Source organism: Eleutherodactylus coqui, chromosome 13 (genome assembly GCF_035609145.1).
Source record: "Eleutherodactylus coqui strain aEleCoq1 chromosome 13, aEleCoq1.hap1, whole genome shotgun sequence".
NCBI classification, from domain to species: Eukaryota; Metazoa; Chordata; class Amphibia; order Anura; family Eleutherodactylidae; genus Eleutherodactylus; species Eleutherodactylus coqui.
Genome location: NC_089849.1, coordinates 47,921,421 through 48,065,599, shown reverse-complemented (window position 1 = coordinate 48,065,599; position 144,179 = coordinate 47,921,421). Strand labels below are relative to the sequence as shown.

General features: G+C 44.9%; 5 protein-coding genes across 5 annotated transcripts in view; 1 reads left to right on the top strand and 4 right to left on the bottom strand.

Moving 5' to 3' along the window:
* Positions 1–8,124, bottom strand: part of CCNDBP1 (cyclin D1 binding protein 1) — an 11,473-nt gene extending 3,349 nt beyond the window's left edge. Inside the window, exons 1-8 of the mRNA XM_066587284.1 lie at positions 7,997–8,124; positions 4,867–4,926; positions 4,108–4,187; positions 2,372–2,453; positions 1,590–1,686; positions 1,437–1,510; positions 876–952; positions 390–643 (exon numbers count right to left, since the gene is read on the bottom strand). Coding sequence (XP_066443381.1) covers positions 390–643; positions 876–952; positions 1,437–1,510; positions 1,590–1,686; positions 2,372–2,453; positions 4,108–4,187; positions 4,867–4,926; positions 7,997–8,054 — 782 coding nt within the window. The 5' untranslated portion in view covers positions 8,055–8,124. The remainder of the gene's footprint in view (positions 1–389; positions 644–875; positions 953–1,436; positions 1,511–1,589; positions 1,687–2,371; positions 2,454–4,107; positions 4,188–4,866; positions 4,927–7,996) is intronic.
* Positions 8,125–21,058: 12,934 nt separating this feature from the next.
* ZNFX1 (zinc finger NFX1-type containing 1) lies at positions 21,059–42,265 on the bottom strand. Its single transcript, XM_066586113.1, has 14 exons — positions 42,187–42,265; positions 38,078–38,159; positions 35,639–37,522; positions 35,387–35,518; positions 34,595–34,743; positions 34,267–34,410; positions 32,743–32,848; positions 31,904–32,133; positions 31,687–31,826; positions 29,958–30,112; positions 29,736–29,881; positions 25,741–25,851; positions 24,838–24,933; positions 21,059–24,080 (listed from the first exon to the last, which is right to left on the bottom strand). Exons 2-14 carry the CDS (start codon positions 38,139–38,141, stop codon positions 21,627–21,629), a joined length of 5,811 nt encoding a protein of 1,936 aa, XP_066442210.1. The 5' UTR covers positions 38,142–38,159; positions 42,187–42,265; the 3' UTR covers positions 21,059–21,626.
* Positions 42,266–58,161: 15,896 nt separating this feature from the next.
* On the bottom strand, positions 58,162–105,631 carry FBF1 (Fas binding factor 1). The gene is made up of 29 exons (XM_066587283.1): positions 105,467–105,631; positions 105,354–105,381; positions 103,066–103,107; positions 101,124–101,217; positions 98,522–98,573; positions 96,279–96,329; positions 93,899–94,025; positions 90,504–90,587; positions 89,399–89,512; positions 89,008–89,146; positions 86,621–86,754; positions 86,437–86,539; positions 85,848–86,231; positions 84,803–84,892; positions 84,653–84,726; positions 84,461–84,504; positions 84,256–84,345; positions 84,067–84,167; positions 82,693–82,899; positions 82,497–82,604; positions 80,043–80,182; positions 74,633–74,751; positions 74,431–74,553; positions 72,951–73,136; positions 70,078–70,254; positions 62,237–62,374; positions 61,167–61,305; positions 60,155–60,273; positions 58,162–58,346 (listed from the first exon to the last, which is right to left on the bottom strand). The coding sequence occupies exons 1-29, from the start codon at positions 105,467–105,469 to the stop codon at positions 58,278–58,280; spliced, it is 3,279 nt and encodes a 1,092-aa protein (XP_066443380.1). The 5' UTR covers positions 105,470–105,631; the 3' UTR covers positions 58,162–58,277.
* A 46-nt stretch (positions 105,632–105,677) lies between these two features.
* DDX27 (DEAD-box helicase 27) lies at positions 105,678–123,512 on the top strand. Its single transcript, XM_066586199.1, has 21 exons — positions 105,678–105,880; positions 109,391–109,534; positions 109,631–109,690; positions 109,765–109,903; positions 109,988–110,031; positions 111,285–111,368; positions 111,907–112,012; positions 112,892–113,065; positions 113,557–113,707; positions 115,161–115,260; positions 116,582–116,723; positions 117,120–117,273; positions 117,599–117,680; positions 118,061–118,238; positions 118,339–118,445; positions 118,667–118,757; positions 119,326–119,417; positions 119,499–119,616; positions 119,706–119,802; positions 122,640–122,711; positions 123,108–123,512. Exons 1-21 carry the CDS (start codon positions 105,773–105,775, stop codon positions 123,121–123,123), a joined length of 2,259 nt encoding a protein of 752 aa, XP_066442296.1. The 5' UTR covers positions 105,678–105,772; the 3' UTR covers positions 123,124–123,512.
* A 14,031-nt stretch (positions 123,513–137,543) lies between these two features.
* Positions 137,544–143,619, bottom strand: SNRPB (small nuclear ribonucleoprotein polypeptides B and B1). Its single transcript, XM_066586417.1, has 7 exons — positions 143,483–143,619; positions 139,246–139,397; positions 139,047–139,158; positions 138,814–138,966; positions 138,159–138,300; positions 137,860–137,985; positions 137,544–137,708 (listed from the first exon to the last, which is right to left on the bottom strand). The coding sequence occupies exons 1-7, from the start codon at positions 143,483–143,485 to the stop codon at positions 137,671–137,673; spliced, it is 726 nt and encodes a 241-aa protein (XP_066442514.1). The 5' UTR covers positions 143,486–143,619; the 3' UTR covers positions 137,544–137,670.
* Between the last annotated feature and the right edge of the window lie 560 nt (positions 143,620–144,179).

Here is a 144,179-nt window from a genome sequence, read left to right as displayed (position 1 = left end):
ATGTTTGCGAAAATGCCAGCTGGTGCATATGCGCAGTACAATTTGTTTCTTTATTAAACTCCTGCTTTCCCACGGAATCCACGGCCCGCCCGCAGCGTCAACTGCAGATGAGCCGCGGATCTTAGGACGGCTTCCATCATCTTTAATGGAAGCCGTTCGCACAGAATCCCCACTATAATGGAGCATGCTGTTATTTGTTTTCCGGACCCAAAGATCCGCCAAACAAGTGTGCATGCTTTAATTCAGGTGCAGACACCCATGCTTCCCTATGGATGGCTTGAAATCCGCAAGTCAAATCCACATGTGGACATTGGGCCTCAGAAAGGTCTTTTTAAACTTCATCAAAAGATCTCAGTCAACAAAAATAGTACATAGCAGTGTCTCTATACCTGGGGCTGACTTCCTGGGTAATATCTGCTAGGTCATCCAGCTGCGCCACTTGCTCTGGTGTCTCTACTTTGCCATGGGCCTTTAGAGAACCCAATACTTTCTTCAAACAGGCTTTAGAGGCCTTCATTAAGCCCAAGCAGGGGGCTATAAGCCTGCGATCAGCCTCTGACCAGTATGTGTCCTGGTTTCCCCGAGCACCCATATCATCATCGTCTAAGACGTCACTGAAAGGATCCTCTCCTCCGGCCAAAGCCTGCAAAGTGAAGAGATCTAATAAGGAGCAATTGTATTTAGGAAGGGCATAAAACCAAATCCATAATGTGTTTCCATTATATCTCAATGCCTGTATGAACGAAGCCGGCATTGGGTAAATGTGTATATGGACAACCGAGAGAAATATATGCAGTAATAATGAATAAAAGCTCATGTAATATAGATTAATCATAGTCTAGGATTACTATTCTATTGGAGAAAAGGAGAAGTACCTCTTCCATCTCTTCTAAAGCATCCTTCACAACGCCCAGATAACCTGATACAATCCCAAGTACTGCCGCTCGGTTATCTGTGAAGTCAGCAAATAGAGGAACAGTTTAACAGGACATGATAGACTTTAGGTTGATAAAATAGGTTGTGATCAGACATGATCATCAGTTGGATTGTAATGCAAATAAGGGACATGGACGAATACCTCTGCAGCGCCACCTATTGGATGGCAGCATTTCTTCAAATCAATGTCAAACCCTTTTTACAGGTTTTTAGAACAATGATTGGGAATAGGAAAAAGTCAGAAAACCATATACAGACAGCTGTTTCAGCCTGCTTGCCCCTCATCAGTGTGCAGTAGGTTTCTGGCCTGGCTGGTGGGAGGCCTGGGACGTGGGTCAGGAGGGGTGTCGGGTCTCCTTAAGGAGAGCACCCAAAAAGTGCGTGGAAACACCTAGTAGGACGATTGAGTTTGGGAGGGGTTGGGGGAAGCATCATCTCTCCCTAAGGAGAGCACCCAGAAGAGGTGTGAATAGACACAAATAAGTTATGTACGGACTTACCTTTAGGAATCTGTGCAAAATTATCGCAGGCTTCCCATACACTGCCTGTGGATACGAGCTGCTCCTGTGATAAACTAAAATGGTATAATGTGAGGAGATACAGTAACGGGTCGACATGTCAATGACAATTCCTTACTTGTGTCAATCATATACCTCTGTATGCGGGCGCTCAGGATGACATCAATCAGCTGCATGGTGCCTTCTATCACATCTGCCACCGCCTGTCTCACTGTCCTGCGTAATGTGGTACCTGGATATAAAGGACACAGACACATTCCATTTTCCTATCTGGAAACATTAGACCTTCATGTCCACTGGGGCCCAGATGTAGAGCTTTGCAGCTACAATGGCAATAACTCAAATGGTGCCCTTTGGTTATGCTCATGCCCGCATATTGTCTTTTCTTAGGCTTAGCTCCTAGCACTGCAAATTTGTCAATATGTGACCATAGGCTTTAGTGACAATAATCAGCAGAGGAAAAAAAAAAATTATATATATTTATATTTGTTGGGGTCAGCAGGGCCATGGCTGCAAAGCTATACAGCCAGCCCACTGAGATGAGGACATGACAGGTCCTCTTTAAATTCTGCTTGACATCACCACACTCCGGACCACCCAGGACAGGCCGTGCTGCCCCCATCCTATCTTCATTACGTTTTCTATGTGTTTGTTAACACTGCAACTCCTGCAGAGATCACATCCCTATAAAGGTTCTTCCCACCCATTAAATGGGAATAAGACCAACCTGGAACGGGCCTCTTATCTCCGGGGGCTCTCAGACACTTGGATATAGCCGCTCTATTGCCCAGACTTATTGTATATTTGATTATACAAGTGAAGGGTACATGGGCCAGAAAAGGTGGAAATCAAATAGGGACACAGATGTTGACTTCAACACGTATAAAGTCATTTAATAATGTTTCTCAATTGCTCACCGTGCTCCTTTGGGAGGGAATAATACAGAGTGGAAGCTGCCAAAATAGCATTGAGAAGTCCGTCACTTAACTTCTGGCAGTCCTATGACAAAATGAAAAAGTATTATTAACAAAGCTAGTATTAATTACATTAGAAATATGCCAGTATAAATTACAGCACATTACAAAATAAGGCGAGTTACCTAAATTGTGCTCAAAGAAGTCAGAAACACAAAAATCAGGACCATGCAGAAAATCCTGTGGAATGGGATTCTCTACTGTATACCTTTATCATTCATTTTTATGTTTACACATACCGGCACATTTAGGAGACTTTTTAGAATAAGCTGCTTTGCGTGTACATGCTGGTCATTATGATGTGTACACTGCATTTGTTACCAGCTTCCCCCTATTCAGGCTAAATATCCAATTCTCTATTCTCTCTGAGTTGGAGGGTATAGATTAGCATGTATAATGTCCTTTATACACTGCACATGGATTAAACTGCAGACTGTCTAACACTATGTAGCGCATACTGCCAAATAATAATCAGGGACGATAGTGTACAGCAGTACTACGCAGTGTACATGGGATTGCTGTAGCTGTAACACAGTAAATTACTTATTACTAACAGCAGCTTCATCTCCTTCTGCAGCAGCTTCCTCCTGCCCCCTCCATAGACTTCTATGTACAGCATGAGACAACACCCACTTCCACTTACTATTAGCAGTCTGTTACTAGAGACAGAGGCATGTGCTTCAGCATTCATACATATTTAATATCTGAATAACATTGTACAACTGTTTAAACTAACTGCATACAAATACAAGGCTCTTAGCACACATTTTGATCAAAGCATGTGGGCCCATCTGTCACGTCCAGGCAAACCTAATCAGAGTACAAGCCAAAAGTTAGGGCAGCCATTCCCCCATCATTGTAGTGCATACAAAAAACAAATATCCAACACTTCATTGCACTCTGTTTGGCACTCCATTCACCCATCTGTCCCAGATGGTTTAATGAAAGTATATGGTAAGGTATTCAGCTTTTTCCCAGTCCATTGGGGGACTTTAGCCCAAACAGGTGTGTTTTACAGCTAGATACCTGTCCAATAATGTTCACTTGGACATGGAGGATGGGCCCACATGATTTGATCAAAATATGCCAAGAACCTTGCATTTTTATGTAGTTAGAATAAACAACAGTTGTGCAATTTTATTCAGATATTAAAACATATACGGGTGCTGAGGCATGCGTTTCTATTACTGTAATTGTTGTAGCCATTGTATACGTGTTATTAAATACAGACTTCCCTTGACAACAAGCAGTGGACAGCAAATCTCAAGGATGGCTGACCCCTAATGACCAGCACTTTCGAGGGATTTTTCAGCACAAGGTAAATAAAGTAATTTGCAGTTTTTCTAGTTGCCATGCCGGCACATTAACACAAGTTGTCTCAAAGTATGGTGACTACTTAAGAAGCCCTTTGCCTTAAACTCAGCTGAAAATCACAGCACTATCTACTCCAAGCGCTTGAACTGTATCCAGCCATTTCTGGAAAGAGCAATGGTACGCGGTTAACAAATACTTCAGTTGTCAGTGCTATGGGACGGGCTTAACATTCGAAAAGAGGAAAGCAGAGGTTTACCGACTTCAATGGTCGGTAAAAAACATCATGGATGAAGACTTGATTGGACAAATATGACATAAGCCAAAAGCTCCATGGAAATCAATGGCCCTTCCACCGGTTCACTCACCTCTTCTGATGGCGCTGGAGGCTTGGAGTAAGCCAGGCTGATTTTGGTGGCTTCCTGTGAAGTGGCTTTAAATGCTTGTTCTACAAAGAAGTACATTCAATGACACTTGTGGCATGATTACGGAGGTTTGAAATAAAGCATAGCTTCTTAATGAAATGTGTCATGGGTATAAAGAAAAAACTTTGCAAAAAAAATTAATGTCTTCTCTATGTAAAGTATCAGGCAGATTACCGACACCGAAAGGCCACATTCTGGATCTATCCTCGTCTTGCATGCAGAGTCATCATTCTGTGTTAATCTGAACACCCCATGAAGATGCCAGAAGCCACTTTATATCCGACAACTCCATCTGCATTATCTGTGTTTATGCAGCCCTTTGACATAAGGGAAAGTTAGATAGGAGAACTCTAAGTGCCCACGGAGAGCAGAGTTCACAATACAAGGTATCCTCTGTTAGGACAGAGTCTTCTAACTGCATACATATACAAGACAACCCTAAAAGAGGACTTAGTGGGAGCGCTTCTATTAACTAGAGGGTCTCCATTGTAGAGACTGAACGGCCAAAAGCTACAGGTAAGGCCTGCTATATGCATGCAGCCTGTCCCCTAATCCTCAAGCTAGAAAACTCAAGAGATTTACCTAAAGCCTCAATTATAGAACGCTAGGTTTTTTCTCTTAACATATTTCCGATGATTATATATATTTTTTAATTTGTGTCTTTTTTTTTTCACAGGTGTTTCTTTGAGCCATGCTTCTTACCCAACGTATCCCAGAAGAACTGGGGATTAAAATTATTGATGTTTTCCTTGGATTCCCCATCTGTAAAACACAAGAGAACATGAAAAACGTCACTTATTTACATTTTATGTCCCTCAGCATCATTAGGCAGATTTGCTACAAAGAAAGTGAGAGGCCATTCCTTATGAAGCTTTAAAAAATTTGCACCCCGTTTTCCTGAAACAGCTGTAACCGCTGCGGAGGGGTTTTTTTTAAACCATTTTCTCATTTAGGGGGAAAAAATTCCTTTTGAATCCAAATCTGGCAGTAAGAATTAATCCCGGATCACTGACTCTTCTGAAGTAATCAGTGATATAACATATAATATTTAGGGATGAGCGAGTATACTCGCTAAGGCACTACTCGCTCGAGTAATATGCCTTAGCCGAGTATCTCCCCGCTCGTCCCGAAAGATTCGGGTGCCGCCGCGGGGCGGGGAGCAGCGGGGGAGAGCAGGGAGGAACGGAGGAGAGATCTCTCTCTCCCTCTCTCCCGCCCGCTCTGCCCCGCTCCTCACCTGTCAGCTGCGGCAGCCCCCGAAGCTTTCGGTACGAGCAGGGAGATACTAGGCTAAGGCACATTACTTGAGCGAGTAGTCCCTTAGCGAGTATACTCGCTCATCCCTAGTAATATTGTATCACTCAGGAAAAACGTCCAGGCTCGTCTAACTTTATTTATCGAGTTCACCATCACCACGTCCTCAGGCAGAGAGTTCCATAGTCTCACTGCTCTTACAGTAAAGAACCCCCTTTTATATTAGTGTAGGAACCTTCTTTCCTCTAAACACAGAGTGTTCCCCCTTGTTACAGTCCTGGTTATAAACAGATGATGGGAGAGATCTCTGCATTGTCCTCTGATATATTTATACATAGTTATTAGGTCGCCGCTCAGCCAGCTTTTTTCTAAACTAAAAAAAATCCCAATTTTGATAACCTTTCTGGATACTGTAGTTAGCCTGTTCCATTTGTTACTTTAGTTGAACCTCATCAAGCAAAAAAAAAAGGAATCAAAAAGTTGGGTTTTTTTTTCATTTTGCATCCCCGCCCCCCAAAAAAAGCGATACAAAGTGCTAAAATGTTGATACCCTAAAATGATATCAATAAAAACTACAGCTTATCACAATAAGAAAAACAAGCCCTCATAAAGCCCAGTCCAGGGAAAAAAAAAAAAAAGTTATGGGTCTTTAATTGCAGTGAAACAAAACAACAAAAAAAGGTTTTAATTCTCAAAAGTGGTAAAAAAATATATATATATAATTTTGGTATATCAGTAATCATACCAACCCGCAGAAAAAAGTTATCACATCACTTCCACAGCATAGAAAACACTGTAAAAAATAAAAGGGCAGAGGTGTTCTTTCACCCGGCTCCCTTATTAATGAAAGGACATGAACTTGCAGGGGGCTGATGGGTTGCCATGGCAGCCAAAAGCTCCTTTGGTTCTACCATGGCTTTCAATGTAGATTAATTGAGATAATACACTGCAGAATTGAAGTACTGCAGCATATTATTTGTGCAGTCATAAAATCATAAATTCAAATCCCCTACAAAGACATTAAATAAGGTACGAAAAAAATATAGTAAAAAAATAGAAAGAAAATGTAAAAAGCAGTGCGATTGGCATCATCACATCCATAATCACCTGTATAATAAATTGACAACACTTTTTATCCAAAGGTCATCCGCAATACAGGAAAATAAGGTATGCAGGGTCACCGGTCGGGCTTACAGCTGGAATCTGCTGCGGGACCCCGCATGCAAAATCCGGTCCGCCCATGTGAGCCTGACCTAAGTCTGAAACTGTTAAAGCAGCCCATACCTGGCTGAGTTATTCCATAGAGACCATGTTTGGTCATTGTGTTGGCATTCCTTTACCAGGATGGCGTGGGCAACGAGTCACAGAATTATTCATCTAACTGAATCGTGTGTTTTTCGAGAGGGAGTGAAAACGCAAAATTATGAAACCAATGATTTTCAATGGTTTCATTCTCATTTGTGATGTCTTCACTCCTGCGATGCTGCGTGGAAAGAAAGAAAACGGAAACGTTCTATCTTTTTGCGATATTGCCTATTGTTTCCAATAGGACTGATGGCAGCAGCACCGACTCCATTGAAAGCAATAGGAGAACTCCGCAATCCTCTGCTGCGGCGGGGGAAGTCCTTCAGCCCCGCGGACGGGGAACCCCTTTAGCCCCGCAGCCTGATATCGCCCTCGCCAGTGTGAAGGAGCCCTCAAGCACCAAACCATAACACAGCCTGAGGGTGACTACCCACTAGCGTTTGCGAATTTGCTGCGTTTTTTTTTTTCCAGGTGTCTATGGGACTTTCTAATGTTAAAAATGCATCGCGGCAAAATCACGATTTTGTGCGATGCAATTTTAACATTAACAAGTCCCATAGACACCTGGAGAAAAAAAAACGCCGCGAATATCGCAGTGAAAAAGAACGCTAGTGGGTAGTCACCCTTAAAGGGGTTCTCCGGACTTTTTTCAATTGATGACCTTTCCTCTGAAATCAATGGGAGCGCTCTGCTATTCCATGACATGACCAGATGTCCAATCCTGTCCGCAACGAAGAACAGGAGGAGGATTAGAAGCGCGGCGCTCCCATTGACTCCAATGACAATGAAGCCAGTACTCCTACTTCCTGCGCTGAGCGCTGGTGACGATGTCCGCCCCGCTGCACTCACCCGTTCGTCATCAGATGAAATAAGCCTGGAATAATATTTTAAAGGTGTTAAAAATAAAAAAAAATATTAAAAATCAGAAAACATTTCTTTTGAAGACAGCAAGCAGAGATCTTGTGAACCACGAGGGAATGAAATCAGGAGGACACAAGGAAATTATACAAGTTTTCTTTAGAAAAAGAATACCATTTGCGGAAGCCATCCACAAAAACTATAACAATACAAATAATACACTGAAATACCCGAGGAGTGCCCTATAAGCGGTAATAAGCCCCTGTATGACTAGCAGTGGGCACATTACACACGGATATGTATAGGAATGTAGTGGTTGGGAGATGTCACAGCCCTGCACATATAACGGCCGCCATGCTGTGGTCACCCCCCGATTAGTCTGGTCCCACACAATGTGGGAAGACCGTGGACTCACCCCGCAGCTTCTCCTGTATCGCCCGGAGGTTCTCCAGCAGCTTCCGCAGCGGCTCCATATTCAGCCGGAACCAAAGACGCTGTCACAGGCATCCGGGGAAGGGTTTAGCTGTAACACGGAGAACATTTCTTGTATCATAGAGCTGAGCTGTAACGAAACTAGAACAGCAGTAACCATAGTAACAGGACACAAAAAAAAAAGCTCTGCAGTGCCCTCATGGTGAGGAGGACGGAATAACATGCCAAGTACCTAGAATCAGCTGGTCCTGCAGTCGCCAGTTCCCTCTGTTGATGAAGGAGATGAAGGGGGGAGAGTGTTTTTACATGGGGCTGTTTGATGAAGGTGTTATTACAGGGGTTAGTATAAGACTGTAATACTTTGTGGGGTCTCTGAGGGGGCACTATTTACTATGGGGGTTACTAAGAGGGACATTGGGGAAGCAGCAGTACGAGAAGAGCGTGCAGGGAGAAGCAGGCTTCATGGCAGTCTGGGCCCAGAGGGAAGCAAACCAAAAATGGACCTCAAGAGCTGTGATCAGTGGAGGTAACCGCACTGTAATCACTATCACCGCGTAGAGCCGTATCGGACTATTATTTAGAGATATATTCATACTGAGAGGGGGTTACAGATCTGTTACAGCCTGTAAGTCACCTACATCCACGGGAAAGGACCACTGCAGCAGGGTTAGTCGCCTTCATCCTTCAGCGCTGTCACTCATCCAGCATGCATAGGGGGGTCTCATCCCATGGCACTATTAATGGGAAAAACTGACCTATACATTGACTCACATCATTCCAGGACCATCCTAAAGGGGTCTCAGTGTTGGGGGCAGTGGGGGTTAGGCTGGCGCCTCTGATAAAAGGGGCAAAATGGACAACGGGGAGAGGCAGGGTCTCAATAAAGGGGCCGGCAAGTGGGCAGGGGCCCCTGGCAATGGACCTTGTGGACAAATGTGGCAGAATTTGATTTAGTGTATGCAATTAGGTCAGTTTTCCCCATAATATTGCCAGGGCATGTGATCCCGCAGTGCATGCTGGGTAAGCGACAGCTCTGAAGGATGGAGGCTGCTACTTCTTGTGGTCCGTGGAGTCGGCTGCCTTTTCCCATCGGTGTAGGTGACGTTTACGGTAATGGAACAGATCTTTCTTTCCTGACGGGGTTTTCTAGGAATTCAGCAATATGGCTACAGTCCTTGCAGCACGTGAAAGCCTATCCCAAGACAGGTGAACGCGTTTCTGAAAGTGGAAGAGGCGGAGTCTAGCAGCACGCTGTCCATTTCTGTTAGACTGAATGGTTAGGCTACCCCTCCCTTGCCACTCTCCATTCTCCCTCCGGTGTGGACCTGTATTGACCTGTCCTAGGATGGATTTTCGCAGGCTTTACGGATAAGGGCGATTTTGTTCAATTCCTGGACTTTCCCTCTAAGGCTTTACTCACAAAGGCGTTTTATTGCGGTGATTTTGCCACAATAAAACACCGGGAAGAAAATCGCGACCATCCGATGTATTGGATTCCAATGCATTTGTTCAGATAGGCCATTTTTGGGGGCGTAAAATCGGACGGACAGACAAGCACACGGTGTGCATTCCACCCAGTCGATTTTACTCCAGACGGAAAGATTGGTCTGGACTAAGGATGAGCGAGTATACTCGCTAAGGCACTACTCGCTCGAGTAATGTGCCTTAGACGAGTATCTCCCTGCTCATCCCTGAAGATTCGGGGACCGCCGCGGGGCGGGGAGAGCGGGGAGGAACGGAGGGGGTCATAGGAGGAACGGAGGGGAGATCTCTCTCTCCCGCCTGCTCTCCCCCGCTCCCCGCCGCGACTCACCTGTCAGCCGCAGCGGTCCCCGAATCTTTATGGACGAGCAGGGAGATACTCGGCTAAGGCACATTACTCGGACGAGTAGTGCCTTAGTGAGTATACTCACTCATCCTTAGTCTGGACCTATCTTTGGCTGCAATACACCGACTGGTCCCATAGACTCCTATGGGAGTTGCCGAAAAAGGTAGGTGGGAGGGAGTTTAGCAGCAGCTCTGCTAAACTCCCTACCCCTCTTTGCTCCTTGCCAGCTGCCTGCAACGGGAGGGGGCAGGAGATTAACATACTAGCTCCCGCCCCATCCCACCCTCTTCCTTTGCTTGCAATGAGCAAGGGACGGAGCTAAACTCTCTTCCCCGCTCAACGGTATTTGGAGCTGTGGCGTATATACGCCGCACCCGACCTGTCTGAACGGGCGTTTTTAAATGGGAGATGCAGCCGTGACTTGGTTGCCTCCCGTTCATGCGATTTTTGGCTGTGCTGTGGCCATTAAGTGTGCGGTCGCAAACCACATTGCTGTTTGAAGGAGCCCTAAAACTAATAGGCGATTTAATCAATTTAATTATTGGCGTACAAGTCCTCTACGGGATGCTCTAAGGAGCTGCTCACATCTGGCATATTTGCAGTCAATTTTTCCCCAGTTATAACCTCTGCCCCAGACTCTGGGACTTGTGGTGGAGATTTGGAGTAGAGGTCACCTCTTCAAATGTGGGAATAAAATCTGCACCAAAATCTATATCAAACTTTGCATGTTACGTGCAGATTGTTGGATCCGCAGTGTATTTTCCGCTCTGAAACGTCGTCTTAGCTTATTCACTGAGGTGCTTTTGATAACCTCATAAAAAGCTGCATCTTGCCACGGCTTTGCAAAGCGCTAATGTGGTTTTCCAGATGTAACATTTAAAAGGATGATTCAGGTCTAGAAAATCATGACTGTTTTTTTTACTATAACAGTCCAAGCTGTCCAGAGGTTGTGTGCTACTACAGCCCCGTTCACTTCCTTAGAGCCAAGCTGCAATACCCAATACAACCCAAGAACAGACCCGGTGCTGTTTTCGTAACAGAGCCGCCATTGCCGAATGCATTGATCTCAACCTGTCCCGTAAAAGTGAATGGAGTGGTGGTCAAGCATATATATAGTGCTGCTCTTTTCACATGGGGCATTTGGATCTTTGAGGTCGGACCCCCAACAATCAGATATTTATCGTCCAAGGGTGTCCAGACCAACCTTGGAGTGCTGCTGGCTATAGCGTCAACAAGAGCTGCCAGTAACAATTCAATACAACACCGTAAAACATTATTTATCTATTATAGCTTTCTAATAATGCGGTGAACCCTCTCTTTGCTGTGAAATGGTGCCTTAGGTGGTCACCTATACCCATCTCCAGGCCCTGGGCCCAGATAGCCCTGGCAGTCAAGCCCACAGCAGCGATCCAGGAGGTGACAATGTACTCTTAACAAGTTTTTCTTTATATTGCCAAGCAACTTTTCCCCCAGTGGATGATGCATGGGCGACAGTGTTGAAGAATGGAAGTGACTACCCCCAATGTGCTTGGAGTCGGCTGCCCTCTTCGGTGGATAGAAGCAGATGCAAGGCTTTTTTGAGGGAGCTCAGGTAGGCTATAGTGAAACTGCGCTGCACTGACAGCTTTTTTTATAGAGAGTGGGTGGGATCATTCGATTTCTAGCCAACCTGAGCTCTCTTGATAAAGCATTGTGGCGAAACATGTTGGGAGGGCATGTGTTATATGTTTTTAGATGAGGTTAAGGGATGGCTCCACTATACAATATATGTTTATACATATCTAGGCAGTCCTTTGTGGTTTAATAGAGACTTGTCTGACTGCCAAAATTCACACCATTTCTTAAAACACTGCATATTGCGTGTATACTAGAGAGCACTCCGATGTTGCTAATCTCTATCACAACTGTGTTCAATGCACAACCAGTGGATAACACAGCAGTGCCGCATACTAGCACAGCAGCTCATATGCTATATGAATATACAGAGATCTCTCTGATATTTGCAGCCTATGTCACAACTGTGATTAAGGCATAATTAGTATAGCAATGTACTGAATCTTATATTTTGGCTGCTTCATATAGCACCTCTATTAACTAACACCCTGTGCGTCCCAGTGTTGGCTGCCTGCAGTTATGTTGTTTCCCTGAGAACACAATGCTGTGTGCATGGAATGGTGGCTATAAATGACTCCCTTTCAGCTTACCTAAGAAACTTATAATCAGGCTGCTTGCATAGCACCTCTATTAACTCACACTTTTGTATTATACCCTTTCAGCTTAAGGCCCTTTTACACAAGACGATTGTCGTTCTCCCGCGGGGTTTTGAACGATAATTGTCCCGTGTAAAAGCATGCAGAAAGTGAATGACTGGACGAGAATCGACTCCTGGTCACTTTATGGGCAAACATTCTCCATCTCTCACCCTCTTTAGCAGAATTATATATAGTGTGGTGGGACTATCTTTTTTCAGAAACGAATGGTTTTTCATCTAAGATTCATTGATACGGCCATTTCATTGACGATGCCTTGATTATTCGAACTGGAGAATACAGTGACATTACAAATTTACCCATTTTCACCCTCTGACACAAGTCAACTTTTTGGAACCTACATTCTAGCTTGGCAGATATTTCAATATTTTTTTTAGAAGCCGACAGCCTAGTTCACATCCCTTACTTATAATAACACAAATACCAGTAGGACAACTTATAAAAGGTGAAAGGAGTATGTACTAAAGATGACAAGAAACAAGAAATTATATCATCAAAAATACATTGATGCCTCTTTTACATGGGCCGGGAATCTCACGATTCTCATTTGTCCAACGGAACAAGCTAGGGACGTCATCACCAGCTCATTTGCACAATTCTCGTTTCCTTATTGTTCAGGTGTTTCACATTCCTATGAATATGAACGATCAGGGTTTCAACGGCCCAATAAGTATCCGAGCCAGCAATGCTTTTTATGCCGTCCGAAACTGAATGACCAATGAGAAGTGCATAATTCTTGTTAGTCGTTGGCTTGCGGGGCCTAAGAAATCGGGGAAACTCAACGAGCTTCCAATATGCTGAAAAGAAAAAATATAGACGAGTTATTGAAAAAGAAAGTTAAATCACAAAACAAACACGACAATAATATACTTTTTGCCACCAGGTTCAGCAGTGGGTGCGGTGACATCATTAAATAGGTCCAAAAAAAAATCTTCTATTCCAAGATAAGATCCCATCGGAGATCTTGGAACCAGGTTGTCATTTTGTAGCCAAAAAAGGCAGCTCTTCAGGCAACATTCTAGCCCCTGCTATCTTTACTGAGAATAGAAACCCTACTAGTGTTTCTAGAATCCCTGGCCATCATAGATGTGGAAATACTAGATGCAGCGTGTGCAAGTATGCTGTGACCACCACTCATTATAGTAGTACATTAACTCAACAACATACAGATTTAACAATTACATCAACTGTGACTTGTTTTTTGTGGTTTAGGTTATTAGATGCAATACATGCCAAACGTCGAATTGTTGGCTGTACTAGTTAAAATGCGGAACAATGGAGTAGATTACTGACACTGCATCTACTTCCAATAGAAACACATCAGGTGCTGCTAAACATTTCTGGGATGTGCTCAATAGAAACTTTGCTACATTCAGCTTTTCTGGTATGGAAGTACTAAACAAGCCCAAAAGATTTTGCTTTTTCAAATTGAATTCAAATTGGAAGGGTGAAATCTGCTGCAGATCCGAAAAAAAATCTGCAGTAAATCAGCGACATGTAAACATTAGTTTTTGCAATAACACAATGAAAGGCTTCTTTCCCATGAGCGTATATTGGCCCCCCGTTTCCACGTCTGGCTGATATATGCTGCGATCTGATGCATTGGATTCTATTGCATCAGATCACATGGCCGTATTCTCATGAAGTAAAAACGCCCGGCCAGCCAATATAGCGCCAGTCGTTTTTATGTCGGGCCCAAAAGATAGACCTGGAACTATCTTTTCAATCACTGTAGAAAACCTAATAAAATTTATACTGATTATGAAGCTTAAAACGTAGCTTTTATTATTCTTAACGATAAAAAAACATTTTTATCGTTAAGAATAATAAAAGCTACGTTTTAAGCTTCATAATCAGTATAAATTTTATTAGGTTTTCTACAGTGATTGATTTAGTTGAGTCGGAAACCTACTATCTCAGTGATTAGTTTGGAACTATCTTTTGGGCCGGAATACGTTGGCCACTACATGGGAGGGCTAGAGGTGCATGGCTGCTAAACTCCCTCCCTCTGCTCTCCTCCCTACTTGCTCTTTGCAATAGGAGGGGGCAGAGTTAAGCGCCGTCCCGTCCCACCTCCTCCCATTACTGGCTGTGGACAAGGGGTGGGGATAGGCTCCGCGCCCTCCCCGCCCCTTGTCCGCAGCCAGCAATGGGAGGAGGCGAGACGGTCCAGTCAGAGAGTGAAAAATCAAGGGATGCCCATGGTCAAACGGTTCCATCTGTGGATATATCCAACAGTGCTGGATAAACCCCATTGACTATAATGAGGTCCGCCCGCTTTCCCCCCAGCTGCCCATCTTTTGGACAGAAGAAAGAGCTTTTTTTTCCTGGTATTTTTAGCCATGCAGAGCTTCCAACACAGATGTGAAACCGCCCTGATTCTCAGAAAAATCTTTCATACATTGGTTGGTGCATTATCATGTATCGTTCCTGTGATGCTAAGGGTTCAAGGTGTTTTTAACCCAACAATTCATGCTGTAGAATTTTGGATACATAGGATTCAAAGTGGACACAACAGAAAAAAATCATGTATTACAGGGTTAACTCACTGTTCTCATTGTGTTCATTGCTATGGCTAAGAGCACAACACTTGAAACGCGTTGGGACGTATGAACTAATTTTAACCACAAATGACTTTAACGATGCACTAATAAAGGTTCACGTTTTAATACACCGGTGCTGGACCTACGCCTTATTGGGAATTGGTGATGGAGAGCTGACTTTGTGAAAAGTCAGTTTAGGCACCAACTACATAATGATGACAAGACACCAAAGGTCCAGCCATGAGTACCCAAGAGGGACACAGAGATACACTAACTGAAAGCCACATGAGCAGGCTGAATAGCATGCAACACAGCAATGAGTGAAGGGCAGCAGTTACAGAGGTAGGCTCCACAGTCCGACTCACTGTACAAAAGTGGCATGCATTATTTGGAGGTACACTAGTATTGTGAGTGGCTCACTATTATGGAGTGAAAAATGGGAGTGGCTTAGCATTAAATGGGTGTGGCCTAATAGAAAACAAATGACTTTCTATGGGTCATAGAGAAAGGTTTTAAAGGGCATAGCTAGGATATGTCTCGTTAAGGTATCACTCAGGAGCCTCCAAATTATGTTATATACACACACATAGAAAAAAGGTATGGTGAGACATATAGTCCCAGTGTATGCCAAAGTGATACTCTTTGCCTATGGTGGCTGCATGAAGGCCAGTGGATTGTACCTCCAACGTCTTATACGCCACGGCGTAAAATAATTTGCTTTTCTACTTTTCTAAAAACCGCGAGTTGAATTAAAACTTATGGACTTGGAAATTAAAAGTTCTGCAGAAAATATGTACGATTACTTTTAAAAGTGACTTTGAAAATGCTCTGGCCAACAAGGAGTTAATTGCCACTTTTAGGACTCTTCGTGCTAAAGTTAAAATTCTTTATTGTGCGGAAAATAAAGAAGAAATGTGTGCCATGATGTACTATACAGTAAGAAAGGACTTTGGATACTTCGCTGTTGTGTTCTGATGTTCCAAAATGGTAGCAACCAAGTGGAGATTTTGTGTTGCATCATGTCAAACCAAGATGGCATTTTTCTTCTAAGTTGTTGTTTCCCTTCTACTGCCTTGCCACAGAAGGCCCGCCACAGCTGTGCTCAAAGTGGAATGCAGAGAGGAGCTGAGCAAGCCACACCACTGGGTGGATACCACACCCTACTGCTCATTCACAGCACTAGTGGCCAAACTCCTCCCTTTGGTGTTCCTGGAGAGGTCCTGTAGTCGGCAAGAGGGAGAGGACTGTCAGCTGAGCGAGAGGACACGCTCTGTACTGCGCCCTTCTTCTGCACTACAGCATGGCCATCAGAGGTGTCGCTGGAGATTACCCACCTGTGGAGCCCCGCTGGAGGTTTGGGGGTGAAAAGGAGCTGCGGGACCTGCTGCCGTTTCCAGAACTCACTGCCATGGACCCTGGTGCCACCGCTGATGGAAATTTTCCCAGGCCTGCTGCAGCCCCCACGTCTGGAGGCTTGAAGGAGTTGGAGGATTCCACTGCCATTGCTGAAAAGCTCACATCAGCTGGTAAGGAAGATTTTCCCTGGTATAGGCCTGCCCAAGTACCCTCCCTTTCTCCAGCCCCCAAGCTATCAACAGTGGCCTAGGCCCAAAAAATGTTTACCGGTCCCAGAGAGGTCCCTGAAGTTAAGCGGGCCTCCACTACCCATGCCTTACTTGGTAATCTGGCCCCTGCTGGGCGTGTTCTGTCACCATACCCACCATGGATTTTCATTCATGAGAACAATGTGGAAGCCCTCAAGGTGATTCCCAAACATTTATGGCGCTATATGGTGGGATAGCCAGACCACAATTTTGCTTTTGTCTGCAGGCCTTCTGGAAAGTCCCTGCAGGCCAGCACTGGTGAACCCTCCAAAAACTCGGCAAAACCGGCACCTGATGTTGCAGCATCGGAACAGGCCCTCAAAGTCACCACGCCACCATATGGTGTTTTTTACAAGCCCACCTTGGATAACTACCCTACAGTTCCTATGGCAAGGGAAAGTTATAAGCTCCCTAAAAGGCCAAATTTTGCAGTAATAATACTGGAGGGCCCTCTGTAACCTAGGGCTCCACTTGTTCCTCTAAGGAAAAGTTGGGCTGGCTCCAGTTGTCAGTTGACCCCAAGTCTTTACACCACTTGAGCCCATATCAGTCAATGATACGTCCTTTCAATTAACAAATGTTGACGCCAAGGTCCTGGAAGAGACGACAATGGAAGTGGGATCAGGAAGTTATAGATTAATTATCGATGTCCAAGTCCTTCCCTTTGCTCCACAAAATGTGGTAGCTCTTTTAACCCTGAAGAGATTCCAAAGGGATTTTCCATGGACAGAGAATCGGAGGAGAGCAACCCCTGTGTTCGTATGGAGCACCTCTGGAAGAAATAAATGTCATTTAAAAGTCTTCCAAAATAGACCCCCAGTCTGGTTGAGAGTCCTGTTGTTCACAGCTCTATTAATGTTTCAAAGACTCCTAGGTTGATCAAACTGTTATTGTCTAAAGACATTATGGAGTTCCATTGATGTACAGCCACTCCATCATCTGCTTGCTTTAGGGGAAACACCACCTTTAAAGACTCTTGTATGTTGAGCTATGGTCTTGTTTTTCAGAGTTTTCCCACTTGCTCTTTCAGCATTATTTCCAGCGGGTGCAAGCACAATTGTTTTTAATATGGACTGTGTGCTCTGACCTGCACCCAGAGACGAAGTACCGAAACAACAAATTGTAAATATGGTAACATACTCAAGCAGCAATTTTTGCACTTTAGTCTAAATATTTTCTAGAGACATTTGTCATATTTGAAGTGTACTTATTTAATGCAGTTCTAAAATAAATAACTCTTTTACTTAAAACGTTTAGAGAATGTGCAGGAGAGCATAAAAAGTGTAACTGTTAAGCAATGGTTAATTATTGTGCAGGAGTACCACGTATGCAATGCCATCATTAAGAAATGTAATTTTTTTTAGGATTCAACCACTTCTTTTGCATGAGGATCAAGCCTTTAGTACAGGCCCGGAATCTTCATTCCCATTGCCAATTGTGTAATACCGCTTTGTGCCAGACCACGCTGGAGGATAATTCCTTGTGTTCTGAACTCTAGGAAACTATGGAGTTTGGAGTCAGAGAGGGTAGAGCTGAACAAAGACCTCTTTGCTTGTCAACTTTCATGTTGATGAATTTTATTCGGCATGCGTCCTTCCAGGTATCGCGTGACAGATCTGGATCGTGAGTAATGGGCGTGAATATCACCATATAATCTGATAATTTGTATAGATCCTGCACAGCAGAGATTAATCTAATATGGGCTGGGCACTTCTAAAACTAAATCCGTAACTCATAGCAACCAGTATTTCTAACATAGCGCTAGCCCTAGCTCAGTAGAAATGGGGTAGTTTATTATATCCCTTATCGCAAATAAAACCCTCTTCGTGAATAAGGCCGAGGACGGCTCATCTTAAGAGGGGGAGTTTGTAGTGTCCCCTTTATTTTTGAGAGCCGCTGATCGGCTCACTTATTACTCTCCTCCCATCAAGGCGGTCCAGTAATCAGTATATGAGAGGCTGACACATACACTCTTGCATTACCCCTGTGGCTCACCATCAGAGCCACAGGCTTTACCTCTTTATTTATTTATTTTTGGTGCTTTGTGACTGTTTGATGCATGGGCATAACAACTATCCTCTGTAGGAAGGAGTAGATCAGAGAAACCTGCTGCTACTCTATACCTGGTAGCATGCAGGAAGGCTCTTTACACTACTTGAAACTAAGTCTATATTTTCAGCTTAGGTCTGAAGTTTAGTCTGGTTATAGAGGTGGCCACACTTATATGGTGACCATTTTTCTATATACCTAACATCCTCATCTGATTTTCGTTATATCATCAAGATGAGACAGTCCTTGATGAGCCTGGGCTATTATTGAAACTGCCAAGCTGATGCTGCATCCAGATTTACAGCTTTATAGCTCTCTGTTACTCAGGGAGCCTATACTCTGGCTGCAGTTTCCATAATATACTGAGCCAATATCTCTCAGACTTCCTACTTACAAACCCCCATTAGCTAAGATTGAGCAGAGAGACCATACTCTGCATACTAATGCTGGGAGTATACCTGTATCTCTTTAGTTGGTGCCTAACATGCAATTTTGCTTCTATGCATCTGACATACTGAGCAATCACACAGATTGTCTCTATGTCACTGCACCACTTGTATTATCTGACTTCATTTTAAACATCTTTGGTTAATTCATTACTACAAACAGTGCTATACGAATGCCTGTCGAATTCATCTGAGCTCCTGATGAACCACAATTTTTCTTGTGGGGAAACGCATCGAGCACAGTTCATTTAAACACTCCGATTATGAGTGTCCGATTGTGAAAAAATCCTTATTATAGGAAAACTTTCTCTTTGCCCGTGATTGATGTTAAAGAGTTTGAGATATTGACACGTCCCTATGTTGGATACTATCTAAGACAGCAATCACTCTGGTAGATCATTACAGCACTTCAATACCAAGTTAGAGGAGCATCATACCTCCAAATCTTGATGCTGTATGATCTTTACCAGTTTAGGAAGTGACTAAGCTCTTCCTACTACTTGCTTGTAGCACTGATCTGTTATCTGGCCCCACACACATATCCGGTTTTTGAGTGGAGGCCAGTAGTATACCAAAAAGTTACGGACTTTTCTGGTTTATATTTTTTTGTTTGTGTGTTAGCCCATTTATACTAAAATGGGTGTGTACTACTTTAAAAATGTTAAAAGTTTGTTCTCCATGCATATTCTGTCTGGTAACTTACACTGTACCCCATCGGCTAGTTAGGCAACAGGGAGATAGCTGTTCTGTGATTGAGAGAATTTGGGGGGGGGGGGGGGAAGACAAAAAAAAGGCAGAAAACAAGCTAGAAGCAGTTGAGAGCAAGCTAGTGAACAGAGCAGAAGCAAAGACCAGAGCTAAAAAAAAGTTACGGTGCAGTGAGTAACGAAAGTGTGAGTACTAAAAGCAAAGTTTGCATTAAAAAGACAGAAAAAGCATGAGAGATAGTTTATAGAGAAAAGAAAGAAAACCCAGTTTATGTATTAATTTAGGTGGAAAGAAATATTTTGTCTAACTAGCAAGAAAGTTTGTATGCATAAAAAAAATATAGTAAAAAAAATTAATAGCAAGAAGAGATAGGAGAGATAGAGCAAAGAAAGAGAGAAACAGAAGAAGAGCCAAGTGTATAGAAGAGTTTCCGGTGTGGAAAAAGCTTAAATGTGCGAATGTGGCTTCTGGACTTATTTCTCTGAGTGTACAGGTATAACTACTGTGCTTGCATGGATTTATCCATCTCAGGAAATAGAACAAGGCCCATTGTCTAATGTGTTAGCTACTTAAGATTCTCCTCCGTAAATAAAGCGTTTGTTTCATGATTCATCCTGACTCCTGGAGTACCTTTCACATCACCATCTGCACTCAGGTACCAGACCACTCTCCAGGGGGAGAGGACTACCACCCCCATTTTTTTTTTAACTTTAACCATTTTTCTTATTATTTCGCCTGGAGCAGATTTCAATCTGTGTTCAGGCTAGCGTCATGAATTTTGCATTGTACCCTTTTGTAATTACTTTGTCAGTTAATGCTACGGTCTGGAGGGGAGCAGTGGACTCATTGCCATTGCTGATATGGTCACCAACTCCTCCGCTGATGGGCACCACAGAGGTCTATGTGCAAAACCACATATAAAGTCTCCTTAAAAGACATTCAGAAAGGGGTTTAACCAAAGACATTTATCCTCTATCCACAGTGATCCCAAGGACTGTGCCTCCGAATACCCGAGTGAATGTAGTGGCGGTGTGCATGCTGGACAAGCACTGCTTTCACTTCTATGAGACAGGCGGAGATCACTGCACTTGGCAGTCTCCTCCATCCATCCCATAGAAGTGCATGGAACGGTGGTCGCACCCACTCCATTCACAGGGGCATAGTGGTCGGACTACAGCAATTAAACACCCCATACCCTGTGGACAGGAAATAAAAGTCTCTGGTGGTCAAACCCGTTTAAGCAACAATGTTAAATATGAGTTTAGGCTAGGTTGAGACGGCCATAATTTGCTGCATACCGCCAATCATCATGCACTATCTCGGCATGTATATGTGCATAATATGCTCCAAGATGGAACATGCTATGATCTTTCTTGCACGCGTAATTCGTCTGGGTGGCAACATGGCATCCTATGGGAGATTGGTACAGTGTATTACATGCCCAAAACCCACACACGTAATACGCTGTGCGCACACACACACACACACACACACACACACACACACACACACACACACACACACACACACACACACACACACACACACACACGATGTTGCTCTCCAGGCATGATAAGAAAACAAAATAATTCTGAAATGCAGATATAGAAGAATTTTTTTTTGTTTTTTTTTTTACATATGATTAATATAAAATAAAACCAGAACAACAAGATCTCTGCACATTTTAAATATTTGTATATTTAACTTATTAATATTTTTTACAAGCTGGAGCTTAGGCCACATTCATACCTGTGTCATAGGCTTTGTTTGGAGTCTTTGCCACAATCTGCATAAAAGACTGTACGAAATAACTGCAGAATGCTGTACCATTTCATGTGGGAAAATGTCAGCAGGTTTAAGGAGAGATGGACAGAATCTATTCTATGATCCATTTTGCACCATTTGACTCAGTCGCAGGACAGATCCTTTTGGCCAAGGATTTAGTCTTCCTGCTCCCATAATGGACCAGAAAAATGGGCACACAATGCAGATATGAATGTGGCCTTAAAGGGGTTCTATAAGATTAGAAAAAACATGGCTGTTAACCCACCATAAGCAGTTAGTTCCTGATCAATAACAGATTTACAGTAATAGTATTTGATTAATGCTGAGCAACGAGGAGAACTCAGCTGCAGTCTGTCTTACAATCAGCCATCTACAGAGGTCTAAAAATCAGGAACATCTCCAAGGTTTTCAAAGTTTAGCATGTTATTTGCAGTGTCGGACCAAGCTGCATGTTGAGCACCATCCATTTCGGATGCCAGTCTATTGCCCGACTCAAGAGTATGATTCACTCCTCCAATGACTGCGTTGCATTCAGGACAGCTAGAGCGCTGCATTGCTCCTCCACATTCTGTAATGCAATATACATGGTTATTGGGACACTTAAACCAATGACCCTTCGTAAGGCCCATGGCCTCTATGATCATAACCCGCTCATTTTCTGTAATCCCAAGTCCGGAGCGTGGAAGGTTTTCTTTCAACTGCTTTAGTTTTGTCTTCACAAATTTTTCATCCTCCTCTGTAAATTTTTTTGATTTTTCTAAAACCTCTCTTAGTGCTTCTATTTCTTTGCGGATCTCTGGAGTGATTCTTGGCTTGGCCATTTTACATCTTACGAGCAATTCTAGAAGGTAACTAAAGCGTACAACTTCACATTGTAGATCAGAAAGTTCTTGCTCTGTGAAAAATGAGCGTGCTCTTTCCAACCATTTTATCATTTCTAGAATGCGACTTTTGAGTGCCGTCTTCTCCGCATCATCCACTTTGTCCATATTGGTGAATAGCTTGGCTAATCTTTGATAGAATAATATCTTGTTTTCTAAACTGAGCAATGATTTGAGTGGTTTATCTACATTCCGTAATACTTCTGCCATGTTTGAATATTCCACAAAGAAAAGTCTTTTAACATCCCTCATCTCCAGTAAGATGGTTTGGAGTCGGCTTCTGGCTTCAGTTTGGAGAGCCACTGATCCATGTATCCTTTTCTTGACCTGCTCAATCTCATCTAAAGTTTTGTTGATGGCTGTACCATATCTCAGGTTCTTTCTGATGGGAGTCTGACATTTCGGGCACACTTTTAGTTTGATTGCAATTTCTTCTTCAGAATCATTGCCTCCAAGCATGTACGTGTCCATACCCACAGTCTCAAAGATGTGACCACAGTCCTCCAGCCGCACAAAGCGGGCATCATCTTCATCTTCAAAACCAAAAAAAACCTCGTTGACCTCACCTTTATGGCATTCTCGACACTTTTTAGGGCAGGGTTCACCACATAGGCCAATGCAAGGGTGCCTACATTTCAGCACCTTTGTACATGGGGCATTGCATGGTGGGCGATCACATGGCTCAGAGCAAAGCTTACTGCAGGCATAGTGCTCACATCTCCAGGAACAGGGCTCCATACATGGAACACATGCTTCCCCACATTGCTTTTTACATTGGCTATGAACACAGCGGTTTTGGCATGGCCTATTGCATGGGGGGCATTGATCCGTGCAAGGTTCTTTGCATTCATGCGAACAGATTAAAATAGCTGTGCATTTATGTTGGCACCTTTCATGGAATCGTCCTTGGAAGCAATTATCACATGTACCATGGCATGTGTGACCACAACTTAGCTTAATTTGGCAAGGGTGTTTGCATTTTACTGGCAAACCAAACTCTATGTCTCGTTTCTGCCAGCATCGAACCTCCTGCCTATGGCCACACTTTAGCTCTACTGTAATGGGTTTTTGACAGAATTCTTCACATTCCTCTCCACAAGACCTTTCACATGGATGACCACACTGCAGAAACTTGCTACATGGTATAGTGCAACAGAAATTATTGACAGATGTGCTACATGGCACCGTTTGTTGGTGACCACATAGTGGCATAAGCTTCTCCACTTTTTCCAAGCATGGTCCACAGGGTTCAAAACATTTTTGTTTACAACGGTGTCCATCCCCACATAAGACCTTCTGGCAGTCTTTGTTGCAATGGTATTCTTTGTGCTCAGGATCATATGGGTGGCATACGCGTGTACACACATGGCCACAGTTCAGTCGGAAATCACATTTTTGACCGCATCCTCCTTCTGGTAGTTTCTTGAAATCAGTAGCTTTACTCACAAGTGTACGAGTGTCAGGATGATTCTGGCAACAAAGCATAAGCTGTTCTCCAACTTGTGCCCCCTGTCGTAAAGTACAAAGGATACGGCTCCAGAGGGGCACAGTGCCCAGCATTTTCATGTTTCCAATACAGAATAGCCCTTTTTTAGCTCTTGACAATGCTACACAGATTCGGTTGGAGATCTGAAGGAAGCCAACTTTTCCTTGCTTATTGCTACGGACCAATGAGAGAAGTATTATATCATTCTCCTCACCCTGGTACTTGTCAACTACATGCACCTTCACTCCAGAGAACATCTTGGCTGGCATGAGGTTGCGAAGGCACAAAAGCTGCCCGGTGTATGTGGTGAGGATGGTAATCTGAGATGGTTTGTATTCTTGACATAGAAAGTACTTGCACAGTTCCACTATGAACTCTGCCTCATGCCTGTTCTGGTGACTCCTCCCATCTTGGATTTCTTGTTCCAGGAATTCATGTTGTACAAAGAAGAGGTTCGTTGAAACTCCCTAGAGTGAGAGAAATGAGAACGCCATTATTGTGCCCAAATCATTTGTAACATACACTGAAGAGGATGTATTGAGATTAGGATATAGCTCTGCTTTCTTTCCAGAAACAGATCCACTCTTGTTCATGGGCTGTGTCTAGTAATGAATCTCAGCTCTGTTCACTTGAGTAGCAAATAGCTGCAATACCATACACAGCCAATGTATAAGTGTGGTGCTATTTCAAGAGAAATAAAACTATTTTTTTTCTAATCCTAAAACAAATCTCTTTATTTTCAATGAATTTCCCCCCCCCCTCTTTTGCCATTAACAGTTTGGTCCACCAGAAGATTTCTAGAAGTAAATGTAGATTTTCTGACTGTACTGGTCCTGGTGACTCTGGTAAGAAGGAGAGACAATCAGCTAATCGCCCTCTTTCTCTACTTACTAGCAACCACTTCTACCCTCTTCGCCCCCCACACATTGATCCTTAACCCTCATTGACTTAGAGAAGAGGAAATATAAAATGGATTATTGGTTTCACTGAGAGATCAGATTACATCTCAAACTGTGTTAATGGCCACATTGTGTTTGCAGGTAAAACAAAGGTTAACAAACTCATGCAGCCGGTTAGCAACCTATTTGAAGACACACACACACACGCGCGCGCACACACACACACTTCAGCTTCAACGTTGGAGTGTATCCTTACACCTATGCACGGTTTACCCACAAATAGGCCGACTAAAATCTACAAATAAACCATGATGCCCTTTCTCACCTTAATATTTTCATAGCTTAGGACCGATGAGTGATTTTCCAGCTCCGTGTAAATGTGAGGAGTTAATAGTCTTGCTATTTCAGGTCTCATGCGATGCTAGGAGAAAGAACATATGCAGAAATGGATTAATCCCCTTCTTTTAAACACTGGTATCATGATCATATTTGTATAGAAGGGGACATCACAAGATACACTATACAGAGTTCAGTGCGGAGGCTTCTGCTCCAACCTCTGTGTATTTTGAGCGGAAGTCTCAGTGCCGACTTCCCATGTAGTGGCCGGCCCTTGTAACTGCATGCAGGGCTCTCATTGAAATCAATGGGAGCCGTGCCTCCAGTTACAAGCGCCGGCCACTACATAGAAGTCGGCGCGGAGGCAACAGACCCCAGGCGATCAACTATTGATGCCCTATCCTAAGGATTAACGAGCTAATAATGTTTTTTATGCCTGCATAAAATGGACAAGCAAAAAGTAAAATGATTATTGTTCGGTCGTTGGCTCACGTTTAGAGTGCACAATTCTAGTTGTCGGTCACAATAATTATCGGTCACTTTTGCTTGTTTAAACGATTTTTTGAATGATAATCATTCCATCTTAAAGTTGAATCTCACTTGGGAGGAGCCTCCAGTTGTTGTTGAGGCACAGCTTGGGAGGCAAATTTGGCAGAAAGGGTCATATTCATCAGTTTTTTTCTGGTTGCACCGATCACTGATCCAGCAACATAATTGACTCTATGTTATATGTGTTTCAGGAGGAAAATTAAACCATGTGAGGCCCATCACCACCATGATCTGGGTGATGAGGCGCCAGTGGAAAAATAAAAGGTTAGGAAGCCTTGCTTTAAAGAACTGTAGTTGATAAAAGTTCAACCTGAGTAAAGTAGGTTTCCATTGCTGCCCTTACCTGGTAGTCGAGACGAACATATGGTAGTTCTGAATGAATAAGACGCTCAAATAGTGACACTTCCAGGTTGAAGTTCTTGGCCAGGTCATATACATTGGCACTTGGGCGGAGCTGTAATACAATTTACGAATAAGTTAACTTTTCAATGTTTTCTTTATATTGACTGGGAATATGCTAGCATACTCTGGAGAAGTATACATTGAGCTCAAAGTAGGGTAACTCTCTCATGCCTTGGCACCACAGACCTGGCCTTTTCCTGAATCTCTACCTCATTTATGAAATACAAATTATAGTTAGGGCTTTTTGATGCGCCTCGCATGCTTTTAAAAACAATTGCTAATATAGCATTTTGTGAAGGACTCACCTGGTACACGAAGGGTTAATCCGTAGATATAGGAATCAACCCTCCGGCACCTGTTGTCCACGTCTGCGGTATAGGGGTTTCTTTTTTTCTCCGTCGGCTTTATAGTCCGGGAGCGGCGTCCAGGGAATTCCTCGACTCGTGCTTGCAAGCACGGTCGGAAGATAGATTACGTAGTGAAAAACAAAAAGTACCGGCGCTGTAAAAGAAAATTCCCTTTAATGTAGCTACGAGTTTCGACAAATATTGTCTTTTTCAAGCGAATACATTTTTCATGAGTACACACACACACACACACACACACACACAATTACTTACATCGGGGGACGCTCGATCCGTTCAATAAACACGCCCCGCTGAGAACAGATCGAGCGTCCCCCGATGTAAGTAATTGCGCTATATATACATATATATATATTATACATATATACACACACATACACACGTGTACTCATGGAAAAAAAACAATATTTGTCGAAACGTGTAGCTACATTAAAGGGAATTTTCTTTTAAGGCGCGGGTATTTTGTTTTTTTCTACGTACCTCATTTATGGAATATTTAGGGTTTTCCACTCAAACCACAACCTCGTTTCATCCTCTCTCTGCTGGTGTCCCTTAAGGCTCTGTCCTATTCCCACTACTCTTCTCTATCTACAACTTTGGCCTCCACTGGTTACCACTTGCCCATAACAATCACTTCAAAATATTACCAATGACATACAAGGCCATCCAAAACCTTCCTCCCCATACACCTCTCTCCTAATTTCCCGATATTTCCTCACAAGACCTCGTTCTTTGTGTAAAAGAGATTTTGTAAGCCTCGTGAGTGCTCTTGGAAGAAAAGGGTCAATTATCATTTTATTGAATATGTTAAAATGTTTACTTGTTCAAAGCAACTGTTCCTTTACACTTAGTACTTAGCTGCAGTGTACAATGCCAGGTTAATGCAGAGGGGTTGGATGCCCATTCCTTAGCAACCCCATAGCTGATAAAGCTCTACAGATTGGTGGATTTGGTTAGTGACACAGTAGAAAATTGGTCAGGCAAAAGGAACAGCTATATCCTGTGGGCTGCCGTGAAGCTAAGGGATCATGTGTTGCTGAACAGATTTGTGGCTACGACCACTGTACGGAAGGTATGGTGAAATTGGGTGTAGACAGAAAGCAAAGCTACCTGTGCTTCGAGAAATTTTACCTTGTATTATCCGCTATTGCAACCCAGTTGCAGATGATCCAAGACTCAGATTGTTACTGGTGTCAGTTGTGCCAGAATCTGCATTAATAAAGTTCTAACTGAGGAAGACGACGAACCATGTAGTCCTTCCAAAAGGAACTGTCTTCTCACTGCAGAATTCTGGTTAAGGTCTATGACTGGTCCTTCGCCAGAAATGTCCCACTGGTGGCCTGAAGGAAAGTGCATGATCCAAAAAGCCCTGTGGTCTTCCCAAAAATATGTCTAAATTAGAACCTGCATGAGTACAACCTGACCAGAGCACCTTTTCACCAGCTCTTCTCTTGTCTGCACCTCGCATAACCTTCAACCAGAAAACTCACCTCTTCATTAAAGCCAGCAACATACAATAACCTGGTACTACCACATACGCCACTTCTACCTGCACCTCCAGTCTTCTCTCTTCCCTTGTAGATTGTAAGCCCTTATAGGCAGCATCCTCCCTTGGTACCAGTTTGTCACTCATTTAGTCATTTGAATTGTGTTTCTTTTAGTCTTATGTTATGTATAGCACCCCGAAATAATACTAGGGTAAGGAGGATGAGCTATGGGGGTTAGGGTCAGCTCAGTGTTACACGTTTTGTTAATGTTGCTTTCAAATCTAAACCAAAAATCTTGGATTGCTGGGCAGTGCCACAAAATATGTGAATGTATATTCGGTACTGTTGTATCTTGATGCCACTGGAAGCTAGGGGTTTAACAGCCCTTAGATGGAGGAATGCTCCCGTCACACCCCTAGCTCACGATTGGCTGCAGCTTTGTCAGCTGTGCCGTCCTCACAGCTCTGGACTCCATGGATGGCTGCTGACAGAGGGCACACAGGAGTGTTGGAGGCAGCAGAAGACAGCGGGATGACTCGCCCCCACACACTGGCGGTCACAAGTGAGGGCAGAGAGCAGCCGCACCAGTCTGTGTCACCTCATCTCCCCAGCAGCCTGTTCCCCCCCCCCCCCCCCCCCCCCCCCCCCCCCGTCCCCAGAGGACAGTGTTGCCAGGGCCTCACTTCCGGCAACACTGTCCTCCCCCGTGGCCATGCCGCTGCTGGCAACACTGTCCTTTTCCCATGCTGTATTGCTGCTCACCGCACTCCAGCAGCCTGTTCCTCCGCTCTCTGCAGTTTAAGGGGGATGCGGCTGCTGACGGCTACTCCGCTCCCCTGCCTCCTCTCCCTTCAGCAGCTGCCACCAGCGCCGCAGCTGAGAGGCAGATGGGGAGCGGAGTAGCTCTGAGCGGCAACGCATCTTGGCAATACAGCAGCATGGGGGAGGACAGTGTGGCCGGCGCTGGGGTCATCTCAGCGCTACAGCAATGCAGCCAATTGGGAGCTAGGAAGTGTGACTCCATCTAAACACTGTCAAACTCCTAGATTCTGATGGCGTCAAGGTACAACAGTACCTGTATACACTAATATCTTCCACAGTACCACCATGAATGGTCAATTGGACAAGTTATTAAAGTTAGTTAAGTTGGGTTGCAAAAAGAGACCCCCACAGCTGCTGATCACAAGGAGATGTAGCCAGATAGCGCCTCAGGTTGTCATTCAGTGGAAAACGACACTATTCTAATCCTCCAATGCAAGGGGGAGAGCTGCAGAAATAATTGGGGTCTCTCAAAAGAGAGTGATCCCAAAGGAATGAAATGCAAAAAAAGCTATCAGCAAAAAAATATTTTCTGCGCTCACAAAATAGTGCGCATCCACAAATAGTATTCTGTCAAAGAAAAATACATAGGAGTTACACTTACTGGGGAGGAGGGGGGTATGATGACCATGAGCCCCCTCCTTGAAGTGATGTCTCCAAATAGATGTTTCCACACGTATACGAGATGAAATAATAACACCTTTTATTCTCAGACTTCACTAAAATAACGGGCAACGCGTTTCAGTGCGCACAGGCACCTTTCTCAAGCCAATTGGGAGCTAGGAAGTGTGACTCCATCTAAACACTGTCAAACTCCCAGATTCTGATGGCGTCAAGGTACAACAGTACCTGTATACACTAATATCTTCCACAGTACCACCATGAATGGTCAATTGGACAAGTTATTAAAGTTAGTTAAGTTGGGTTGCAAAAAGAGACCCCCACAGCTGCTGAGATTAACTAGGGAACAGAAGGAGTATGCACATTATCTCTCCATAGAAATTAAAGTGAGCATTAAAAACAGGTAAATCCGCTCATTAAAGGGGTTATACCCATAGGAGAGGTGATAGCTTTCAAGATCAAGTTTTATAGAATACTATGTTCCGGAAAACCCCATTTAAGGCCTACTTTTTCTCTGCAATTGTGGGGGCCTAAAAGGTCAGACGTCACTTAGCTTGTATAATTTGTTTGCTTGGTGGATTACAAAATTCATTTAATATCAGCCATTCTGTATATCCAAACTCCTAGGTTATGTGTGAGCTTACCTGTTGATGGTCCCCAATGAGAATAAGGTGTTGGCAGGCTGAACTGAGAGTGGTGATGATATGAGCTTCTAGAACTTCTGCTGCCTCTTCCACTATTACAATGCGCGGCTTCACTTCCTGGAGGATATGCCTATATCTTGCAGCGCCTGTGCAGAGGATAACAATGCAGTTCACTGGAACTAGATTATGGTTATCCCTACATTCACCCTAGGGCTCACTGACCTGTAGTTGTCATGCCAATCACTGTAGCTTCCTTGAGAATTTGCAAGTCCTGTTTTTGTCTCAACTCTGATAAGTGATCTGCCGATTCTTGATAGGTTTGCTCATGACCTAGAATCTTCTCTCGAATATTCATCTGGTAGAGTTGTATCCAATATCTATTGTATGAAAGAAATATTGTAGATTTAAATGGGACATCATCAACATCTACAGTAATGGTCCCCAACCTTTGGCTTAGGAGCTACATGACCATATTGCTGCTGGATGTGAAAGCCTGTATACTAGCAGAAAACATAAATGGGTTCTATTAGAGGGAGCAGAGAAAATAAAAGCTGCATCATGTTCATATGCATATATGAAATGTGGTTTGTACATTAGGAGAGGGTAGATTTCTGCTGCTGTCAACGAATATGGCAGCAAAGCAGACAAACTAAGCTTTGGCGTGGGGAATATTGCAATTCTCCGTTTGTGGCCTCAGACTTCGTTCAAAGTCTCCAGTCCGGCCACTACGAATTATTTGCAGACCTTAAGCAGCTAGCAGTGGGGTTTGGGGAATACAATTACTCTGCACCAAACAGGGACGGCTCACACAGATGCAAGCTATACTCTGTGGCCTTCTGTCCTCATACATTGGGCCACCCAGGGATTGCGGCTTATTTAGTTGGCGGTGGTTTTTCTTTGGTAATAGAAAACAAAAAGACCAAACAGCAAATACACACAGTGTCAGCAGCCTCAGACATTGTTCAAAGTCGACAGGCCTTACGCACTAGCATTAGTTTTATGATAACTGCAAAGTTAGCTGAGAAGTTAAAAAAAAAAAAACTACACTAAAGAGTAAACCTAAAGAACAAAAAATAAAAGGAAATGTGAAGAAAGCAAGGAGTTTGGGACGTGTCGGTAATAGTGGAGGATTGGCCAAGTTGGCACTTCAAGCGGCTCCCACTTGAAGCAGCTCCACGTTCTGCAGGAGGCGAATCAAGCCCACTGCCATTCCTTAGTAGTGGTTCTGCCCATGCATTACATAGGCAGCACACAGAATAGGTTGTAGAATAGAGAACAGAGCATGTTTCAAGTACCACCACCTCCTTTTCCTCCCAGTCGCAGGCACACAGCAGACAGTCTGCACCAGTTGGCCATGGGCATCCCCCCTCTACTTCACCCTGTGCCAAATCCCCACGTACCCTCCAAAGCAGTCAACATGGATTAGTCTGAAGAGCTGTTTGATCATTCAGAGTCAATCATGTAAACCGGTCAGTCCAAACAACCAGAGGGAGAAGACCGAGTAAATACACTGATGGGGTGGTGATGGGGGGGGGGGGGGGGGCTTCATTGGGGGTCTTTCTAGAGGGCAAAAGGCCTTTAATGGGAGTCAGAATCAGCCGTCCTGATTCGAAATGATTTTTCTGAAATGAGTCCAATACTGACACAAACCAATTATTCTACTAAATTGCCCAGCAATAGTTATGAGCATAAGCAATTTCTACAATTTGATATACCCACATTTACAATATTACAAACACACCCTGGTGCAAACTGTTAAAGGCACTGTTCACACTGGCAACAAGGCTTCTGTTTCTGAAGGACGCTATCCATTTCTTCTAGTATGAAGGAAGAGCCTAAGAAATCTCAGACTTTCCTGGGATTCGTCAGGGTTCCATTTTTTTGTAGAACAGTAACAGTGTTTCTCTAGGCTTGCCACATAGTTAATAATCAACCTGAAATCATGTATTACCTGTACAGCCTCCAACGTGTATTCCGGTCCAGACTCCACAAATCTTCAATCTGGTCAGCCTCGGCTTCAGTCATTGCTTCTAATTTCCGTAGCTCAGTCTTTATCCTTTGCTTTCTCTTCTTTTTCTGATCCTTTGACATCTTAACAGAAAAGGTTTCCACTAAGGAATGTGTGTTCTTATGTCTCCCTATATATTGTTGATTCTGGTAATACTTACTTGCCAACCTTCTTGACCTTCCTGCGCATCTTGTTCCTTGCTGTCTAAAGACATTGCGTGTACAACCCTTGCCAACCGATTTTCCTCACTTCTCTTGTTCCTCCCTCCAGATCTTCCGATCTCATCATGATCATCATCAAGCTTGCGTTCAGCCTCAATTATGGCAGCTTCCTCTTGCAAATCGATCAGATCCTCTTCTGCTTCCTCCTCCTCTACTTCATCAGGTTCTTCTGAAAGATTAATATAATCATAGGGAAGAATTAAGATAATCAGAATCAACTGGGTTTCACTTTAGAATACATCATCAGTTCAGCAGGGAATTGACTCCTGATTCCTCTGCTGTACAGAAACAGATTTTTGCAGGAGCCACTGTGCACCAGAACTAGCACATCTCCGAACATAGTGCAATGGCCTAGAATACTACTGCAAATTCAGTCCCATTCACTTGAATGGCACTGAGTTTGCAGTTTGTACCACTCATGTCCACTATGCAACATATAGAGCTGTCTTACTTCTGGTTCACTGCAGGGCCTGCAAACAGATGATCGGTGAAGGCACTGAAGTCAGATCCCCACTAATCTGATATTGGTGACCTATTACTATAAAAGTCCTGGAATACCCCTCTAAGATTACACAGACAAAAAGACTAAAGACCGTGAATCAAGAGTGCTCAGGTGCTCTCTCTATAGAATATCCACAAACTTGGACCACTCCAATTAGGGAAATGGTTGTGGTCTTAGGAAATCTATTATGGCGCAATTAGGTTTTTCACTTAAACCAAAGGTGCCCTTATTTACTTCATATCCACTATACAGTTGTATTTGGCAACTTTACATTACCTGCTGCATTTGGAACTGTTGTATGGGTAAATGGAAGGATTCCCAAACCAAGCCACTCGACAATTATGGAGGTCTTCCCAGTTGGGAAAAAGAATTCTTCATCATTCTGAGTAAAATAAGGCAAGTAATAAAGGTCAATGAGAATTTCTACACAATTGAAGATACTTGGTCACAGTAATGTGTACATTTAAAAAAAAAAAATCATTGATTTGGCTGCTTCTAGTCATGTTATATGTAGAGATGAGCGAACGTGTTCTTAACGAACACTTACGCACCCGGACACCGGCTTTGCCGAGGACTTCAGTGTCCGCGCGTAAAGCTTCGGCGGGCGCCGGGGGGCGGGGAGAGGCGCGGCGGCGCGGGCGGCAGCAGCGGGGAACAGGGGGGAGCCCTCTCTCTCTCCCTCTCCCCCCCACTCCCCGCCGCACCCCCCCGCGCTGCCACGGCGACCCCCGAACTTTTTTCGCCCGAGCACGGAATTGCTCGCAAAGTTCGGTGTTCGGGCGAAAAGGGGCGGAGCCGAACACGTTCGCTCATCTCTAGTTATATGCTTTTATCTTTGTTTTTAAGCTGTAAACGGAATTTTAAAAAACGACAGACCGATCAGAGCAACACCACTATAATGCCCTACATGTTCTAAATGCACAACCAACATCCATTAGCGTGCACAGTCAAATTGGCCCCATAGAACAGGCTAGAGTTCCCTATTGTGGTGCTTGCTAGATATTTTAGTCAGATAGGTTGGGTTTTCTGAAAAAACATGTTCCATAACGCATTTTTATGGAGAGTGAATATTCATATTTAATATAATATGGATTTTGTTATCTAGTGCGCATTTTTTGTCCCCTCTTTCTTGCCTTGAGGGAATATACTTGACCCATATCCTTCACGCCCTTATTCATCCTAAGGTTTTAAGACCCATTTAGACACAGCGATTATCGGGCAAAAGATGGCTTTTGAGTGATAATCTGTGTGTAAATGTGCCTATCTTTCACCTTTCTGCCGAACCATGAATTTCAGTTCTGCATGAAATCCATTGTTTGGCAGAACAGCTGATAAGCAGGACTGCATGCTGTGTTCTGCCCGGGGAGCGCCGATAACAGCTAATTACATTGTTTCACCTATCAACGCCCCAGCAGATCAAAGGGAATGTAATCAGGGAACAGCTGGTGGTCTGTTCCCTGACTATAGCTCCAGGCAGCTCACACGCTACTAATTGGTACTAATAGTTTATGTGATCATCTTTGCAGCATAAGTGCACCTTTACACATTTCCTGACTTCATTTGTCAGTTCTATTATTTGACAGAGGATAAGGGCAGAAGTTTGTAGTTGTGATTTATAGTCGTGACTGCTTTGTGCCTCTTTTCATCTTTGTAGGTTTGTTCCTGCGAGACCTCTTTTGGATTTATTTGCAAAATCTCTAAGTTGATTAAACATAAAATGGATTTTGAAACTACTCCTTTAAGTTTTTCCACCCAACTTCACATTCCTTATGTAAATCCAGTAAAAGGTTTTGTCCTTACCATGATGTTCTGCAAATTATCCATGTGTTCATCTTTTATGAACTTCTCAAGAAACCTTTCATGAATGATCCCATTTGTGGAACACTGTAGAAGCTGCCCCCCCTCGTGAATCTTTATTTCTGATTCTTTCATCTTGCTTAGGACCTGAAATGAAAAAAAAAAATTATATATAGAAAATATTAAGTTAAGTGATACAGGAACTCTGGTTGGGAACAATTATGGGTGTTAAAAGGCTTGCAATTGAGGCATACACTCCTTAGATATTGGGTACATAATACATTTAGGACATACTGAAAGAGCATTATAGTATATTTTCATCACGACTCACTTCACCAATTGCCCTTCGTATGTGTAATGGATGATTTCTTTGGACCCCTGGACCTGCTCTTAGTTCCCGGAGATTACATTTTTTAAGTATCTCACTGTTGCTGCGCCCACCAACACGCACAATTCCGTCTCCCAAGAACTGGTGGATTCCTGGAAAAAAAAATAAGCATATGATTTCATGATAACAATAGGCAATATATGCCTGTCGATCTGCAAATAATTGTTACTTGTGTACCAGTTATCTACTCTCCCTATGAAGAAATCAGCAAATGTCACCCATAAATCAGCCTAGTCAACAGCCACCAAGGAATATTGGTTTCTCTCCCCTTCCATGATACTCAACAAAACTATATCGCCCTTCCCACCTGCTAAACACCAGCCTACTACCCAACCAGATATCAGCTCACCCTTACCAACCCTCCTGCCATCGTCTTTCCATCGAGCACCAAGTAATTACCTAACTTCTCATTCCCATTGCATATCATGAAACCTACCAACCGACACTGGGCTCCAGATAACCTTCTCAACCCCACTAGACAACATAAAACCTCCTTGCAGTCTAGAGAATATTGCTCCATACAACCAGTAGATGCAGAAGAATACTACCTCCCTCCAAACGGAATATAACGCATCAACTTTTCCCACTGGACAATATAAATTATCAACCACAAATACACTAGGAAATATAATCTATCAGATGCTAAATATATAGTAGGCTATAAGCAAAATTTATTCACACAAAGCTAGGAAAATATCCTAGATATGCCTACATTGTATATACAAAAATACATACCTTCCAGAAACTGATCTAAAGCATGATTTGTGTAACACACTACAAGGATGGGACAGGACTGTTCACTTATTTTCCAGGCAGTAGTATTAGTAAGCAAAGTTTGTGCGATCTTCAGTCCTACGTGTGTCTTGCCTACGGTAAAAGAAAGGCAAAAAAGACATCTGTAATTTAATTTGTATATATATTACATTTCTCTGCATTTCTGTAAATGTCCAATTGGCTCAGATTTTAATATTTTGTTGAGACTCTTACCTGTGCCTGGTGGTCCTTGGATGATGGCAAGTTCCTTGGTGAGCGCGAGCTGTACAGCTTTTATTTGAGACTCATCAAAGCCAAGAACATCTTTAGAGGGCCACTCCCGGGGATTTAGAACATTAATCTTGTGCTCCAAAGTTGAACTGGTAATGTCTTTACTTAACAAGCAGCTAAAGTTATACTTCACATCAGCATTGAGATAGCGTGGTGCTCCAACATCTTTCTCACAAGATACTATATATTTCTGGAAGGGCAAATCCTGGACATTCATCCCCTGTAACCCCTCCAGGACATGACGATATGCTTCAAAGTATGCGGTTGTTTCCACCATGATGAAGGAATCTGTTGGACGCACTCTTGCTAGTAGTCTTCTGCTCTGTTCACTGAATTGCAACTGGACTTCACCTTGCTCCAGTTCTTTTGCATCACGATTAGAAACAGTGGCAAAGAGAAAAGTTTCAAAATTGTCTTGCGATAAGCACACCATAGAGCCATATATCAGACGTTTGGAGTTCTGCCATCGAATCTTCTTCAACGGTGTAATATCGAACTGCACTTTGTAGATGATACCTGAAGGTGTGCACATGGGAGCCACCACCCGTGTGTCAAAGTAAATTCTAATGTCATCAAATTTAATTTTGCGAAATCCTCCATCATTATGATGCATCAGAATCTCCTGGATCCCTTTTCTTAATGGCCGAACAAAATCTTCCCTCAATAGTCGGAAATGGGTGTCCAGATAAAGCTCTGTGCTTTCATATTTATTTTTTAAAGTATTTGGCCTTAGAAAAGGCTTTTCATTCAAGTGAATTTCATTGTAATTGGGATACACACTCATGGTTCTAAAGTCTTCTACAACAACATCTGGTCCAAAAACCATGTGTGTATCCACTCGCAGTGTCCCCTCTCTCCTCTTACCCTGAAGGTGTTCTAATACATTTGATATTGTCTCTAGGCTTTGCTCTATCTTCTCACCAACATTAATTCCAGATGTACGCAAAGAGTTTATAGAGCTGGGTATAAGAGAAACCACTAGTGAGGTTTCTTGCAAGCTACTGGCAGGAAAAATACTAGTAATTTCCTGGAGGAGACTCAGTATGTTGAAAATATTATCTGGATAACGATGTCTTCTCTCTGGCACAACGTCGGTCATCATGCCAACTATATAGCGTGGGAGGCAGATACTGAGGAATGAAGACGACTTGACCTGTCCAAGTAGATGCTGTACACTGTGCCTATCTAGCCTAGCTGTACATGCTCTGCAAAGTACCTTACAAACCAACTCTACAACATCTGGTCTCATTTCTTTGGCTGATAGCAAATCATTGAGACCTGAGTGTGCAGACAGTGTTATAACCACTTCCGAGGGATCTTTTTCTAGTAGACCTTCTAGAGCTTTGTAGCCCAAACGTCTAACTTGCTGTTCTCTTCCATTATCTCTTCCTTGTGGTGGTCTTTGCTGTCTATGATGTTGATCAGCTTCTTGATTGTGATTCGCTCTTCTCCAGATATCAACTTGTGGGCCACCAGCTCCTTGTTCATTTTCTACTCTTTGTCGAAGCGCTTGATGTCCATCAACTCTTATTTCATTTCTCCTGCCTTGTAAATGCTGTCCGCCTCCCCTAGGATGATGTTGTCCTATTACACCGTGCTCATTTCCTCTACCGCCACGTTGATTTTGTTCTCCAGCATGATGTTCATTTCTCCTTCCACCTACATGTTCACCTCTTCCGCCACCTTGTTCATGTTGACCACCAGCTCTCCGCTCCCACATCCTACCAGCTTGCTGTGCATTTCTGCCACCACCTCTTCGAACATGCTCTCCTGCCACTAATCCTCGTCTTCCACCTTCATTTTGATGCTGAGGTTGACCTCCCCTGTCTGGAAAAATATATCAATAGTTTTTATTTGAGTTCAATTTTTCAAACAGATGTCTCTCCAACCCCAATGCACAGCATAGGATGTATTTTTACAGATGGACATTTCAGAAACACGTTAAAAACACATTTGCTTGTCCATTGTAGGTAGTGTTTATCTACAGTTTGCCATATACATGTCAATTAGTCCCAGATCTGACCAGTGTCCCAATATTTTAGCTATGGGATCTCTGGCCATTAACGGAGCATGCATTGCAAGACATCAGCAAAAGAGGGTGTTTAACCAATTGCAACCAAGAAGAACTAATCCTCTAGATTATTGTAAATAAAGTTTGGTCTATGTTCTACTATGTTGTGACATAAAGTCTGTCATGATTTACTTCCTAAGGAGGAGAACCTGGTGACGACTGCGACACTGACCACACTTTGTATCTTTGGGTGGCTATCTTGGCATATTGATAAACAAAAAGACAATTAAAAGTCCTCCCATTAAGGTGTTTGGCTTTTTTTTACATTTCTCCACTTGTCGATTTTTTTTGGTTGTAACAATATAGCTTACATCTTTGATTTGGGTGATGAAGATTGAGTGGAGGTTCATCTCTTTGCCTTCTCTCAGGATCCATCAGTCGTCTTAAAAATCACTGTAAAATAAAGACCTTAATTAAATACCATGAACATATTTTAATGCATCTTGCACAATTAAAATATTTTTGTGAATCAGCAAAACTTGTTTTTATGTCTCTTTCTTACAACCCTAGTAATTAATATTCCTGAGTATGTGGTCTGTCATGGGATGGATGGGCATTTGATATAAAGTCTACTAGACTTGAGTTCAAGTGGCTTCCATTTACTTCATCTATTGACACAATCAGGGCTAGATTTATAATAAAAGGGTTAACAAGCAAAGTAGAGCCTCCCTCTACCTGCTACACATCTTAGAGGTTTTTCTCATAATTTAAGAACTCCTGGTGGTCTGGGGTATTGTAGTGGAGACTTACAATCCCTGGAGGCCTAGGGCTGTGAAAGGAACAATTTGCTAATTCTGTGTACTTTTGAAGTTTTAGTCCTCAAGGGACCTCCAAAGAAATTGAAGCCCTGAACATATGACCAGTTGGCTACCCCCTAAAACTGTCCCCGAGTATAGCAGGAGGTAATTTCTTTTCTTGTCTGTAGCTGTTACAGCAATCTTTCTTCACTGAGAACCTGCAGGCAGATAGGCCTCTGCCTCTTAGTAGAGAATTTAGCGAAATGCAATCAACTTTAGTGCAAGGACTTGTATTGTAGGTACAATTAGTTTAACCCCTCGGTGTGCCATATGAGTTTTTCAGTACGGCTTTTCAGATGACCTATGAACAAAGTAAGGAGATAATGGGCAAGGAGAGATCTGCAGAGATGTATTAGGAGCTCAGGTCTACAATTCTTCCTCTCCTGCCAGAATGTCACTTCCATAATACCCAAGCATTTGATGCAAGAGAATAAGAGCAACAGGGGTAATTAAAGTGTAGTTCAGGCATGATGGGTAGAACTACAGTACCCAGCACAATTTCAATTCTGGAAAGTTGCATCACTCTTTGTTGCTGGTTGCCACATACACAACCAGTCATGAGATTCTGTTGACTCAAGCTGTATTAATACATGTAGTCAAAGGGAAATTCCAGACCTTTATTTACTTCCTATTTATGTGATTTCCCAACAATAGTGAACAGCAAGAAGAAACCTGCTTGGCACCCATACCTGGTATAAACAATGGCTGGTATATGACATCTGCCCTGGACTAGTACTGCTGTGCTATTCATATAGAGTGCAAAATCAAAGGTGGAAATTGAAACTCTTGAGTTCCAATATAGTATCTTGAATCACAACCTCACTACCTACCATGTTCTAGCCCCCTCAAGCACAAGGTCTCAGGTGCGCCTACTACTTCTGCACCACGCCCTTGCGCAAGGGTCTGGATGCAGAAATATCCAGAGCTATAGTGAAGCTACATCAGGCCATACATATCTTTTGCATCACCAGGCCTATCTAATGTACTTTGTGCTTAAAGGGGTTTTCCCATGATTTAAAATTGCTTCACAACAGCTCCCATTCCTGGTTGCTGCTGACCAGGACATGTGACTGCTGCAGCCAATCACAGGTTATAGTGGGTAACAGCTATGGCTAGTGATTGGTTAAAACAGTCACATGTCTTGGTGAGCAGCAACCTGGAATGAGAGTTGTTGTGAAGCAATTGTAACTCATGGGAAAGCGGTTTTAATGCCTTACAGGTTTTAAGATGTCTGTTGGTGTCAATAAATGGCAATAGCCATGTTTCCGATTGTGCCCAACTGACATAGTTGCACAGCTCATTAGAAAAGAGAGGTCTAATACACATTACTCATTTATATAGCACATATGTATTCTGCAGCGCTGTACAGTTATTTACATTGGTCCCCCCCCCCCCCCACCGCCCCACCCCTACACACCACACACAATTTAGGCTTGTGCCTCTTAATACATTAGTCACATCTGGTTGTTCCTCCATGACTTAAGATTGAGTTGGCATATGCTTCTGCTATTATGTACGCTAGTTTTTGGCTTACACTATAGTAAATGTGACAGGCCACGTGTGGTCACACCCTAAATGAAAGCCCTTGCCCATTTTTTGAAAAAAGTGCTGTAGCTCGCCATAAAAGCTGCAATTTTGGCACATGTGCCAAAAGTGAAACTTTTGTACATCAGAAAACTTGTGTACAAAAGATAATAAGTACTGCATTGTGTTATTATTTCTTCCTTGACTGTCCTTTAACACAGGATGATTGTCAGGCGCCTCAGCACCCAACAGTCGTCCCAGCGATTACCACTCCCCTGCTTTCACACAGTAGTGGTAATGGTTCAATGAATGGATCTCTTCCGGCCCATTGGCCTCCATTCACAATAAATAGTTAATCGTTCATAGATGAATTGCGTCCGGTTTACACAGGCCAATCGTCGTTACATTTTCATGGCTACATAAATGGAACGAAAAGTGATAAGCGAACAAATTATCATTCGTCGTTTAATCGCTGGTTGGGTTTACACCGAATGATAACACTGTACAACAAATTTTTAAAACAATTTCATAACAGAAATTCATCAAATTTAAACCTGACGATTCCACCGTAACATTGAATACTAGCGGCACGTCTCACTTTCAAGTTACGAACCATTTCCCTTGTTTATGATGATAACAAAATGGACGCGCCGTAATATTACTATTCGGCTGTTATTGGAGGAAAATGATGCTTGGATCTTGGATTTTTTGCATGATTTACAATTGCGTGGAAAAAAAAGCAGCCTGACCTTGTTGGGGCGTATTACACACTGCAATAAGCCATTAAAGTGAATGGGCGGGCACCAATACGCAGTGAGTATTCGCACACCATTTCAATAAACCTGTGTACGTTCTTTACATGCACAATTGCGCAGTGTATTTGTGCACTTAAAAACATGCCAGAGCAGGCAAAAGTGCGGGTGTAAGCGATATGTAGTTGCACAACTGAAATGCGCTTATGTCCATGGGAATGAGCCCCAATAATGACCCTTATAGTAACCCCAGTAGTAATAGTGACCCCCACAGTGGCCCCAGTAGTAATAGTGACCCCCACAGTGGCCCCAGTAGTAATAGTGACCCCCACAGTGGCCCCAGTAGTAATAGTGACCCCCACAGTGGCCCCAGTAGTAATAGTGACCCCCACAGTGGCCCCAGTAGTAATAGTGACCACCATAGTAGTCCCAGGGATACTGCCCAGCCAGAGGCCAATAGCAACCCTCCCATTGGATCAAGAATAGGTACTCTGGCATCATGAGGTACAGGTTTTATTGCAGATGGTATATCTGGAGACAGAATTTTATCTCTCTGTTAACTGGAGAATCCTTTGGTATTTGTCATGCAGAAATAACAGTCAGTATGGTGGTCTGTTTGTTCTCACCATACCATTGGAATGGCGAATGGCGTTCTACTCTTGCCTTCCAGCTACTGTGTGAGATGAGTGTTACATGACACACAAACGATGTGCGATGCCACTTCTTATCTTGGTCACCAGGCTTTATTCAGAAATACATGTGATCGTCGCACTTTACCAAGGATGTTATTTTCCTCCGCTGTGTATTTGTTGTGAACTGTCCGCAGACATAGCAGAAATTGTCTGGGTTGTTCAGACATCTGCGCCGCTCAGCCATATTGTTATTACCTTTAGAAACTAGAATATATTGGATATATATCAGTCTATCAATCAGTATGCATAGCTCCTGCCTAGCGGAGATTGTAGTACAAGCAGATAGGTGGAGGTCTGACTGCTGGGACACCAGGGAGGGAGAACAAGAATGGAGCAGCGATCAATTATACTGTATGTGCTACGCCCCATTCAGACACGTGGGAGTTACGTAAACAGTTATCGGCATGGGTAGCGACAGAGCAATTTAGATGGAACTATAAGGATGTGTTCACATGAGAAACCTGAATATCTGCACGTAACAATCTGTACAACCTCAAGATATTGCGTGGAAATGTATCATTCCACTTATAAAGTAGAAACCATTGCAAAGTATAAATATGATTTTTTTTATTATCTGCGGCTGTCAGTCGTGCAAATTGCATGCAATCCCTTCAGCCAGTTTTTATCTCAGCCTACAGTGATATCAGGGACCTACCTGAGCGGCCGGCTGGGTTTAGTAATCCTTTCTGATGCTCTGCTTGGAGCTGCCGTGTCTCTCCTTGTGTTCTCTCAGCTGACTGCAGTTTCTGTTCTGTGAGCTTCGGTATAAATATTAGAGCAGCGCTCCCTCCCTCTTTCTGCTTTCAGTTTCTATTCTCGCTTTTCAATTTGCAGAGAAGGAATAAAGGAAACTCAGGAAGGCTGACACTGCAGATCAGTGGAAAGTCACTACATGGGACAGAATAGTCTGCAGAACGCAGCGCAGATATGGATTTTGTCGCGTAAATTCCACGCCACAAATCGCGGCAGAGAGCCACAGATTGATGTTTTTAGAGTCGGAATTCACATAGAAATTCTGCGGTTAAGTCTGATATCTTAACGTGAGGGCGGCTTCCTATGAGCGTATTTGAGTGCACAATAAGCAGAGTATAGAACACGGTGATTTCATCTTTTTGTGCGTGCGTGAAAAACACCTGTGTGCCCAAAGGTTTCCATTGAACTCTATGGGGGGTTGGGCGGGGGTTACGCAAATGTGCAATATGCTGTGCAATTCTGTGAAAAAAAGGCAAGCATCTGAAACTCATTAGGTTACATAGCCATTTTAAATAGGGGTGTAAATGAACACGCCCTGCGAGTGCAAAGAGTACAATGCGCCGGTACGTGCGCAAAGAAGACTCGTTCATAGCACAAATACATAGAGCCGAGTTGAGCACAAAGCCGCATACAGCCATGGGAAGTCACCGAAGGAAGTTTCTCTTAACAGTTGGCTGGATGTTCCAGATAACACCTGGGGAATAGATCACCACCCAGGACATAGCGCGCACACAAGGCTTGGTGCATCAGAGTCTGACCCAGGATGGGCGCCATAAACGGCAATTGGGTGTAACTACTAAGGGCAATACAGAACAAGCAAGAGATCAAGTCTTCATGCATCATTGCAAAAATACAAAGGAAGGAGGCATACAAGTAGTTAAATCAGACAGCTTCTAGTGTATCTCTGTAGGCACATCTACTACTACCAGTAAGAACTGGGCTTCCAGCCAAGAACACAACTAGATTCTCAACAGGAAAATTCCAACAAAAAACAAACAAAACTTAAAAGTTACATTTACTTTCACTACTTATCTAGCAATTATTTAACTCTTTGGTTACTATTTCATATCAGTAGGACACCCGCCATTCTAACAGGCAGTGGATAGGTGACAAATGTTTGCAAAGGCCCCTTTAGACATAATGATTAACGCTGAAAAGCTATCTTTAGAGTGATAATCATTGCATACAAACGTGCAGCCATAGTACAATTTTTGTTCATCGCTCATGTCTAGCCAGCTAGAAATCAGTGATGAGTCTTCTCAGTGCCGCCAGCTGATATCTCAGGGGGCGGCGCTGATAGTATTCTTTCAGCTGGCATCCCCCTGGCAGTTCTCAGCGGGACACCAGCTAAAAAGCGCCAAAAACAATGCCACTGTTTGCATATACAAAACAGCTGCTTTGTTCTCTGAGCTATCGCGGCGGTATCCTGCTCTGCCTGCATTAACTCTTAAGTAGCTAATTAGCTACATAGAGTTATGCAAAGATGATCGCTCAAAACTGTCACTAAATGTGTAGTTTGAGCAATCATTTTGTGTAAATGGGCCTTTATCCTTTAAGCTGAAGATCTGTGTAATCTGAAACACAATGATGCTAAGGTCGTATTGCCTGACAAATCAACCCACGTTGCTAGAAAGCATTACATCACTAGCAACCAGACTGTCTTTCATGGCACAGCAGAGCCAATCCCAGGTCACAGATTTTCTAGAATGACATGGGAAAGTCTTTAAGCAGCTTTCCAGAGCTAGCCATTGATGATCCATCCTACGATCCATTGTTTTTCCAGACACAGTGCCACAACCGTGAGTTAGGCCGCCTGCACACGACTGGATTGAATTCTGCATGCGGGATCCCGCAACGGAATTTGACCCTGTTTTCGGTGCGTGCCCCTTGCGCACCTGTCCGGATTCTTTTCTTCTGTGCTGCGGGATGCGCCAGCGCACATGCGCAGTGCAGATTTGACTGCGCCATCACTAAACAATGGGCTGGAGGCTGTAAGGAAATGACTTATGAATACAAATTTGTCTAATGGGTGTTTTTGTTTTGTGTGGTCCCTTTTAGGAGGAAGTTTTGCTAAAAAAAAAAAAATTCTGTTTGGCAATAAGATCTATCAACAATAACAAGGGATGCCATGGGATCCAATGTGGCCTAGACGCATATATTTATTTTCAGCCCCACTTTAGCACTATACTGCAAATCCAGCAACCTGATTGGTTGTTAGGGTTGTCTGTTTCAGAATTCCAGCAACCTGATTGGCGAATAGTGCTGAAGTGGGGCTTAAAATAAATATATGCGGCCCCCAAATATGCCAATTTTCACATGAAGGATATTGAGATGACGTACGTATATACCCCCCCTAATTCTGGACTTCGGTCAAGTCTTGGTAGAGGTATATCAAGGACATTTTTTTCATCTGAACAGGCACTGAAGAGTCACTTAATAGGTTTCATAGTGAGCTCAGTAACATCTATCCTGAGCTTAAATTTACATTAACCTATTCCAAGGCCCTTGTACGATTTCTTGATTTACTGATTTCCAATAATAATGGCACGCTTACCGCAGACCCATTTATAAAACCTACTGACCGCAATAATTTATTGTGTTTTGACTGCTTTCATTCCCAGAGAATGGTAAGATCGTTCCCTTGGAGCCAGTTACTCAGGGTCAGGCGCATAGTGGACGAAGAGCACATTGACCATCGACTCAAACAGAGGTGTCAGAAATTCATAGATAGAGGTTATCTGGAGAACCTGGTGACCGACTAGAGCAAAAGGGCGAGAGCTTGCAATCGTAACTCCCTTCTGGTTGGCACTGGTGGGAAGGAAAAACAGATGGGGAGTACATTTGGTCCAATGAGTGGTAGGATTTCGTAAGTGATACGCAAGCGTTGTCCATTACTCTCCAGCTGCCATCCAGAAGTGGACGGAGATCAAAATGGGCGCCTTAGGGCTCCTTCACACTGGCGATTGTTATATTGTCGCCAGAAAATAGTGGGGAAAAAAACAAAAAGAAAAACGCAATTTTGCTTATGAGATGTCTGAGAGTCAGCAATGCCATTTCTTGCAAAAACATTGCTGCTGCCTGCCATTTTCCTGTGATAGAAATTAGGAGTTTCTAATGTTAAAAAAATATTGCACGAAAATTGCAAATTCTTACTTTGCAATGCGATAAAAAGGAGGCTCCAAAGGGCAACACGACAGATTAAAAAAAAGTAAAACGCTAAAATAGGACATGCTGCGATTCTCACTCCACATCGCATAAGTGAAAACATCGCAAATGCGAATGAAATCATTGAAAAACATTGGTTTAATAATTCTGCGTTTTCACTCGCTCTCGCATCTTTCAAAAAACCTGCGATTTCCTTGCACGTGTGAAGGCAACCCTAGCAGACGCTGAGTTTCTTAAGCAGGACAGAAGGGTTTGAGGTTTGCTACTCCCTTCTATGATTTTTGGGCCAGTCCCTTAGCTCTAGGTTTGCTAACAATGTAGTTCCTTGGTACAGATGAGTCCTGCAGATTCTTATCATCCAGTAGCAGAAGGGATGGGGCCAGCCAGTCACCCTTTCGGACAAGGGCACCATAGAGGCCACAAGGTCTACCTGTATGGTTTACACACACACACACACACACAGTTATTACAGCCTTCCTCTAGGTGGAATCTGACAAAAGGTAGACCACTGCAACTTTGGCTGCTTCGCACAGCCAACTAGACTATGGCTCCACTGCATCACATCCTAATGTAAGTAGATGTAGTTGTGTTGCGACTCACAAGTTGCTGTGAACCAACAATCACAAGTGCAGCGAGTTTGGATTTCTTGCCGTTGTTAGTTTGCGATCATGGTAATTTTTAAACTCCAAAGTGACCACATTCCCTTTCATTATGATATGATGGTACAGTCTATAATACAATCTTTGACCATGCAACATGTGTCACAGCCAAAGTTGTTGTGTAGTCCTAGCCTAGGTGTGGCGCCCACACGCAGAGGAGTTGGCGACTGGCAATAAATCCACTGCTCCCTTCCCGACCACGGTGGCAACTCACAACCTAATAAAGGGGGGGCGGGGGATTCAAAGTTCATGACACCAGCCTGAATCCAGGTTAGAACCCGTTACAGGTGAAACAAAGAAGAATGGTTAAATTAAAATAAAATGGGGGTTGTAGTCCTTACCCCTGGAGAGTGGTGTGGTACCTGTGTGCATATGGTGTCGTGGCGAGAAGAAACTCCAGAAGGCAGGATAACCATGAAACAAAACCTTTTTTTTTCTTCCTCACAGTAGTAACTCCAGTAGTAGGCACGTAATGCAAAGGCCCTGTCCTATTTCCTGAGGTGGGTTGAATCTAGCAGCTTAGTAAGTAAATCTCTGCGCTCAAAGAAATTAGTCCAGAAAGCCACATTTGCACATTAGGATTTTTTCACAATTTTCAGTACAGGCAACTCTTCTGTAGCCTATGCTTCATCCACTTCAATCCCACTCACTTTCCTTGCTCTGTATTCCTTCTACTTGCTATTAATTATTGTCTTCACTATATTAGTTTATGCATACAAAACTCTTTTACTCTTAATGCAAAAACTGGGTTTTTCTTTCTTTCCTTTCTTGTCTTTATAAACTATTTCTCCTGTTATCTTTCTGTCTTTTCAAAGCAAACTGTTCTTTTGTACTCACTTCCGTTCTCACCACATGGTAAATGGCATTCGCTCTGGTCTACGCTTCTGCTCAGTTCACTAGCCGTTTTCTCACACTCTCCTACAGCCAAAAACTCAACTCTAACTGTCTGGCTCCTCCCACATTCCTGTCAAAGAAGCAATTGCAGCAGTACTCCACTGGAATCTACCCTTAGGTGCGAGGCGTGGATACGGCATGCAAGCTCAACTGGTCCCGACTCCTAGGACCATAGAAATCATCCAAAAGCAGCATAAATCGAGCAGCACCATCAATAATCCAAAATGGAGTTTCTTTATTTAATCCATACAGAAATGCAGAGCAGCAACATTTCAACTCCTACCGGAGTCTTTATCAAGCCAACTCCCACAATAAAGAGATCACAGACTATATACAGTGCACGGACCAATCACAATCAACAAGACAGACATGTAATTAAAACCACAGGACCTCATCTGGAACATAGCGCATTTACCCACTCATAGTGGTGGGCATTTAGGGTGTGTCCACCGCGCCCTCGCCCTTGTGCCCTTTGGGGTTTTGGCAATTAAAGACATGACCATCACGATAGTCTTCACTATCCCTTTGCCACTTGTTTCTCTTGGGAAAGGGATAGTGAAGACTATCGTGATGGTCATGTCTTTAATTGGCAAACCCCAAAGGGCTCAAGGGCAAGGGCGCGATGGACACACCCTAATCAGAGGCGAAGGAAGAGAAACTGGACACGTTTTGGCTTCACTTCAGCTAACTCCGATTCATTCGATGAGAGCTCCAATACGGGCTCTATTACCAATTCTGCGTCTTTTTTAAGCCATCATTGTCCCTCCAGGAGATGGATTGGACAGGCTTAAGGAGGAAGAATTGGAAGGGGCAGCAGAAAGTACCACAGGAGGAAGAAGTCAACAGGAAGGCATCCAGACTCGTGCTGTGACGCATCAGAATGCTATGAGCTATGGTTCCTCCTTAGTGGTAAATATTTCCTACCGAACTCTTACAGATACTGAGATTAGAATGTTATCATATGGTTTGTTTTTTTGTGGGGTTCCATCTGTGAATTGGTTCAGATATGACCTTGATTGCTGTAGGTTGTTCAGGACTTTGAAACTTAAAGCCTATTTTACACAATCCACTATACTGCCATCTAGGGATTCATCTGGGAGTGTTGTGAGGGGGGGGGGGGGGGGTGTTACAGCAGCTAAAGTGGGGCTTCGTAATCCCAGTACTTATCAGCCGCCAGGTTCCTAATGCGGAAAACAGTACAGATATAGGAGGAAATATAATTTATCTAGAGTTGAATCTGAGGCATTACACTCCTTGGGTGCTGATGGGTCCATTACCATCAGGGCCGCAGATAAGGGCAGGGCCGTGGTGTGATGGATACCTTTTATTACCATGAGGAGTTATCCACCCAATTGGGTGATCGTAACATCTATAAGCCCCTTGTGATTAACCCTACATCTAACTATCAGAGAGCCCTTATGGAAATACTGGATGAGGCATATGGTTCTGGTATTCTTGACCAAAAATTGAAGAACTTTCTATGTGGCTTTTCCTGTAACTCCTGTCATCTATACATTGCCAAAAATTCACAAGGACCTACATTATCCCCGGGGATATCCGATCGTCTCAGGGAGAGGTTCTCTTTTTGGCAGCGTCACACGGTTCCTCAATAAGATTCTGAGGAATTTTGCTGTGGAGGTGAGGTGGTACATTAAAGACAACAGATTTTCTTTTAAAGATCAAAAATTGTTCCACCCCCAATAATTACATACTTGGATCTTTTGATGTCATTTCCCTCTATACAAACATAGAACACTTTCTGTCCACCTCTGTTTTTGAGAACAAGACCGTCTTCATATTGACGTTATTGGAGATTGTGTTATGCAGTAATATCTTTCTATACGGGGATGCCCTGTTTAGACAGTGCTGCAGTACTGCCATGGGTACGAACGTGGCGCGAACGTATGCCAATCTGTTTATGGCATACGGTGAGGAGCGGTACATCTATGTATCGCAGCACTGGTCTAAGGTGCACATGTGGGCCTGTTATATAGATGATATCTTTATCGTATGGAGTGGGACGGAGGGTAAATTGCATATGTTCCATGAGGATATTAACAACATTTTGCCGTCCTTGAAGTTTACACTATCTTGGTCAGTAAAAGATGCAGTTTCTAGATGTCCTTGTGTACAAAGATGAGGGGCATCTAAAAACAGATCTGTATGTAAAGGAGACTAATAAGAACAGCTTACTGTTGTATGCAAGTTGTCACCCTCCACAGATGTGAGACTCCTTACCATGGAGTCAGTTATTGAAGGTGCGACACATTGTGGATGAGGACAGGATTGATGAACGACTTAGAGATGTGTACTAAATTTGAGGAACGTGGTTATCCAAAGAGCTTGACCTCACAATTACAGACGAGGAGGTGTTTAATTGATCGCGATACACTTTTGGTTCCCAAGATTAGTGAGTGGACACAGAGGCGCATTCTGTTTATCTCAAGTTTCTGCCCCATGAGTGGCCAGGTTGCACAAATTATTCATAAACACTGGCTGATTCTAGCACAATGCCATGTAGACGTTAAAGAGTTCAAAGAGCCTCCTATAATGGCCTATCGCAGGGGTGCAAATTTTAAAGATCAACTGGTCCATACAACATCTACTTGTACACTACAATCAACACAGAGGGTTCTAGTGCCACAAAAGCTGGAGAATTTCCCTAGCTTGAATTGTAGCAGTTGCCACAATATTGTTAAGGGGGATAGTTTTACGCATCCTAGAACAGGTAGGAAATACCCCATTAAGGCTCGCTTCACCTGCAATTCATCATACGTGGTTTACGTTATATCGCGCCCATGTGCGATGTTATATGTGGGTGAAACAATTTTGGAAAGTAGAACTCGGCTGTCTAAACATAAAAGTACTATTCGTATGGGCAAAACCGATGTACCATTAGCGAGACGTTTTCTCGAAAAGGGACATACAATAAGTCAACTGCGGTTCCAGATGATTGATTCTGTACCCCCTCTGCATAGGAGTGGTGACAGAGAAAGGAAACTCAAATATCTGGTGTGCAAGTGGATTTTTTTAACCCAATATGCTCCACCAATTTGGCCTTAATTTGGAGTCTTGTCCTCTACCTTTTGTTTAACTCTACCATCCTTTTGATAGTTTTGATAATATTGTGTTTGTTATTGTTGGCAGGACCGATGTGGTTTGGAAGTGACATCGGGAGGCAGGCATGGGCGTTTCTTTTGATTGACATCAATGATGGAGATAACATTATGAGAGGTTTTATGATATGTTGCATAATTATTTACTACATCATGATGATTTATTACAGCATTTGATACATAAAATTGACACACACACACAATTATATGGCATGATATACTCGTCACTGTAATGTGAGATATTGATCTCCTAATTATACTGCACGAAATAGTTGCACGCTGCCATGATGACGAGCCATCATTGTTAAGCTGGAGCTGATTGTCCTGAGATAATGATGGCCCATATGCAGTGTTCATGGATTATCAGCTTGCCATAGCAATGGATAGTTGCCACACACGGGTTCTATACAGCCGACATACATCGGGATGGTTACGAGGCAGGAGACATGCGCACTATATAATGGTATCCAGAATTGATGGTGTCCAGCATCTATCTCGATGAGTAACAAACTCTCGCGCATGCGCATTACTGATGTCTCTGCATTTGGACTGTTCTGCACACCCTAGCCGCTCCCGGTCTCACGCCCACCACTATGAGTGAGTAAATGTGCTATGTTGCAGGTGAGGTCCTGTGGTTTTAATTACATGTCTGTCATGTTGATTGTGATTGGTCTGTGCACTGTATATAGTCTGTGATGTTTTTATTGGGCGCTAGCTTGATAAAGACTCCGGTAGGAGTTGAAACGTTGCTGCTCTGCATTTTTGTATGGATTGAATAAAAAAAATAAAAACTAAATTTTTGATTATTGGCGGTGCTGCTCGATTTATGCTGCCTCCCACATTCCTGGGGATTGTGCAGTCTGCAAAATGGATACAATTTGGTTTTGCAAAAACTGATGCACTCTGCAAACCTGCCTGAGGTTCTGCTTTTTCTCCCCAACGTCTCTCAACCTACCTGTGCAGAGGGGTTATTCTCTAATCACAGTCTATCTAGTGTTACCTAACTAGCTAATAGGGAACAGCACGAGTTACTAGACTGCACATACATGAAGAAGAAACCTTTTACATTTCTCTAAGTAATATGCACATATTTTAGTATAACCACCATAATGACTTATGTAGTGGGGCATTACAAAAGGACCCATGCACAGGACTGTATTAGATTTCAATTAGTTCTATCCAGCACCATAGATATACTTCTTAAAATCCTCAAGTTTATTCAAACATATTAAAAGTCCATGGTATAAACCGCAAAGTTAAAAACAACAAGATGAGCAGTTTTCCCAGTGTGGTTTTGACTGCACCTCAACCACAATGTGTAAATACAGCCTAAGGCCTCATGCATGGCGGAATCTGGAGTGGGGGTCCGCCTGTGGATTCCGCAGCAAATACTTCCCATAACATGCTATGGAGAAGTGATTCCTCTTGTGGTTTCCACTTGTGGATGGGGGAAGAAAAAAAAAAAAAATATATCACAGCATGCTCCATTTTTGTGTGGATTCTGCACAGACAGCTTCCATTGAAGCTGTCCAATCTGAGCCACTTCTGCAATTGACATTGCAATGACGTGGGAAAAGCAGGAGTTAAAAAAAGTAAAAGCTGTACTGTGCATGTCCAACAGTGAGCCGTGTGGATCATCCACAGTACAGATGAAGAAAAAGAAAGCAGGTGCATGCGGATGCCACTGCTGCCAGGGCCAGGTTCCACTGCGAGATTTCACATGCGGAATCCAACCCCCTGTGTGCATGCAGCCTAAGGGTGCATTCAGACGATCGTATATCGGCCGGGTTTTCCCGCCCAGCCGATATACGGCGTCCCTCTCTGCAGAGGGAGGAAGCTGGAAGAGCCAGGAGCAGTGCTCTGAGCTCCAGCCTCCTCTCCACCCCTCGCCACTATTTGCAATGGGAGGGGGCAAAGCCAAGTTTCCGGACGTAGCTCCACCCTGTTCTGCCCCCTCCCATTGCAAATAGTAGCAAGGGGCAGAGAAGGGGGTGGAGAGGAGGCAGGAGCTCAGTGCACTGCTCCCGGCTCTTCCAGCTTCCTCCCCCCTGCAGAGGGACGCCGTATATCGGCTTGGCGTGAAAACCCGGCCAATATATGATCGACTGAATGCGCCCTTAGGGTGGGTTTCCACAGGGTGGTTTGATAGCAGTAAAACCACGTGCAGTTTTGCCACGTTTACAGCAAAACAGTAAGAACTTTGGCCAACCATTGGACTGTGTGAATATGGGCCCAATCAGCTGATAAATAATTAAAAAAATGCTTGCTGGTCAACAGTACAACTAATCATGTAAATATGGGGATGCACAGCCAAGAAATATATCCTGCATGGGCACAAGCCACGAAGTCACAGAGGCACAAAATAAACCATAACCCAGCAAGGTGTCAGCTATGCATTCAGCTCTTCTCACCCAAGGCTGGCTTGCAGCACACATTGCACAGGAACCCACAGCAGTTGCTCTCACTTCCGGCTCTAAGCCTATGGGGCTTGCAGTCTTTTATGTCCCAGTAATGAGACCAGTGTTTTCAGCAATTAGAGAGGGCGGGGCAGGACCCACAGGAAAGTCCTGGACTGGATCCCAACCCCACCCAGGCAGAGGCTGAATTCACACGAACGTATATCAGCTCGGTTTTCACGCCGAGCCGATATACGGTGTCCTCATCTGCAGGGGGGGGAGATGGAAGAGACAGGAACAGGAGCAGGAACTGAGCTCCCGCCCCCTCTCTGCCCCTCTGCACTATTTGCAATGAAAGGAGGCGGGGCAGGGCGGGCTAAGTTCCGAGAATTAGCCCCGCCCCCGCCCACCTCTCCCCATTGCAAATAGTGCAGAGGGGCGGAGAGGGAGCAGGAGCTCAGAGCACTTCTCCTGGCTCTTCCAGGCTCCCCCCCTGCAGAAAGAGACGACGTATATCGTGTTCGGCGTGAAAACCGAGCCGATATACGTTCGTGTGAATCCAGCCTAAGGGTGCATTCACACGAACGTATATCAGCTCGGTTTTCACGCCGAGCCGATATACGTTCTCCTCATGTGAAGGGGGGAGGATGGAAGAGCCAGGAGCAGGAACTGAGCTCCCGCCCCCTCTCTGCCTCCTCTCCACCCCTTTGCACTATTTGCAATGAAAGGAGGCGGGGCTAAGTTCTGAGAATTAGCCACGCCCCCATCCCACCTCTCCCCATTGCAAATAGTGCAGCCATGTTTTTCTAATCCTGGACTACCATTATAATAGTGCGCTGCAAACTTCACTTGATTAGTACCAATAACAATCTTCTTACTTCCTCATTCACAGGGCTGCCACACATTACACTTTGTGCACAACATCACAAGACCCCGCCCCTATGAGGCTTATTTACTATTCAGAATATGGCACTTCTGTGGTGCAATGCTGGTGTGTAGCTAAAGGCTCAGCGTTCGGGTGCAAAAGTTTATCTTGGGGCTCCCCAACTTCTCTTAACCCCTTACGCAGAGGCGTAACTTGAAGCTCCTGGGCCCCAATGCAAAAGCTGTAACAGGGCCCCCAACTATAATGCTTTATTCATAGTACTGGGCTCCCTATATGGAGAAGAGTGGACTTATGGGCCCCCTAAGGCTCCTGGGCCCGGGTGCAACCGCATCCCCTATAGTTATGACATTGGTGCAATGTCTTATATGCATTCTGCTAGTGAAAATCACACATGGTCTAAATTGTGGCAAAAATTGTTGGCTGAGTTTACACCAAAAATTGTGTCAACTAAAAGGTGGTCTAAACAGTTTTAAAATTTGATTTCTCATTCAGCAGTCAGGGCTTATTCAGACGACCGTATATCGGCCGGGTATTCACACCCGGCCGATATACAGTGCCACTCTCTGCAGGGGGAGGAGGCTGGAAGAGCCGGGAGCAGTGCAAGGAGCTCCCGTCCCCTCTCCACCCCTCAGCAGTATTTGCACTGAGAGGGGCAGGACAGGGGCAGAGCTAAATTTTGGAACTTAGCTCCACCTCATCCTGCCCCCTCCCATTGCAAACAGTGCTAAGGGGTGCTGATGGGGTGGAGAGGGGGCTGGAGCTCAGTGCACTGCTCCCAGATCTTCCAGCCTCTTTCCCCTGCAGAGAGGGACACTGTATATCGGCCAGGCGTGAAAACCCGTCCGATATATGGTTGTCTGAATAAGCCCTCACTGTGATAAATCTGGTGCAAGCTAAGGGTGCATTCAGACGAACGTATATCGGCTGGGTTTTCACGCTCAGCCGATATACGCTGTCTCTCTCTGCAGGGGAGGGGGGAGCCTGGAAGAGCCAGGAGCAGTGTTCTGAGCTCCCGCCCCCTCTGCACTATTTGCAATGGGGAGAGACGGGACGGGGCGGGGCTAATTCACAAAACTTAGCCCTGCCTCCATTAATTGCAAATAGTGCAGAGGGGCGGAGAGGGGGTGGAGAGGAGGCAGAGAGGGGGCGGGAGCTCAGTTCCTGCTCCTGGCTCTTCCAACCTCCCCCCCCTCCTGCAGATGAGGACGCCGTATATCGGCTCAGCGTGAAAACCAAGCTGATATACGGTCGTCTGAATCCACCCTAAGACTGTCTAGACCAAGTTTGCACCATGTACGTCTTAGTAAATCTGGCCCAATGTGCTCAGAGCAGGAAACGCCCCCTGAGGCTGGATTCACGTGAATGTATATCGGCTCGGTTTTCACGCCGAGCCGATATACGTCGTCCTCATCTGCGGGGGGGGGGGGGGGGAGGATGGAAGAGCCAGGAGCAGGAACTGAGCTCCCGCCCCCTCTCTGCCTCCTCTCCGCCCCTCTGCACTATTTGCAATGAAAGGAGGCAGGGCTTAGTTCTGAAAATTAGCCCCGCCCCTGTCCCGCCTCTTCCCATTGCAAATACTGCAGAGGGTCGGAGAGGAGGCAGAGAGGGGGCGGGAGCTCAGTTCCTGCTCCTGGCTCTTCCATCCTCCGCCCCCTGCAGATGAGGACGACGTATATCGGCTCGGCGTGAAAACCGAGCCGATATACGTTCGTGTGAATCCAGCCGGAGTCAGATGATGTTATGCAGAACACATGGTGCGGCAGTCTTGTACAAAATGGTCAATGCTGCTAATAGACTGAGGTTCAAAAACGTGAGCTTAGTGGTGCAGAAGAGAGGGGGAGGTGCTGGTCTCCTGCCTTTTGAAAAGGTGACACAGCACCGAAAATCTGAGACTGTCCAGCTGAATTTAGAATGGTTGGGAGGGGTGCATTCTTGCTGTACAACTGCTCAGCCACTAAGTTGTAGACCACTGAGACTCATAGAGTACTGAGAAGCATAGATGAATATGGGCTTGGGAAATGCATGAAGAAAATTGCTTAAGGCCTCCTGTTCGCGGTCGTAATTTTGCCGGCGGTAAATCGCCGGTGAATCACGCCGTCTGAAGCTTTCTATAGCGTTGCTATGAAAAGCGCCGGCCCTCTGTCCACGAACAGAGAATCATAGCGATTCTCTGCTCGCGGCCAGCAATTTGCAGTATGCTGAGAATTGCCGCAATTCTCAGCAGTCAGCCTATCTGTCAGAGATCCGTCAGCTATCATCTGCACCCGGGCGGCGGATCTCCGTCGTGGGTTACCCCGCTGCCCATGGACAGGGGGACCTAAGGGTATATTTACATGTACTGGAGAATGTTGCGGGTTGTCAGCAGCGCACAGTCCACCATTGGTGCAGATTTTTATGCGGATTTACAGCAGATTTCACCCTTTCAATTGTGATGGGGTTCATGAACCGAGACCCACATGGCTCTAGAATGAAGGAGCCAACCTGTAGCCATCATGGGGGCCCGCTAATATCTTTATAGCATGTCAGGCATTTAGTCTTAGAATCCTGGGGACACCTAATAAGCAAAACATCTTGTGAGAACTTTACTTCTGACCAGTGATCTACTGAGCAGCACAAGTGTGAATATTTAGAATCGCTACAAAATGTCGTGATGTACGGTTTCATATATGGACTATACAGATCGCCTTGTACACGAGGGAAGGAGCGATTCCTCCTACGGCACAGGCTGGACAATGTGAATCAGTGCACTAGAAGTGGCGTACTCTCACTATTCTCATGAGAGCACTAGGGGGTGCCACAACAAGTAAAGTATCAGCAACCTCTAGACTGATTTATTTTTTTAAGCCCTAAGGCCACTCTCACACACACACAGTTTTAAAAAAAAAAAGTGGCATATTAAGCAGATGCCTGTGTAAGAGCAGCCTTAACGATGTGACACTTTTTTTTTTACGATTTGAGTAGAGATGAGCAAGCGTACTCGTTAAGGCAAACTACTCGAGCGAGTAGTGCCTTATGCGGGTACCTGCCCGCTCGTCTGTAAAGATTCAGTTGGCGGCGGGGGGCGGGGAAGAGCGGGGAGGAACGGGGGATCTCTCTCTCACTCTCTCTCCCCCGCTGCTCCCTGCTCACTCCCGCAACTCACTGCTCTCCCCCGCCGGCAATATATATATATATATTCTGTCATCATCTTCTGACCACTGTAACATTTTATTTTTCCATTGATTGAGGTTGTGCTCTGGCTTATTTTTCGCAGGACGACCTGTGCTTTCTAATGGTACCATTTTGATGTACCCTGTTTCCCTGAAAATAAGGCAGTGTTTTATATTAATTTTTGCTCCCAAATATGCACTAGGTCATTTATTGTTGAACAAAAAAAATGAACATTTATGATATACTGTACAGTAGTTGTCATCACAAATCAGCATAACCAGACAAACTGTGAATCCTATCAAGAATTTCTTGTTACTACCATTATTTCCATGTACACACTGTCTGGATACTGTAATGATCACCCCCTAAAAAATCAAAGTGACACACTGGTTGCCTGACACGCACAGGGCTACAAAAAATAAGTACCTGGCTCCCCTACACTGTCTGGAGACTGTAACGATCACCCACAGCAGTTCCTGGACCAGTTGTACAGCAGGGACGGTATTGCAGCTTCCTGCCACCAGGGGGAGCTCATCACAGCAGACTCACACAGCAGGGACAGAGCTAAGTCTTACTTTCAAGGGAGGCCTTATATTTAGTACTTCAGCAAAACGTTTACTAGGTCCTATTTTCAGGGGATGTCTTATTTTCAGGGAAACACGGTACATACAACTTTTTGATCGCTCTTTATTATTTTTTTTCTTGGGGACAGGGTGACCAAAAATGTACAATTCTGGAGTTGTGTGTATTTTTTTTTCTTGATAGATTAAACTTTTACAGATGTAGCGGTACCAAAGATGTTTTTTTTTTAATTTTATTATAAATAAGGGGAAGTTTAAACTTTTAGCATCCTTTATTCTTTACAATAAGCCACCATAGAAAACTTGAATTTGCTAACATTTATTCCTGCATTATATTCGGACAGACTACAGGCCCATCTTAATAGTCAGTAGTACATGGCAGCCCTAAGGCCTTCAGAAGGCCCCCTGGTGCCATAGCAACTGAACAACACTTAGCGATCTCATAAAGAGTCCAACTGAAAGATTACATTCCATCTGATCCAACAGGGAAAAGGAATATATAATTGTGGAACAACACCTTTAGGCCTCCTTCACACGGGCGACACCGCATCGCTGCAAGAAAATTGCAGCGATATCGCATCGCTGCACCGTACGATAGCGCTGCGATTTTCTCGCAGCAATACCGCGATTTTGTAGCGCTACAAAGTTGCATGTGACGCTACAAAATCACGTGACTTTGTAGCATCTGCTACTGTCAAAGTTGCATCGCATCGCATGCAAACCACATTTTCGTGCGATGCGATGCAACAGAGAGGAAGGCTCTATAGAGAAACATGGGCTACAAAACCTCGCGTGTCGCGGGCATATCGCCGGACCTGCGAGGTTTGTGTGTCTTGTGTGAAGGAACCCATAGGAAATCATGGGCTTCTCATACATGCGATTTGTAGCACCGTAGAAATGCTACAAAATCGTGCGACTTTGTCGCCCGTGTGAAGGAGGCCTTAATGTGAATGATGTTCATTGTCAGGCTTGCAAAATCCTAATAGCTTGTACATGAAAATAAGAAATAAAACAATGTATACAAATAATATAACAATATTCATATTTATTGATAATATAAAAGTCATATAAAACATGAAAAGGAAATTTGCCGGCTGGTATCTGATGCCGTGTCTTGTGGGCTCTGAACTGAACATTTCATCGCATTCATACACTCAAGGAAGATTTCTTCAAAGCTTCCAAATAAAGTTTCTCATTTTCTATGTAGTCCCAGTCCTGAGCCAGAAAAAAAGTGTAATTAAAATAGACCAAAATCCCAGAGATGTCATTCAAATGATATAATAAACTGATGTACAAGAGAAACTTGCTACTTTGTAAAGTCGACTTCTATGGACCTGGAAAAGGTTACAGTAATCCAGCAAGTAGGAGGGTTTCTATATAGAAAGTTGGTCACCAGGTCATTAGAAAAAATTAGCCAGAAAGTCCTTCAGTTCAAGGGCCACAAACAGTGTACCCTCAATGTAACCTGAGCTGCTCACTAGGTTGGCAGGCTGTGTGGAACCAACTATCAACAAAATGATTGTAAGATTGTAGCCACTTCTAACAAAGCAGCAAAATTTGTTTACATAGAAGAACCTTCTTGCAGCTCCCACTCACTTATTTTACTTCTTAAATCTATTAGATGCCCCGAGTTACAGGGCTTTATTTATCCTGGTGCAATTTCCTGCACCTTTAACTCAGTACGTGGCGTCTCACAGACCCACACCCCCATTCTAGATTTAAAAGAATCGCTTATGCTCATTTAATAACCTGTGTGTTACATCAATTTTGTAATATACTTTCATTACTTTTTTTTGTTTTACCTCTGTAAATCAAGTTTTAAGTGCAGTCCTTCTACAATCTACTACTTGTTGTTAGGCATTTAGCTTCTGTAGTAACAGACCTTAGGACGTCCTTTTAGCTCTGGGGAAAGGCGGTCTTCACAGGCTCAGCTTCCCTGAACTCAAAACAGCTCTTAGATCTGCAGTCAGTGTGTACACAATCTCTGCCTCTCCTGATGTTGTGTTTTCCTAACTTACTATGTACATCTTTATGTTGTAGACATGATCTGTATCTCCAGCTTGTTGTGGCCAAAGCAGCAGAATTCGTATTGGACTAATCTTTATTAGCTGCTTTACATGTTCGCATCATCACAGCATATATAGAGGTCTCTAGATGCATATGATGTGACCATGCAAACACACAAGTGGTGGTGAAGCAGCTAATAAAGATCAGTCCAATAAAAGTTATGTTGCTTTGCCTACAATATAAAGATAAGTGCACATAGCAGATTAGGTAACTAACATCAGGAGAGGCAGGTATAATGTATACACCGACTGCAGTGAGCAGACTGTGAATACAGCCCCTCCCCCACAGCTGAGACAACATCCCAGTTACTAGAGAAGCTAAATGCCTAACAACAAGCTGTGGATTGTGGAGTGGCGTTTCAGCCTTGATTTACAGTGGAAAAACAACTAAAATAAATGAAATTATATTACAAGAATGATCCAACAGAAAAATCTGAAAAGCAGCACTCACCAAGCCATTCTTTTTAAAATGCAGCAAATACTTTATTCCATGTTCAAAGACATGTACACAGGAGGGAGGACAGCGAGTAATAGCACAACAGCTGCTTTGAGTCCATTGGCTTTTTTAAAGACTAATGTAAGGCTCTAGAAATTGTCGAATATGTCTTTGAACATGGAATGAAGTATTTGCTGCATTTTAAAAAGAACTGCCTGGTGAGAGTGCACCCCATATTGTTTAATATTACAAGAATGAGGAGACACAAACACAGGTTATTAAATGACCATAAGCTGCCTGAAAAGGTAGGCACGCTTTAAGTCCAAATTGCATTTATTGTGTCACTTTTTCTTTAAATAGCCCTGAGCTCCATTGTACAAAACCTCCTAACTATAGGCTAGTGAATTGTTGGCTTGGAGTCCAAATCCGTTAACCAGCTGTGCCATGGGGCTGTCCAGTATTCTGTGGACCTACTACTGTAGTTCTACAACTACTAGTGCACAGGTCCCGTCATGTCATACCTGCTGTGCTTGGATTTTATACATGGCCAGCGTGGCATGGAGGTCTGACTTCTGAGGAGTGCTTTCTTGTTCTGTTCCTGATTTGGCAACTGTAGCACTGGACGCAGTAAGGGGCAAAACTGAAAAAAGTTAAAATGTTATCTATTTAGTAAGAAAAATGAAATTTACCACAATTTGCTACTTTGTCTGGGATAAGAGAAAAAAAACACTTCCTTTTGGCCAGAAACAGTGCCAGTTTTGTCCGTGTGATTTCTGGCGCTGCATTTCATCTGCGTTCAAGTGAATGAGACTAAACTACAATAGTAGGCACAGAACAGGGACAAGAAGACTGAATTTTCTTAAAAGAAAAAAAAAAAGAAGATTTTTTTCTATAATCCCAAACAACAAACACCTTGAAGGACTCAAAAATAAAAAAAATAAATAAAAAAGGACGAGGATCTGGACAAAGGACATCAAAGATGATGCAACTGTCACGCTGGTTATCCAGGCTGTATGAGTGGGTGGGAAACTGCAATTTAGTGGCAAAATTCTTCAAATTCATTAAACCCAGTTTTTGCATCCTGAATCCATCACTTGTAGTACATGAACATGCTTGTAGATTAGTGCACCCTCCATAACCTAATATATTGTCAAATCACACTCTTCTAAACAGGCTAAATGCTGTTAAAAACCTCCATTGATTTCAATGGGGCGTCGTAAACTAGATTTAAATGCCGTCTGCACTATTTTAGTGCGTTTTGGTACTCTAACGCACCTCATCACCCGTTGTCATGATAGGGGTGCATTAAAAACTGCTGAAGAACGCAAGCAAAAGTGCTGTTCGAAATTTCAGTAAAATGACGCTTTTGAAATGTAGTGTTTTACCGATGGTGTGTGTGAGAGTGGCCTCATTGTCTGCAAAGGTGGTAAATATTCAGTAACAACTGAAATACATATAGGCCTACTCAGGTATCCTCAGTTTTTAAGCTGCATGTTATGTATAATTAGATCCATCTGCCACTGGTAGTCTTACCATTCAGAGGAAGTGAGGCAGATAGTTGATGCACCTGCGGAGGCTCCAGGTCTCTGTTAGGTAGCAGCATAGTCGCAGTGGGCAGCCCCTGTCTGAGCTGCTCTAATTGCCTCCTCTGATGAGACAGATTTATATATTCCTGTGAACAGATTAGACAGAGATGAAGACAAATTAAATCTATTAAATACAGTGTGACTTATAATACTTCTGCCATATAAGAACAGAATATGATTGGCCACCAACCTTTATTCGACATTAGAGGACCTGCCATGTCTTAACGTCAGTGAGGCCATCTGCATAGCTTTGTAGCTTAGTTCCCGCTGTTGGTGTTGTGAATGTGTCAAGTGGGCTGGTCCCCACCACTGACTGTCAATGGGTCACATCAAATTTGACAAACAGTGAGCAGTAGGGACGCCCACTTGACACATTGACAGGGTCGGGAGCTGAATCTAAGAAGAGCCCATACAGAGAACAGGCGAGAGTAGAGAGACATCATTGAAATCAACAGGATCACGGCTGCAAAGCTCTGCAGACATGACAGGTCCTCTTTAGAGATGAGCGAACGTGCTCGGCCATGCCCCTTTTTCGCCCGAATACCGCGATTTTCGAGTACTTCCGTACTCGGGCGAAAAAATTCGGGGGTCGCCGTGGCGGCGCGGGGGGTTGCAGCGGGGAGTGGGGGGGGGGAGAGGGAGAGAGAGAGGGCTCCCCCCTGTTCCCCGCTGCTACCCCCCACGCCGCCACGCCTCTCCCCGCCCCCCGGCGCACCCGAGTACTTTTCACCCGAGTAGTGAAGTACTCGGAAATCGCGGTATTCGGGCGAAAAAGGGGTGTGGCCGAGCACGTTCGCTCATCTCTAGCCCTCTTTAAACATAAAACTCAATCCTTGATCCATAAATCACTTATTATTTAGATACCGCTTTACATTCTGCTCTGGATATTCCAGATCACAATAATGCTTATTAGCAGATTATACAGGAGTATAATTATAACTCATTACGGTCACTAGTTTCCCACTAATCAAAATCAGATATTGTCAAAGCCCCGCCTCTTGTATGTAGTTTCCTTACTTGATGAAGATATTCCTCTCGTTGTCTCAAATATTCCAGTTGCCCTTGAATGGATCTCAGCCTTTCATGGTGTCCTGACTCTACTTTTTTGGCTTCAGCTAAAGCCTTTTCCCCATCTTCATAATGTTGGGAAGATAGCTGGAATGATAAATTATGAAGATGGTCACAATTGGGTATTTTCAGACTAGCTTTGTAAGTCACATGGGTGGTTATGAGTTAAAGGGGTTGTCCGGCCATAAACATTAGGTCTCATTACTTCTGTTTGCCCAATACAATGCACTTTGTAATATACATTGTGCATTGTAAATTAGGCAAACAGAAGTTATTCACTTACCTCTTGGCTGCCCCCCCCTGTGTTGCTCCTCGGTTGCCATGGTTCCTGGTTCCGACAAGTCTCTTCTCCTCTTCTTGTCGGGACGACCGGGGACGCGCCTCTCCAGCACAGCTCTGCGCATGTGCAGAAGAACTTCAGCCTGGGAAGCTGCCTGCAGGGGAGGCGTGTCTGCTGGCTCTTCAACTCCAAGGTAAGAATGAGAGGAGGGGCGGGCTCTCGTGGGGGGGGGGGGGGGAGGAGGGAGGGATGGATGGATGGATGGATGGTTGTGTGTGTGCAAGTGGCTGTCAGAAGTCCCGGGAGGGGGGGGGGGGGGCGGGAGCGAGCGAGCGGCAGTGATGTGTGTGTGTGCAATGTCCAGGAGACCGGCTGTCAGAAGTCCCGGGGGGAGGTGCTGTTAGTGTACTTGTGTGTGGGCACTGTAAAGGGGGACTCTGTGGGGGAGGTCACAGGGGGGGCACTGTATAGGGACGCTGTGGATGGGGGGCATGTGGAGGGGGGCTACTTTGGAGTGCAGTGGGGGGGACTCTGGGGGGGGTGGCATGTGTAGGGGGGGTACTGCGGAGGGCACTGTGGGGGGGGGTAATACTGGGGGGGCACTGTTGAGGGGGGACTGTGGAGAATGCTGTGGTTGGGGGGAATGAGGGGGGCTACTTTGGAGGGCACCGTAGGGGTGACACTGGGGGGCATGTGTAGGGGGTACTGTAGAGGGCACTGTTTGTGGCACTGTGGGGGGATCATTAGGGGGGCACTGTGGGAGAGTGCACTGTGGGGGGGGTCATTGTGAGGGGGGGGTCGCTGTGGGAGGGGGACTATGAGGGCATGTGTATGTGGGGAAATGTTTTGTTTCACTTTAGCCTTGCAGTGGGGGGCTGCAGGAGAGTTCTCTCTGGGCTCTCCCCAGCCCCTCTCCATTCACTATACACAGTGCTAGTGTTTACAGTCATGCCAGGATTTTATCCTGACATGAGTGTATAACGCAGTCTCCCCTGGCCACACCCCCTCTGATTATAGTATGCAGCAGGGGGCGGGGCCTGGGCGGGGAGAGACTAGAGCAGTTCAATAGAGGTGGGCGTGTCGTGGGCGGGGCTAGGACGTGAGCTGAGGGAGGCCATGAAATCCTGCCTTTTCATGTCTCTTACTACCATCGGGAGCGCGCACACAGAAGAGGGAGAGCGCAGAGAGGCGCCATCTTTGAAAGCTGCAGTGAAGATCAGAATCTAAGGTAAGAAACTGACATTGCAGCTGATCTGCCTGCCGGTTTGAGCCCCTGTATGCTGTGTGTTACTATCCTTACTGAAAGGAAAGCAGCAGCATTATAAAAATTTTTACCCTGTGTGGCCGGACAACTCCTTTAACCTCTAAAGATATGCATTGTAGTAGATGGGTAGAACAAGCTAGTTGATAAAGTCCTGTGATTTCTGCAGCACTGGCAAGGATTCTAGCAATCTCAAAAAGGAGGGGAAGTAGCAAGTGTAATGTGAATTAGAAAGCTTATGGAGGCAGGTGCTGCTAATTGGACTGTAGTTCCACTATATCTACAAAATGGTTTACAAGAATTAGGAAGAAAAAGAGTTGCGCAGCACAAACAGCTGTACTGTGAAGAACAAGGACTTTAAAAAAAAGTACCTTACATGAGGATCCAAGACCACTGAAAAGTTTACATTTTTTTTACTGGAGGTACACCTCAACCAACAGTCACGTTAAAATTGGAAAAACTCTCCAGAAAATGTCACTTTTCTTATTGTAGATTTTAATTTTACGTCTCATGTAATATACTTAACACAGAACCCGGTTGTCTCGAGTGCATTTTAACCCCCAAGTGACTTAACTAATTTTAGCCTTAAGACCCAGTAAATTGTATCCCCCTTTTGTGTTCCAGCAGTCAAAACTTTTTAATTTTTTGTAAAGGTAGCTATATGAGACCTTGTATTTTAGGGGCAGAGTTCTAGTTTTCATAGGAACCAATTTCAGGTAAGTATTATTCATTGCATAACTTTTATAATTTTTTTTTTACTGGGGGGGGGAGGGGAATAGAAAAAAGAGCAAATACGCTCTTTGATTGATGGGGAGGGGGATGATAACATGAACAAAAAAAAACATGTCCCTATTCCCCTGGGTCAGGGAGGTACACAGGAGAATTACAGATCTTCTCTGCAAGCTCTGCACACACTGACTGAAAACTGACAGCTGAAAAGTCAGTATTTCCAACCTCACTTCAAACGGCTGTAGTTCCTGTTCTGTAAAGGCTACCAACATGTTACATGGTGAAAGTAAAGTGGTGGAGCTACTCCATCTCCATGGGTGGATGTATATAGTTTGTTATTAATAGTGGTACAATTGTACATGGGGGGTGCTACCGGCCAGACGGGTACCTGTACAAGACAGGTGAAGACGTACACAGTGGGAGTGAGAGAAAAATTGCTCAAGGCGCAAGGACTCCAAAAAATGGTGATGATGAGATATAAAGATTTTATTATATAAGGAGTAAAACCAGCAGAACAAACACTTTTACTATTTTGACTATCTCCTGATTATATTTTATGTTTTCTCCCTACCTTTCTTCTGATATACATTTTTCTATGGACTGTAGCATGTCTTGCCCCAGCAATTACTGAAGAAGAGGTTATTCCTCGAAACCCATTTGTTCTGCTGGTTTTATTCCTTATATAATAAAATCTTTATATCTCATTATCACCATTTTTTAGAGTAGTTGCGCCTTGAGCCATTTTTCTCTCACTCAGACCTGTGTTATATGGCATTTTAATAAAGCCAAAAATCTAAGCTGTGAAACTAACACATATCAGTAGCCCTGATACAACCAGAGCTACAGCTGTTTAAATTAGAATCGGCTCCGTTTGTCAAAAACTGTACCGTCCTTTTTCTGCAGAACGCACCGCGCTCGTCCTGAACTGCTGGGGGTTAAAAGGGCATTACAGCTTTCAGACGAGAAACTTGTTAGGAGGCTGGAGGGTCGTTACACAAAAAGCAACGGTACAACAGGAACAGAACATCCTAAAGATTTATTATTACCTTTTTCTTCACACTGTTGTTCTCTAAATGCTCCTCAGCAACAGCCATGTGGGTAGCAGACCGCTGGTGCCTTCTTACATTGGTCACATGTATTCCAGGCTGTTCTACTCTGCCTTTAATCCTTTGGTTGTGGAAGAGCAGGTTTTTCCCCCTTTTGTGTATTTCATATTCTGCTCCCTCACTACCAAGTTTCTTTTTAAATCAAATAGTTTTTATTGAAAATTTTCCAATTTTTCCAAAACACAAATTCCCACTTTTCCAACAACCAAACAAAAACAATAGTTTAAATAATTCCCCCAACTCCCTCATATTAACAGACTGAATTGTGGTGGAAGTCCATTACTGAAAATATTGTTCAAAATTCACCATATCTTACAATAGAATGGTATAATCCAAGGTTTCAGGAGTTGCGTTTAGGACATTCGCTATGACCCGTGTACTCCATGAACATGTGACCTTATTAAACTTAAAATTTAGATAAGCATAAAGAACATTCACCATATATTAAAAATCAGTGAGAATCAATAAGTAACTGGATTCATACAACAGTATTAACGTCTCTATCCTTGCATACTCCTATAGACATACTCCAAGGCAATAGAATATATCTGGGGTAGGGACTTTATCTACTCAGTAACATCATACTGATCAGATTAAGTGGGGCCAATCTCAGAGTGTCAAACCATTTCATTGCTGCGTTACGTTTAATATATACACCTTTCTCCAGCAAAAGCAGTTTGTTGACTCTGTGATGGAAATCTTTTATTGTAGGAGGTAGCTCATCTAGCCAGCGCGGCGCTATCAGTTTTCTTGCTGTATGTAGAAGCCGTGCCACTGCCACCTCTAGCTTCAGGTCATTTACATACCCAAGGATACACACTAGTGGCGTGTCCTTCCAAGCTAATCTGAAGTACAGAATTAATCAAAGAAATCACCTTGGTCCAGTATCTGTATCGTTTTTGGCATTGCCATACCATGTGGATGAGTCCCGATGATTGGATCTTGCCTCGTGTACACAGAGGAACATTTCTCACTTCAATATTGTGTAGGAAGGCTGGGGTACGGTACAACCTATGCAGTAGGTATATCTGTGATAAGCGATGTGATTCACTGATTGACAGTTTGGGGGTCTTCTGTAGTATCTTATCTCATTGCGTATCTTCTATAGGGCACAGACCTGCCTCCTATTTACTTTTAATCACATCTGGGTTTCAATGATTTTAATTGATTCTGGGGTTTTTTTGTATATAAGTGACATTTTGCCCGCTGTACACCGTGCTGTCCCGATAATGTCAGCTAAGACAAAATCAGAGACTTTTATTGGTGTGGAATTCACCTGTGTGTTGTAAGCGTGTCTCAACGGCAAGTATCTGCAGAATTGGGTCTGTGGTATATCAAATTCAGTCCACAGTTGTTCAAATGCTTTGAGCTCACCATTAAATAGAATTTGGGAGATCCTTTCTACACCCGCAGTTTTCCACCCTCCATACCCCTTCAGCCTATGTGTTTCAGGAAGCCATGGGGTGTCCCAGACGGACGTGTATTGCATACATCCTTCATCAGTTGTCTAACTCTCCACCAAAATTTTATGCATAAGTAATCTTGTGGGTAGCACGTTAGCATTACTACGAAATTGATGTCCCTCTAGGGTCTCAAACAGATGCGTATCAGGAAGATATCCCTTTAGCAGCTGACAGTTAATGTCTTCTTCATCCTCTGCATCCCATCCCCTAAAATGCTGAAACTGTAAGGCCAGGAAATATGCCCACAGATTGGGTACCGCCAGACCACCCTCTTCTTTGGGTTTGTATAGTGTTGTAATGGATTATAATAAACTAAGTGAAATGTCTATTGCAGATATGTGTTTCTTTTCCTTACTACTAACACAGCTGCCTGACTGAAAGTGCTGACTAACTACTCGCTCCCCCCCTCCCACCGTGTTCCTAACAGTTTACCCAAGATGGCGCATTCCTCGGCCAGGAATTTCAAGATAAGGACCTCAGCTCCTGGATGAAGAGACCCATATAAGGGCAATAACCAATCAGCTACAGATTCGTACTTCATGACATACTAACTATGCACACTGTCTATAAAACCCCGTGCAGCTTGATTAGAATAAAGAAGTTTCTTTTAGCTGAACAGCGGGTTTCAGAGTGATTCTTTCGTGCATGCACAGGCCTCAGGCCTTACACCTTCTAATCAGGAAGAGGGCAAATATTCATTAGGTATATTAGTACCAATCTATAACAGTGTCTCCAGTTTTATCCTGGGGACTTTCTTCCTCCACATAAGATCCTGAAATAGGCTGTCCACCCTATAAAAGAAGCGATGGACAATCCACTGTGGAGAATTATGAATTAGATATAGTAACTGTGGCATCCAAATCATTTTTATAAGACTTGATCTTCCTATGACAGAGAGGGAGAACCCACACCAAACATCCAGTTTTAGTTTAAATTTAGCTACTAATGAGTTAGTAATGGGGCTTGCACAATATGGTTACTTAAATTTGGTTTATCCAAAGGGAGTATAACCGACTTGTTCCAATAAATAACCAAGCCAGAATATAGACCATATTCATTAATTATATCTGTAGCTGCTTGTAGCCGAAACTGTTAAAAAGTTGGCTCCCTGCATCTTCCAGGAACAATAACATATCGTCGGCATAGAGCGCTATTTTTTCCTCTTTTCTGTTTCTTGCAAAGCCCTTTATGTTCGAGTTGTCAGTGGTTCAATTGCTAAAGCAAATAGTAAGGGTGGAAAGGGGACATCCCTGACGGTACCTGTACATAATGAAAAAGTGTCTGTAGTATCCCTATTTATACCCACATAGGCCTTAGCATCAGTGTACAGAATGCACGTCCATCTCAAGAAACCAGGGCCAAAGCCCATTTTGACCATAGCTTCCCACAGAAACAATCATTCTATACTGTCTAAGGCCTTGGCTGCATTGAGTGAAACCAGAATCCTGTCCCCCTTGCTATCCGTAGGTATCGATAAATTTAAATAGGTTCTTCGTATATTAATTGCTGTAGATCTTGAGGGTATAAAACCGCTTTGATCTGGGTGGACCAAAGAGGATATCATAGTCATTAGTCGATTCGCCAAGGCCTTGGCCAGCATCTTCACATCAGCGTTGAGCAGAGACATAGGTCTGTAAGAACCCATTAATAATGGGTCCTTATCAGGCTTGGGGATGACATTAATTAGCGCCTCACATAGAAGGGGACAGTTCACCTCTTTGCTCAGCCTCACCAAACACGGCGAGTAGCTGTGGAAGTAGTTGCTTACCAAATTTTTTATATATTTCCATTAGCAGGCCGTCTAACTCCGGCGCCTTGTTATTTTGTAGTTTGGACGTTGCTTCCTCAAGTTCCTCCAGTGTAAAGGGAGCATCAAGAAATGTTCTTTGCTCTGATGTCAGGCTGGGAGGCATTGCCAGGGATAAATATAGGCCAATTGGTTCTTTAGATTTCTGGAGTGTAAAGGAGTATGTGGAGGTGTAAAATGTATATGCTGTTTGTTTCATGGAGAGTGTATCTGTGTCAATGGTACCCAGCTCATTCCATAAGCTAGTGATATATGTTGAGCCGCCCTGCACCCAGGCTATAATTGCCAGCATATGCCTTGTTTTTTCCCCTTCCTCGAAATAGGTCTGTTGCCTGAAGCCCTGTTTTGTGGCTGCCAAATCTAGTGTATAGCTGTGTAGTGCTGCCTGTGCCCTCTCTCACTCCGCTAGTGTAACAAACCTAAGTTCTGTATCTGACACGTTTTTGTAAGTCCCGCCCAATTCTGTCACGGCTTCTCTTAATCTGTGCTATACATTAAATAAAAAGACCCCTTAAAAAGGCTTTCTTAGCCTTCCATAACGTAATGATGCCAGCAGTAGATCTATTAAATAGAAAAAATATTCCTCTCAAGATTCTGAGATAGCAGAGCAATTAATTAGATTCAACCAGAAGGCGTTTAGTTTCCCCAGGCGGATCTTAGGGGTCACTACAAAGTTTCTCACATGAGTTCCTAGTTAGACAAAGCTCACGCTCCTGTAACTCTGAGCATACTCGATCAGGAAGCTGAAGTTGAACTATAGATCGAACTTCTAGACAGCGACTATAAAGATTCCATTTCAGGCCAATAAGTGGAGAGTGATTGTATGAGAACCTTCTGAGAAGATTTAATGACTATGTACTGAAGATTTCAGTAGGAGTCAAGTTCTGCATCTAAAATGTTCACTAAATAAATAGACACATTCCATGTTTTCATGGTTTTTAGGTTTGTTTTTGCTATATTTTTCCTTAAACTTATTGTTGGATGAAAATGCCAAACACAAAATTGTGACAGATCGTGTCTGAGAAACAGAATATGAAAGTCATAAAAATAAGAGCAGAGATGCAAGTGGAATTTCAAATAGGTGTTATATTTACAGCTTTTGTCATCGAAAGTTTTTCCAGTGCGGATTATGGAGGAACATTACCTTGCTCATACTCTCCACTTCCTCTGCCCGTTGCCGGACACGGTGGGCAGAGGCATTGACCCGTTCTTTCTCAAGCCTCAGCTCTTGCCTCTCTTTTTCTAAAGCCTCCTTGTCCAATGCCAACTGCTGCTCTTTGTTCCGCAGCTCACTGAACTGCACCTTCAGCTCGGCCTGTTCCTAGAGAAGACACAGTAGATAAGAAGCACAAACAGAAGAGGCAATGCAGTTATAGAATGTAGTGAGATCAACCAGATACTTAAATGGCTTCTGCAGGAACAAAACCATTGGTGACCTATGCTCAGGATAAGTCACCAGTAGCAGATTGGTGGGAGACTGCGACTCGGAACCCCTGTCGATCACCTGATGAGAAGCTGCTATGGACAGCCAAAACTGTTAGGAATTTGGCCATACCTCTGTGGCCCGCTTTGGCACTGCAGCTTTCTCCTACTGAAGTGAATAGGAGGAAGCTTCAATACCAAACTAGGCCACTGTACTATAGACATTGTTTTGACAGTTCCAGCTTTTCACCAGTTGATCAACAGAACTCAGAGTGTGCGGACTCCTTCCGATCTGCTATTGGTGACGTATCCTGAGGAAAGGTCACCAAAAGTTTTGCTCCTTGAAAACCCCTTGAAAGCAATAATGTAACCCCCAAACCAAACTTATTTTCATTATTTTTTGGGAAAATATTGTTTTGCAAAGCTGCTCACTGTCATGGAAAATCAGAAAAGAAGCCATATTCATCTCACACGGTCGTCCGCCACTCTCGTTCCACCAATGCCAGTCCCCACTGCAGCAAACTATTAATTAAGTCACAAACCAGAGACATGTGACCGCTGCAGCCAATCACCGCTTCATTTCGGTCAGTGATGTCACATATCCCTGTGTCAGAACGTCATCGCCGTTGCAGCCAGAAGTAAAAAGCTGCGTCAGACTGGGCACCAGCAAAATCAAAACTGAGAACTCGGTAAGGTGAAGGTAGCTTCTTTTAGGTTTTTTCACCATAATGATAAGTTTTGTAAAAGTTTTTTCTATTAATATCAAAAGAAGTTATACTAAGAGTTTTTGTTTTATATCAGTTTGATATGTTAGAACCTGCAAAAAATTCAAGGTGCCTATGTAAACGCTGGAAATCTTACATCAGTCATATATGGGTCCTTTACTTGAAGTGATTGTAGGAGTCTTGTCCATAGACTGCATATGATATTGCAAATGAGCCTGATTCATCTCAATGGGGTGGAATTGCGAAACCAGACTCAAGGTCCATTTACACGCAAAAATGATCGCTCAAAATTCGTTCAAAAGATAGGGAGAATGACAGTTTGAGTGATCATTTTGCCTATTAGCAGCTTATTACCTTCATTTGCATGTATATAAGCCTCCGGGCGCTGTATGCAGAAAACAGCAGGTGGTCTGTTCTCTGCATACAGCTTCTTTGTTTTGCCGTGGGGCTGAAAGCTGAATACAATGTAATCAGCGCTCTCTGTGAACAACATAGCATGCAGTCCCCGCTATAAGCTCTCTGGTTGAATGATGCATTTTATGCTCATCTAAAAATCATCGTTCAGCCTAAGAGTGAAAGATGGGATCATTTACACACAACGATTATTGCTCAAATGATGGCTTTTAAGTGATAATCGTTGCGTGTAAATGGAGCTTAAGTCTACAAGAATGAGGTAGACTCTACAAGAACAATAAATCCTTTTTCCAGTCCCATTCAACCTCTTTAATGGGTTGCCCACTACTACTGATCTCTAACTAGGTCATCAATTGAATGGAAACAGTGACTGCAATACCAACCTGGGCCAGCTTCTGACTCCATACACTCTGACAGCGGGCCGACAAACAGCTGATCAATGGGGTCCAGGGTGACAAAGATATGTCCAGCATTTAATGACCTATTCTAAGGATAGGTCAACCATTGGTAAGAAGTGGACAACCCCTTTAAGCATATCTGCACACAAGTGTGCACTGATCGCAAATGACTGACACCAAACAACATGGACTGAACACACTAATCGTTTTGCCCAAGATCTTGAACTGTGTTAAGCGATGGGTGGCACATATACCATTAAAATAGTCATTTAAGCTCCCATGACATTTCTCCTTTAAAAAAATTGTAAACCTCCTAAGGTCTGCTCTCAGTATGGGGACTGTAGTTGTCATAGAGCGGCGGCGGCTGCAACATGGAAGCAGCTCCGGGCTGATATCACGTCAGCCTGGCCCATATGACAGCAGTAATGGTGCATGCGCCCTATCATTCAGCGCTGATGTGTTAACGTCTTCTACTGTGAGGGATTTGATTGGTCGGTGGAGAACTGTTTCCCCAGCCGGCCAATCAACCTTTAGTGTGGTATATAAATTCTAGCCCCGCCTCTCAGAGGGCACATTTATTTCTTTGCATGGTGGAGCTATGGTTTGATCCACATCCTCCTGGTGTCGTCTCACAGTCAGATAAGTCCCTGGTGTTCTTACTTATTACTTGGTGCAACACTTGCTTCCTAGTACTCTTGTGACTTTTGCTATTTACATCTGTCAATTGGCACCCTCTTTTTCCATCTAGGGATAGACTAGGTAGGCCCCGTGTTCCAGATATGGGGCCACCCTTGTCAGGGCGATTGCCCCGCTTTTCGTCAGGGTTTTCCAGCATTAGTATGGTAGGGTGAGATTTCTCTTTCACCATTGTTTAGTTCATTACTACTACCTTTGTTCTTCATGATTTCTAATAACTTGTATATCTGTTATTTTGGACAACTATTACGTTGGATCTCAACAAGGTGTTTTTGGCGTCCGGTTCAGATGTAATGGTAGTAAATTGATAGCAGTTCAAGAAATCACAGGGAAGAAAATGAATTACAGAACTAAGTAGATACCTTAGCCAGACTGATAATGGTGCTTTCTCTCTGGGACTCTACCATTATTGCTCGGCTGACATCTTTCTCTGCTCGGTCCTTGCTCAGTTTTTGCTGCGTGTGAAATTCGGACCACTCAGCAGCAAGTTTCTTCCGCTCTTCTTCACAGCGGGTCATGACTGACTGATGTTCAGCCAGCAGAGAACTCTACAAAAGAAGTGAAGTTAACAAAATTAGTTTAGGAAAGATGAGAGTTCACAGGATAAACGGTGAAACCTCCCAAAGTTGCATGGAAAATTCATCTTTGACCAATCAGAGGCAGCTGTCAGCTATGAAATGACAGATGAGAGCTGCCTCTGATTGGTCCCGGAGCTCAGCCAATCAGAGGCAGCAGTCACCCATTCATGAATTAATGAATGGGTGAGTGCTGCCTCTAATTGGCTGAGCACTTTGACCAATCAGAGGCAGCTCTCAGCTGTCATTCAATAGCTGAGAGCTGCCTCTACTTGGTCAAAGTGCTCAGCCAATCAGAGGCAGCCCTTTCAGCAGGCGGGGATAAATCCCCGCCTGCTGAATACTAATCAGAGCAGTGCAGGAGAAGAGCCGGCTGAACGCGGCTGAGCCCTGGCAGCTGCTGCCGGCCCTACTGACCACAGGTGAAACCCTTGGATGTGACAGCATCCAGGGGTTTCATATCCAAGGAATCCCCTGCTGCAGCTGTCACAGCCGCTGCAGGGGATAGCAGGCAGCACTCTTTTTGAGCGGATAAACGCTGCTAGCTGTGACGCCCACTTCGGTCACACAAATTTTTAAACGCATAACTGATGCGTTCAAAAATTCGTGCATCAAAACGCCTGTATGACTGAGGCCTTACGAGTGTTTGGGGTTAAGAGCTCCGTCACGGAACGAATTAAACTCTTAACCCAAGGCAGCACTATAAATGGATCCTTGCTGATTTAAAGCAATCCTAAAACAAAGTATATCACCAAGAAAATGTGTGACCCTGTATAAGAACTAACTAGATTTATCCTTAAGGAGTTTTCCAAGCAAATACTAATGATGACCTATCCTGGGACAGGTATATACTGCGCCCCCCACGTATGTTTTATTCTGAAACACTGCACTATGAAGTCTGACTCAGAGCTGAGCACCAAATCGCTGGGGCCTCTCCCCACCCACAACATGCAGAGTGACTCTCCCTATACATTACCACGAAGAGAGCTGTCACTCCACATGCTGTGGGCAGGGAGAAGCCACTGTGCCCCACCCCGAGAATCGGAGTTCAGCTTTGAATCAAATCTCAAAACATGTTTATTCTGAAAAGCCAGTGTGTTTCAGAATAAAACATCCATGGGGGCGCTATACATAACAGTCTTGGATTTATGCCGCCTGAGGTGCGGGCAACTTAAACTTGGTAACAGAATCCCTTTAAGCAGATCACAGGAGGTACATTGTAAAATAATACAATGTTTCTCAAGATTTATAGATGATGAGCTCTTACCTTTGCCCTTTCTAATTCCTCTCTCTCCATTGCTATCTGCTGGGTCGTGATTCTCTTTTCCTCTTCGAGGGAGCGCTGTAGTGACTGCACCTTTGCCTGTTCAGCAGACACTCTCCAACGTTCCTGCCATGATGAAGTGTAGTTAACAACAAGTACAGTATAACAATAAACAATGAAAACAGTAATCAACGGGATACATTACCTGTTCCAGAAGACGACTCTGCTCACCCAGCCGAGTCTCCATATTAGTTATGATCACCCGCAGATTGTTCCTCTCTTCCTCCATATCTTTCTGCTGTCGTGTCAAACGTTCCTGAAGTGCTGGAAAGAAGGGGAGAAAAAAAGGGGGGTAATTTATCTATGGGCTTCTAGCTAGGCATGATTTAACAAATAAGGGTCTTTTTACATGGGCAGATGCCTGTAATGAGTGAGAATCAACACTGGCTGTTGGTTATTTACAAGCAGCGGTCATCCGAATCCATGAGACTGAACAATCATTTTCATTTACACTCATTGTCAAAAAAACAATCCCTCCTCTAGAAGGAGTTGTCGGAATCGAATGAAACTTTCTAAGTGTGATTGTAAAGTTGATAAGTCATTATAATAACAGAGCAAAAGGAGAATCTATTGTGGAAAACACTTGACAGGAGGCTCTAGTACCCTGTAGTACCACCTCTAGCTTGGATACAAGATGTGATACAGGCGGGCATCGTGGCTCTAGTACCCTGTTGTACCTCCTCTAGCTTGTATACAAGATGTGATACGGGTGGGCATGGAAGCTCTAGTACCCTGTTGTACCTCCTCTAGCTTGTATACAAGATGTGATACAGGCGGGCATCGTGGCTCTAGTACCCTGTTGTACCTCCTCTAGCTTGTATACAAGATGTGATACGGGTGGGCATGGAGGCTCTAGTACCCGGTTGGGACGCTTTTAGCTTGGATGCAAGATGTGATGCGAGCGGAAATTGAGGTTACGTATGGTATTTTGCAGCATATTGCTCCACATTTGCTTTAATTGAGCCTCTAGATTGTGCAAACCCGTAGGCTGTCGAAGTTGGGATCCCAAATCGTCCCATGCATGTTCTATTAGCGATAAATCTGGTGACCAGGCAGCCACAGAAGTTTGGCAATGTTGTGGAGGCATTCCTGTGATTCCCTTGTATGTGCAGCTGAGCATTATCTTACTGAAAGCCGCTATGAGAATCAACAGATGTGGTTGCAGGATGTCCTGACCATATTCCTGAGCTGTCATTGTCCCTCGCGTCACTATTATGGGTAACGAACTGTTGTATGTGAAGGCCCTGCAGTCCATCACACCAGCATTGGAAGCAGTGTATCGCTCCACAGCAAAGGCAGGATTGAGACAGTGAGAAAAACCATAATGTCTCCTATGCTCTATCTTGTCCTTTATCTTAGTCTGCATTTCTTCCTCCATGTCTTGTCTGTATCATTTGGGGACACAGCAAGACCTTGGGTATAGCTTCTGCCACTAGGATGCGACACTAAGCAGAAAAGTGTTAACTCCTCCTACTAGCTATACCTTTCTTGCAAGCACCAAGCTACTCAGTTTTAGCTTAGTATCTGCAGGAGACAGGCCTCTTCAATCAACGGCCTTCAGGGTAGCTACCACGCATTTGCCTGGAATGCTTCCTTCTAAACCTTCAACAATGGTACTGTCGCTTACTACAGCCTGTCTGGCTGGAATTGGCAGAAGAATCTCTGGGCTCAAGTTCCTTACGCTAAAGCTATCAAGACAACAGACGTTGCGTATGGGGGTTTTCGGGATGCGCAGCATCAAGGCTGGCCGCGCTCTAACTATGTTGCCTTGGGCCAGACATCAATTCCAGTGTTGTAGGTACCCCACATTCTGGCGGTAGTCAGCTGGATATATGACTTCTTAAAAGGCGGTTGACCCAAGTAAGCGAGAGCCTCTCCCCGCAGGCTTTCCAGTACTAGTCAACAGGGGACTCCGGCCAGACACGGTTGTGGAACGCAACGGGTCTTTTTTGGCATCTGGAATCATTCAGCTTCCTTCAAGGCGGGACTGTAAAGCGGTAATTACAGTCTGGAATTCTGTGGAACCTGCTGTTCAACTAGGTCGACGGCTGGAAAGGTACTGCATGGGAGGGAAAGCCTTGCGTTTGTGGTACACTACAGGTTCATCGTACACACGTTTTATTTTGGCAGTGGGCTCCCCAGCTCTCTGAATCTTCAGCTACGCTGCCCACTGGTGCCACCTCATCCCTTTCCTGTTTTTTTCTCGACACTTATTCATACTGGATGTGTTACAGACAAATTATTTTCAAAGCCTGAGGTCACATCCAGCTCGACTTCGCGGGGAATATGGCATTTTAATTGTTTCTCTCTACCAGCCTACCTTCCAAGCTGGCAGCTCTATCGAGCAGAGTTTTCCTTGGTCGTTTTGTCATCAGGAGAAGGTAGTTATACGACCCGTGGTGTATTTCCTAACTGCATGTGGTGTCAGGATCCATTTCCATGAAGACTTCGGTTTCCACCTTTATCGATAGCAGCTCGTCACAAAGGACATACCGGTCACAAGTGGGCTCTGTCTAACTTCGCAAGATTACGTCTCTCAAGTGGCATTCTTTAGTCACCCTCACTCTCTACGGGTACTCCTAACAACCCAAGCTATGTCCTTGGGTTTCCGAGGTGGCTCCTTGCACCGACTTCACTTTGCGGCAGTACAGGCTCATCGTGCCAGGAACTTCATATCTTCAGGCCGTGTTACAACACATGTTACTTGGACAATGGCTGCCTTGAACAAAGCTCTTCGTCGGAAGCGCTCTACCAGTGGGGGATGGGACTGTTACTTGCGCCACTTTATACTCTGTCTTTGAGCATACTGGATGTCTAGGCAGCCAGTAACGCTAGTCGCAGTTAAAGAGCTCATTATGCTTCTTTACACATGTGGCTTTTTAGATTTTCCTGCCCCCTTGGGTACTGCTCTGGAATGTCCCAAGGTCTTGCTGTGTCCCCCAATGATACAGACGAGAAAACAAGATTTTTGTACTTATCGTAAAATCTCTTTCTTGTCCTGTTCATTGGGGGACACAGCACCCACCCAGTCTGGTATTAGGACTGTAACATATACTCCTCTTGTTTGGAGTTGCCTTGGTGCAGTCGCACGAGGTGGTAGAATGAGTTATAGTTCTTGAGCATTGTTATTTATTAACTATTGTTGTCGTATCCTACTTGAATGCTCCAACTGCTTGGATACAAACTGAGCTAGCTTGGTGCTTGGAGGAGGGGTATAGCTAGTAGGAGGAGTTGGACAGTAGTCAGACTAAAAAAAAAAAAAAAAGTGCTACAGGGGATTAACAAATTAGATGAAATAAAAGTGAAGGACTTGAAAAAGGTGTTCATGTCAACAGTGAAACGCATTGCCCAATTTTCAACATTGTTTATATATTTTTTTGGCTTCCTACCCTGGCTTGTTCTCTTCTTTTATTTAATAAATAAGATTATACTTAAGTCAACTGCCTTGCTGGATTCCCCCCAAGAGGCGGAAATCATATGTGGGATTTGACTGCTTTCATGGATTTAGGGGTGCTTTCATCTGAGACACCACTGTAAAGTAAGTCCTTCACTCTTATTTCATCTACTTGGTTTATCCCCTGGAGCGCTGGCATTTTTTAGTCTGACTACTGTCCATTTTCTGCTTGTATTCCGATTTATCTATTCGGAATCCCCATTGATGCTCTCCGTATTATGGCTGCATGTCTGGTGGACCAGGGCTGATGAACCTAGTGAAATCCTGATAATTATCATTGCCTACTAGGACTGGAGGCGTGTCGGACTATCCTTTTTATAGAGGTGGTCCAATCACACCAGGCGAGTCATATCCTATCTTCTCACCATTTTATTCGGCACCGAAACCGCCTCCTAGTTTCTTCTCACTTTGATCCCTGGAGAGCTGCCTTTTGTTGATAGTAGGAGGACTTGCACGTTTCTGCTTAGTGTCACCTCCTAGTGGCAGAAGCTATACCCAAGGTCTTGCTGTGCCCCCAATGAACAGGACGAGAAAGAGATTTTACGGTACTAAAATCTTGTTTTTGTGTTTGACTCCATTTTGTCCTTTGCTGTATTCTGTTTCTTTTTCCATTTTTCTCTGCATCTTGCTTAATATGTGTCCAGGTGCTCTGGCTCACTTACCAGGAATGCAAGGTCATTTTAGAAGTCCTCTTGAAGAAAGCCCAATTAACGGTCTCCTACACAAGAGTGAACTGAAGCGGACCCCTCGCCCCCCTCTCCAGGGAGGGATGGATGAAAAATGATCAAGTAGAAGTTGGACTTTATTTAGGAATATATACATGCTGCATATATTAGTCCGTCTAGTAAATTAGATGATGATTAGTTCTTTCTATTGATTTGCATGTATCTCTCTCTATATGTATGCATGCATGTATGATATCTCTCTATATAACTGTAGACAAATGTACTTTTATATATAAAACACATATGAATTTATAACTTTAAACATAAGTCCTTACTGATTGCCAAACACTGCCAATTACAAGCTCAGAAATGTTCACAACACCACTGCAAATGGAGGAGACAGTGGGTGGGTGTCAAAGGCAGTAAAAGTAATGTGCTCCATGAGACCAAATGTCCTTCAGGCAGGAGCCTGGAGAGGATTCCAATAGACAAAAGGAACCTGTAACAATGGTGCCACCTGTCCAATGAAATAGTTGGAGCTGCCTGTGCTTGTCGAATGATCAGACGATCCTCTCTATTGGTGGTCTGTGGAGGGCGTCCGGAACCCAGTTGCCTTGTGTAGGTGCCCTCATGTATCCACTGGTCCCAACACCTACCAACAGTCTGTTCAGAATGGCCCAAGTGGCGGGCAATTCATAGATACGACCTTCCAGCTTCTCGAATTCCAATAACGTGGCTAAGTCAAGTACTGACCCCATTAACTGGGTCCAGTTACTTTATCAATATAAGCCAGGCCTAAGAGCAGTGAAACTAATGAACTTGCTGCCAATTTAAAACAGGTCTGGATGCAGGGCAACTTGTATGAGATTGCAGGAAATTGGTTGTTAATAGGGATGAGCGAGCACCCAAATGCTAGGGTCCGCGTTATTCGAGTCAAGCTTTTCGTAAAATTCAAGAGCTCTACGCCCTACTTACTCTCTCTCTCCCCTGCCTACCAGACAAAAAAATTGCTAATGACACGCGCTGCGTCGTGGCGGGGAGGGGCCAAAACAGGCACGTCACAACAGGGAGGAGCCAAAAGCTGGGGCGGCGTCGAACATGATTTGATGCTCGTTCGAGTAACGAGCACCATCGAGTACGCTAATACTCGAACGAGCATCAAGCTCGGCAGAGTATGTTCGCTCAACTCAAGTTGTTAGCTAAGGATTTATTCCTGTATTGGGGTTAACAAGATGTATTTCCTACTGTGAGGCATGAATGGAACCTAGCTCAGAGGTGTAAGATACCTGGTTGTACTTGAAGGGTTTTCTCATAAAATATTGTTACTGAAGGAGTGTTATTTTTAATAACTGTCTTCAATGGCATAGAAAATTTCTTAACGTGGCCACATGCTAAAATCTTGTTTAGAACCAGATGTGCGTAACCTGTTGCCGTACCTCTCAGCTGCCCTTCTCTCTGTCGTGCTCCAAGTTCTAACTCCTGCGATGTGTTTATTTGGGTGCTCTCCACTCTCACGGACAGATCACTGAGTTTGTGAGAGAAAGACTCCATCTGCTCAATAATTCCATTTAATGACCTGAGAAATATAAAGAAGAAAATAAAAAAAATGCTAATAACGTAGAAAAAAAATCAAGATCACAGAGAAAGGCTAGATGTCATAAGATATGTTGTATGTATTTCCATGGCCGTAGAAATTATTATTATAGGCTTCTAAGAAAAGTATTAACCCTTTGCAATCCAATTTTGGATTCAGGGTTTACTAGGGGGTTTTCTCTTTCTGCCATTATACAATGGTGCCATATGCTGGCTAGAGCCAGTACTGCGGTATGGGACATGCTGGAGAGGCCCCCGACAAGTGAGCGGCCAGTAATATACAGTAAGAATACCCTGCTGGACGTCTTCCGACATCGGAGCTGTACAGCCTTCAATCAGAATGTCTTTAAACATCAGACAGTGGATTGGAAAGGGTTAAAAGTGAAGCAAAATCAAAAGGGATTGCCCGAGTTGTTATTTTATGTCAGAACCTAATCCTCATTGCAGTAACATAACTAACCGGCATATACTCACCTCTCCCTGCGGTGTACCGCAATGTTTCTCGGTCCTCTGCTCCCGTTGTACAAATTACAGGCTGTAATTCGGCCTGCTTACAGGATGTCACAGTCGTTGGCAGCAGTAGCCTGTGATATCCTGTAAACAGGTGGTACTGCAGCCTGTAAACAGGACATTAGAAGGGACACGCGGAGCGACAGCATGAGATACAGCAAGGAGTGGGCAGTATATGCTGGTTAGTTACTTTAATTCATGGGGAACTGGGTTTTAACAAAAAAACTCAAACAACCCCTTTAAGTGAGGACTAACACCCACGGACGGATTTCTGCCGCATTTCATGCGGCGGAAATCTGCAGCGTTATCCCGCAGCTATTAGGTTCTATTGAACCTAATGGCTTTCAGCCTTTCAATGTTCACGCTGCGGAATTCTACCACGTAATTCCGCAGCGTTAAAGAAATTGCGGCATGTTCTAATTGCTGCGGAAAAACACGCGTCTGGTTTCCATTGTAGTCAATGGAAGCAGTCTGTCACGCGATACTTCAGTTGTGAGCACAGCGGAAGTATCACATAATTACGCGTCACCGCCGGCGTGTCATGCGCTGCACTGCGCATGCGCACAGGCTTGCCGGACGGCAGATCCAGAGAGGCGAGTATGGGGTCTTTGTGGGGCGCAGTGTCGGACTCTGCTGCAATATTCCGCTGGCGGAGTCCGACACGGCTGTGGGCAGGAGGCCTTAAGCAGTCATTTTTGGATGGAGTAATAAAGAAAACTAGATTCTGTTGCACACATCAGATGCTGCCTGGTCATTTTCTACGCTCAGCTTAAGCAGCAATCTCAACTGCACTTTATAGAAGAATATGTATGTTCAACAACAGGAGACCAGTGATTTAATCACTTGTGGACCATAAAACGTCTTATAACTTCTGGCCGTTTCGCATCTGACTCTGCAGAGATGTCTTAATGTCCCCCTGCAGGGGTGACAACTGCATGGACAGCCGGATTTCCTATACGGCAGGCAAAGACATTTTTTTACTGTTCTGACTTCCTGATCACTGTATGCACACTGTTCTATGAGCGCCATGTATACAGATCAGGAAGCAGCAATGTTGCTGTAGTCTTGGTAATCATGCATTTACATCTTAGCAGTCCCAGATCAACTCTGCAGTATATTTCAGGAGGCTGTATTCTCCCTGTAAGTGTGCACGTTTATGAGGAAATTGGGTAGGACAGTTTTTCGGCTGACGCTATCTTAGGTCCAATGTCCACGGGCGGATTTGATTTGTGAAATCTGCACGGAAGATCCGCAAATCAAACCACCCTTAGGGATACATGGGTGTCCACTCGACAGGCATCCTGGGTGAGGCTAGGTTCACACGGGGTGGATTTGCCAGGGAATTTCCATGCAGATATTTGCTGCAGCAAATCCGCATGCGGCCGCTAATCCCGGGATTAGCCAGCCATATGGACGAGATTTGTCAAAAATCTCATCCACACAGGGCAGCGAATCCGTCGCGGCAAAGCCAGCGCGTATTTCCAGGACGCAGCATGTCAATTCTTTTTTCTTTTCTGCTGCAGCCTCGCTCTCCTTTATGGGAGAGCCGGATCCAACAGAAAGGCATGCGGCAAAGCCACTCCAAAACCCGTAGCTAAGTGCCGCGGGTTTTGAAGCTGTGCTTCCCTGGGGGAAATCTTGCGGTTTCATGCTGCGGCAAAACTTTGAGATTTCTGCCTAGAATATGACCCGTGGCAACGCAGCCTAAGGGTACCTTTACCCATCAAATCTTTAACCCACATTTGATTAATCAAGTTTATCCAGTAACTCATGTAGAAGAGACAAACCTTGTGTGTGATGAAGCACTGGTCACTGCATCTATTTCCTGATCTTTCAGGCGCTTGAGCCGCTGCAGCTGTTCTTCATGGTCCTTGTGCATGTCCTGGACAGAGAGCCTGAAGAATGTAAAACGGATGAAAGAGTATGAAATACGTTGACCTGCAGCAAGTACATGACAGTATTAGTTTATTCACGTTTTCTCACCTTTGAAGTTCTCGGATCCTTTCTATTTCCAAGTCCTTCTCCTGTTGGAACTCTGTGAGCTTCTTGTGATACTGAGCCAGCAGTTCTGCTTTCTCCTGCTCTGCGCTCTTGCAGCGGGAGATGTATTGTGCAGAAAGCTCCTGGTTCTCCTGTCGTAGACGTTCTTCTCTCTGGCCGGCAGAGTCTTCAAGTAGCTTTAAACGGTTTCTATGAAAACCAATCATAAAAGAGAAAAAATTACCATCCACAAAACATCGCTTGGAATTCAGGTGTATTTATCTTTAGGCTGCTTTCAGTTGAGCACATTTTAACTCAGCATTTGGTCTATGTTTTGTGGACTAATGTAAAACTATACGTCTATTCACACGACCGGGTTTTAAAAAGCAGCATGAATTATTTGTCTGTTTTTGCCTCCATATGTGCATTCATTGGTATTATTTTCTATTGAACAAATTCAGATACATATTTACCCAGCAGAAAATATAACCAATTACAGCAAATACAGAGTCAAACACTGTTCAACAATAATAAAATACTGATAGCATATTACCTGCAACACGTTTGTAATACAGATGTGTTACAATATGTGTGTTTATAACCACCCTTATGTGGGAAAATAAAAGTACCAATGTCATGAGAAATGGTAGATTTCATAGAATAATAGAATGGTAGAGTTGGAAGGGACCTCCACAGTCATCTGGTTCCACCCCCTGCTCAATGCAGGATCACTAAAGGCCCTTTTACACACAACGATGATCGCTTAAAATTCGCTCAAAAGGCATCTTTTAAGTGATAATTGTTGTGTTTAAATGTGTGCCCATCATTCACTTTCTATGTACTTTTCATCTGTCGCTGACTTCAGGTCCGCTAGAAATCCTTGTTCCCTGGGACAACAAGATAAGCTTGACCTTACGCTGAGTCCTCCGCGGCAAGCGCTGATAACATTCTTTAACAGCTGTTGACAGCTGCTGTCACGCTGGAGAGCCAAAGTGGTGTATTTAGAGAACAGACCACACGCTGTTCTCTAAATACATGCAATGAAATACTAAATCACTGATTTAGCCCATTAGTACCTATGCAAAATGATCGCTCAGAACTGTCAGTTTTAAATGCACCTTCCATTGAACACTTCCATTGAAGGAGAACTCACCACCTCCCGTGGCAACCTGTTCCACTCATTGATCCCCCTTACTGTCAGATAGGTTTTTTCTAATATCTAATCTGTCTCCTACTTTCAGTTTCATCTCACTGCTTCTAGTATTTCCTTGTGCAAATGAGAATAGGACTGATCCGTCTGATTTAAGTGTTACCACCAGGTACAACTAACCTTAACATGGATTGACAACAAGCATCTCCACATATATTTCCAGGTACCTGTGTGCATTCTCTATTAGATCAAGGTCCTCTTTGTGTCTTTGCTGCAATGTCTCCAGTAACAGGTTTTGCTGTTCACGCTCCAGCTGAAGTTTTCTGACCTATATTGTGCACAAACCATGAAACTTTCTTTTGCAATCTGTAAGCCTAAAATATACCACCAAGTTTATATATTCTATAATCTCATACCTGAGCCTCAAGATCCAGTAACTTCTTGTGTAAATCAACGCTGTGGGAGTCCTTCTCATCTCGGTGGATTTTAGATGGAACAGCAGCTGGCTGCAAGAAAAAAATGACGAAGTAATAAGATCTGGTTTCCAAATGAAGATGAGGCCTACGTAAGTACTACTGCAAAGAGTTAAGGCCCAATGTCTCTCAATTATTGTTAACCAACCTGAATTCTGTCTCGATTAGTTTCTGAAGGCACTGCTGAAGGAGCTGTAAAAGAAGAGAAGTCAGAGATGAACTGGAGGAACGGGGATGTAATAGATGAAGGATTAACGCTAGGACATAAGATACTACCAACATCACCACACTCCACAGAACAGCGGGAAGACTACAAACAACACATAAACAGGCATGGTACCTGGAACAGGTCTGGCAGGTGTAGGAGCGATGGAGGATGCTGCTTTTACACCAGTTTCCCAGGGTAAAGGTGTTCTGTTAGAGAAGAATAAGATTTCATGAACAGGAGAAAGTGTAAATACAAGAAAGTTTGGCAATCAATGATACTTACCCAGATACCTCTAGTGAGACAGGTGTAGTCTCCAGATTTGTTTTGCCATGGTCTGATGGTTGGGCGGCACTCACAGACACTACTGGACCACTGTGTAAAGAAGTAAAACAAGTTTACAATACAAAGAGTTTATATACATGACACTATCAGTCATGGCTGAGCTCCAGACACAGTAAAAGTAGTATAAGTAGTGAACCATAATGGCCTGCTGTACAATCACTTGCCACAGTGGGGATGCCAGTAGGTAGGGCATAGATCCGCAAATTGTCGAGTTATCTGAAACTTGTATTTTATTTACATGGCATGACTGCTGGCTAAATGACTGCACAAGTGCTGACGTCACCGCTAGTTCCTGAGCAGGGAGAGTTTACACGCAGTGAGAAATGAGCAAACCAGTGATGACTTTGCATTTAGATGTAACAATTATCTCGCATTTTCATTTGCACATGAAAATGACCCTATAGATACTGATGACCTATCCTTGGGATAGGTCATCAATACCAGATATGTGGGGTCTGACTCCCAGCACCCCCAATCATGAGCTGTTTTAATTGGCTGCAGTCTCTTCAATCGGGTTGCTGTCTGGTTCATGTCAGCTGTTGTGACTATTGCAGAGCTGCTGATGCATCTGCTCGTATACTCGCTGGGTTTCAGTCATTGCTGAGGGAGCCGGTGGAAGCCTGGAGATTTTAGAAAAGAGGCTCATCAATGCAGTGGATGCATAATTATAATAGAAAACCAGGAGTCCACTGGATTCTATCTTATCGGCTTTTAACCAAACAGCACAATACTTACTGAGCTGCCTGATAAAATAGCTCAATGCACCAGCTATAATTATATAGGACAGCATGTTCTCATAACAGACCTGCTTTAAATTACCTAACTATCACAAGTAAATAATGTACAGAAATTACAAAGTGATCAATGCAAAGACGCAAGCCTGCCCGGATCACGTTCCCAAATCCAATTTATAATGCTTGTAATTCAGAATCCAGGACTAATATATAAAGCTAAGAAATACAAACAATGGATCAGTCTCAATGACCTGTGTGCAGAAGTCTCTTTTACGACATCCTTATTCTGGGTTTTGTGTTCCTCCTGTTTTTGAGCTTTCTTCCGAGACAATGCAGAACTCAACCAGTCATCATTTTCCTGTTTCCCAGTCATGGTGTCAATCTGTGGGGTTTTGGGTTGGGGGGTCAATTTAGCATCTGTTTTAGTTCCAGAAGGTGGTAGACCTGCAGAGCTAGGTGTGACAGAGGAGCGTTGAGGAAGTTCTCTCGAAGGAGTTAAATCAGGGATATCTTCATCTTTGAGACCTAACCAATCAGCTCCACCCTTCTCCCCCTTTGGTTCACTTCGGCCTACGGGGGTGCTTGAACGAGATCTTGCTTCAGGGTTCATGGCTCCATTACTTTCTGCAGAAAATCTAGTTATTGATAAAAAAAAACACAAAAATTCAGTGGTGAAAAACACACAAAGAAAAGGAGAAGATGCCGAGAGGTATCTGAACAGTGGCAACAAGAAGGGTTAATACTTTTATTATTTTGGGCAGAAATAAAGGTTGCTTCTTCCCCCTAAAGCCCTTTAAAGGAGACAATATGAATAAATGAACATATGTTTAGAGAAAATACCTGACTGATGATCGCCGAGATGCTCGACCTTCTGGGCTGAATGACATAGTGGGTTGGTAGGAGCCAAAACCAAAGTCTTCCTCTCCTAATAGATCCTCCTTTTCTGTCAAAAGTTCCTTATTACTGTGCATGTTCAGATGACCCACATATCACAACCTCCCAATGTAGCTCATTTTTCTCTCACCTGGCTTTTTCTGGTACTTGGGATCCAGTTTAAATTCTGTCTTTGCCCCAGTTAGTGGTCTCTCCAACAGTTTGGCAGAAGTCCCTCTCCCTAATAGCTCATCTAATTTGGAACGCGCGGGTCGTGGTGCAGAGCTGGAAAAATAAAAATATCCAATACCTTACCGATTATAAAACTAACTGAATTTTAAATAGCAGAATGTAACAAGACAGAACAGCCTTAGCAACATTTTACTTAAAAGCACAATGGTCATCTGAAAATGCTATCTAATGTAAGGGTAGCACGGTATGGGAACAGGTCCGCTCTCTATTAACCAAAACGGCTCAGCTAATAGGATTGATCAAAGAATAAACTGGACAAATAGTTACGACTGCCCCCCCCCCCCCCCCCCCCGTCCGCACAGTTACCAATGGGTTGTTGTATATCTGCATAAATGCCAAAATTCATGTAAAAATCTGCACTATTTTTGATGCGGAGGCTAAGAGTGGATTTGCTGTGGATTTCTGTTACGTGTGAATGCAATCTTAATATGACTAGCTCATGAAAATACCCCTTGCCCATATTATGGATTTGAGGAAATGAACATAACAGATGGTGGTCCGATGACCACGTAAATCTGCTCAGTAGCGGGGGCTCCCACTCACCTCACCGTGTAACACTTCATTTTCCCTGCAGTATGAGCATAGTTTCTGAGGGTATCTTCACATACGACAGTGGAAAAATCCAAAGAGAATCCACATCAAAATCTACGCACTAAATGTTGTGGATTTTTGGTGCAGATCTGTCATGGATTTCCACAGCGGATCAGCAAAAAATTAACATCTAAATCCACACTATTTGGTAGAAGTGTTGGTGAGCATCTGCAGTACAGTTTTCCACTACTTGATATCTGCTATATGTGAACTTACCCTTACAGCTCTACATTGTGCCGTTCCTGTTATTTCTTCTAGAAATTTATGAATAAATTGCCAGCTGGGCGTTACCATTTTGGGGTGTGTCTAATCAGTGCTATCAGACTGTGCAGGGACACCCCCTTTATTAACACCAAGTTCATAAACTTCTAGGAGTAGTAAGGCTGCTTCCACATCTGCATTGGGGAAGCAAGAAAGGGGAATCCTCTGACTGAGCAGAGCTGTCTTACGACGGAACCGAACACCACTGAACTGACCCCACTGACTATAATGGGGTTAGTTTGGTTTCTGCTCAGCTGTCCAGCATTCTGTCTAAAAGCACCCTTACTACAGGAGCCCACTTCACTAAACATGTGGTTCCGCCACCAACATCCTCTGCTCTAGACTAGATGCTGTATTCTGCAATACCGTGCCTTGACTTCACGGCTGCTTGCCATGCAGCGTCAGGACGTTGTGTACTGTGGCTTTGGCGCACATACTGCCCTGACTTTCAGTCTGAAAATGATGCAGACTTGAACGTGAGCAGTTCTGCCTGAAACATAGGTCTTTACTAAAATATTTACATGACAGCTAATACTGCTCCTACCATTCAATGCAATAGAGCCTGTTCTATGAATTAGTACATAGTGATCTTTGTACCGATATAGCAAGTGCCAACATCACTGTAGTAGCAGTAGCATAGCGCGTCAATGCCATTTGTGTAGTATGGCAGTTACTGTTCTACTATGTTCTACTGTTACTATGCTGTTCTACTCAAACAGCATAGAGATCATGGCATGCCTACACAATCTCCAGAAATCACAGTGGTGCTTGTTCTATCTGCCATTTTTAAATTAAAAATTGGTGCAATATCTCAGTGTTTTAGGGCCCAAATTGTAATTTTGCCTAGGGTCTCACTTTGTCTAAAACCAGCCCTGGTGTCTTTGGCATGTCTCAATAAGATGCTGCTCAAAATACAGTGTAATGCAATACTACAGTATTGCATTACACTGCATGAGAAATCAAACAATAGCAGGTTCAAGTCCCCTATGAGTACTAAAAAGTGAAAATAATTAAAGTAAAGACTTATTTAATAAAAACAAAAAATATTAGAAGTATAAAAAAAACACTTCTCAGTCATATCATCCAAAAACAAAATAAAAAATAAATGAAAATTGGTATTTGCTGAGTCCATAAAGTCCAATTAATTAAAATATCGCAATAAAAAAAATACGCAATGTGTGAACTGTGCTTTTTTGGTCACCTGCGTCTTCAAGGAAAAAAATAAAATAAAATGTGATCAAAAAGTCATATGCACTCCTAAATGGTATCAATACAAATTACAGGTCACATCCCAAAAAATGAGCAAGCACGCAACTCTATCAGCTGAAAAATAAAAGTTATGTAGGTCAAAAGATGGTGACAAACATTTGGTATAACTGCACCATAAAAACATGCAAATATATTTCACCATAGTCTAATTAGATTTCCTCTTACCCTTTCTCTTTCTGAGGACTTTCAAGATTGTCTCCAAATCCAAGAGCATCCATAATGTCATCAGTATCCTCCTCAAAGTTCAAATCGGTTTTCCTGTGAGAAGCCGGGGAAGGTCTTGAGGGGCTGATGGCTGCTGCCTCTGTAGATCATAAAAGGGTAGAAATGACAAAATATTATATACACAACACACTACACACAAAATGCAACTTCAACCCAGAAAAGATATTAAAAGGGGTTTGCTGATTCAGTTACAGTTACCCTACACCTGAGAACTACATTCATACGGGAAGTACACTACAATACAGCAACAATTGTTTACATATCTTGTTATTAGCAATTCATTATCAATACAGAAATGTGTAAAACTTCTTTTTTTACTGGTTTGCCTTACCATTGCTTTTCACAGGGGTCTCTTGCAGAATGGATTTGGAGCCCAGGGGGTTTGACTTCTTAGCAATTCCATTATCTTCATCAGACAAGATGCCATCAAGTGGATCATTTATATCTTTACCCCAGGAATCAAAGAGAAGAATAAAAATCACAAAAAATACTTGAATAAAGTTCAGTGCAGAAAGTCCTAAAAGGGTTTGTCGTAGCTCAGCAAGTTATATCTTATCTACAAGATAGGGGACAATGCTGTCAATACTTCGGGATTCACTGGGGATGAAATCTCAGGATCGGTGGGATCACAGTGGTCAAACTTGCACCAATCAGCAAGTTATCCCTTATCCTGTGCACAGGGGAGAACTTGCCGTGATGGGATTACCCCTTTAAACGTGTCACCTTAAAGGGGTTGTCCCGCGCCGAAACGGGTTTTTTTTTTTTTTAAACCCCCCCCCGTTCGGCGCGAGACAACCCCGATGCAGGGGTTAAAAAAACAACCCCCACAGCGCCTACCTGAATCCCGGCGGTCCGGCGTCTTCATACTCACCTGCTGAAGATGGCCGCCGGGATCCTCTGTCTCCATGGACCGCAGGGCTTCTGTGCGGTCCATTGCCGATTCCAGCCTCCTGATTGGCTGGAATCGGCACGTGACGGGGCGGAGCTACACGGAGCCCCATTCAGAAAAGAAGAAGACCCGGACTGCGCAAGCGCGGCTAATTTGGCCATCGGAGGCCGAAAATTAGTCGGCACCATGGAGACGAGGACGCCAGCAACGGAGCAGGTAAGTATAAAACTTTTTATAACTTCTGTATGGCTCATAATTAATGCACAATGTACATTACAAAGTGCATTATTATGGCCATACAGAAGTGTACAGACCCACTTGCTGCCTCGGGACAACCCCTTTAAGATATAAACTATCCGCTCGTGGTGGTCCAGTCACTGGGACCCCCAAGATCACGAGAGCGGGTGTCCTGTGCCACAATTTCATTACCTGCATTATATAATGCTGTTCCCAAGTCCTGAGTATCTTCTGATAAGCATTAGAAGAGAGGAAAAGGTCAAATAAAGGCAATACTGCTCTGTATTTCTATATACGTCTTCTCACTTACCGTCAAAAGAGAACTTTTTGTAAGGTCGGGCTTGGCCAACAGGTGTGGGCAGCAGTTTCTTCTCGCTTTCAGGTGCGGATCTCCCTGTTACGCAGAGAATGAACAGCGTTTAAGAGTCCAAGGTTCATTTCTATGGATGTCATAATGACTTACTATTTCTTGCAGAAACTTTAGTTTCTACCATTTAATGCTCCTCATCTTGGAGGGTCTGATGCAACACTGTTGGGTGGGCCTTCCAAATGGTTTGGTTACTGCTATATTAACCCATTTACTAAGATGATGGAGACATTTGTGGGCAGTAAATGTCTTTATTTTAAAGGGGATTATATAAATTTATTCCCTATCCATAAGGTAAGGGAGAAGTGTCTGTGGCTCTTCATATGAATGGAGAGATGGTTGACCAAACACGCTGGTGCTCTTTTCTTCTCTATTCGATGGTCGGAGATAGCCGATCGGTGTACTCAACTTCTCTTCCACAGTCTCTTGGAGATGAATTGAGTGGCAAGCTCGGTCACCCCTCTATTCATGGGGAAGAGGGCACAAGGGATACCTGTTCTAGTAATTTGTGAGGGTCCCAGCGGCCTGACCCCCAGAGATTTATCCACTATACTGTGGGTAGGGAATAAGTTTATATCTTGGGACAACCCCTGCGGCGTGGACCAGAAGTAATTTCCTCTGCTCATATCTGTGAGAACAGCAGTATAAGTAAGAACAAACAGCGAAATGACTTCATGTCCAAGGAGCACATGCTGTAGGAGCCAGCTAGTCACAGGTGAAGAACAGCCATGTTGAAGAACAGCCAAACCACAGTGAAGCAGAAAGTTCATAAAGTGATCGGTAAATTCATTATCAATTGCAAATGAAGGAACCTGTAACAATAATTTCCTTGGATTGCTCCTTTAAGAATGCAGCCCATTCACAGAAGAGTACCCTAAAATTTAACCTTTATTGATATCAATTTAAGGGCTACAGACTAACTAACAAGTAAAAGAGACAAAACATAACATAAGCATCAAGGTTGAAGAACCTGTCCTACACAACCTTCCCAAAGAAGAGATACCTAAATGGGAGTATATAGCTCCAAGGAATAGGAGAAAAACCCAAAGCAAAAAAACCCTGTCTGGATTGTCTCTAACCCCCATGCCAGAGAGGTGTCCGACTAGAATGTGGCTGTATGCTATATATCAGGGTTAGGGCTCTTTCACACAAGCGTATATTGGCCGCCGTTTTCATGGCTGGCCAATATACGCTACGATCTGATGCATTTGATTCCAATGTATCAGGTCACATGGCCATATTCCCACGACGTAAAAGCACCCGGCCGGGCCAATACAGCGCCAGGCACTTTCACGCCAGGCCGAAAAGATAGTCCTGGAACTATCTTTCCAGCCGGAATTCGTTGGCCGCTGCATGGGCTCCTATGGGAGCCAATGACAGCGGCTGGAGAAGGTAGGTAGTTTTGGAGCGTGACTGCTAAACTCCCTCCCTCTTCTCTCCTCCTCTTCGGCTCCCATTGCAAACAGCCAGAGGGAAGGAAAGAGGAGGTAAGCCGGCGAGGGGGAGGGAAGGGGAGACAACAGCCATGGCTCGGCGTATATGTGCCAGGGGCCCGTGCTCTCTGAACGGGCGCACAAACGTTAGATTTGTGTGCCCGTTCGCGTGTTTTTACGGCGCTAGCGGGCGCATGTAAGAACACCTACGACCATGTGAAAAGGGCCTCAGGCTGTATCTGCACAGGCTACAGAATCTCGCTACGAAACATCGCTCATGTGAAAGACCCCATTGGAAACCATGGGCTTCACATTGTAGCAATGCTTTGTAGCCTGTGCGGATACAGCCTCAATTCTGAAAGCAAAGCTGCCGGTATCCAGAGTTCATGTAGGAATAAGTCAGGTGTTTTCAATTTCCTATTAATGCCCATTTAGTGGATTGACTCAGCTTGAATAACGAGTCACCCCAATCCAAGCAGAGATAGTTACCATGATAAAAGATAGCTAGCACAATTGATACACTATATAAAAGAAAAATAGAAGTTCTGGAATTAATCCCTGACTCAAAATAGTTGAGCCAAAGACGAAATTAATGAGGAGGTTCAAGAGGGTTTAACGCGTTTCTGTTGGACCTACAACTCATCAGAAACCTTATTGTCTTGATAAAAATGGATTGAAGTACTACGAGATCATATCGTTCATATCAAAAGACTGCCCTTTGGACTGGCGATTAATGTTCAGAATCACCCACCCTAAAACAAGGAGTCTGATCCCAGTAGGCACAATCTCTTATTTCTAAAAAATGCTAAATCCAATTAAGGAGACAGACTAACGCTCTTTCTTATGTCTTGTAGGCTCGGCCCACGACAATTGTCTCCTGAACCCACGACTCGGCTGCTGTAGAAGAGGTCGGCTTACCAATATCATCCTCTCTTAACCATCTGTATGCTGCGTATGACCATCATGCTACCCTGAACCTTGACATCCTCCGTCTGGCACCAGACACCATTCTCTCCTGAAGACCCTCTACACCCCCAGGAGCGGCCGGTGCTTGATTGGTAACTGGCGAGTTCAGGAAAAATAGCCAGACTGACTATTATCCCTGAACTCCTGGTTTCTAGCAAGACCTCAGCACCGGCCGGGTAAGTAGCAAACACCACATACATGAAGATTAGACACAAGTGTAGACACAAGCACATACATAGACACAAGTATACACACAGATGGGTGTAGATTTCGGCTTTAATCCCAGGACTTGTTCTGATCACCATATTTGGGGTCAGGAAGGAATTTTACCAAATTGAGGAGAATTGGCTCATACCTCAAGGAGGTTTTTGCCTTCCTCTGGTTCAACTCAGCTTCAAAACTCCCCATCCTACAACCAGAAATAAAATGTTCTTTTTTCCCCTTTATATCCGCGTTTTTATTTCCATTGGATATCTGTGTAGTGTTCTCCCAATGCCAATGGGGATCGTAAATTCAAGCAACATACTGATAGTTGGGGTCCAGGTCCACAATTTTACCCAGGAACCATGTAACTTTATTTACGCCCATGACAGTAGCACAAATATCTTCAGACTATTCAGATTCTACAGTGCCAGTTTAATTGGTATTGCTCTTAAAAGGGATTATTTCATGAAGACAACCACTACTGATATGCCCTATTAGGGCATATGAACATTTTAGAGAATGGCTCTCTGGATATTCCTCTAATAGCAGTTCCTCGTCTTGCAAACTTCAGCCATCCATTTGTCACATAGACGGCCATTCATTTGAATGGCTGCCACGTAATACTACATTTCCCTCCCTATAGCAACAAGATCAGCTGCTTGCAGAGGTTGTGAGGAGCCAGCAACACCAACTCTCATGTGAACGTGGTGGCCTCATCAAAGAAACAAGCCTTACCTCTTTTAGCATCTATTGTCTTGTCTTGATTCTTCAGGTTACTGCTAAGGGCTTGACTAGAATTCTTTGCAGGAGCAGATTTTGACTTTCGAGATTCAAACAATTCTGCATCCATATCATCCAAGTCCTATAAAGAGAATAGGATACTCCATGTAAGCGTTGACCAAAAGACAAGTAGACCATGTAGTAAATTACATGATGGCAAAAAACTCACACATGGATATAAAATCACCAGATCTACAGATCATATTGTACAAGACGTAACACATGGGAGATTCAGTTGAATGGATTTTAACCTTCCTGTACAATCTGAATGAGATGCGATATAAGGTGGTTGTTTGCTGCTGTAGTACTGGATAGTCTGCATGACTTAAGGTACCTTTTTTATACGGGGTGATTATAGCGCATATTAATGGTGGAAGCCGCAAGTTTAGGTTCTACATATAATGTTAGCAGAAGATGAGTTCAGAAGCAAGGAATGCTGTAGTGTACATTATCTCAGTACAGGAAGTGAGGACTACCTCATTGAGATGTTATTTTGGCATGAACATCAGGGGTTCAGGGTGCTGTTCATGTGTCATAGCAGCCTGGGGTCTTCTGAAGGCCCCCATGTCTGCCATGAATGATTGCCTGATAGAACATGGTATAATGCAATACTAAAGTTTTGCATTACACTGTACAAGCAATCAAATGATCGCAAAAAAAAAAGAAAAGAAACAGTTTTTAAAGTAATTTTTACTTTTTTTTTATTTAAGTAAACAATTAAAAAAGAAAAACCCTTTTCCCAGTTGTCTCATCAAAAAATAAGAAAAAGAAAAATTTGTTTTCACCGAGTCTGCAAAAGTCAAGATTATTAAAATATCGCATTATTAATCCTGCATGGGGAACACTGGCAGAAAAAAATATTTTTCCCTCATTTCTTCCCACTTAGATATGTTTATGTTTTTCAGCACATTATATAGTACATTAAATAATACCAATAAAAAATACAACTTGTCATCTTGCAAATAACAAGCCCTCATGCAGCTCAGTAACCGGATCAATAAAAGTTACAATTATTTTTTTGAAAGTGGGGAGGAATAAAAGAAAATGAGAAAACAAAAAGGGCTGCAGCGGGAAGGGGTTAAATATTGTGCACAGTTGTCTTTTATAGCAATAACCTAATATACCTGCATTAACAAATATGCTCCATTTGCTTTGCATCTATAGTGAAAGTCATTATAAAATCCTCCAGCTTAGTGACTCAAGGGGTTCCATTTCCTAAATGAATCATTGTTAATGCACACATTTGAGGATAAAGCTGCAAAATACATTTTCTATTCCTCAGAAAAGCCGGCAGTTCTCTGTCTGTACAATTTAAGAATAAAGCCATAAAGGGCGCGAGTTGTAGACGTGACATCATCATACATGTATGTTATCGCAAAAAGACGAAGCCAGAAACTACTTCAATAAGCGTTAATCTTTATTAAACCAATCATAAAAATAGTACATTCACCAAGAGGTGTAAAAATTGCGTAAAAACAGCACAGAAAAAAAGATTACACCAAATTTTTACACCAGTTTTTTTCATGCGCATAAAAAAAAACCAGTCTGAATACACCAATACAGACAGAAAATACACCCATGTGAATGAGGCCTTAAAGGAGTTGTCCGGTTACTGGACAATATGTCCCCTTCAGTGCCTCCTGTGCTAAAATAAGAGGAGCAGTACTAATCTGTTCTCTGCGGCGATCTAGTGCTGCAGCCCCGCCGTTGCCCCAGCATTTGTTATGACAGGTGAGGTCACCAGAAATCAGGTGACCACTGCAACCAATCAAAGGCTGCAGCATCACTGCTCGTTCTTCTTCATCAGCGCTCACTTCCTGAGGATCATGATGCCAGGAGTTTGGGAACGAGACGCTGCAGCCTCTGATTGGCTACAGTGGTCACCTGACATCTGGTGACATCATTTGTCACAACGAATACCATCGACCACAGCGGGGCTGCAGGGCTGGATCATGGCGGCAGAAAAAAGATAAATACTGCGCCTCTTCTTATTATAACACAGGGGGCACTAAATGAGACATGTTGCCCAGGAACCGGACAATCCTTTTAATTTGAGATGAATGGGTCCTTATTAATTCGATATTCTGGATTACTGGATGTGAAAAAGGTTAAAAAAAAAGTCCAATGTAAGGACAGTGAACTTTGAGGAATTACGCCCCAAATAATCTAACAGACATTTCCTATCTTGTCATATTGCTGGGAAAAAAAGTGTTGGTTTATTAAACGTTCTGGATTATTGGATGGCAGTAAATAGGAATTCATTACTAGGATATAAAAGTTCAGTAATGCACTTTTCTATGAAATGTAGGTATTGGGTCTCAGAAATTAGATTTACCTTCAGGTTTTCAAGCAGAGCCTGTGCATCTCCATCAGAGACATCCGACTCCTGTAGACAGGTGACACAAGGATCAGTAGTGTACGGCCGAATTCAGAGGAGCGGATGAAAACACATCCGTAATACAGACCAAATTTGTTCAGAAACTGAAGGGGGGAGTTTTACCTGGTGCAATCTTTTCTCCCACTTCTGCGGCTGATCTGCTTCTTCTAGGACCCCTCTGCAGAATTCCAAGATGACCAAGACGGCGGTTACTACATGACACACACTGCTTTCTGATTGACAGTGCTGCTCACGTGACTAGCACTGGCCAATCAGACAGCATGTAATGTGTTAAAGTACCAGTGCACCGTTGCTAGTCAGTGTGCATCAGGCAGTCCAACATTCTTCATGGTCTTCTTGGAGAAAGGAAGAGTGGCTCCAGAAACAAGCAGATCAGCGTCCGAACAGGAAGAAAGGGCAGCGACAGGTAATATAACCCCCCTACCCTCCCATACGCACCCATTCCTTGTCAAATTTTGTCCCAGAACCAGATGGTCGTTTAATGTATAAGAAACAAAAACATTAGGAGGAAGAAATGAGATCAGCAACTGAGATCAGCGAAGGTGGATGAGAAGATGCACAAGAATAGGTAAAGAAGTCCAAGTTAAACAGACAAGATGCAAGAACCAGTGAGGCCTTATCATAACTGAAGATGACAAAAAATGAGGACAACTTAGGACAAGGTTATGGCGACATACACTTATAGAGATCTGGTAGCTCTCCTAACCGGCCTGTTAAGTAAATACTGGTACTTGTCATGAGATAACGACTAGGGAGTAACTTTTCTTCTTCCAACACTGCATATTACATGTCCCGTTCTTGCGTGAGACTCGTACAAAAATAGGAAAAATTTACTGTAAAGCTGTATGCAAATAATCCTGGATCATGAATGTCGTTAATGTCTTAAAAATTGAAAATGACAAAGAATTTAAAAAAAGCACGTTTACACCTAACAATTATCGTGCAAACCACTGGACTGAATGATTATTAGCACTATAATCGCTACATGCTGCCTTCTGTCACTACAGATGATCTTAAGGTTATGTTCACACAGGCTGAATTCTAAATGCGAACTTCAATGAAAATCTGCCTTAGAAATCCACTCGGTCGCTGCAGATTTTTACATGTTTGAGCTGCCGACCTGCCAGCGCATTTGGTCCAGTAAATGGGAACAATCCATATGTGGATTTTGACATGGATTTTGTGTCAAATAGTTACAGGTTACTTTTTTCATGTGGATTTTACATCTGTGTGTGAAAAAAAAATTAGACTTCAGATGTGGATCTCGCCTCGGATTTGAAAGGAATCCGCTGCAACAAACACCATCAGCCTAAGAGTCCACAAAACCTCATCCACAGCTCCGGTTCTGGTATTCTAGTGCACATTAATCTTTTTTTTGTCTCTTTTCTTCCCTCAGTAGTCTTCTTGACAACGACACATCTTTCAGGACCATACTTCAGGATAAGAGTCCAAAAGGGGCCTGGGTGTCTTTCCTGAGCGATACAATATTATATACTATCATTAATAACTCCAGGGATTATTTCGATTACCAGATTGAAGTTGGGAAGGATTTTTTTTTTTACCTTAAATAGGGAGAAATGGCTTCTACCTCATTGGGATTTTTTGGTCCTCTTCTGGATCAACATTGGGGGGGGTGATAGGTTGAACTGGATGGACATAGGTCTAATCAGCCTTGCATACTAGGTTACTTTACTTAACAGTTTTCTTCTTAGTTGAATGAAGGACAGAAAGATTTCTAGATCTGAAAGAGTTGAGCTTTCTCCTATGTTTTGAAGGTGAAAGTTTTCAGCCCCATCTATCAGAAGGGGGTAATTTTGGCAGTCTTCAAGGGGTTGCATAGTTGTAAGGAAGCGTTTAATTTAGGAAAGTCCTGCTTTTTCAAAAACCAAAAAGACGCATGTACAGTAGCAATATCAATCTCTGTTCACTGAGGGTACAACACCGACCTATCTAAAAAAAAGGACACAACAGACCCTTCTGGCTTTTCCTGAAAGTACCACTGTAGACCAGGCACGGTGCAAAGAACACAACTCAACCAGGAGTGCAAACCCCACTTAATAGCAGAGGTGAAGTAAAAAAACCCCAAACTGTTTCACCTACTATTGATCACTGGCAATAAGGAGGCAGATTTAGGTTGGACCAACTTCTTGAGCAAGTTCAAATTCAGAAATGACCCTTACCTCTGCTGCTTCTTTGGCAAGTTGACTGAAGAAGTCATCATCAAGTAATGACCTGTGTCAAGGAACAACATGATAAGTATTTAGGTGCAAACATATATTTTACGAGTTACCGTTTTCTTATAATGGAGGGCACAATATGGGGTAATGGAGGGTATATGGAATACCTGGACAGTCTCCAGATGACTGCCATTGATAGCAAGTTCCTTCAGGGATAAACACTTCTGGCAGATTATTATTTCCCTCTTCCTATTGAGATAAACACGCACACTTAGCTGTTCTGAGCAGAAGCTTTATGGGGGAGATCACTGTCAGCCAACAACCATTTTATGTGCATGGACCAAGTTATAGTATAACTGCACTTTCATGTAACTTTTCAGGATAAGCTGTAATGTGTGTATGTATTTCTAGCCATTATATGACTTGTAGCCTGCATTTTTCACTACTTTTCCTCTCTGCAGGCTGTACAATCAATTTTCAGTTCTCTCTAAGCAGGTGGATGAGCCTGCCATTATTTTATGTTCTATACACTGCACAAGGAGAAAACTGCACATTCTACTCCCTAACCCTTTATAGCACATGCAGAGAAATAACATAATCATGGAGACACTGTTCAGGAGTACCAAGCAGTTGAGGTGTGATTTCAATACTGTAAATCACTCGCCATTAGCTCCAGTAGTGAGTCTATCCTCCACCTCTACTCTGCTCTTCATAGATGCCTATGAGCAGTATGAGTCATTTCACTTGGCAACAGGCAGTGGACAGCAAATTAGACAGAAGGAAGATCCCCTAGTGGCCAACACTTCAGATTTTTCATCACAAAAACATTATTTTAGGTAAAGAAAGGGATTTGAACTTTTGCTAGATATTACACTGGTATTATATTAACATAAGTTATCTCAAAGTGTACTGACCATTTAAACGCATGCTATTCTGCTTTGTTTCAACTGTTCATGGGCACAGTAGAGGTTAAAAGATTATTATCATCTTTAACTTGCTTTTTGAATAAAAAAAAAATTAAGAGAATGGAGATAACATAACTGCTGAGATGGGCATACCTCTTTTAGCTGCAATCTTTGCAAGAGAGCTGATCAAGGCTGCCTGCACACGGCAGAGCCGGATTCGGCATGCGGAATCCGGTCCCAGCAGCAGTGTCCCTGCATACCTGCTTTCTTCAATCTTCATCTGTACTGTGGATAGTCCACACAGCTCACCATCGAAAATTCACAGTACAGACTTTTTTTAAACTGCTACTTATCCCGCGGAATCCGGGGGCCGTCTCCAATGTAAATTAAGATAGGGGTTGCGGATCAGAAGGCTTCCAGTGACTTTGATGGAAGCCGTCTGTGTGGACACCGCAGGACAATGGAGCATGCTGCGATTTTAAGGCCTCATGCACACAGGCGGATTTTTGCTGCGGAATCCGGAGTGGGCGATCGCCTACGGATTCTGCAGCACTAACCCTCCATAGCATGCTATAGAAAAATGATTCTTCATGCACGCGAGCAAAAACCAATTACTGTTTCCACTCGCAGATTGAAAGAAAAAAATAGAAATTAATTATTTTTTTTAAATCGCAGCATGCTTCATTTTACTGCGGTACCCGTACGGATGACTTTCGTTGCAGTCAATGGAAATCGTCCGTCTGTAACTGACATTGTGGACGGGCTGCAGATTCCGCGGGAAAAGCAGGAGCTTTAGAAAAAGAAATCTGTACTGCGCATCTCCGATATGGCGAGCCGTGCAGACCAGCCGCAGTACAGAGAAAAAATACAGGTACACGCAGATGCTGGCCGGGCACAGGGTCAGATTCCGCTGCAGGCTCCAACCCGCCCCTGTGCATGCGGCCTAAGGGAGTTGTCCAATTTGCTCAAGAAAACACAACCACTGATTAGTGGCAGCAGCCACCAAAGCTTTCATGCTGTGTTGGCAGGGGTTGGACAGGTGAGTAGTTTTTTTGCTTTTAAAGGGGTTGTCCCGCGCCGAAACGTTTTTTGTTTTTTTTTAACCCCCCCCGTTCGGCGCGAGACAACCCCGATGCAGGGGTTAAAAAAAACAAACCGGGTAGTACTTACCCGAATCCCGGCGTCTTCATACTCACCTGCTGAAGATGGCCGCCGGGATCCTCTCTCTCTGTGGACCGCAGGGCTTCTGTGCGGTCCATTGCCGATTCCAGCCTCCTGATTGGCTGGAATCGGCACGTGACGGGGCGGAGCTACACGGAGCCGGCATTCTGCACGAGCGGCCCCATTGAAGACAGCAGAAGACCCGGACTGCGCAAGCGCGGCTAATTTGGCCATTAGAGGCCGAAAATTAGTCGGCACCATGGAGACGAGGACGCTAGCAACGGAGCAGGTAAGTATAAAACTTTTGATAACTTCTGTATGGCTCATAATTAATGCACAATGTACATTACAAAGTGCATTAATATGGCCATACAGAAGTGTATAGACCCACTTTATTTCGCGGGACAACCCCTTTAATTTTAGGAAATTTGCTAATTCTATTTTGAACAATCAGACAGCCCCCTTCATGTATACCGTCTGTGTAACCTAACTAAATGGTTTTTTTCTGCTTCATTGGAAGTACACTTTAACACACTTACTTTTTGGCAGTGCTGGACAAAACAGTAGCCCGATTTCTGCTGGTGGACGCTGATGTCAGAGATGATGCTTTCCGTGGCCTTGGTGGAGATGGATCTGTGAACAAGACAGCATTAAATAACACAACTCTGCCTTCTTCAGCTCAGATGCTACATATAAAGTACAGTACATTATACACACATTATTAAAAAAATCCCTATCCTAGAAGGAGTTGTCTGAATCCAATGACCCTTTATATGTGATTGTAATGTTAACCCCTTAATGACATGGCCTATTTTGGCGTTGAGGACCAAGCGATTTTTTGGTATTTTTCCATCTCCATTTTTCAAAAGCCATAACTTTTTTATTTTTCCGTGGACGCGGCCATGTAAGGGCTTGTTTTTTGCGTGGCGATCTGTAGTTTTTATCGGTGCCACTTTTGGGTATATAGACAATATCGTAAATTTTTTTTTTTTTTTTTTTAATGATAACAGGGAGAGAAAACGCATCAATTCTGCCATAGATTTTTTTTTTTTTTTACAGCGTTAATCATGCAGCATAAATGACACACTAAAATTTTTCTGCGGGTCGGTACGGTAACAACGATACCAAAATTGTTATATTTTTTTTAGGTTTTTACACTTTTTTGCAATAAAACCCCCTTTTTTTGGAAATCTTTTTTTTTTCTCTATAGCTGCATTCAAAGTCCTGTAACTTTTTTATTTTTCTATGTACGGAGCTCTTTAAGGGCTTATTTTTTGCGAGACGAGCTGTAGTTTTTATTGGTACCATTTTGGGGAATGTACGGCTTTTTTGATCACTTTTATTGCATTTTTTGTGAGGCAAAATGCTAAAAATTAGCATTTTGCCTCTGTTTTTTAGCGTTTTTTTTTACGCTTTTTGTCGTACAAAATAAAAAGCGTTTTCAACTTTTTGTACACGTCGTTACGGACGCGTCAATACCCAATATGTGGGGTTTTAGTTTTTTTTCCCTTTTTTTATGCTAATATTAGAAAAAGCATAAAAAAGGGGTTTTTTACATTTTTTTTTTTTACATTTTTCTTTTTTTTACACTTTTCTTTTCTTTTTTTTTATACTATTTGAGTCCCTCTGAGGGACTTACATCACTGTGCCTATGATCGCTGTCATAAGGCATGGCAGAGCTACTGCTCTGCCATGCCTTATCGCTTGTACAGCGATTATAGGCACAGGCAATACAGGACGCCAGTGTCTGGCGTCCTGTTGCCATGGTGAAAGGCCGGGCTCTCGCGATAACATCGCGAGTTCCGGCCGGAGACACACAGGGATCGCGATCCCTCTGTGAACTCTTTCCCTGCCGCGATCTACTTAGATCGCGGCAGGGAAGGGGTTAACAGCGGCGGGCGCATCTCCGATGTCCCCCCGCTGTTGGAGCGGGACGCCGGCTGTGACTGACAGCCGGCTCCCGCTGCGGGATAGCGCGGGATCACATGTGATCCCGTGCTATCTCCAGGACGTACCAGGTACGTCATGTTGCGGGAAGTACCAGGCTGCCATGACGTACCAGGTACGTCCAGGAGCGGGAAGGAGTTAATATAGGTAAGTGATTACAGGATCAGCACAATGATGTCCCGTGTCTCTGGATGGCAGACAACGAAACAGTTGGAGCTGTTCTTAATTGTCGGGCAATCAGATAATTCCCTCTACTGGTGGTCTATTAAGGGCGTCCTGAGCCCAGTCACCTGTGTGTGTGCCCTCATGCATCCACTGCTCCCAACACCCCCTAACAGTCTGGTCAGAACGGCACAGTCGTCAGGCAATTCATCGATACAACCATCCATATGACCATCAAAAGTCACACACAACTTTTTAAAAACATTGAGGCCGCTTGTGAGTTGTGGTAGCGCAACAAATTTACAATGACTCACAGGAAACTGTGGTCCCCCATGAAGCGGTAGACTTATGTCTCTAGGCAGCCTGACTCACCATCATCACCAAGAAGATCTCCAAGGACATCATCGATAGAATCTGGGGACAAAGAGTGAGAGCTTCTGTATCAGTATCAACTGCGGTTGCAAATAATGCCAGACTGAGTATATCAATAGAAGCAAAAGTGTAAGAGGCAGAGAAATGAATCAGCATACGTTCACATTACATTCAGGTGCTTTATGTCCGTTTTATAGATTATATATAACTGAAGTAAGTGAGGAACACCAACAGAATGCAAACTAAAGGCCCATTTACGCGAGACGAATGTCGGGCAAACAATGCCCAGCACTCGACCCCGCACATACTCGCTCCCGTGCTGTTACACAGGAGCAAGTATCCCTGGCTCTCTGACAAAGCGGCTAGCAAGGGGCTGAGCAGCTGGAGGAGATTTCTCTTCTTGCTTTCCCCCGCCCCTCTCCATTCACTTAACACAGTGGATGCTCAGTACTGAACGGCTGCTATTTACACTGAACGATCATCATTCAGGATTTTAAGCTGCATAAATGATGGACGATGAGCTCAGTGTAAACAGCAGCTGTTCAGTACTGAACGGCCGCTGTGTTAAGTGAATGGAGAGCGGCGGGGGAGAACGAGGAGACAAATCTTCTCCAGTCACCCCACTGCGAGTCAACGATACTCGCTCCTGTGCAATAGCATTGGAGCGAGTACATGCAAGGACAAGTGTCGAGCATCGTTTGCCTCACATTCATCCCGTGTAAATGGGGTTTAAAATCAAAGGGCTTGTATGGGAAGGCAATGAATTGGCTGTCGTCCTTGTAGCCTGTGGAGGTCCGTCCTAGGAGAGGAGTATGCATGTGTACAATGGAAGGAGCGGAGTGTATTGTCCCATTGTTCAGAACCGTGTAGCTCTAAGCTCCGACCCTGCCTGTGGCTTCACCTCTTTGATTAACCAGTGCAGCCCACATAAGCAGTGTTGACCAGTCAAAGCAGCATGTAGCGTCTTAGACTAGTGAAGTGCACCAATACACAGTTTATGGCTGCTTGCACACAGGCGGATTTGCATTGCGGAATCCGGAGCGGGCGTCCGCCTCTAAAGTTCACAGCTAATACCACCCATAGCGTGCTATGGAAAAGTGATTCTTCCTGCACATGAGCAGATATCAATTGCAATTTCCGCTCATGGAGGGGAAAAAAAATTAAAAATCGCAGAGTGCTCCATTTCTGAGCGAATTCAACGCAGCCAGCTTACAATGAGGTCGATGGAAGCCATCCAATCCACGCCCCCTCTGAAATTTATATTGCGGAAAGGTTGTGGATTCCGCGCCATTACTAGGTGATGACACGGGAAAAGCAGGAGTTAAAAAAAAAATCTGTACTGCGCACGTCTGACAGCGAGCCGTGCGGACCATCTGCAGTACAGATGAAGCACAAAGAAAGCAGGTATGTGCAAACGCTGCTGCTGCCAGGGCGGGATTCGGCATGCAGAACCCCATCCGCCCGTGTGCAGGTGACCTATATCAGGTAGTAGGAGAAGGGGTTCAGCCATCTGCATTTGTGCAGGCACAGAGGGTGGCATTAATGATTACAATAATATATATTTGGGGTATTGTAGTTGTTTTATTGGATTGGGATTTTGTATATAAATAATTACTTTTTTTTCCCCTTTGTCACCAGTAAGGTCATTTTTTTATTTTGTTTTTGGAGGAAGGGGGAGACATCCTTGTATGTAGATCAGTCCTGTAAGTAAACTATAAACTGGCATCCACAGGATAGTATCCGCCTGCAAATCCGCAATGCAGAACGAACGGAAATCAAAGTCGAAATAAAATCCGCACCAATTAGCCGAAAAGAAAAACACCACAAATTTGCAACAAACAGAAACTTTTATGCCTTGTGGATTTCAGGACGGTCTAAATGAAAGAAGCGACAGATCAGGCGAATCCAAAACGCCTATTGCGCAATTAAAAGCAGCTCTTCGCTCTGCAGATTACTTCTCCTCCTTTGATGGACGAGATATTGGCGCGATTTACCTTCCCCAGCATTCCTTCATATGTGGCTCTACAGCTACCATTGAACTACAACTTCCAGCAAGCCTTCACAGATGCATGCTGGGAGCTGTAGCTTCAGACTAGCCAGAGCGCTGCATTTTGGGGGAACACCGCCATACACCCTCAAATTATAGCATTTGCATTTCCCAAGATGCTGCAAAACTAAAATTGTCACAAAATGCCATGGTGGGTGAAGCTTGTGAAATAGTGGCGTGGCCCTTTAAGAGGCTGCCGGCCATGGATGGAGCAGGAGCAGGACGAGCAGGGCTCTCTCACCTTTGAATGGAGTCTTGTTTTTGGAAGCCTGGAATATAAAACACAGACGAGTAAATCACTAGTGGTCGGACTGCCATGATGGCGGAGTACATAGCGCTGATGCTGGGGCTCACCATACTGCTAGGCTGCGGTCCCCTCAGTAACCATGGCTACAGCACACACAGCACCGGCGTCTCCCTGTTACCATGGCAGCCGGGGTTTCCCAGTCTCCTCCCCTCCCGCTAACTGCACTCAGCATTCTACGCGCCACTGTTAGGTTTAATCCCGTGTACTTCCGAGTCACATGGTTAGGGCGCACATCACTTCCGGGTCACATATCTAGCGCACACCACTTCCGGGTTACATGGTCAGTACACACGTGTGTAGTCCTGGAGTATGAGCCGATAGGACTGTGCAGTGATCGCGATATACCAGGATCTATGCAGACTATGGCCGGCAGGAAGATGCTGACCGATCTGGATCTCATCAGGACCATCAATGATGATGAGGATATCCCCGAGGAACCGGAGTCCGAGGAGGACGATGAGGTAACTACAACTCCCAGCGTGTCCTTATATGCATACTACGTAGAGTCCCTTCCATAGACACTGTCCTGCTCCTGTCTGTGTATCCGTCACATGACTAGGACATTCAATGGCCGCAAGCAGAGATCTTAACCGTAGTGAATCAATGCTCAAAACTTATTAAAACTTTTTTTAAAGTTGGATAATTTTCTTTTTATGATAAACTTTTTGGTGAACCCAGAATTGCCTGTTAATGAGATTGTCTGCGTTTATGGAAAAGAATACCCCTCTGCCATTTGTGTTACCCCTTAAGGACACGGCCAATGTTGCCCCAAAGGACGCAATGATTTTTTTTTTTTGAGGATTTTCATCTCCATTTTCCAAAAGCCATAACTTTTTGTTTATTTTTCCGTCTAAATGGCCGTCTGGCCTGCTCTTGTGTGACAAGCTGTGGTTTTTATTGGTCCTGTTTTTGGGACATATAATAATGTTGTTGTAAAACTTCTATTCATTATTTTATTTTTTTTAAAGAACCGGGAGAGAAAAAAACAAACGTGTCATTATTAGTGTTTTTTTTGTTTTACAGTGTTAGTCATGCAGCATAATTTTTTTTTCCGTCGGGTTGGTGCAATTATAATGATAGCAAAATTATAAATAATTTTTTTATGCTTTTACACTTTTGCACACTAAAAACTTTTTTGGGTGGAAAATTATTCAAAGTCCCACAACTTTTAAATTTGTCCATGGACGGAGCTCTGTTAGGGTTTGTTTTTTGCGTGATGAGCTGTAGTTTTACAGCCTCGTGTGGCGCAGTGTGTTAAGGCAGCGGAATGCAGTTCTAAACTCTCACTCACAATCTGAAGGTTGCCAGCTTGGTTCAGGTAGCCGGATAAAGGTTGACTCAGCCTTCCATCCCTCCGAGGTCGATTAAAATGAGTATCCAGCTTGGGAGGGGTTAATAAATAAATTACCTGAAATTTACAGAAACTGGGGGGAAAGAAAGTATGTATAAAAAAATGTATATATATATTTTTTTATTTTATGCCCGGCCTAGTTATTAGATTTTTTTTTTATACTGATAAAACCCCTATAAAAAAAAAAAAGCAAACAGTACTTGTCGTTTTCCTATGTGATGCAGCACTCGCTCTCCCACGGTGCCCTGCGAGTCTCTTCACATGCAGATAGCAGTGGTGTTTTATAACACCATTGCCCACCCATGTTTTCCTATACAACACAAACTCTTAGGGCCCTTTTACACGGAATGATTATTCAAAAAAATCATTTGATCGTGGGAATTTGAATAATTGTTCAGTGTAACACGGCCACTGATTGACCGATGAACAATAATGTTCTTGCTTCTCGTTCATTTTATGCAGGCATACAAATCGCTCATTCGCAACGTATTGCGTGTAAACAGCGATCGTTCAGTCATTCACATTCACTGCTGTGAATGACCTAGCAAGCAAAATTTTAAATAATTAATCTGGCCAAATGAGCGAACTCTGTCATTATTCACTTGTGCGAACGATTTCTCGCTCCGTGTTAAAGGACACTTAGTTCTGCTACACGTAGCTGCCCTGGGCGTGGGCCGGGTGCGGCGTAGCTGCCCTGGGCGTGGGCCGGGTGCGGCGTAGCTGCCCTGGGCGTTGGGCCGGGTGCGGCGTAGCTGCCCTGGGCGTTGGGCCGGGTGCGGCGTAGCTGCCCTGGGCGTTGGGCCGGGTGCGGCGTAGCTGCCCTGGGCGTTGGGCCGGGTGCGGCGTAGCTGCCCTGGGCGTTGGGCCGGGTGCGGCGTAGCTGCCCTGGGCGTTGGGCCGGGTGCGGCGTAGCTGCCCTGGGCGTTGGGCCGGGTGCGGCGTAGCTGCCCTGGGCGTTGGGCCGGGTGCGGCGTAGCTGCCCTGGGCGTTGGGCCGGGTGCGGCGTAGCTGCCCTGGGCGTTGGGCCGGGTGCGGCGTAGCTGCCCTGGGCGTTGGGCCCGGTGCGGCGTAGCTGCCCTGGGCGTTGGGCCCGGTGCGGCGTAGCTGCCCTGGGCGTTGGGCCCGGTGCGGCGTAGCTGCCCTGGGCGTTGGGCCCGGTGCGGCGTAGCTGCCCTGGGCGTTGGGCCCGGTGCGGCGTAGCTGCCCTGGGCGTTGGGCCCGGTGCGGCGTAGCTGCCCTGGGCGTTGGGCCCGGTGCGGCGTAGCTGCCCTGGGCGTTGGGCCCGGTGCGGCGTAGCTGCCCTGGGCGTTGGGCCCGGTGCGGCGTAGCTGCCCTGGGCGTTGGGCCCGGTGCGGCGTAGCTGCCCTGGGCGTTGGGCCCGGTGCGGCGTAGCTGCCCTGGGCGTTGGGCCCGGTGCGGCGTAGCTGCCCTGGGCGTTGGGCCCGGTGCGGCGTAGCTGCCCTGGGCGTTGGGCCCGGTGCGGCGTAGCTGCCCTGGGCGTTGGGCCCGGTGCGGCGTAGCTGCCCTGGGCGTTGGGCCCGGTGCGGCGTAGCTGCCCTGGGCGTTGGGCCCGGTGCGGCGTAGCTGCCCTGGGCGTTGGGCCCGGTGCGGCGTAGCTGCCCTGGGCGTTGGGCCCGGTGCGGCGTAGCTGCCCTGGGCGTTGGGCCCGGTGCGGCGTAGCTGCCCTGGGCGTTGGGCCCGGTGCGGCGTAGCTGCCCTGGGCGTTGGGCCCGGTGCGGCGTAGCTGCCCTGGGCGTTGGGCCCGGTGCGGCGTAGCTGCCCTGGGCGTTGGGCCCGGTGCGGCGTAGCTGCCCTGGGCGTTGGGCCCGGTGCGGCGTAGCTGCCCTGGGCGTTGGGCCCGGTGCGGCGTAGCTGCCCTGGGCGTTGGGCCCGGTGCGGCGTAGCTGCCCTGGGCGTTGGGCCCGGTGCGGCGTAGCTGCCCTGGGCGTTGGGCCCGGTGCGGCGTAGCTGCCCTGGGCGTTGGGCCCGGTGCGGCGTAGCTGCCCTGGGCGTTGGGCCCGGTGCGGCGTAGCTGCCCTGGGCGTTGGGCCCGGTGCGGCGTAGCTGCCCTGGGCGTTGGGCCCGGTGCGGCGTAGCTGCCCTGGGCGTTGGGCCCGGTGCGGCGTAGCTGCCCTGGGCGTTGGGCCCGGTGCGGCGTAGCTGCCCTGGGCGTTGGGCCCGGTGCGGCGTAGCTGCCCTGGGCGTTGGGCCCGGTGCGGCGTAGCTGCCCTGGGCGTTGGGCCCGGTGCGGCGTAGCTGCCCTGGGCGTTGGGCCCGGTGCGGCGTAGCTGCCCTGGGCGTTGGGCCCGGTGCGGCGTAGCTGCCCTGGGCGTTGGGCCCGGTGCGGCGTAGCTGCCCGATTACATCTGGCCCCCTTCGCCTTCATTTATAGTAAATAAACAGTTCATAGATGAACGGCTGCCGGTCTACACAGGCTGATTGTCATTTGATTTTCATGCCTTCGTAAACTGAACACTAAACTGAAAAATATCGTCTGTTCGTTCAATCACTGGCGATTATCAATCAGTTTCTCACGATCCAGTGATTAGCTGAACAATCATTCTGTGTAAAATGGCCATTATTCTCATCATTTCTCTGTGATCCGCACTTTGTATAACAGGAGCAACCCATTGTCCTTAACAAGAAGAAGCAAAACAAAGCGAAAAGCAGTGGTGACTTCAACGCAGACTTTGTCTTTGGCGAGCGGGATGGCCAGGCTGATGACAGCTGGGTGATGGATGACGTTATGAAGCAGCTGAAGAAGGTGAGGCTTCAGGACACACATTGGGGGTAAAGATATGAAGGAATGGGGAAGATGTCTGTGTAGTTCATGGGACTCAAGTCTGACTTCTATCCTCAGAGAGTTGCCACCAGTCTGGATGAGAAGATTGAGACCGTTCGAAAGAAGAGGAAGAACCAGGTACGTTACCCATCATAGAACATTTCTCTTCACCCTCCTGGTAGAAAATTCTAAACCCTCCATGTTAAACGCAGGAGAAAGAGGAGAAGGCTCCCAAAAAGTCAGAAGCAGAGGAAGAAGTAAAAAGTGAAGAGGAAGAGAAGGAGCCCTCAGAAAATGAGGAGAGTGAAGAAGAGTTCTCATCGGAAGAAGAGACTGTGCTAACCAAAGCTGGTGAGATGTCTGACTCGTGTCTCTCCTCTACTATATGTGACTTTTGGACAGTTCTGTCACTTATCTCCTATTGTTGACTTGTAGACACACTCAGAGTAAAGGAGAAGAAGAAAAAGAAAAATGCAGGGGTAAGTAATACCTAAATAGACCCTGCACTATTAACAGACTTGTGCTTATATGATAGCCGGCCTGATAACTAGTAAAACTGCAAATCGCTTTATTTACCTAAAATGATGTTTGTGCTTAAAATCCTTCTAAAGCGCTAAGCACTAGGGATCCCCCTGCCTTACAATTTGCTGTCCACTGCCTGTTGTCAAGTGAAATCTGCTAGGGACATAGATAATAAGACAGAGAACAGGAAATGAAGGGAATCATGCTAACTATTGAAGTTTATGAAGAACAGATGGCGGGTGGGGGAGGAGATGGAGAAGCTATCATGGCTATGCATATCTTAAGTAACAAAGGTCCTGAGACAAATTACAGGAGGTGAGGGGGTTGTATTTGCTTGTTGGTTTTCTCATGCTTTTTTAAAATCAGCATACTCTATTACATAAAGCCTAAAATGTGCCTTGCATTCCGACAAAAAAGGTCTCCGACACTACAGGCTAGTATGCAGCGTATCAGAGACATCATAGCAGCTAGTCTCCACCTATCTGCTCAGAGAAAACTGAGAATTACAGATACAGGCTGCAGAGGGGAAAACGGTGGTTACATTTGGATGCAAATCATATAAAAGCCATAAATGGTCCAATCGCAAGTTATCCCTTATCAACGGGATAAGGGATAATTTTGCTGATTGGTGCTCTGAGATCCCTGCCGATTCTGAGAATGGGGGGGTCCCATATCCTCATTGAGGGTTTTTTGCCCACCCCTTCCACTTGTCCGGTGGATAGGAGATAACTTGTGATCCTGGTACAATCCCTTATAAATGGTATCTTAAAGACCCATAAGTGATACTATGTAAGGACACTTGTAATAGGAGTAGGGTGCCTGCACGACCATTAATTCTTCTTACCGGGGGGGGGGGGGGGGGGGGGGGGGGGGCTGCAGTAAGCCTGCAGTGAGGAGTATTGGGGGGGCGTATGAGACCCCATTCTAAAGATCAGTGGGGGTCTCAGCAGTGAGATTCCTACTGTTCAGCAAGTAATTCCCTATCCTGTGAGTAGGGAATAATTTGTAATTCTGGTACAACGCCTTTAATACTGCACCATACATGGCCACCATATCACTGCACACTGGGCACCTGTATTCCATTGTACAGAATGTCAGAAACTGTGTGCCACCGAGAGGCTGAAGTATTCATGTACTTGTATTTTTGTGCACAACTGCCTGTAAGTGTCCGGATGTATTTGGAGAAGTTGACTATTTCTTTCATTTCTAGACTGCTGGGTTTTTTGAAGATGGTTCTCAGTACAATGAAAACCTGACTTTCCAAGACATGAATCTGTCCCGACCCCTGCTTAAGGTATTGGAATACGTCTTCAAGGGTTATAAATAGAGATGAGCGAACATGTCCGTTACGGACACATCCGCACCCGGACACCGGCTTTGCCGAACACTGCAGTGTTCGCACGTAAAGGTCCGGGTGCCGCCGGGGGGCGGGGAGATGCGCGGCGGCGCGGGCGGCAGTAGCGGGGAACAGGGGGGAGCCCTCTCTCTCTCCCCCCCCCCCCCCCCCCACTCCCCGCCGCACCCCCCCTGCACTGCCATGGCGGCCCCCGAACTTTTTCGCCCGAACACTGAAGTGTTCGCAAAGTTCGGTGTTCGGGCGAAAAAGGGGCGGGGCCGAACGTGTTCGCTCATCTCTAGTTATAAAGCTAAAATGAGTAACTCTCTAAAATATCAGAAAAAGTACCATGAAATGTAGTAATTCTATCCACCTGTATGAATGCCAGTACCAGTTTATTACTCATTTTAATCTGCATATCTCATAATCCATCAAGTCTCATTACTGGCAGATTATATGCTTTTATTGTAATTATAAGTCTTTCTTTATTTCATAGGCGATATCTGCCATGAGCTTCACACAACCAACCCCTATCCAAAAGGCCTGCATCCCTGTGGGGCTGCTGGGAAGAGACATCTGCGCCTGCGCTGCTACTGGGACAGGTGAGGAGATGCCTTTAGATGGAAGGGGGTGATGCCTTCCTGCACTACAGTGAGCCTAATGTTAATGGGGAAGCCAAATAAAAGGTGGATCACACCATATGCAACATAGTTTTGGGTCAAGACATGAAACTAACTTATCATCTATACACTGGATGGAGTAGTATCTGATCAGCGGGGTCCAACCACCGGAACCTCACTGATCAGGAAAACGGGTCCCGCATGTCTTGAACGAATGGAGAGGTGGTCATGGCTGCTCAGTGTTGTTCCATTCATTTCTATGGGACTGCCCAAGATAGCCATGCACTTGGACAGTCCCTTAAAAATAAATGGAACGATACTGGACACCCATGCCCGCCTTTCCATTGTTTGTCTTCAAAGATAGCGAATCGCTCCGCTATATCTTCATAGTTGGTCCCATAGAAGTGACTGCAGCGATGGTCACACATGCACACTGCCTCTCCATTCACTGGGTAGAGTTGGGTTGCGTCATTCTTGTGATCCCTGGGCCACAGGGAAGACCCCAAGCAATCATACACTTATCACGTATCCTGTGGACAGGCGATACGTGTTCTTGCTGGGATAACCCCTTTTAAGGTGAAACTCCACTTTTTTTTGCTTCTGAAGAATACAGCTGTAACCTGGAAAACTTTTCAGAATCTCAAAATCCCTCGAAAAACTTTTTTTTTTTTTTTTTTTAAGTGTACATTGGGGAATTGTTAGTTGTGCAGTTACCCAATATATTGTGTTAGTTGCCTCCTATACAATGCACAGTCATGTGTAGCCTAAGCATACGCTGCAGCATGCTATATCTCATATAACAAGCCATATTTATAAGACTCTCTTAATTATCCTCTTATTCACTTTTGTTTCTTCTTACAGGGAAAACTGCTGCTTTTATGCTTCCGGTTCTGGAGCGTCTTATCTACAAGCCTCGAGAGGCTCCCATAAGCCGCGTTCTGGTTTTGGTGCCAACACGTGAGCTTGGGATCCAGGTGCATGCGGTCACCAAACTGCTTGCCCAGTTTACAGAGGTTACATGCTGCCTTGCTGTAGGTAAGTGCACTGAGCGTTTGGCCAAGAGGTCCACCGGGGCTAAATAATGCTTGTAAATTGTTACCCACCTATCTGGGGTGTAGACAGAAATCCTAGTGCTCCATTGAAAACTCAGAATGGGACTCGCTGTTCAGTTATGTCCATAATGAAATGAAATAAATCGCCATAGAATTCTGTATAGGGCAGCCCTGTTTTCTGACTTGCTAAATCATATAATTCTGGATGCATGCAGCCATCACTAGGGGGCGCTAACAGCATATGGACGTATATAGCTAGTACTGAACTCAGTATGAGCTGTATAACACTGTGTATGTAGTGTGGTGCTACTAGTTCAGTGCCCAAACCCAGAGCAGTCGTATACGCTGTGCCTTTGGTAAGTATGCCACTGCCACTCGTACAGAATCTTATTTCTTTCATTTTATTGCGTGTATATACTCAAGATTTGGCTTTTAGTGGCATTTTACACAAATCTACACTGCCTTTGATTTCAGGTGGTCTGGATGTTAAATCTCAGGAGGCTGCCCTACGAGCTGGACCCGATATTCTTATTGCCACTCCTGGAAGACTCATTGACCATCTGCACAACTGCCCCTCATTCAGCCTTGATGCTATTGAAGTACTGATTCTGGATGAGGCTGATCGGTAAATATCCTATTTAAAGATGCAGATATAAAACACCAGGGGCTTTTCCAAGACATTTAAAGGGGTTTTGTCATTAAAAGGGGAAAAAAATTCTATACTCCCCTATGTTCCTTACCACATCTTCTTCTGGCTGAGCTTCTGCAGTCCCCCCGGTCACCTCACCGCACGATGGCCTTCTTGTTATGAAGCCTGCATTTCTCACATTCCTTCCGGTCGGGTCAGTAAAGGTCAGGTTTTTGTGCTGTAGCGTTCACTGCCTAGGAAGGAATTCTAATCTATTTCAAAGAAAGCGTGCATGAGCAGTCTCTGAACCTGCTCACATGTGAGCTTTGACGTAACATACATTGGCTGTCAAGAAAAAGATTGCCAGCCAATGTACGTAACCTCACAGGACGGAGAGGAGTCAGCCAGCTGGAGGTGAAGTGACCCACCTGGACTGCAAGGGACAGGAGAAGATGGGGGAGGATTGGCAAGTATAGAATTTTTTTTATTTTTTTATGACAGAACCCCTTTAAGGTTACATCTACACGATGACTTTGGGTGCGACACACAGCCAAAGATCTTACTGTCTCTTTGCTTGCATCGCATGTAATGTAAGTAAATGTGGTCAAGTTGTGACTTGCAAATTGTGCGACCCAACAGTCTCAGGAAATTATTGGTGTGAATGGGAGGAAAACGCATAATAGAAATACACTGTCACTTTCAGAATTGTGATAGCTGGTTTTGTTGCTGTAGTAGCTTTTCCCCACTTCAGTGAAAACACATTTTTTTCATCTATGGCCCTCACGTGATTGCCTGTCACACGCTGTAGATCTCTTTTATATATTGCAGCCACTTCCATGCAGTGCAACCTCCTGTCCAATGCTTATCAGTCACCATTTTGATGGTGTGATTTTTTTTTTTTGTTTTTGTTTTTGTTTTTTTGTTTCACTTTGACATCAGTCCTATTGATGCATTAGCTAGAGGCTGTACCATTTCTGCCTGCTAGGTGGACAGTCTAATTATCATCACCTCTAGACAGTTTTGTGGTAGTGTCCATGTAATCGCCTCGCACAGACTGCGAAACTGACTAGTTTCAGAGCACATAAATCAAAGTTGAACTGAGCTGATCAGAATTGAGATCACATAACCATCTGAGGAGAAAGAGGCAAGAACTTTCAGATAAAAAGGTAACACTGGCTCACTTTTATATATACTGGAGGATAGCTACATAATAAAGGGTAAAAAAGATCACTGGAGTGCCCCTTTAACAGAACACTATTTAAAAGAAAATAATAAGGCAAGAAGGCTTATAAGTGATGTTATACTGGAACAGCTTTCTGGATGTGTGAACAGTAGAACTATTTTATAGGAGCTGGTATATGGACATAATAATCATTAGCGGCCTGGGTTGCAGGTGAGTAGAATAGATCTCGCTTCATTATCATATACTATACCTTTCCATTTTCTTTAGGATGCTGGATGAGTACTTTGAAGAACAGATGAAGGAGATCATCAGACTCTGCTCCCATCAGCGCCAGACATTGCTTTTCTCAGCAACTATGTCTGAGGAGGTAATGTAATGCAGTCCACTCATGGTGTATAGGGGATCGTTCCAACAATCTCTGTGTGTATTGGTAATGATCTATTAGTATTGTCCTGCTGGGGAATTATATATAGCTAATAGCTTATTCTGTTATTACTGAGTATCTGCCTGCTGTTTCCTATGACTGGACATTGTTTGACGTCTATCAGATAACTGAGTGTAGAAGTTAGGAGGTTCTTGTAGGTATGTTTGAACTTCTGCATATTGCTGTTTTCATTCAGATAAGCAGTAGATGTTGTCTGTTTGACTTTCTCCTGGTGCCATACTTAAAGGGGTTATTCAGAGAATCGAAAATGAATTCAACTGTCTGGCAGTCTCACAAGCTGAAACTTACTAATATGAATGCTGCTGTCAGGATCCACAGTTTTGATGATTCAGCCGCCCATCACGTTGCGTTGGGTCATCATCATTGGAGTCCTAAAAGAGGATGGATTCTCGGCTCATTGTGGTCACGTGTTCCAGTGTTTTGCTGACTGGATGGAGTGACTGGAGAAGTGTGTTCATGGGAGGAGAATGAAGAGGATGCTGGGACTTTAAGTCTTTTAGTGTGTACTGAAAGACTTCAAGTCCTGCCTCAATCCCACAAGTTCCGTGGCAGCACAATGGCCCTTGAATGCATGCATAGGGATGTTGAGAGACGTGAGCCCACTGGTATTAGAGATTTTTGGGGGGTTTTTGCTCTCCGATAGCCCCTATAAATGGCCTGTATACATTGGTATAACGTGTCAGAATGGTTTTATTGATAAACTCATATAGATCTAAAATAAGGTCCCATAACCTGAGAAGTCTGAAACCACTCATCTTGTGATGTTACACTTTAATAGAAGGTTGGCTGAAAAAAATCCAATATGGCTGATACTTCATTCTTCTAAGAATGGTGCCCTTAACTTTGGGGAACTCAAGAATTAGACTAAAAAAAGCGCCTTAGAGTCCCATTTAGCTTCCTAAAATATCCATATTTGGTGGCTCCTTTAACTAAACACTATATCCTCACCTCCCTATAGCATTCCCTCTCGGATCAGCTGAGTATACATGTGTATTTCAGTAGACCGAAGAAACATTGCTCTAATTTGTGTCTGGCAGCAGTTCATCTCCATGTCAGCTGTTGCCAATAGCAGGTTTTGGCAAACTTTAGCATAGAGAAGGCGAACGGAATGTCTGAAATCCACATAAGTAGTCCAGGGCTCATCTACCAGGAGACAATTCTGAGTTTGTGCAATTATCCTATCCGGTACTTTTGAGCTTCGGGTGAAAACTTGTTGCAATACGTTGAGTTTGATCTTCCACAGGTTCAAGATCTGGCCTCCGTGTCCCTGAAACATCCTGTGCGCATCTTTGTAAACAGTAACACTGATGTGGCTCCTTTCCTGCGCCAAGAATTTGTTAGGATCCGACCAAATCGGGAGGGTGACCGGGAAGCCATCGCTTGTGGTGAGCCTGCTGTCATTGTAAAGAGGACCTATTGGCTCTTTTTACTTGTTTTGTTTTAGTAGATATTTGTATTCCCCAACAAGTAAAATTCTGGGTCAATGTTGTGTTTTTTGTTTTTTTTTATAAAGACCTGTAACTTGTGGGAAGTGTTTTTTTCCCTCTTATTTCCCCTGGAAATGCATTAATTGACACTTGGGGATTTGCTTTCCTTATGGCAATAGTGTGTTCGTGCACCTTGTGCATCTTGGTCCCTGATCTTGGGGAACACAGCTCTATGCACTTGCCTTGTAGTTTTACAGTTACAGCCACTTCTATGGACACATTAATTTTTGCACCTTATGAGGTGATGATTATGATGTTGATCATGGAAGAAGTCTTTTTTTTGATTTCTTGCAGCACTTCTCACTCGCAACTTTCAGGACCATGTCATGCTGTTCACTCAGACAAAGAAACAAGCACATCGTATGCACATCGTCCTGGGGCTGATGGGGCTACGAGTTGGAGAACTTCATGGAAACCTCTCCCAGACACAGCGTTTAGAAGCGCTCCGGTAAATGGATCAGACTTTTCTAATATGTAAAGACTAGAAGCAATGGGATGAAACTGAAAGGGAGGAGACACAGATTAGATATTGGACAGTGAGGGTGATCAATGAGTGGAACAGGTTACCACAGGAAGTGGGGAGTTCTCCTTCAATGGAAGTTTTTAAACAAAGGCTGGACAAATATCTGTCTGGGATGATTTAGTAAATCCCTGCACTGAGCAGAGTTGGACCCGATGACCCTGGAGGTCCCTTCCAACTCTACCAGGCTATGTCCTGTACAAATGACTGAACTTTTTTTTTTTCCTTTTTAACAATTACACTTGTTTTACAGACGTTTTAAAGATGAACAGGTTGACATTTTGGTTGCAACAGATGTAGCCGCTCGAGGGTTAGATATTCATGGCGTAAAGACGGTGAGTAATAACCAGAGAAAATACTAGCTGTAATATGTAACTTCTTGTCATGGCGGGTGGAACAGTCAATCTGTGATATTAAAGCGGTTGTCCCAAGAAGATAACACCTGTTCATGTGCTCTATTAGGGCATATGGACCTCATGGAATGGGGGGTCCCCTGCTCGGGATCCCCTCTAAGACTCCTGCTCTGGTGGACTTGAGCCATCCTTGTATTACAAATGGCTGCAATATTAATACTGCAGCAATACCTAGTTGGCCATGTAGTTTGCATTGGTGGTAATCTGATCTCTCGTGCCCCTTTGCTTTGTGTTCTGGTGAACTGCTGCGCAGAGAATCCTGACAGGGTTGATTTGACAGATCTTTGGTTCTCTTCCTTCAGGTAATCAACCTCACCATGCCTGCCACAGTGAAGCATTACGTGCACCGAGTCGGCCGTACTGCGCGTGCAGGTAAAGCCGGTCGCTCTGTATCACTTGTTGGGGAAGAAGAGCGGAAGGTTTTAAAGGAAATTGTTAAGAAAGCTCAGACTCCAGTAAAGGCGAGAATCCTTCCACAAGGTAAGAGACCGTCAAACAGCTCACTGGCTTAGTGGGTTAGCAAGCAAATGATTTTTTTCCGATTTAGATCTGTTGTGACTGCTCTGCTCTCCTCTTTTAGATGTTATTTCTAAGTTTCGGGACAAGATTACGAAGATGGAGAAGGAGATCTATGCTGTACTGCAGCTGGAGAGAGAGGAAAAGGAGATGCAGAAATCTGAGTCCCAGGTAAGAGAATCCTCCGCTGAGACAAGGCATCTGATTCCAAAACTTCAAGGGGTTTTCTCTTTAAAAGAAGTCTGCCCAGTGGCCATGTTCAGCTTTTATCAATGGAAGACTCTGCATCTGGTGTGATGATGTGATTTCACTATTAATCAGTTGTATGGCTGGAGAAATGAGCAAATATTGCCAAAATGAGCATATTATAATGTTGGCTTGTTACGTTTCAGATCAGTGCAGCACAAAAGAAGTTAGAGCCGGGATCTGAGCCTATGGAAAGAAGCTGGTTCCAAACCAGGGAAGAGAGGAAAAAGGAAAAATGTAAGTTGATGGCTACAGATTAACCCAAAGTTTTCTAGCAATATTTCACTTTTAGGGCTGAAACTTTCCATTTGAGTTTTAAAGTGGTTGTGCCAGAATGAACTGTTATCACATATTCATAGAATAGATGAGTCTGATCGGTGGGGGTCTTCTGCCACCTGCTGTGATGTTACCCTCACAATGAGGAGGTACCGCTCCATTCATTTCAGTGGGGCTGAGGGAAATAGCACTTGTACCCAGCTATCTCCAGCAGTCCTATTAAAACGAATGGAGTGGTACTGCGTATGTGCATCTGTTGCTCTATTCAATCTCCTCACTGCAAGCTGTAATGAGGAGGACAGGGAAAAATTGGAATCCCTGTTCTCGGGATCAGTGGGGGTCTCGGTAGTGAGATCGCACCCCCCCCTACTAATGAAACTTATCACAGATTCATAAGTTAATTCTAGTACAATGGGGCTTTTTTGCTCCAATCCTGATTGCTGGTCAACCTGTTATCTAAAATGAGCTGATCTGCACAGTAAAAGGCAAACAAGTTAAAATGCACTCTTCTGTTATGATCCCACCATAGTGTCCCACGCTCTTCAGGAGTTTGATCTGGCTCTAAGAGGAAAGAAAAAGAGGAAAAAGTTTGTGGAAAATAGTAAAAAGAAGGACCTGACGGTAAGTGACCCCCACAGTGATGTCCCTTTTAGACAAATTCCTCACTCTCACCAATGACACGTATGTCTTCTCTCTAAACAGGCAGAGGAACGCTCTCAGTTTGAGGTGCTCAAAGCACAGATGTATGCGGAGCGAGTGGCCAAGAGAGACCGGAAACCGAAGAGAGCGAGGGCCATGCCTCCTGATGAGGAACCTAAAGGTAGGTGCTGGTGCGGTGCCGGCACATATTTTGTGGTTGGATGTATATATAATGGTTTAACTTACACACCTATTCTTCATACAACTTAGCCAAGCAGTCAAAACCAAAGAAACCGAAGAAGAACACAGTGTTTGATGAAGAGCTGACCAACACAAGTCGTAAAGCCTTGAAACAGTACAGAGCAGGGTAAGTTACTGCTTCAGTGTTTAGTTGCTGGTTAACAGGATACTAGGCTGTTCTATCCCTTCAAATGAAGGAAGCCCCTTTATCTCGCATGCATCAATCTATGTTAGGGTATGTGCCCATGTAGTGGAAATGCTTATTTTCGGTGGAATTGCTTGTGAAGAATTTGTGGTCTTGTAGCCAATCACTAGCCTCAGCCTTATAGGTCACATCAGTCACGTGTGTGTATACAGAATGTCACCGCTGCAGTCAGTGTGAGGATAGGAGCGGTGGCGGGCGGCAGTTGGAGTGATGAGTATGATTGACTTTTTTTTTTTTTTTAAACCAATCCCTGCCTGCTGTAAGACCACCACCAGATTTACAGCTTTCTCCCTATTACTTTGCATAGGGAGAAATCTGTCAAGCAGCAGCATGGAAGTGGCATATCAATAACTGCTATTGCCTCCTAGTGCAAGCTTGGAAGGCAGCTTGAAATGACAGGTTCTTTTTAAGGGCAAGAAAAGTATTAAATGTGCACTCCTCCAAAAGAATGAAGAGATCACTTAAGTATCACAGTATAACAGCGAATCATTGCAACTTCAGGGATATCGATCTGCTGAGTGAGGCTAGGGTCACACAGGACGGAAATGTCACGGAATGCCCGCACTGAAAAACCGTGTGATAAGCACAACTTCGCCGTCTGCATTTTTGCTGTGGCCATCTCTTCCCATAGGGAGGCCGCTGCGAAAATGAAAAAAGAATTGACATGTTACGTCTTTGCAAAATCTTGTCCACTTTGCTAGCTAATCCCGGGATTAGGAGCCGCGGGCAGAGTTGCCCCACGGAAACTCCGTGGCAATTCCATTCCCTATGAACCCAGCCTAAGGGTGCTATTACACGAGGGCTTCTTCCTTGCAAAACGCAGGCAGAGCTACACAGATTGCACCTGGCCCTAGGCCTTGTCCATGCAGTCACTATAATGAGCCCAGGTGCCGGCTGTAGGGTAAAAGTACTGCACTGTAATGGCACCCTAAGGCCAGAAACACACGGGCATAAGCACAATTTAGCCTCGCTGACACTCGCGTATTTTGGCTGCTGTGGGGGTTAATATGTGTTTGCAAATGCACCGTGCCTTGGCGTACACAAATATATAGACACAAGATCTCATTGATTTTTGTGCCCGTATGCTCCAAATATGCAGGTTTCCTGTGCATTCGTGACCATTTGCGTAAGCCCATTGTTTCCAATGGCCTCTTGCACTGCACAAATACACAGAAATTAGTATGTGCGGCCATTAGCTGCTGTGGTTGGGTGGGGTCTCGCTGCAAGTAGTTTTACTGTGTGGGAACGCAGCCCTAGGAAGCATAAGTGATTGTGAATCAATTTCAACTGCTTTGATGCTAATAAACTTGACAACGGGAGCACTGGAGAGGCAATGGCAAGACAACCCTGAGAAAGGAAATGGTGGTGGCCATAGCCAATTATTCTCTTCTCTAGTTTTGCATTTTGCTAGTGTCCTTGTCACTAGTCGTAGAATGAGGTGTTACCTGCAGCCCAGTTGGGTGGCACAGGTAGTCCTGTTTCTCGAAGATGGCACACCCATGCGTGTTGTCACTAGAACATTTGCTGTATCTCCCAGTACCGTCTCAAGGCCATGAACCAGACTCCAGGAAATGGCTGTGACAAGAGGGGAGCTGGGCAGGGCTGGAAATGGGCATCAGGATTGGTATCAGCTCCTTTGTCCAAGCAGGAACAGGAGGAGAACTGCCAGAGCTCTACCAAAGCTCTACCAAATGACCTCCAGCGAGCTGGTCTGCATGTTTCTGGCCAAACTATCAGAAATGGGCTCCGTTAAGGTTCGATGTCTGTAGTGTTATCTGTGCTTACAGCCCAGCACTGTTACCACTTGATAAGTATTTGCCAGAGAACACTAGAATTGGCAAGTCCGCATTGGTACCCTGTTCTCTTCACCAATGACAGCAGGTTCACATTGAGCACATGTAGGAGTCTGGAGACATTGTGGTGAACATTAAGCTGTCTAAAGAATCATCCAGTATGACCAGGTTGGTAGTGGGTAAATGATAGACTGGGGAGACATATCTTTGGAAGACTGCTTTGGTGTGATGGCCAATGGTACTGGTATGTAATCCTCAAAGCCATTGTCGGACCTTATGCTGGTGCAGTGGGTCCTGGGTTCCTACTCGTGCCGGAGAATACTTGGCCAGATTTTCCCATAGTGTGTAGGCAGCTTCTGGATGATGAAGGCATCAATGGCATTGATTAACCCTCACATTCCCCAGACCTGAATCCAATTGAGACCGTCTGGAATATTCTGCATCAGTGCACCCATCCCCACCAAGTAGCACCACAAACTGTCCAGGAGTTCCCTGCTCCAGGTCTGGAAGGAGATCTCCTGCCGTCTCAGCAGAAGCATGCCCAGACGATGTCCGCACACATACTAGTTCATCACATTACTTCTTGCCATGATGAAAATTATGCAAATTGGGTTTTTTTCTGGATGATTTGGGATCTGGCCTGTAATTGGTTGTTGAATTTGGTTTCCATTTTCATACATTATTTTGTTCTTATACTACACAAGGTCTATCAGTGAAGAATTTCAACTCATCATTCACTGATGTGTGATTTAAGTTTTCCCTTAACTTTTTTTGAGCAGTGTATATCATAGGTCACATTTTGGGTTTCTATCGAGTTGTCTGATATAAAGTTGTCGCCTAGCCATGAGTTAAGTCCCCTCTATGCATTACATTACACCAAGAAATAGAAATTCTCCCATCCTTTATCCATTGCAATGTACATCATAAGAGACGCCAATTCATTCACCATATCTTTCTCTCTTTTAGACCATCGTTCGAGGACAGGAAGAGATTGGGAATTCAGCACCGCAAAAAAGGCAATTTTAAATCAAAATCTCGGTATGTAAGATAACCTTCAACTTCTGTCCATAACTTTGTACAAGAGCTGGGGTCAAAAAAATACAACTGTACACACATTTGCTTATCGGGGCTTTCCAGTTGAAATTTTGGAAATGCTGTAAGGCTATTTTCGGAGGCCAAGTTCACAGGGGGAAGTTAATAAAACTGGGTAATGAGAAGTCGCACAGGTGCCTACAGCAACACTCATTTAAAAATGAAGCCTTGTAACTGGTTGCTATGGGTAACTTTAGTTTTAATGAATGCCCCTTTTCTGTAAATCAGATTTACATGTCACTTTTTCATTTATACGATGGATGGTAAACTGGCTTCTGACATGGGGTGACGGGTATGGGTACAGGCTTGTAGTGAGTTTTTTTTTTGTTTTTTTCCCTTCAGGTATCGCAGGAAATGATTCGGAGCAGCTGTGTTACTTGCTTTGTCACTTACTGTTGGACTACTTTGCCCAGGACCTTGTAGAACCTTCATGTGGACTATTATGATCTATTGGTACAGTGCAGCACCTGAAGGATGGTGCCTGGACGATTATTTCTCATGCCAGGAGACTCATGGACTTTGTGTTCTGTTGACACTTCTTGGATATAAATTACATTTTTATAATTAATGCTGTCCTTTCAGAATACTTGACTTTATCTTTTGCTGTGTCAGATGATGTAACATCTTACCATACACTTGTATTTATTCAGCTTTCTACTGCCAACTGATCCACCACTACATCACAATTTCTATTTATGGTGCTGGTGTGAACAGTCTCTTTAATAGATACCACCAGTGACTATTGGATCCCAGTGGTTTATTACGGCGGGGTGCTGCAGTGCAGAGCGGGGCCTGGTAGGCCCGAAGAGCCTGGGCCCACAGTAATGACCGCAAGAATAGCGTCGGTGCCGCTAACATGCCACAGGGTTGCCAAGGGTCTTCCTCCAAATTTGGTGTCCCCAAGAAGAGCGTCAGGGGGCCCCTGGCTCAGCAAATTCACCACATGCAGGGGAAACGTGGGGAAGAGGCTTTCTGGGGCCAAAGCTGCCCTTTCCAGCAGCAGTCTGGGAAGACAGTGGAGAGGCAAGGGTATACTTACCTCTTGTATACCCGCCCCTCTTCCAGAAAATCCTGCAGGGATCTGTCCCTGCCCGTGTTGACCTTCCGTTGCTGCCACCTGTCTCCAGCAGTGTTCCCCACCGCGCTCGCCGTTGCGGAGGATGGGAGTTGCTCCAGGGTGGGGAACCCTATAGCTGGCTTGCCTCGAGCTACTGCGCACAGGTATAATCAAGCCACCTTCTCTTCTTTGGGTCGGGCGTAAGCAGCGGGGCAGAGACACACCATACTGTTCGCCCTTCCCAGGGAAGTCAGGAAAAAGCCCAGCCTCCCCGTATTCCCACAATCGACGTCTTCCGTAAAGACCTAAACTGCACGTCTGCCTCCTGCAGACACTAGGCTAAAAACTGATCTAGCTGAATGCCTGCAGAAGGAGTACTGCTAGTGGGAGGAGTTAACACTTTTTATGCTTAGTGTTGCCTCCTAGTGGCAGAAGCTATGCCTAAGGTCTTACTGTGTCCTCCAATGATATGGACGAGAAATTAGCCATTGCCAATGATCATTTGTACTATCTCCCAAAAAACATGCTTAGCCTCCCTGGAAAACTTTGGCTATGGTCTGCCGAAACTCCAATGGGCATAGCATGAACCTTTTGGCATTTTGTGTAAGTCCTAGAGAGCCAATGTTATGATAAGCCAGTTTAAGGCTACCTTAAAACAGGTCAGAAATTTAGTCTACTTCAGATCAAGTGGAAACTTTTCGCAATGAAGCTACAGCCGTAGGAAATATCCATATGGGGTGGAATTTGCTCCCGCAGTTGAAGAGGTGGTATTTGCACCGAAAATCCAGTGCTAGAAGTTACATGATATGGATGTAAATTCCGCAGATGATTTTTCCCACAGTGTGAGGACAACTTTTAAAATATCCCTGTAAATGCTGCAGACTTTCTGTGTAGATGGACTGCACAAAAGTCACCCTGTGTGAACATACCCTTTTTGAAAAACGCAGGGTCTAAGGCCTCATGTCCACTAGGAAATTTGGGCCTGTGTGGATTCTCCATGCAGAATCCCGCAGCGGGTCCCTCCTTGCCTGCGGACATGAGGCCTGATAATTGATTTCTCTTACCTGTCTAGACGCAGCGGATCTTCCCTCTGTCGCAACCAGGTCTTTTCTTCAGCTTAGTGGATGTGCTCTGCACACCGGAAGCGTGCCGCATGCATGCACCGTGCACTTTTTTAAACTCTGAAATTCAGCTGTGGGTGTGCCACAGATATGGACGGATTCCATAGACTTCTATGGAAGCCTGCAGGAGACTTCCTGCACGTGCGATCTGCGCAGCAGGGGGAAAAGGACATCTGCAGGTATTTACTTACCTGCGGGTGTCCAATGTATCCCAATGGGCATGGAAAATGTGGGCAGGTCACCCGTGCAGATTTTTTATTTATAATTGTCCAGTGGACATGAGCCCTAAGTCTATTGTGCTGTGGAATTCAACCTTCGACCTACACGGGTTAGATCTCACGGGGAGGGGATGCACTTAAAATCTGTGGCTCCATATACAACATTTGCCCTGTCTATGGGCTAAATCCATGTGTGGATTATCACATTTCTGCCTTTAAGTACGGACATGTCACTTCTTGCTGCTGAAATGGGATTTTCTGTGTCAGAATTCCATGTGCATATCAGTGGCAAATATATATTTTTTAGTTTTTAAGGTAGCACTTGCCATGGAACATTCTGCTGTGCAAACATACCTGTACTGGGAGTGCAGTTAGCAGAAAAAATTGTGTATATATATTTTTTAATTAAAACTACTTCATGATGGTCTACTTACGCTATGAGTAGATAGTAAAACTGCCCTACTATGAACTGATGAGCTTAAATTACCTTTCTGCACACGGAAACCCGTAAGACTGGCATCATCCATTGAAAACTAACTGTACAATCTTTGTCCGTGTGAAGGGTGTTCGTTAACTGATCCGATTACGGAAAAGACACCACATATCTGCTGCATGCTCTATTTGTTACTGAAATGCATTGTGGATTTCATTTATTTCCATAAACAAGTGAAATCTCATAGCTCAAGTCACACTAGCCTGCGAGGTTTTGGTGTGGAAAATGCAGACTTTCCGCTATGTAAATGTAGCCCAACAATTGTTTAAGAGTTATATTGCAGGTGCGATATGCCATATCAGTGTTTTGCAAAATCCAGTCTTCAGGGCACCCCTACAGGTCATATTTTCTGGATTCCCTCAAAGTTTCACAGGTGACGTAATTTATTGTTGGTGCCCCAGACATTGCCACAGAGGTTCTTACTATAGGATATCCTAAAAACATTACCTGGGGAAATCCACGAGGACTGGAGTTTGGGAAACACTGAACCATATGTTAAAGACAAAGAGTTTGTCTTGCATGTGCTTGTAGAGAACACAGAGGGTAACCCTGTTGGAGCACTTCTTTTGGAAGAATGGAGAGCCCCTCTATAAAGCTTCAATGAACCAAGACCTTCCATGTACTATGTAATACATTTGCTGTCCAAAGCTTTACGCAATAAAGTCAGCTGTGTGCAGGGCAGGTATAATCAGACATGCGGTGGGCTAAGGGGATAACACCTTCAGTTATAAACAATACTGGAGTTTGGGTTGGCAGTCAGCAACTCTAGCCCATCTTGATTAAACTTTTTCACTTTAACAGCCGAGATATAATTCTGCACAAAGCCCAAGCACGGGAATATACTGGCAGATGGCGTTAAAAATCATTTTCACAAATTTTTAAGCAGAAGTCCAGAGAAAACGTGGAATATTTCAGGATATAAACCTCTGCAATCTACATATTCCTTATGCCATGTTAACCCAGTGAGGCTCCAGGTTCTGGCAGGTGACATAATTGAGAACCACCATCACCATGATTGGCAAAAATGGTCAGCATTCGAGACTTAGAATTAACTAGAATAAATCCATAATTATGCCAGTAGACAAACTTCACCTAGTTATATCTAAACAAGCCCTGTTAGTTTTCACTTCAAATACTTAGGCCTCATGTCCACTCAAAAAATACAATCCGCGCAGAATCTGCCGCGGATTTACTTTAAATGGCATTTTTTTGCATGCAGATATCCGCACACATTGCTATCAATATGATAGCAATGTTGCCGATCAGCGGCAAATGGAGCATGCCGCGTTTTTTCTTCCGCGCATGAAAGACAGGAATTAGGTCCTACCTGTTAATTCCTTTTCTTGAAGTCATCCTGACAGCATACACCTGGAAGTTGTCCGCTGGGCACCTGTGGGGACAGGAAGCGGAAGAACACAAAAGGTAACTCCCACCACCGGCTCACCAGTGTGTACCAAATGACTACAGTGACCCGGCTTTTGCTCAACCAATATTTTTTAATACAGAAATCATAATACAGTACGTTACTTCACGTGAAACATAACTCAAGGGAGGGAAAAGCCCCTATGCTGTCAGGATGACTTCAAGAAAAGGCATTAACAGGACCTAATTCCTGTCTTCCCCTCGTCATCCTGACAGCATACACCTGGAGAAGTGCCAACAACTGAGGGCTTTTTTAAGGGGGGGGGGGGGGGAACCACTGCTTGTAGCACCTTACGCCCAAAGGCCATATCAGGGCTGGCCCCTAGGTCCAGGCGATAGTGTTTGGTGAAGGTATGAGTATTCGACCATGTGGCGGCCCTGCAGATCTGATCGGTTGTCGCCTGGGCTCTCTCCGGCCAGGAACAGGCGACCGCCCTGGTGGAATGGGCTTTAACGTTGCCCGGGAGTGGAATCCCCTGGGATCGGTATGCGTCTTCTATAGCCCTCCTGACCCATCGCGCTAAGGAGTCTGTAGTAGCGGCCCCTCCTCTGCGCGGACCCTGAAATTGAATAAAAAGGTTGTTAGACTTACTGAAGGAATGTGTGACTTCCAAATACTTCAGGACTGCTCGTCTAACGTCTAGGTTATGGAACCTCTGTTCTGTGGCGTTACGGGGTTTCTGGCAGAAGGAGGGAAGGACTATGTGCTGTTCTCTGTGAAAGTCTATGAGAACTTTAGGCTGCAAAAAGGGGTCAGGTTTGAACTCTATTTTATCTGGGAAGATGGTCATATACGGAGTCCTGATAGAGAGGGATTGGATCTCCCCAATCCGTCTAGGGCATGTGATGGCGACTAGAAAAGCTACCTTATAGGAAAGAATCTTAACTGATAGATCTTCCAGGGGTTCAAAGGGGTGTGCGCAGAGGGCCTGTAAAACTAGGTTCAGATCCCAGGGGGGCATGGTTTCCCTCACAAAGGGGTAGAGTCTGACTGCCCCTTTGAGGTATTTCCTAATTAATCTATGGTCGCCCAAAGGGAAGTCAAAGAAGGCTCCAAGAGCGGCCACCTGGACCTTAAGGGTACTAGGTCTTAGCCCCATATCTAATGCATCTTGCAGGAACTCTAATATCTTGCTAATGTTAGGCTGTTGGAGGTCATGGATACTATGCCCCAACCACCTAGAAAAGGTATCCCAAACCCTAGCGTATATATCTCTGGTGGACCTTTTGAGGCTCTCACATAAGGTAGTTGTTACCCTCCCTGATAGACCCTGGCTCAGGTATTTTACCCGCTCAGCTTCCAGGCCGTCAGCCTGAACTTTCGGGCCTCTGGGCATATCCGAGGACCCTGTTGAAGGAGGTCGTCTCTCTGCGGAAGATGTAGAGGGTCCAGGGTCGAGAGAGCGGCCAGGAGCGGGAACCAGGGTCTTTTGGGCCAGAATGGAGCTACCAGGATAACGAAGCCTGGGGACCCCTGAATTTTCCTTAGGACCAGTGGGATTAGGGGTATGGGTGGGAAGGCGTATGCGAGGTCCCAATCCCTGACCTGGGATAGTGCGTCTATTCCCAGGGAACCCCCGTCTGCTCCCCTGAAGAAAAACCGTGGACATTTGGTGTTCTGTGAGGCGAACAAGTCCACCTGCGGTGTCCCCCATTTTTCTATGATCAGCTGAAATGCGTGTGGATGTAGAGTCCACTCCCCCGGATCTATCTTCCTGCAGCTGAGATGATCTGCCATGGAGTTCTCTGGGCCCTTTATGTGGAACGCTGTGACGGAAGGTGTCCGCTTTTCGATCCATTTGAGGACTTTCGCCGCCAGGTCTTGGAGTCGGGGGTTCCGCGTGGATTCCTGGTGGCGAATGAGGGACACAGTTGTTACATTATCTGAAAAGATCTTTGTGTCTACCTCTGACCTCTGTCTCGAAGCCACGAACGGCCTTCCAGACAGCACAAAGTTCCTTATAGTTGGAGGACTGAATAGCTTCCTCCCGTTTCCAGCCCCCTTGGACGTAATAACGGCCTAAGTGGGGCCCCCAGCCAGTTGCACTCGCATCAGTAAAAATGGATACTGGGGATGCAGGGTACCACAACGTGGCCCTGGCGAGGTTGGTAGTGGACATCCACCACTCCAAGGATGACTTTATCTTGTGGGTAAGGACGACTAGCTGATCCAGGGAAGCGGGTGACTTATCCCAGCTACTCAGGATGAAGTCCTGGAGGGTTCTGCAGTGTAATTGGGCCCAAGGGCTACCCCGATGCAGGACGTCATGAGGCCAAGGACCCTCATGCTTCTCCTAAGGGAAACTTTGGTGGCGAGAGAAAGAGCCCGACACTCATCCAGAATCGCCTTCTGCCTCTCTAGGGGGAGGGACGAGCACTGGCGGTGCGAATCCAGAATGACCCCCAGGAATTTTTTCTTTTGTTCGGGCAGGAGACTAGATTTAACTGTGTTGACAATCGAGCCCAGTGTTTCAAACAGACGGCGAGTTAGATTGACATGGGACCGGAGTTCTGAAGCTGATCCTGCTATGATCAGGAAATCATCGAGGTACGGGACGATCAACACCTTGTTAGTCCTTAGTGCCGCCACCATTTCTAACACTAGCTTGGAGAACACCCGGGGTGCAGAAGAAATCCCGAACGGCAGGCACGTAAACTGGAAGTGTGAGACTGACCCATCAACTACCCTGTTTCCCCGAAAATAAGACGCGTCTTATATAAATTTTTGCTCCCAAATATGCGCTACGTCTTATTTTCAGGGGGTGTCTTATATTTCAATGAAGAATTATTCCCATTTATTAACAAAAAAAATGAACATTTATTACCATATATACTGCACAGTACCGTAGTTGTCACCACAAACCAATATAGCTAGACAAACTGTGAAAACAAAGCAAAAATTACTCAATGACAGTCATGTCATCATTTTCTGGCACAGAAAATTTGCCTGACTCACATACAGGGCCACAAAAAATAAGGGCTGTAAAGTACCTGGCTCCCACACACTGTCTGGAGACTGTAATGCTTACCCCTAAGGCTGGAAATACACTCTGTGAGAACCCAGCCTTAAGAATCACACACAGGTTGCCTGACTCACACACAGAGCCATAAAAAAAAAAATAAGGGCTGTAATTTAAGTAACGTACCTGTCTGCAGACAGAAGTTCCTGTACCACTTGTAAGCAGGGATGGTATTGCAGCTTCCGGCCACCAGGGGGAGCTCATCACAGCAGACATGTACAGCAGCAACAGAACGACAGTATGGACTTTTCCAGCCAGCAAGGGGAGCTCACAACAGCACACTCGTACAGCACAGGAGGAGGTAGGAGACAACGGGGATGGCAGCAGGGGACAGGCCTCTCGACTTGCCTGCACACTTTAGTATGCCTTATTATCGGGGTGTGCCTTATATTTGCGATTTCTGCAAATTTCTTAATGTGTGTTACTTTCGGGGGTGCCTTATTTTCGGGGAAACACAGTACCAGGGCGAATCGCAGAAATTGCTGGAAATCTGCGTGTATGGGGACGTGGTAGTAGGCGTCCTTTAAGTCTACCGTGGCCATGAAGCTATCCGGTGCGATTAAGGGGATTGCTGACCGCACCGATTCCATTTTAAATCTTTTGTATGAGATGGATTTATTCAAGAACTTCAGATTAATGATGGTTCTATAAGACCCGTTGGGCTTTTTAACGAGAAACGGGGGAGTAGCACCCCCTGAACCGTTCTTCTGTGGGAACCCGAGTGATGGCCCCTAGGGACAACAGCTCCTGCACCCCAACTGGAGGGCCTGAGCAGACGAGGGTGACTGGCAGGGGATGACCACGAACCTCCGGGGAGGGGAGAAAGAAAATTTGATTTTATAGCCTTCTGTAACTAGGCGTAAGGCCCAGGGATTGGAGGTCACCTCCTTCCATTTGATGGCGAACCCCAACAGCCTACCCCCTACTTGTAAGGTCTTGGAGGGCGGATTCTCACCAGCGTCCAGTCTTTCCTTTTCCCTTGTATGTCCTAGAGGAAATAAAGGATGGAGGGTAGGAGGAGGAAGGCCGCTTGAAGGACTTCTCCATGGGTAGCCCCTGACTTTTGTCCGATGCTTTCTCCAGGAGGGTATCCAGGGAAGGCCCAAAGATTCTATGTCCTTGGAAGGGCAGGGCACAGAGCCTGTTCTTTGATGTGTTATCGCCTGTCCAGGCCTTTACCCAGACGGCTCTTCTGGCTGTGTTAGAGAGGGCTGCTGAACGGGCCCCGAACCTCACCGACTCCATAGAGGCATCCGCCAGAAAACCGGTTGCTTGTTGGAGGAGGGGAAGGCAGCTGGAGATGTCTTCCCTAGAACCCCTCTGGGAGACCAGCGTCTGAAGTTGGTCCAGCCAGACTGTCATAGACCTTGCCACTGACGTGGCCGTGATGTTAGCCTTAAAGGGGTTGTCCCGCGGCAGCAAGTGGGTCTATACACTTCTGTATGGCCATATTAATGCACTTTGTAATGTACATTGTGCATTAATTATGAGCCATACAGAAGTTATAAAAAGTTTTTTACTTACCTGCTCCGTTGCTAGCGTCCTCGTTCCCATGGAGCCAACTAATTTTCGCCCTCCGATGGCCAAATTAGCCGCGCTTGCGCAGTCCGGGTCTTCTGCTCTCTTCAATGGAGCCGCTCGTGCAGAATGCCGGCTCCGTGTAGCTCCTCCCCGTCACGTGCCGATTCCAGCCAATCAGGAGGCTGGAATCGGCAATGGACCGCACAGAAGAGATGCGGTCCACGGAGGAAGAGGATCCCGGCGGCCATCTTCACCGGTAAGTATAGAAGTCACCGGAGCGCGGGGATTAAGGTAAGCGCCCCGGTAAGCTTTCTTTAGGTCCCTGCATCGGGGTTGTCTCGTGCCGAACGGGGGGGGGGGGGGGGGGGGGGGGGTTGAAAAAAAAAAAAAACCCGTTTCGGCGCGGGACAACCCCTTTAATGGTCAGGGCCGCGATCTCCCAGGCTTTTTTCATCGCTGAATCCACCTTGGTTGGTGTCTAGTGGATCCCGCAGTTGTGAAATGTCCTCAAAGGGGAGAGCTGCTTTTTTTGAAACCCTGGCCACTGCCAGGTACACCTTGGGGGTGGTTTCCAGGAAATCGATGTTGTCTGGTGCGAAGACCATCCGGTCCCTAAATTCTTTTGAGAGGAAGAATTTTTGCTCTGCCTGCTTCCATTCTGTCAGGATTGTTTCAAAATGTCATTAACCGGGAATGTCGGTTTTGGTTGAGGTTGGAGCCCAAGGAACAGACTATCTTGGAATGATGGCTGCTGCGGCACCTCTTCCTCCAGCTGCATGGTGCGTCGAACTGCGTTTAACAGCCGACCCAGATCCGCCGATGAGAAGTAGTACTTTCTCACATCTTCCATTGGTGGCATAGATTCTGAGGGAGAATCTTCCAGGAGTCCTTCCTCAGAGTCAGACTCTTCCATATGCACCCGCCTCACCCTTTTCATGGGGGGCGAAAGAGAGGAGAGAGGCGCTTCGATTTCCTCACGAATCACGGACCAGATGTCAGTCATGGCAGAGGAGCCCTCTTCTCGGACCACTTTTGCTGTACAGTCCATACACAGTGGCTTGGTGTGGCTCTCTTCTAGCCGCCGCAAGCAGACCGGACATTTGCGTACACGTTTTTTGGTGTCTCTGATCTTTTGCGCATCTCTGTCCTAGGAAACGGGAGACAGCAAAGAAACTTCCAGCACCTTGTAATTTTTGGTTTCCCCCCCCCCCCCCCCTGGTAAAAGACCCATAAGGAGGTCTACTTACAAGCAGGCTACTCAGTGTCCTCTCTGACTGACCTCTTCAGTAAGGTGCAGACAGGAGACATGTAGGGGAGTCAAGCCCTTTAAATTTTTAATTTTCACACCAACACACCCCCTCACACAAGGCTCCACCCCCAACGTGACGCCGCCGCGCCGGACCCGGGGGATACACCGCACTTACACAGGGACGCCGACCAGGAAGGAGCCCACGGCGTGCCGCTGGCCCCGCCGACCGCACGCACGGCTGTCCAGACCCGTGCCTGAGCTCCCCTGCTGTCACCGACGCGACCATCCGCCGCACAGTAGCATACCTGTGCCCCGATGGGCTGCTGGATCCCCAGGAGTCACAGGGCCTCTACTCCAAGCCCACCAGGTACCGGGGCCGTTCCGCCAGCCAACTACCCTCTGGGCAGTGCACTGGGGGAGGATTTCCTCAAAGGGAATAGTTGCTGGGTAGATCCTGCGGATGAGTGTCCCCTCGTAGGGTCTCACCCGCGCAGGCCCTGTCAGCCTGACCACAGAGTTGTCCCCCCCAGGGGCGGACAGGCTGCTTGGGAGTCTTTTCCTTTCGTTCTCCTCCGCATACACTTGGAGGATCCGCTTGGACTGTCCTGTAGGGACAGGGAAGACACTAGTGAGCCGGTGGTGGGAGTTACCTTTTGTGTTTTTCGGCTTCCTGTCCCAACAGGACAACCTGCAGGTGTATGCTGTCAGGATGAGGGGGAAACGCAATTCTTTTAAAATGCCATCCGCGGGTGCAAAAATCAATTTAATGGACCCGCGGATGGCAATGATTCCCTATGGGCAAAATCTGCTGCGGATTCCGCAATTCCATTTACCCAGTGGACATGAGGCCTTAAAGGGGTTGTCCCGCGCCGAAACGGGTTTTTTTTTTTTTCAACCCCCCCCCCGTTCGGCGCGAGACAACCCCGATGCAGGGAGGTAAAGAAAGCTCACCGGAGCGCTTACCTGAATCCCCGCGCTCCGGTGACTTCTCTACTCACCGCTGAAGATGGCCTCTTCCTCCGTGGACCGCAGCTCTTCTGTGCGGTCCACTGCCGATTCCAGCCTCCTGATTGGCTGGAATCGGCACGTGACGGGGCGGAGCTACACGGAGCCCCATAGAAGACTGCAGAAGACCCGGACTGCGCAAGCGCGGCTAATTTGGCCATCGGAGGGCGAAAATTAGTCGGCACCATGGAGACGAGGACGCCAGCAACGGAACAGGTAAGTATAAAACTTTTTATAACTTCTGCATGGCTCATAATTAATGCACAATGTACATTACAAAGTGCATTATTATGGCCATGCAGAAGTGTACAGACCCACTTGCTGCCTCGGGACAACCCCTTTAAGAGTGAAGAAAAAAAAAAAATCTAGGATTTTCTCAAACTGTATTAAATTTAGACCTATTATCTAGGTTCAAACAGAAACCAGACATGTGGCGTCAGGTCCTACTTTCAGTAAGAGGCAGAGCAAGCCTAATCAGGATCCCGCAGCTGCTTTGTTACATACTTCTACTAAGTCAATAACTTAGAGACTTCATGTGGCACAAGAAACATGTATTCACAAACTAGAGACACTTTATAACTCGGGGGAGGGGGTCTGGCCTGCCTAACCCATGATATTTTCCAGGCCCTCAGATGCATCATCTCAGGGGGGGTGGAATCAGAATAGAAGTTGCTGCTATTTGATCCTAAGGCCTCCTTCCCACGAACGGATTTCCGCCGCGTAATTCGCGGCGAAAATCCGCTGCGTTGCCCGCAGCTATTAGGTTCTATTGAACCTAATAGCACAATGCTCACGATGCGTAATTCCAGCGCGGAATTACGCACCGCGATTTCTCCCGTCCTCACCCGCAGCATGCTCTATTTTCTGCGGGTGAGGACGGGCTGTACGCACTGACGGCTTCCATTGCAGTCAATGGAAGCCGTCCGTTCACGCTATCTCCCGCTGTAACCAGCGGGAGATAGCGTGAAAAAACGCTTTCCCGCCCACCGCCGCGCGTCATCTGACGCCAAATGACGCGGCCGGCCGCGTCACGTGACACGGCCGGCCGCGTCACGTGACACGCTCGGTGACGCGGCGGTGGTGGGCGGTGACGGGCGGTGACGCGGCGGTGGTGGGCGGGGAAGCGATTTCACGCTATCTCCCGCAGGTAAGTATAGGGGCTCTGGGGGGGCGCCGTGACGGGCTTCACTGCGTAATATTACGCAGCGGACCCCGTCACGCTCGTGGGAAGGAGGCCTTAAACAGTATTTTTTTTTTGAAGCTCTGGAACAGCATCGCTTTAAGTGTAACATCCAATCTCTTCCCACACTTCTATACACAATAGTGGAAAACCAGAGAGGATATGGGAGATTACAGGATGTAAGCAATCTAAAAACTATCTGAAACATATTTTTGGTCGCCGGAGTTCAATAAATTACAAGCACGTCGCTAGCAGGAAGTATAGCGGCATCAAGCAGATCCCTCAGATATTGTTGGGTACAGAAATAGAATCATTTGATCAACTGCAGACGGATTATGACCGCATTCAGTTCTGTAAATGCAGCTGCGGCATGCCTATCAGACAGAATTACTAACCACAGAGATAAAGATCTCCAATTTTGCATTAGCTAACATTAATCGGCACAACTTCCTCTGCTGCAGGGAAAATATCACTGCTATATAGTAATCTGCAAAGACAACCGAATTTACTAAGTCAAACAACTGTTAGGAGTCAAAAGGGAGAGATAGAGATGGGCCTATAGCAGATTCACAGTGGGACAATCTTACAGACCCCCAAACTAGCACTGAGTGAGTCACACAGGCATCACACTCTTGCTTTTTGTGCATGCTATAGGGATGAGAGATACAACATATGCATTAAGTGTTAATACTCACAGCAAGATTAATACATGTCGCGACGGTGCCCAAAAACGATCAGCTATTTGGTGGAAAGACACTCCTTAAAGGAGTTTTCCAGGGAGAATACTAATGATGATCTATCCTCCGAATGAGTCAATAGTTGATCGGCTGAGGTCCATTGCTTGGGACCCCAACCAGCTGACTGCGGTGCTGTTGGCAGGCGCACAATTACACCAGATCTCAGAGCAGAAGTCTATGCTCTGACCACAGTAGTGGCCAGAGCTTGTAACTGCAGGCACAGCTCTCATTGAAATTAATGGGAGCCCTGTCTGCAATTACAAGCGCCAGCCATTACAGAGGTCGGAGTGGAGACTTCCGCTGCTTTAGCTCCTACCTCTATTTGCGGCGCTGACAGCATGCGTACACTTAGCTGGTCGGTCAGGGGTCCTGAGCAACGGACCCCAGCTGATCAACTACTGATGACCTATCCTGAGGATAAGTCATCAGTAGTATTCTCCCTGGAAAACACCTTTAACGGTTAATGTTTAACTGAAGCAATCTGTCCCAAGTATGTTAGCTTTGAATCTATTTCAATGCTCTAAACTATAAATCAGATTGAAAACCTGATACCCAGGTGAATGTGTTGAATGAGGTGTACGATGATTCGGCTTATCCTTCACATTCCTAATAACGGACTTTTCAAAACTTTGAAAAACTGAATTAAACATCAGGAATTCAAAAAAAACAGTGTCCTTGATATGTGGTTGCTTCAGTGGAAAAAATATAAATGGACCGCTACACGCATTTCTTCACCTGACCGTTGAAGTCGAGAGAAATATTGAGGGACAGGGGAAAGATTTATGTAAACTTTCAAGCTAACAAGTCCCATTCCCACTAGCAGAAACAGCATTGCCCTTATTTAACCCTTTCCAATCCAATTTGTATCCTGGCTTTCCTAGGGGGCTCACTCTTTCTGCCGTTATACAATGCCACCCTCTGCTGGCTGAACCCAGTACTGCATGAGGTGACACATTGGATAGGTTCCGACAGCAGAGAGGCTCGCAATATACAGTAAAAGAACCCCGGACATCTTCCAACATCGGAGCTGTACAGCCTTAAATCATAATGTCTTTAAACATCAGTGGATTGGAAAATGTTAAGGCGTTTCCAACAGGTGTCCAAACTGTATGCCAGAATTGAGGCGCAATAGCTTGCATCAAAGAGTCTGACAAGCTCCAAGTTTTTTCCCCCCTGGAAGTGAGCGTGGCAAGCTTCTTCCAACAGATTTATGAAGCATTACTACAAGAAAAGATTGGTAAAGACTGGTGTAACATGGAGGCATCTGGCGCACTTTTTTGTGCAAATTTAACTACATGGATTGAAGGAAATACTTTTAAATACTCTATTTGGCTTGCACCGTAAATGCTGCAGAATTTCTGTTGTGTGGATATAGCCTTGAAGTAACTTCTGGCCACGTCCACTAGTAGAAATCTCCAGACTTGTAACTACACCGTCATCACAATCTGCAGAACGGGTTCTCTCTTCCAGTAGAACAAACATCAGCATTTATAAAAGTTAAAACTTTGCTTTTGGAGGTCTGAGTTACAGAATCCCCATGTCAAATAAACATGGGAGCCAAGTGTAGCAGTATGTGGTGAAAGCCTCCAAAGTTTTGACCCGTTTTGTGACAGACCATGCCTAACCCATCAGATAGTGAATATAAGGCAGGTAACTTGGTTGATGCGGAGCACCAAAACATTTGATGATTTGGCATCTTCACAGGTATATGTAACATATTGCAGAGATAATTGGGTACAGACCATGCAATATTGGAACGGTTTACTTGTTTATTAAAAACTCAATTTACATAGAAAATAAAAGTTACAAAAAGACGTTAACTAGTACAGTGCCAGGATGACAATCAGCAAGGTATAACAGCCAGTTGGAAGGAAGCATCTGATCAGGGCCTGGTTGGCCTCATGCCTGGAGGTGGAGGACCTAGCAAGAAAGTAGAAATTAATTGTGAGAAAAGTGGTTCAGGAAACCTATACCATCACTGTACCAGTTAGGCTATAACGTAATACCCGTAAAGGTCACCATTCATCTTAAGCACATCCACTATTTTTGCTATCTCATTATAAAATCATACCTCGCATTCCAGGAGGTGGTGGTCTCATGCCTGGTGGTGGCATTCCCATAGGGCCTCCCCTGCCTGGGGGCATGCCCATTGGTGGACCCATAGGTGGTCTCATGCCTGGAGGGGGTCCCATCATGCCTGCAATTAGACAGACAAGTCAGTAAAACTCAAACAAGACATACAATAAGTCCTAAAGTCAGATGAGATCTCAGTGTAATCCTGCTTTGTGTATGCATCAGAAATCATCAGACTGAGGATTTTCATCATTGATCTGACCCTGAAAAGAAGAAAGATGCGCAGCTGCTCCATACCTGGTGGTGGTGCTCCTCTGCCCATTGGTGGTGGTGGGCCTCCACGGCCCTGTGCAGCGTACTGTGTTGGGGCACCGGCAATACTAGCTGTAGCAGCGGCTGCTGCAGCAGCGACGTTTCCACGACTCTGAGGTGTCATTACCTGGGAGAGGACAAAACACCAGTGTAATCAATTAAGAAAAACTATGCAGAAGTTACCCCAACATGACAAACTGAACAAGATTTGAGGGTTTTTTTGCCAACAAAAGTGCCCCCAAACTTTTAAGCATGAAAATTACAGCCATGTAAATAGATACAGATTTACATTAGCTCTACATGACAGTCCCCAAAACATGGGCCAAATGTGGAGCTAACACACACTGGTCTGAAACCAACTATAATCAGTTCTCAAGTCCCCTGCTGGGAGAATAGGCCACTTTTGGTCACCTACTGTATATCAGGAGAAAAAGTCCAGACTACCACCTTGCACCAACATGATTTCACTGTAGGTCTATCATTAAGGTGGCCAAGTTGCAAACGTTTGCGGCTCACTTAGACACACTTGAGGCTATGAGGGCCCACATGGATAATCTGACGTACCGAGATTCACTATAATGGGAAACATCAGCAGTTGTCCTACTGCTCCTGTACAAGTTTTTTTGCCGCTTATTCTCACCTGTTGAGATGGACCTCCAACGCCCCTCACTGGTCCGGCTAAACCAGCAGGTGCTTGTGGCATAGGAGCACCAGCGGGAACACCTCTGCCAGCTGCACGGCCAACACCTGGTCCTCCAGCTGCTCCAGCCAATGGTACCCTTGCAATACCGGTCTAGATTAAAGAGTGAAATGCACTGTTAGTATACAACTAGCATGCCAGGAGGTAATTCCTGTCCCACTGAAGAGGCTCACATCTTTAGGAGGAGGGCCCTCGACGGTCATGGACACTAGGTTTTCTCCGCGGAGTAACACTAGACCCAGTACCCGCTTTTCTTCTCGTTCTGGCTGCTTGGAATTCTTGGGCCTGAGGAGGAAGTGAGAACAGTTGAGCACTGATGTACTTAAACCACAAGAAATGAAGTTGGTTCCCAGCTCTCTGCTAAACACTTACTTGATCTTCCTGAACTCGTCGCAGTCGCAGAGAATCAGGTTCATATGCTTGTCAAAGGCTTTGAAAGTTCCTATGAAGATGCGGCCATCCTGCAGAATGCAGCGCATCCTGTAATCAATGTGCTGCAGCATCTTGCTGCTTTTCCCCACCGTCTGGAAGAGACAGAAGTCCAAGATAAGACCCTTGTAAGTGGATAGATCACAGACACAGTATCCCCACAATGCAATGTATAGACAGTGCTCTACTTCCTGAGATAAGAAAAGTCTCCGCTTGACGCATCACTCATCTAAGGGCTGCAGGTGGGATTACTCATCAGCCCAATACCCCATTTAGACTATGATTATTGCTCAAGATGCACTCAAAAGCTGTCTTTTGAGCAATAATCGTATCTAAACGCGCAGCCATCATGCACGATTCCCTCATCGTTGTCTTTCAGCTAGCTGAAAGTTAAGAATGAGTCTTATCAGTGCCGTGCGCCAAGTTCTCAGCGGGATACTATTGTTTCAGCTGATATCCCACTCGGAAAACGCAGCAGGAGTATGAAGACAGCGATTCAGCTGTGTTCAGCATACACCGCTCGGAGCGCTCAGCTGTATACCAGCTGAGAGCTCCGAGAACACAGCAGTTATCGGAGCACGTAAATGCAGACAATGATTATCGCTCGCTTTTGAGGGAATCTTGAGCGATAATCGTATCTAAATAGGCCTTTAGGCTAGTTTCTCACGGGTGATGGCAATATCGGGCCATGATTCACAGCCATAATATCACTTTGCCCTATGTGAAAGACCCTGTGGATGCCAGGCTTTTTCATATGAAAACAGCCTCGCATCACTATGGGGAATCCCTTCATACCCGCCAGAGCCGCGGCAGAGGCTCTCTCCCACTGTAGCAGTGCTGGCACCATTGAGAACAATGGCCGATATCACAAAAAGAGAACATGCTGTGATTTTAATTTTCTTCACATAATATAGCATGAGTGAAAATGCAAATGTGAAGGAAACCATTGAAAAGCATGGGCCTTAATTTTGCGTTTTCACGCACCTGCACAAAAAACACCAATTTTTTCGCTGGTGTGAGACCGGCCTTAAGGTGCTTTTACACATGGGCAAGACTTGCAACGCTACCCATAACAAACATTTTCTTTTTTTTCCCTGGAGGGCAGAAGGGGCCCAACTGACCGCCCTGACTTAAGCTCCGCCCCCATTGATAGTCTTTCATAAGTGAAGGACTGCTTGTTTACAGGCCGATTCATCGTTTAGTTTTCTCCATGCAAAAACTGAACGAGAAGCCAACACCTTGTCGCTCAATTGGGGCGCTTACACTGAACGATAATCAGTCACATTCTCGCTGGATCACGGAAATCAAAACGATTGTAACGTGTAAAAGCACCTTTATGAAGTGGTCTCCTCAATTTAAGGCCGTGACAGAAACAGTTTCAAGTGCAGCCAGAACAATGAAACACGCAGACATGTCCTCTGGACAGGTAAAGGCTAGAGTTGAGCGAACATTCTCTGCCGAGCTTGATGCTCGTTCGAGTATTAGCGTACTCTATGGTGCTTGTTACTCAAACGAGCATCAAGCAGTGTTCAACCCCGCCCCAGCTTTTGGCTCCTCCCTGCTGTGACGTGCCCGTTTTGGTCCCTCCGCGCGTCATTGGCAAATTTTTTGTCTGGCTGGCAAGGGAGAGGCGAACCTAGGGAAAAAAAAAAGCTCAAGACCCAGCGTCCCACATACAAAAATGCTCAAGTCTCCTATTGCAGCCAATGGGGTTCGTTACGCGAGTAGAGCTCTCGAATTTTATGAAAAGCTCGACTTAAATAACGCGGACTCGAGCACTTGGGTGCTCGCTCATCTCTAGTAAAGGCCCATTTAGATAACAATCATCGCTCAAAAGCAGTCTTTGGAGCGATAATCGCTGTGTGTAACGGCACTGACATTGTGCCGTTTTCGTTATGCAGTCGCTCATTGTCGTCTTCCAGCGTGCCGAAACACAACGATGAGTCTTATCAGGGATTCACAGCTGATATTGTTCCACCTGTATCCCACTCCCTGATGACAGGCTTGAGTATTAACAGAGCAGTCCAGCTCTGTTCTCCATACCTGGCTCAGAGCGCTTGGCTGTACAACAGCCGGGTGCTCCATGCAGAAAACAGCTAGATGCAGAAGACAAGCGGGGACACCCTGCTTGTCTTCTGCATCCCCTGCTAGGAGCGCAACGTTTGAGCAATCACCTTGTACTGTAAATGGCACAACGATTATCACTCAAAAGACATCTTTTGAACGATAATTGTTGTGTCTAAATGGGTCTTAAAGGGGTTGTCCCGCGACAGCAAGTGGGTCTATACACTTCTGTATGGCCATATTAATGCACTTTGTAATGTACATTGTGCATTAATTATGAGCCATACAGAAGTTATCAAAAGTTTTTCACTTACCTGCTCCGTTGCTGGCGTCCTCGTCTCCATGGTTGCCGTCTAATTTTCGCCGTCTAATGGCCAAATTAGACGCGCTTGCGCAGTCCGGGTCTTCTGCTTTTCTCAACAGGGCTCCATGTAGCTCCGCCCCGTCACGTGCCGATTCCAGCCAATCAGGAGGCTGGAATCGGCAATGGACCGCACAGAAGCCCTGCGATCCATCGAGGGAGAAGATGCCGGCGGCCATCTTCACCGCGTAAGTAAGAAGTCACCGGAGCGCGGGGATTAAGGTAAGCGCTGTCCGGTGTTCTTTTTTAACCCCTGCATAGGGGTTGTCTCGCGCCGAACCGGGGGGGGGGTTTGGGGGGAGGGGGTGGTTTGGGGGGAAAAAAAAAAACCCTTTTCGGCGCGGGACAACCCCTTTAAGGCCTCATGTCCAGGGGGAAAAAAAAAATAAAAATCAGGCCCGCTACGGATTCTTCATGGAGAATCCGTAGCTGGTCCCACCTGCCCCGCGGACATGAGCGCTGAAAATAAGAATAAACTTACCCGCAGGGGTCCGTGCAGATCTTCTCTTTTCTTCGCGGCCGGATCTTTCTTCGGCCGGCGCATGCGCCGGGCACATCCGCCGGGCTGAAGAAGAAGATCCGGCTGCAAAGAGAAGAAGATCTGCCCGGTCCGCTGCGGGTAAGTTTATTCTTATTTTAGGTCTCCCGCGGATCCGGACGGCTTCCATAGGCTTCAATAGAAGCCTGCGGGAGACCCGCACCTAGATGGAGCATGTCCATTTTTTTTTCCATGCTCCATATTTTTTTAATTCACTTTTATTGACCATCCGCAGGTACTTATCTACCCGCGGGTGGTCAATGCATCCCTATGGAGTGCGGTTCTGTGTGCGGGAGAAGAGTTAAAATCCGCTGCGGATTTTAATTCTTTTCCCCCGTGGACATGAGCCCTAAGGGTTCCCAACACACACACACAGTGTATTCCAAGTCATATTTGCTGCAGAACCTGGAGGCGGGCGGCTGCTTCGGGTTCCGCAGTGGAAATCCAGTCATGTGCAGCCACCTAACGGAACGCCTACATCCATAACACTGAATGGCGGATGCCGTGTGCCACCTCTGTGAAAACTGCACATGGATAGCAGGTAACTTGTAGCTCTGGTACAGCATTAAAAGGGCTCATTGACACTATCCCTGTGTATGCATTTATGCGCACACCTGCATGTTCCACAAGGGAAAAACAAAGCCTAGAATGAGGCCGCTGCCGCTGTACATCATACAGTAGAGCATGCTGGGACTTTACATACACAATTACTACACGCAGGTGTGACCAAAACAACGACAATCCATTTACTTCCATTCACCACATATTACAAGCATGATGATATACACGTGTAATATGCAGTGAGAATACACCCGTGTGAGCGAGCCCAAGGGCTACTTCACATCTGCATGGAAGAGGGGGGGGGTCCATCTTATGATGACCCCCATTGACTATAAGAGGCTCCGGTCAGTTTCCACTTAGGAGCCCACAGGGGATAAGTTATAACCTACAAGTGCCACCATACGTTACTGGTGCCGCCCCCCTCATGTAGAGGACACACTGCCCACCGGCTGCGGACAGCTGGGCACAGAGGTGGGTCACTGCAGCATAGCAGGGAAGGCCAAGCATGGCTGTCCTATAGGCGCACGCACAACACACGCTGCCCATAGAGGAGCCGGTACAATGCACTACAGACCGCCGGCCCATGAGCCCTGCTGATAAATACACCCGCCGTCCTGCCGGCCCCCGCCCGTTACACCCGTCCGGGCGCTACTCACCATGGCTGCAACGCGGATGCCGCAGATTCACGGCCGATAAGGGGAATGAAAAAAATTGCGCCAAGGAGACGCTCTGCAGCGGCGCTCTATATACCGGAAGTAGTGCTGCCGCCGGAAGCCGCGCGTTCACTATACATACAATAGAGTGCGGGGAATACTACTTCCGGAACAGCGCCCTCTGCCTGCAGTCCAGCTTACTGCTAGCAGAAGGTCCCTCACAAGTGTATACAGTGATGTAGTCACATTATTAGGAGCCAGAGGGATTGTTTATTGTTCTCTAAATAAAGCTATTCGAGAAAATGTGTCATCAGAAAATGACCTATTGGATAAAATCTTATTTTTGTGATTTAAAAAAAAATTCAGTCATAATCTATAGTTTAAAAAAACACTAAAATCCTGCATTTTTCACTCCACAGACACAGCCTCAGGGCTCCTTCACACGAGTGTATACGTTTTTACGTTCGCCCGTACACACCGTGTATTCGCATGAATGAATTTTTGGCCCAAACAAGTCCCAATCTTAATTAACGTAATTAAAGCCACGCACACCGGGGGCGCTGCTGCGTGAATGATAACATGAAGCAACCATCAGAATAAAATGCTTAAGATGAAAATGAATGCCTAATTAGGACGAGCAGTTAGCTTTTTCCACGTTGTATGTAGGGTAACTCCCTCCTTAGAAGTCTATGGAAGCTTG

Coding starts and splice junctions, on each gene's coding strand:
- ZNFX1 (XM_066586113.1), bottom strand. CDS start 38,141: ATGGATCCTGAGAGAAGGCAAAGAGATGAACCTCCACTCAATCTTCAT. Junction 25,852..29,735: donor TCATTGGGGACCATCAACAG/GTAAGCTCACAC, acceptor ATTGTATTACAG/CTCCGCCCAAGTGCCAATGT. Junction 24,934..25,740: donor ATGTTCGTCTCGACTACCAG/GTAAGGGCAGCA, acceptor TCTTTCTCCTAG/CATCGCATGAGACCTGAAAT.
- FBF1 (XM_066587283.1), bottom strand. Junction 94,026..96,278: donor CTCTGCTTGAAAACCTGAAG/GTAAATCTAATT, acceptor TTCTCTTTATAG/GACTTGGATGATATGGATGC. Junction 90,588..93,898: donor GACAATAGATGCTAAAAGAG/GTAAGGCTTGTT, acceptor TCTGCGTAACAG/GGAGATCCGCACCTGAAAGC.
- DDX27 (XM_066586199.1), top strand. CDS start 105,773: ATGCAGACTATGGCCGGCAGGAAGATGCTGACCGATCTGGATCTCATC. Junction 115,261..116,581: donor CAGCAACTATGTCTGAGGAG/GTAATGTAATGC, acceptor GATCTTCCACAG/GTTCAAGATCTGGCCTCCGT. Junction 118,239..118,338: donor GGCGAGAATCCTTCCACAAG/GTAAGAGACCGT, acceptor CTCCTCTTTTAG/ATGTTATTTCTAAGTTTCGG.
- SNRPB (XM_066586417.1), bottom strand. Junction 138,301..138,813: donor TTGGAGGTCCATCTCAACAG/GTGAGAATAAGC, acceptor GTCCTCTCCCAG/GTAATGACACCTCAGAGTCG. Junction 137,709..137,859: donor ACCACCTCCTGGAATGCGAG/GTATGATTTTAT, acceptor CTTTCTTGCTAG/GTCCTCCACCTCCAGGCATG.